At 38.4% G+C, this 107,433-nt stretch overlaps 8 protein-coding genes, 1 long non-coding RNA gene and 1 pseudogene across 16 annotated transcripts in view; 5 read left to right on the top strand and 5 right to left on the bottom strand.

Moving 5' to 3' along the window:
- Positions 1–10,394: 10,394 nt before the first annotated feature.
- LOC126619995 (uncharacterized) lies at positions 10,395–13,571 on the top strand. The gene is made up of 4 exons (XM_050288454.1): positions 10,395–10,762; positions 11,053–11,134; positions 11,410–11,518; positions 12,440–13,571. The coding sequence occupies exons 1-4, from the start codon at positions 10,555–10,557 to the stop codon at positions 13,364–13,366; spliced, it is 1,326 nt and encodes a 441-aa protein (XP_050144411.1). The 5' UTR covers positions 10,395–10,554; the 3' UTR covers positions 13,367–13,571.
- An 18,397-nt stretch (positions 13,572–31,968) lies between these two features.
- Positions 31,969–32,947, top strand: LOC126618334 (uncharacterized; annotated as a pseudogene).
- Positions 32,948–34,840: 1,893 nt separating this feature from the next.
- LOC126619997 (protein ASYMMETRIC LEAVES 2) lies at positions 34,841–38,990 on the top strand. Of its 4 annotated transcripts, none has more exons than XR_007622216.1 (3): positions 34,841–34,949; positions 36,122–36,951; positions 38,814–38,990. XR_007622216.1 is itself a non-coding variant. In XM_050288456.1 (2 exons), exon 2 carries the CDS (start codon positions 36,140–36,142, stop codon positions 36,884–36,886), a length of 747 nt encoding a protein of 248 aa, XP_050144413.1. In that variant the 5' UTR covers positions 35,002–35,098; positions 36,122–36,139; the 3' UTR covers positions 36,887–37,108. The 4 variants fall into 4 exon arrangements, 2 of the variants coding, with proteins under 2 accessions (XP_050144413.1, XP_050144412.1); XR_007622217.1 differs by lacking the exon at positions 38,814–38,990 and adding an exon at positions 37,192–37,264; XM_050288456.1 differs by lacking the exons at positions 34,841–34,949; positions 38,814–38,990 and adding an exon at positions 35,002–35,098 and having other exon boundaries at positions 36,122–37,108.
- Positions 38,991–58,768: 19,778 nt separating this feature from the next.
- Positions 58,769–61,100, bottom strand: LOC126618854 (pentatricopeptide repeat-containing protein At3g02650, mitochondrial). Its single transcript, XM_050287046.1, has 2 exons — positions 60,878–61,100; positions 58,769–60,787 (listed from the first exon to the last, which is right to left on the bottom strand). The coding sequence occupies exons 1-2, from the start codon at positions 60,971–60,973 to the stop codon at positions 59,261–59,263; spliced, it is 1,623 nt and encodes a 540-aa protein (XP_050143003.1). The 5' UTR covers positions 60,974–61,100; the 3' UTR covers positions 58,769–59,260.
- A 573-nt stretch (positions 61,101–61,673) lies between these two features.
- Positions 61,674–66,628, bottom strand: LOC126618855 (splicing factor U2AF-associated protein 2-like). Of its 2 annotated transcripts, none has more exons than XM_050287047.1 (14): positions 66,474–66,628; positions 66,138–66,266; positions 65,682–65,822; positions 65,414–65,592; positions 64,878–65,090; positions 64,571–64,663; positions 64,461–64,499; positions 63,959–64,048; positions 63,767–63,869; positions 63,473–63,553; positions 62,832–62,908; positions 62,542–62,622; positions 62,315–62,406; positions 61,674–62,071 (listed from the first exon to the last, which is right to left on the bottom strand). In XM_050287047.1, exons 1-14 carry the CDS (start codon positions 66,559–66,561, stop codon positions 61,948–61,950), a joined length of 1,530 nt encoding a protein of 509 aa, XP_050143004.1. In that variant the 5' UTR covers positions 66,562–66,628; the 3' UTR covers positions 61,674–61,947. The 2 variants fall into 2 exon arrangements, with proteins under 2 accessions (XP_050143004.1, XP_050143005.1); XM_050287048.1 differs by having other exon boundaries at positions 66,138–66,257; positions 66,474–66,613.
- An 850-nt stretch (positions 66,629–67,478) lies between these two features.
- On the top strand, positions 67,479–68,391 carry LOC126618785 (uncharacterized). The gene has a single exon (XM_050286951.1). It carries the CDS (start codon positions 67,667–67,669, stop codon positions 68,243–68,245), a length of 579 nt encoding a protein of 192 aa, XP_050142908.1. The 5' UTR covers positions 67,479–67,666; the 3' UTR covers positions 68,246–68,391.
- Positions 68,392–69,127: 736 nt separating this feature from the next.
- LOC126618784 (stearoyl-[acyl-carrier-protein] 9-desaturase, chloroplastic) lies at positions 69,128–73,512 on the bottom strand. The gene is made up of 3 exons (XM_050286950.1): positions 73,164–73,512; positions 70,778–71,282; positions 69,128–70,011 (listed from the first exon to the last, which is right to left on the bottom strand). The coding sequence occupies exons 1-3, from the start codon at positions 73,277–73,279 to the stop codon at positions 69,451–69,453; spliced, it is 1,182 nt and encodes a 393-aa protein (XP_050142907.1). The 5' UTR covers positions 73,280–73,512; the 3' UTR covers positions 69,128–69,450.
- Positions 73,513–81,202: 7,690 nt separating this feature from the next.
- LOC126618023 (uncharacterized) lies at positions 81,203–82,720 on the bottom strand. Its single transcript, XR_007621628.1, has 4 exons — positions 82,281–82,720; positions 82,100–82,197; positions 81,366–81,924; positions 81,203–81,309 (listed from the first exon to the last, which is right to left on the bottom strand). It is a non-coding gene; the product is annotated as an uncharacterized LOC126618023 (long non-coding RNA).
- Positions 82,721–87,038: 4,318 nt separating this feature from the next.
- Positions 87,039–93,399, bottom strand: LOC126619704 (chromatin assembly factor 1 subunit FAS1-like). 4 transcript variants are annotated; one of them, XM_050288122.1, is made up of 12 exons: positions 92,592–93,399; positions 92,015–92,114; positions 90,730–90,877; positions 90,518–90,641; positions 90,083–90,441; positions 89,681–90,001; positions 89,019–89,100; positions 88,796–88,936; positions 88,108–88,521; positions 87,751–87,888; positions 87,492–87,561; positions 87,039–87,374 (listed from the first exon to the last, which is right to left on the bottom strand). In XM_050288122.1, exons 1-12 carry the CDS (start codon positions 93,066–93,068, stop codon positions 87,223–87,225), a joined length of 2,526 nt encoding a protein of 841 aa, XP_050144079.1. In that variant the 5' UTR covers positions 93,069–93,399; the 3' UTR covers positions 87,039–87,222. The 4 variants fall into 4 exon arrangements, with proteins under 4 accessions (XP_050144079.1, XP_050144077.1, XP_050144080.1 ...); XM_050288120.1 differs by having other exon boundaries at positions 90,083–90,450; positions 92,592–93,396; XM_050288123.1 differs by having other exon boundaries at positions 87,039–87,371; positions 87,516–87,561; positions 90,083–90,450; positions 92,592–93,396.
- Positions 93,400–106,254: 12,855 nt separating this feature from the next.
- Positions 106,255–107,433, top strand: part of LOC126619182 (protein HEADING DATE 3A) — a 2,624-nt gene continuing 1,445 nt past the window's right edge. Inside the window, exons 1-3 of the mRNA XM_050287473.1 lie at positions 106,255–106,650; positions 106,811–106,872; positions 107,118–107,158. Of these exons, the coding sequence (XP_050143430.1) occupies positions 106,453–106,650; positions 106,811–106,872; positions 107,118–107,158 (301 nt within the window). The 5' untranslated portion in view covers positions 106,255–106,452. The remainder of the gene's footprint in view (positions 106,651–106,810; positions 106,873–107,117; positions 107,159–107,433) is intronic.

Genomic DNA, 107,433 nt, shown 5'->3' with positions numbered 1-107,433 from the left:
TACTTCGCCCTTTGAAATAATTTGATTTTCATATACAACACAACAATTTACCTAGCACCAATTGGTAAATTAGTATCATACAATTTAAAAAAAAAAATTGAAAATTTCACTCACCAATGCCCATGAACATTAAATCAATTATTTTAAGGCTAATTATATTCACATCCCACAAATTGTTAAATAAACCCCACATACTTAATACACCTTACATTTGCTTTTTCACTTAAAAATTATCTTAATACACCCCGCATACTTTCTCATAATACATCTACACCCCACATTCTCAATATACATCTTATAGTTTGTACATACACCCCACATTTTCTTTACACCCCACATTTCTCAAATCTTATAACACTCATTTTTTATTTTCAGGGATTGAATCTAACCATTTGAACGTTTAGTTTCAAATCATCTCCCAAAATAGTTCAGAGCTTTGCAAATCCTTGTCAGGTACTAAATTTAGAGGCTTTGATGGGGATTTCAGTTTTGTTGATTGGCAATTACAAACATCCATCTTCGAAATGGTAAATAGGTTCGATGATGCAACAAGAAGAACTGGGTTTTGGACACCACAAAGTCGACTTGTGAGAAAATTGAACTCGAAAAACACAAGTGATCCTTATTAAACTTCTAAAAAGCCTAAAAAATATGACCCGTGGTGCTGAGTCTTTCCGATAAACAAAAAAAAAAGAAAAAAAACTCTCGTTAGTGCTAACAAATAATGCTTCTATATATATTTCACAAGTCTTTAGACTTAGTCTTGAACAAAAATAAATAAAGACCTTCTCTGCTAGTAGAAGTTAATTAATAAATCAAAACTGAATCGGTCTCAGAATTCTTTAAATACAGGCCATGTGTCTCCTCATTTTCCACTGATCATCTCCCAGTGACAAGAAAAGAAGAAGAAAAAAGAAAGAAAAACTCGCGATGAGAAACGTACGTCAATCAAACGGCAAAAGATTGAGAGAAGGAGTTCATGTGGAGAATGGCTATCCTCAATTTGTAAAAGTAGTATATGACACTAGCACTAATATGACTCATGTTACTGGGTACGCAAGATTAATATGAACACTAAAAGATGAATATGAATATAGAAATTTAAATAATGCAGCAAACACAAGATTAAATAATTATCGATGTCATCGAAATCACTAAACAAATGAAAACTATGAAGTCTTACCCCATGTAAAGCTCCCGAAATATCGATTTCGTGTTCCATTCGTTAAAAACAATTTTTCTCCATCAACATGTTTGATAGTTGAGAAGATAAATAATACGCTAAAAGTGATTTTGGGTGTATTTATAAATTTTTATTTTTTTTAAAACCTAATAAGGTCAAAATTGTCATTGCATAGTGGAGTAAATAAGTCATTTAATATTAAATTTTAATATTCAACATTTTGTGGGATGTTAATATAAAAACCCTTATTTTAATTCATATGGAATTTAAAACAATCATAAATTAGCCAAATTGCAATAAATTACAAACAAACACAACCAAGTGTTTCATCACATATAAGGGGTATTTTAGGATTGTAAAATGTTATAATTTGAGTCATAAAGCAAATTTAATGAATTTTTTTTGTTAAAACCCAATAAACGGGTTTAAGTCAGGTGAAAATATATATGATGTGTTAAAGTTTTAAGGGGAAATTTAAATTTTTAGATTAATAAAAGTGAGCATTTTTAGTAGAATAGCTTATATCATTTTTTTTTAGCAAACGATATTATCTATACTAAAAATGAGGGGGTAGGCTAAGCCTTACAATGGGCTAGCAATAAAGTGATTCAAATTCGTCTTCGGCAAGAGTCGAACCTAAGACTTCTCACTTACAAGTGAAGAGGAATACTACTAAACCATAGTACAAAGTGGCCATTGATAGGAGCATATTTATGCGACTTAGTTGGCTTGTTCTTGTGCATTTATGTCGTGTTTCCTTAGTTATTTTAATGTTTAAAGTCATTTTCGTGTGTTTTCAGATTTTATGGACAAAGTAGGCAAGAAGATGCATTTTGGAGCATTTTGGAGCAAAATGGAGCTTGGAATGCATGTCACATATTTGGGCCAAAGTGGATGGACGAATTTGAGAACTAAAGAGGCCAAGAATGTGAAGAATTATGGTCCAAAAGATGAAGAACTCAGCCCAAAAATTTGTCACCCCAACTTGCCTTCATTGCCATGCAAAACAACATAGAATTCCCTTTGGATTCCCATGCCATGCTTGATCACTCTTGTCCCCTACATAATTTCTGATTTCATGCTTCAATTCATTTAATTATTACACTTAATTGCTTGATACCTCTTGTTCCCTTCACCCACAAAATTTTATACAACTTTCACAACCATAACATGCACCAATTGATGCTCCATCATTCACATTTGGAATCCCATGCCTTGTGTACCACATGTTGCTGCACCTTTGACCCATTTATTGACACATTTTCACCTCCCTTTCCATCTCTATGCAATGTACACAATCATTCATGCCCCCTAGCTACAAGACCACTCCATTTTACCCTTCACACTTTGCATCATCACTTCATTTTCACCCTTGGACCATTGCACACCACATACACTCTTTGCCGTGCATTCTCCCTAGCCTAACCAGATTCTCTAAGGTTTTTGGGGCCTATATATACATGTTTACACCCCTTGGCAAAGGGTTCACACTCTCATATTCATCATTCATCATAGAAAATTCGTCCATACAACCTCTAGGTAGCAAAACACCCCAAAAACACCATTCTAGTGCCTAGAAAACATAACAGCCACTCCACCTTCTTCCACCCTCTTTGCCTAGTTCTTCACCACCCTCCAACCCTCAAACACTCCTCCACACTTACCCTAAACCTTTCCATACCATTCCCCATCCATTCTACATCATAAAACTACCCAAAAATCCGTCCATAAAGCAATCTGCCGCAAGCAAGCAAAGGAGAATTCTTGGATGCACTTGCTACCCAAGTTGGAGCATTTTAGGTGTTTTCTTTCCTTTGATTTTAATGTCTAAATTTATGTATCTTTGCTTTGTGAGTATGAGGAACTAAATCCCTCTTAGTTAGGGGGTGATTCGAAACCATGTTCATACTTGCAATATGATTTGATTACATCCAGTTGTGATTCATAAGTTGTGAATTCTATTTACTTATCCGATCGTATAAAAATGATTTGTGTATGTTGGTTGAGAGTGCACGCTTAATTTTCATGCATGAATTTAACGCTAGAATATAAGGGAGTTTCACCTAATCGTTATGAACTTATATTCACAAGTAGTGAAGGTTGCTAGTCACAATCACGTTAAGTAAATTCTTGGCATAAGTTTCATGCAAATCATAGTAACGAGTGCCTCGTCAATGCTTATGTTTTTCATAGAACTTAATGATTCTTGCTTGTATCTCTATTATGCAATTCATGTAGGGAACTTGTAGGGAATGTTTTGGGTTGTCGTATGCAATCATCCAACCCAATAACTTGTGGAAAAACTGAGGGTTAATTAGTGCAATTCACGGTTAATTTGGGGCGTTGAGTATTCATAGCTTATCGAAAAGCAACTGGAAATCGTTTTTTATGCAAGTGTGACATGTGTGGAGAAGAACCTCCTAGCTAGCCTTCCATCCATAAGTTTCATTCAAATTCATTTTACAATCTGTTTTGATTCACTTAAATTTGTCTAAGAATTTGTTTACTTTGTTCTTGTCTTAATTTAATTATTTTCGTCCAAAATCAACCCCATCTTATTTCTTTGAGTCATATTAATTAGAACTTGTCTTAGATTATGTTTTTAAGTGTTTTAGTTCATTAGAAAACCAAAATTCGTCCAAGTTTGTGTTAGAGTCCCAAAACTGCCCAGATTGTGTGTTTAAGGTAGTTTTGAGTGTTTAGGGGTTGTTTTGAGTCTTTTGGTTTGTTTTAGTATTTTAAAGTATAGTTTTGCATTCTTTGAGTCTAGTTAGTGTTTTAAACTTTGTTTTTACGTTTTCAAGTCAGTTTCCAAGTGATTTAGAAATCCCTCCTAATCCCCGGCCTAAAACGATCCCTACTTACATACTTTACTACAATTGATAAAAAGAGGGTTTAATTTGTGTGCTTATATATTTTGCATCAGCCATATATCATTTTTTGAGTACAACGATATATTTTACACTAAAGGGAAGGGAAGTTCGACTAAATCACACAATGGGCCACCTAATTTGGTATCGAATTCGCCATCCCCAAGATTCGAACCTAAGACCTTTCACTTACAATTGAAAATGAATATCACCAGACTGTAGTAATGAGTGGCTAAGTGGCCTTTATATCATTTTATGTCTTAAGCTTTAAACATACACACTTTGGAACAAAAATATGTAAGAAAAATGAATTAAAAAAAATATAAACAAAGAGTATAAGTGTATTCGCAACTAGAGAGAGTGTGATAGAATTTGGCTTATATGGATTACTACTTTTCTCATGGAACCCACTGGTTTTTGGAGCTAGATGTCGCCTAATTTTATGCTACCTAAGAAAGGAAGTTGTGGATGCAAATTTCTTCCTCCTTGATCTTGGACAAAATTGCACCTACAAAACAACTAACACATTTGGTTAAGGCCAAAAGCCTCACGCACCCACGATGAATGGGGGGGCTTTGGCCGAAAAACCTCTGATGCCAAAGTTAGAATTTAGAGAGAAAAGTGTTTAGAGAGCTTTTTGGGAGTTTTGCAAGAGTGTTGGAACTAACTTTTTAGAGAAAATGGAGTCCTATTTATAGAGCATGACTGGCCCTCTTTAGAAGAAAGAGTGGCCGGCCCTTGGGTATTTTTTGGGGTGTAATGGATGATTTAATTGGCGATTAATGGATTAATGAGGAATTAATCCATTAATTTGCCAATTAACCTCCACTTAAATGGAATGTTATGTAGGTTATAAAATAATTACCTAAGATGAGGATGGATGAGGAATATCTTTGAATTTGTTACCTATTTTGGACACTTTTGACTTGATTGACGGATGATTGTCCACTACTCGCGGGTAGGAATCACGGTATGCCTCAAGGGTATTTTTGTCATCTTTTACCCAAAAATCCACGTATCGCCTTGTGATTATTTTTTGCTCCATAGAGGTTGATCTAGTCCCATTTTCCGGCACATTGGGGATGAAATTTATCACTAAGGCTTAGAATGTAGTAGCCTCATGAAGAATAAAGCCCCATTGGGGATGCTCTAAGTATAGAAAAAAAAAAAAAAAACAAGAACGGAACCCTCCCTCACTCAAATAGGTGAATGATATGAAATTGAGCTGCTCAAATTGAATAGAATTCTCTCTCAGCAATGAATTTCTCAAAAACCCAAAAGATCTATAAACCCATTTTATCTCTCACCTTCAAATTAGAGAAATCGCATATCAACCCAAAGCTCCGAGTTGCATAAATCGACTCATTGAGTTACAGCTAACCTAGTCAAAGAGGTTTTGTTTACCTAGGTAGGTGATAAGGTAAAACAACCATGAGTTTACTTTCCTAATACAAAGCTTGTTCCTAAGCCTCCACGATTCTAGTTTACTCGGCTCAAGTAGCCACTGTAAATCAATCTATCCGTAGCACCGCTAATTAACGCACTTGAGATATTTTAATATTGTTCGTTTCCCTGAAACTGTGAACTGGCATTCTGTTATAAAAGTATCACTCCCAGATACTAGCACTTGTGTCCAGTGTCAGAAATCATACCACCGAATGCTGGTCATCAGTCTCTGGATATCAAACAATAGCATCAATTAGTAACATCACCGTAGGTTAATTACGGGTTAGAACTCATTCAGGTAGAAAGCTTCGGGTGACAGGAAATGAACTGGTCAAGTGAAGTAGATTGTTGATTCTAGGAGGATTTGGTTATTGCTTTTGGGATTCTGATACTCCTAGGATATGACAACTCATACCCGTCAGCTTATACTCACCCAAATGATGAGTACAACATCAAAAGGAAAGTCTAGAAATTAATATTTGGTTAGAAAATTCCAAGTTTGGAAAATACCTTGCTAAAGATCTACTTTGAAAATGACTTATTAGGAGTCAATCTTCCTCCTGAAGATCCAACATGAACACCAGTACGTTTAAGGATATTAGTGCTAACAGAGACCAAAAGTGATTGCCCTTCAGATGATCTTCTGTCAAATGCTACCACTTTAGCACCAGGTTGTCGCTTCAAACATTTCTAGAATCTTGACAAAGTAAACTTGTAGGAATTCTACGAAATGGTATACTAATAGGTTCCACCAAATAAACAAACCATTTCTGGTTTCCTATCTTGAATGGTTGGTAAAAACGGTGGGAGAAAAGTAATAGGATTGATCGATAATTCCTTGGTAATACTCAACCCTTGATACAATAGCCCGGCTGTGGGGCTAGCAACTCGTTCCCCAAAACGGAAATTCCTTGGTATGGAGGTTCGTCGTTTAAAGTCTAGGGGTGATTTCCAAAAAGATTTTCTAAAATCACGATAAGTCGTCTAAAGTATCCAAACTTAAGGGAAGGTTAACAGATTTTTCTTGCTCAACGAGGTGGCAAGATTCAAGAATTAGGTTCAAGAACCAAGAATGCTTACATCACATGTGTGATGAACGCAATATTGCCCAAACTTATGCTCTGATACCAAACTGACACACCTCGACCAGGAAAGTCCACTTGGACTCCGAATCTAGTTGTGTTGGCCGACACCTAGAAGGTGACGAAGCCATAAAGTGTAGTGTAGTGGAAAAAGAATGTGAATAAATTTAAACCTAAAAGTGCCAAAACAGAAAAGTGGGCGGGTGAGTGGGATTGCACCCATTTCACATGTGATGGTTGAGCATAAGAATAGTAAAGTAATTAGGGTGAGGGTTATACCACTAAAGATAATCATCTCCTGAGATTTGCCAGAACCTTCGTTTACACGTAAGCCCAGCTACTAAACCTGGAAGGGTGAAAAATAAAGTTGAGTGGGTCAGCAAAACAACACTTATATGAAAACCTTTATTTTCGAATATAGTAACCCCTCGCCGTAAAACAAGTATAGTTTCCTTAAAACATACTACGTAAATATGTAAACAACAATATAACCAGAAAATATGCCAAGTCACGATGTATCAATGCCACAATAATAAAATCATGTGATAATCAAGTATAGCTAACTGCTCATTCATCTAAGCTGACACATGAGTTCGAACAGATAATTTCTGACATGAACAGGATTGGGTGTAATCAATACGCTATAGTACTACGATCATGTGAAGGCTGGTGCAAAAGCACGGTCACATACAAGTCGGATTGCCTAATGTAATCTGCTCGACAAGACCGGCACCTAACTTGGATCCAAGGCGAGTGAACGGTGCGTTGTGAACATACACGTGAAGGACTGACCCTAGCCTTGGAGTGAATACTAACACCTGTGCAGCAAGATGAGCATATACAAATATGTATGAATGTCATGACAGTAATATCCCAACCATATAGTAGCATTTATCACAATTAATATCACAATAACGAATACTTGACAATATAAGCGTAAAAATGAAGTAACTACGTATTTAGGGAAACTATAAATATGTATAGGTATAAAATAAACTGCCCACTCACAGATACACAGTCGAAACGAAGTCTCTGAGCCTTGCTTGACCCCGTACGCCCTCGAGATACGTTTCCCCTATATGTGAAATTACTAATTAACTTAGTTTAATAGCACATAAACGGAAACTTAAATAAAACCTCAATAGATTGCCCAAACATAAGGTTTGAATATACTAAATCGATCTACTTAACGTCACAGACCTACACAAATTGACAGAAGGTCAATCGGAGGCCGGACGCGCCTCCACGTGCTGCCATAAGTGGCTGCACTGGCAGCCACATGCTGCATGCGTCAAGGACCCATGTGAGACAACACACGCTCATGCGCCTGCAAATACAGTTGTACTCGCTTTCATCACGAGTTCCTGCGTTTTACAGGTTAAAGGTCTAACTTCCAAAGCTCCTAATGAGCTTGATTCTCAACCAAAAACAATTCTACAAAGACCAAATTAAAGTTAGGAATGTAATGAATCGATCCATATTCACAAAAAGTTCAAATGTGGTATGTGTTGTCTAGGAATTTAGCCTGAAAGTGGTCAAACGGCCACGATCAACTTTTCCCAAAAATCTGGGAATTTCTTCCCAACTTTCATACTAAAAAACTAACTCGATAGTTAACCAAACTCAATGATTCAAAAGTCATTTTGAAGTTAGGAATATAGAGAACAAGTTTATACCTAATAGGAGTCCAGTCGTGGTCGAGGTTGGTCAGAAAAATGATCTGAAAGTGACCAAATGGTCACGGTTCATTTGTTGGAAAACTGAGCAGCCTCCCCCTCTCGAGTTTTTTGCGTTAAAATGTTCGTTCAAAACATGTATACGAGATCAAAATCAACCCATAGAAATGAAATGAAGGATCTTAGGATTTCCCGAGGCTTACCTAAGTCGTGAATGGCTTGAAAATCGTTGAACCAAAACTCACCGAGTCGGAGCTTCCGAGTTGGTGAGTCAAAACTCAACCAAATCATGATCTGGTTACATGGTTGTGTTCGTGGAGTTAAGGTGAGTTCAATGGTATAGGTTGCAGGTCACGTTTGGATGGTTTAAACATTGATTAAGAGAGTTGCAGAGAGAAAGGGCTCTCGAGTTAGAGACATAGAGAGAAGCAAGAGAGAGAAAGTGATTTTCGTTTTCAAATTAGGTGAAGATTTGTGGAAGCGTGTTCACTGATTGGGTGCCAGAATTGAGGGAAGGCACTTGATTGGTTAGGAGGAAAAACGGGGAAAATGAATGGAGGTGAGGGATTGGTGGAGAATCAAATTAAATAATTTGATTGGTGGGTGAGAGATGAAAGGGCACGAGCTACATTTAAAGAAATGAAGGGATAGGATTTTCTGATTTTGCACAGTGGAAAGGGCTCAGAAAATCTATCTCCCTATCTAATACAGTGTTTCTAACACTGATCGATTTGTACACACGTGTGTACAAAACTACCCGTTATCCTCATACTTTGACGGAGCATAACTTTTTCGTTACAAGTTCGTTTCAAGTATAACACATGCTCACGAGTTCATATCAATGAGTACAAGTTAAGTACAAAACTATGAGAAATAATTAGTAGTCGAAAACAAAATCCACGTCAAATTACACATTTCCCAAAAAGGGCAAAATCGTCTAAACACACCAATGAAAAAGAAATTCTAGTGAAAAGTAGGGATGGGTCGTCACATTACTTCCTCTAATTAGTGGGAAAGGGATCCTCTCCACCCATCCGAGCCATAGAAATTTGATCCAACGGCTAAAGTTGAATTATAACTTTTAAAGGGGCCCATGTTTGTAGCCGTTGGATCAAATTTCAATGGTCTGGATGGGTGGACTTGGTGGAAGGGATCCGGAGATGATCCATTTCCTAATTAGTGTACCTAAATGTTCATATCATAATATATTTTACTAAATTAGTGTGCAAAAATGTCTATATCTAAATATATTGTAGTGAATTAGTAGCACATAAGAAAATACGCAAAAACATAAGTGTACCGAAAATTTCCATACCTAAATATATGATACTAAACTGGTGTACCAAAATGTCGGTACCAAAATATATTATAATAAACTAGTGTACCGAAATGTTCGTACCTAAACATATTATACTAACCTAGTGTACCGAAATGTTCGTACCTAAATATATTGTAATGAAGTAGTGGCACATAAGAAAATATGCAAAAACATGTGTACCAAATCTTTACGAAAATATTTTCTTATATAAGATACTTACCATAATGAGAATTAAAATTTATAATATTTTCATAAAATTATAAATAAAAAGAGAGACATTTAATATGTTGGCATCAAATAGAGTCTAGGGACTAAAATCAATTTTTAATCTTGTATAAGACATTTTTCTAAAATTCATCTTATTTAAGGATTAAAATATAGTTTTCTATTTCTTGAATTTTTTTTTTTTTTTTGTCAGACTCTTTAGCTAATAACTTTTTGAGACTCTGAAATTATCATCTTGATCTTTTTATTCCTTTTAATCCCACTCCTCGAGTTTTGTCCTAATAACTTATTGACACTCTTAAACTATCCTCTTGAGAGAAACTTGCGGCTTCTGAGTAGTGGAGCTGTGCAAGGTTGTTGAAGCGTTGGTTGCACTGGTAGTGTGGCGGGAAAAAGAACTTTTGAATTTGGTTTATCACCCCCTACATTTGATACGATTAAGCAGATTTCGTCGCTTTGTGTTTGTGTAGTAGACTGTAGACATTGAAATTGCCGACCAAGTTTCCACGTGGCAACCTCTCTTTAAGCCGATGCAATTTGGTTTATCGTATAGCGTATAACTCGATCCATCCATGTGTTGACCGATAAGTTAAACCTCCTCCTCTATGGGATCGACCGGTGTCCTATATACATATATGTTGTAGCTAATTGCAAGAAGCATTTTGCAGCTGCAGTTAACCAAATCCAAAAGAGCTCGAGCGACCTAAACCCTCATAACCCTAAACGCGGGCCGTAGATACATAGAAATAGTACCATGAATTCGAATTCTATACCGAATGGCGCAAGCTTAAGGGGTGGTAGCAGGAGGAGAGTTCCCGGGATACCTTTGATCAACGGAGGACGGAAGGATGACAGAGATCACGATCAAGATCTTATTCTGTTCCAGGAGTTGCAAAAGCGCGAAAATGAACGCAAAATCGTCAGCCTCCTCCAACCTGTTTCTGACGAGTTTGAGCCAAATGGTACGTACGGTACTGCTGCATATTATTAGCATATATATATATATATATATATATATATATTAACTCATAATAATTATCATAATACATATTGAGTTTTAGGAGTTAAAAGATATACTTTCAGAATTATATATGAATATTTCATATATCCTTCATTCCTTTCTTAATTTGATTCATGTACTATGGCTAGCCATAGCTAGCCCTTTGATTCATTTGCTATAGCTAGTCCTAGCTCTGGTACATTTGTTTTGTTGGTGATAAAATTTACTATGAGAAAAAAAAATTGCACGCAGGAAACTATCAGCTTTACAGAATTGAGTCTGCCAAAAAGGGATTTGAAATTTTTGCCCAAAATGACAAGAACGACTATGATTGGTAGGCCTTCTTTATTGATCCCATTTTTTACTGATCCATTAATTTGATGTCAAACTAAATTTAATTTTAATTACTAGTTTTGTTTATGTTTCTAGCTTCTTATAGAGAGAGATGCGACATAAAATAAATAAATCAAAGCTAGAAAAAGGGTGATCAATCCTAAGTTTTTAAGTTTTAATTACTGAACAAATTATGAGTTTTTAATTATAAAATTGTCTAGTTGTTGACTAATAGTAGCTAATATAAATTTGCTCGTCTTATGTACATCAATCAAGGTTGAAAACACCACCTGCAACTCCTCTTTTTCGATCTCTTGAAATGGACACAAATGGCCCTGAATTAGTTGTTCAAGGGGAAATACCAATCCTTCAACCTCTTTCGCGGGTATGTAAATGTTAGTCACTAGCTACTAATATTTACAAGAGATCATTTTTTTTTTTAATTTCATAAAATTCATACAATCTGTTTTTTTTATTATTAATGTTCATGAAGTTCATATATCGAAATGATTAATTGTGTTTTATAACCGAAAAAAATTAATACTTTTTAGTAAGCTATTAAGATTATAAATTTTTGTAATTTCTTAGGGCTCATTTGAATGTACTTTTAAAATAATTGAAAGCGTTTTTAGAAGAAAAAGAAATTTAGTTTCCAAAAGCATTCTCAGTGCTTTGTGCAAGAAACATCAGTTATATGCTTCTTCCAAAAAGTATTTAAGTGTTTTTCCAGGATTTACTTACATATTTACTAAAGATTGATTTTAAAAATATTTTCACAAAAAGTGTTTTCAGTTATTTTAAAAGTACATCCAAACAAGTTCTTAGTCAGTCAAAAGTGAGACCTAATTTCGTTAAGAGACAATTGAAACAATAAATTTTAAATTATGGCAATTGAAGTTCAGGTCTTCGAATTAAAAATTGTATCATTTCATATCATAATTTGATTTAATGTGGAGCATGGTTCTTTTTAACGGACTCTGTTAGTTTAAAAGATTAAAAAAAAAAAACCACATCAATAATGTGGTTCATTTTCCTTTAAGCAAGAATCAAATTTAAGACTTCTCACTTACGAGTGAAGAAAAATATTATTAGACCATAGTACTAAGTGACATAGGTAATTGGCTAAAACACGAACGTAATTGGCTAAAAGAACTAATGCTCCACATTAAGGCAAATCCAAATATAACGTATTTATAATTCTAGAGAAAAAGCTCCGACTTGATCATAATTTAGAGATCCTTCGCATGCGGCGTGCCATAGTAACTAATGGAAGGAATTACTAGTAAACAAACATGGATGAAACCAGTTTGCAGGTGGCAATTGCAACACAGAGGCGGTTGAACCAAGAAATGGGAGGCCCAAATCTCCAAAACCAAAACCGAAAATCCCGGTGAGAAGAAGTGTCACCCCGAGTCAAAGACGAAGCAGCTGCAGCAGCACAGGCACAAGTGTATTATCCAAGGCCCAAACAAAAAACAGAACGACACCAGTCGCAGTTGATCCTCGCCTGAACCAGAAACCAGCAACGAATATTAATATTATTAGGCCATCAGCATCCGTTGACACAAGAGCAAAAAGATCAGCAAATTATAACGTGGTCGGTGAAACATCAGCTCCAGTGGATTTCTTATCCTCCTCGGACATGGCAATGGGATTGGGAGGAGTGTTGAAGATGGAATATTCGAAAATAAAGCCAACGGGGTCAGCAACAACAACAACTACTACTACTAGTAGAGGTGTCTCTGCTGCCTCCACTGATCATCTAATTGTAGATGGATTTTCTAACGAGAAACCGGCTAATGTGAGGACAGAACAACGCTCGACTTCTGCTACACGAGGAGGACGAGGTAGAACTAGTACGACCCCGACTCACCTGATCCAGTCCAAAGCTGCTGCACCAGCAACTGCTTCAAAACCAATAAGGAGGCAGTCATGCTCACCAAGCATCTATAGCGGTCGGAAAGTACTGGAAGGCACGATCCAGGTTCAGGACATTACTTCTACGAAAATTCACAGCAGCTTGAATAATACTCCAATTTTAAAAGGAAGAATTCAAACAGGAAACAATGGAACCCAAGTTCTGGGAAGCAGAATGGTGCAGAGAGTGATGAATGCTAGAAAAGAAGTTACTCATCATGAAGAAATAAAAGATCATAAAAAAACAAATCCGCGGTTTCTGATTAATATTAATCAAAACTCTGGTTTTGGAAGAATGCACGGTACTCATTCCTAGCTAAGACTACGTACAATGGGCGATGGACATACCTCCAAGATCTTCTCAAACATGCATGTATATGGAACGTACTTATATATTCTGCTTAACTTTTTCATGTTTTCGATTTCATATCTTAGTAATTTGTATCCTAAAAATCAGAATGGTTTATATATCTCCCGTTCAACCATAAATAGTTTTACTGCTAATTAAATGATGATGATGTAGTTCTCGAGGCTCTCATTTAGTTATCGAGCCTCCCGTTCAACCAGTAAATAATTTTAGGGGTTTTTTAACTTTAATCATTCAAGAATATTGAAATTTAAAATAAACTTAGTGTTAGATTACTTATTGATTATAATCCATTGATGCGTCCTTAAATCAAAATAATTAATGTGCATTTTATTTAATGTCTCTCATTAAATATTTAAGTTTATTAATATACAAATTTTAATTTTTTTTTTACCAAAAAACAGTTTTTTAATTTATTAATTTTATTTAACATTCTTCAAACTTGAAAGACTCAATTAATGTACTTAAATGTGTGTACCGAAATGTATGTACCGAAATATATACACCTAAATGTATTATATTAAATTAATGTACTTAAATTTATGTACCAAAATGTTAGTACAAAAATGTATTATATTGAATTAATGTAACTAAATGTTTGTATCGAAATGCATGTACCAAAATGTGTGTACCAAAATTTATACACCGAAATCTATTATAATGAATTTAATGTACCTAAATGAAGAAGACAAAGTACATCGAAATATATTGTATAACAAAAATTAGTTTATCTAAATGTTTACAATAAAATATATTAGGATAAATGAAATGAAAATTATAATTATAATGAAATAAAATTAATACATTAAAAATTAGGAAGAAAGAGAGAAACAATTAAAAAATCAAAATAGAATTAATAAAATGAGGTTATTATTTTGATCTTACTCATGGTTTTAATCTAAAAGTCATCTTTGCCAAGAATTAAAATGAAGTTTTCTAATAATGTTACTACCAATATCACTCAGATTAATCTTATCGTAGATTAAGCTATCAACTTAAATGATCCTTATTACACCGAAAAACAATAATTCTATGAAGTGATTAAATTAAAAAAAATTCTCGCGTGAAACCTTCCGTCTTTTCCCTTACCTTCACTCTCTCCCCTTCCACTCTCCATCTCTCTGGATTGTTCACTCCCTTCTCTCCTTTAAGTTTTTCGTTTTTTCTTTTTCACCTATGAAAAAGAGAGAGGGACCTGTTTCAAGTTTTTCACCATTGTTGGACAACTATTTCTGAAACACACAATCTAATTTTTTTTTTTGTGGTTTATAACTAACTAAGTTTGAATATTACTGATAAAAGTTTGGATAAAACTGGTTTTATCCAATTGGATTTGCTGGGTTTAGATATTTGATGAGGAGACTAGGTTTTGCATATGGAAGGGATTCAACATGACGTGAAACCCTTTTTTTTTTATCAACTAGTATTTTGTTTTCGTGTAACAAAAATTATTTAAATTGATAGTTTAATCTACAGTAAGATTAAAATGAGAACTCATATATAAAAAACCTCACAGGTCCTCAAAGTGAAGACATTAGGATAGCAGCTTGTAAATGGTAAGAGGAGAAAGAGGGCATTAAATTGTTAATTATTAGGGTAGGGGTGGGCAAAACAATTGAAGAACCAAGAAATCGAATCGAATCGAGGAAGAAGAACCAGAGTTGACCAAAGCAAGCAAAAACCAAACGAATACCAAACCGACTTGATTCGATTTCGGTTTTGATTTTTAATTGGGGATTCTAAAAACCGGTTTTGACTGAACCGAATCAATATAAATATAAATACATGTGTATTATATTTTTGGATTAAGTACCTAAAACTCCCCAACCTTTTAGTGTCATTCTAAATTGGTCTCAACCTTTTTAGACATTCTAAACATGTACCCAACAGTCTCAACCTATTAAAAATGTCACATATGTTAAGCCCCAGTTAATTTTTCAAACATATATTATATGCAAAATCCACCAATTGGATATATCATGGACAATATTAATAGTAGTTGCCTCAAAATCTAAATTTAAACATAGATTATATATTCTTGAACCCAATGATTAAACATGTATTGAATTGAATGAAAATGGACCCAAATTGAAATACTTTAGGAGGGCAATCTCTGAACATATAAGAAGGTTAAGAATTCTAATAGGGTTTCACGAAGTTTGTTTCTGCTCATGCGATTTCCTCATTTGCCAATTCTTGGCTCTCGTAAAGCTTTCAGTTCTTTGTTTCTGCTCATGTGTGTCCGCATCATGGCAGTCCATACCATTTTAGCAACTACCATGACCTTCTTAATGTTGGCAGCTTGAGTGTAAGGGTGGAGTTTGTGGTTTTGCGTTGGGGTTTGGAGGTGATGGCATGATGAGGATGGTGGTAATCGTTAGTTAGTGGAGGCTATGCTTCCATGACCTTCCATTGATTTTGGAGAAAAAGTAAGCCTAGTTAATTTAACAGATTTTTAATTAAGGCTTAATGGATGTGACATTTTCAATAAATTGGGTACTAGTTTGGAATGTTTAAAAATTTTGAGTTCAATTTGAAATAATACTAAGGGTGCGTTTGTTTGCACTCGCTAGCATTCACTAGACTGGATTAGATTAAGTGGGAATGCAGTGCCGTGTTTGTTCCACGCTGGGACAAGTTTTAATGAGACTCGCCCCGACTAACCAAGACTAACGGCTTCACTAGAGGGTCTTAGCGAGACCCCCCGAAATCGGCCGGATTCCTAAGACCAACTCCTTGCTTCGCCACCGCCCCCCTCCGCTTCCTACTTGTTCCTCGCAAAATTCGAAACCCATATCCCATTTACCAACTCTGCTCTGCTTCGCCCCTCTCGTATACCATTTTCAAACCTAAATCCCTCAAAATTCGAGAACAAAAAAGGAAAAAAATTATGCACTCTTTTCATTCTCAAAACCATATCCCAAACCCAAAATTCGATACCAAAAAAAAAAAAAAAAAAAAACCGCTATGCGTATGAAAAGCACGGTAGTCATCCATTCACAAATGCACTTCAGACTCCCTAATCGCAGACCTTCGTCGTTGACGCTGGAGAAGCAGAACGATGAGTACCCATATGACTCAAACTCTGATATGGGTTCTGATTTGCCAATTGCGTCTTAGAAAAATTAGAAAAAGAAACAAGGGAGATGAATGGAGAAAAGGTGGAGATGAAAAGGGAGAGGGACAAAGAAAAAGAGGGATTATGACGGAGAAACTTATTAAGGGTGGGGGAAATGAACAGAAAAGAAATAGGAAAGCACTACAGAGGTTTCTAAAGAGGAAAAATATAGAAAAAAGTAAGAATAAAATAATAATAAACCTGAATTAATAATATAAAATAATAATTATAGTGAATTAAATAATATAGTATTAGAATTTGTTATTGTTTTTAGTTCTTAATCCAACACTACACCAAACTATTCACTAAGTTAGTCTAACTTAGTCTAGTTTAAGCCAATCCAGCTTAGTTCCCAAAGTTAATCCAGTCCGAGATAGTCTGACGCAACAAACGCACCATAAATGGTTGAGGAGTTTTAGGTACTTAATCATATATTTTTTTAACAATATATGGCCCTTATGAAGTGCAAATTTATTATTTTTTAAGCCCAATATTCCTAAGCCTAATTACCAAACCCTAATCTACTACCCTCCCTCACCTCAATCCTCAAAAGAGCCATCTCTCCTTCTCTCTTCCCTTTCTCTCCCTCCTCTCTCTCTTCCTCCCTCACCACACTTAACCGACTAGCATTACCTTCTTTTCTATATCTCCATCTCTCTTTGTCCGTGTTTTAGCCTCTCTATCTCTTCTTCATTTCTCTCTCTCTTTAGTCCCGTTGTCTGCACCTCAAACTCTCTACCATACTCGACCGACTGGGCGATTTCTCCGCCATCTCTTCCTGCAGATTCAGTCCCCACCTATTAGATCTAATCCTATCTCAAAGTTGCAAAGCCAAAACCCTCGCCAGCATCTCTAGATCTAATTTTGAATGGGAAATATGCTTAAAATCGAGAACCAAGCGAATCTAACCGAAACTGAGGCGGTCCAATTTTGTTCAGTTTTCCCTTGCAATTTTCAGTTTATGAATCAAACTAATTATATGACTCCAGTTTGGTTCATGATTTTAAGAGTGAGTTGGACTGAACTGAACTGTGCCCACCCCTCATTTGTGGAGAATTAGGGCTTTATTATGGTCATATATATTTCTTTCCAAGACATACATGAAAGAAATTTCAAGGCACAAGACTCATACAAGACATAACTTACTAGACACCAACTACTAGAAAATTGTCTTGCTGTGAATCATGTAACACTTCACAAAATCTAATAAAATGAATCTTCGTAAGCTTGCCCGATTTCTCCTACCTGGGTTTCATAGCATTGCGTTGACACTCTGTTGCAAGAGTCCACCACCTTGATCAACTCCTATTTACATATGCTAGTGATCACTAAATGCTTGACTTAACTTTAAACCTAGTGAGATAACTTGAGCTTACGAAGACGATATATAGTAGTTATAAGTGTAATAGCAAGAAATCAATTTTTTTTATTAACAAACGATATTATCTACACTAAAGGGAAGGAGATCAGTTTAGTCTCACAATAGACTAGCAATAACGTGGTTCAAATTCGGCTGTGGTGAGAATCAAACCTAACATCTCTTACTTACAAGTGATGAGTAATTAATAACACTAGACTGTAATACTAAGTGACGCAAGAAATCAATTTTGATCGTTGAAGATATTAACCTAATATTTATGCATAAAGCAGTAATGCATGCAAAAGAAAGTCATCTCATAGAATCGGAGTGTAAATGTCAAACCATTTAATCAAGGCTATTTTCTATAACGGCCATAACCTTAAAAGCATACTTTCGTTCAAAATTAATCAATTAATGTATAAACTAATATCCTATATACAACAAAATGTAGTGTATATATCAATTTCTATAACGTGCGAGTCATTTCCTTAGCCTTAGGACTGCCTTGTGAGCATCATCTTTACATGCATATTATTCCGTGCCATTTGTTTTTCCGGCGAAGAATTAGAAGCGATCGATACGAAAAAGAGTACCAAAAAGAAGAGACGACATTTGCATGAACCCCTGGATATAATTTTATGTATTCCAACCGCTTCTCTCACCTGATTAATAGTCGACTGCTAGAAGGGAAAACCTCAAATCTCCCAGATCCAACAAAGGATGGAAAGGTCTGGAATTGGGGGTGTCCATGTTCCACAGATAGAGGGGAACGGAAGCAACAACAAACGGGAGCTGGAAGAAAAGGGTAAGGCGATGGGACATTCACCTCAAAAAAAAATTAGAACAGAGGAGGATTCCAGAAGGGTAAAGGAAAGGAAAGAAAGGGCTGCAAACAGGCTGAGGAAAATGACCACGAAGGAAAGGTGTCTGATGATGAAAGGGGCGATCTATGCGGAGGAGGAGTTGCAAGAAGTCTCGATAAGGTATCAGGATATGTGGGACTACATGGAGGAGATCTCTAGGAAGGAGAAAAATCCCTGATGGCTAAGAAAACAGGATCCTCTTCCCGAGGTGGTGGCGGCTGGCCTTCAACAGCCGATCGCCATGATACACCACTTCTGGAACTTTCGTGGTTGTTCGTCGCAGGAATCTCCTGGCGGACGAGCACACAGCTCCCCTGGGAGAATGGCGTCGGTTGAGGGTATCTGTCGTACTTCTGCTTTCTTCTCGGGCTCGCTCGGGCAAGCCTTTGTCGGGCAGATCTTGGTCGGGCAAGACACACTTCGGGCAAGGCTCGTCGGGCAGTTCTGAAAGAGAAAGACAGAGTTAATTTGAAAGGGTGCCTTTGTGGGGCCTTAGGTGTAGGCCTTAAGGCTCACAATCAAGATTAACTTTGTCGTGCTCAGGCGTGCCACTGCCATCTTCAGTATGGCAGATGTTGAATGGGTGTTAAGCTTTGATTGAATATGTATACGCCCGAGAAACCAAGTTAGATATAACAGGTGCCTTTGTGGGGCCTTAGGTATAGGCCTTGAGGCTTTCTGTCAAACTAAACCAGCGCTTGGATGTATCATATTTGGTCTTTTATGGTTGCCAGAGTCTTATCACTATTATACCTTTGATTATCTGAATCCAAGAGGTAGGACGAACCCAAATGAGTGCCTTTGTAGGGCCTTAGGTATAGGCCTTGAGGCTTCCCATCAGAGTTAATCCTTATACTCGGACCAACTAGACCGCAACATGAAATGAAGCTAAATAGATGCCTTCGTGGGGCCTTAGGTGTAGGCCTTGAGGCTTTCTATCAGAATTCACTCCATGCTTAAGCCTTTTCTACGAATCAAGATATAATAGCAACAAAACGGAGAAATAGATTGATTACTTGCGCCCCAAGTAACTTCGGACTTCTCGCTTATCAAAGATTGTCGTGGATGGGTTGAGTCCACATAGAGTTCTTTTTTATGCCTTGAGGCCAAGGACTTTTAAACTGATCTTTAAATTACATGCCCGCCGGGCTTAAGACTTAGATCTGATTTGAACTCTGACGCGATTCAGATCGGATTCAAGTGCTGAAGACTCATTTTCATTATGACTTTGCTAGAAATAACTTGTATATAACTGGGAATATATAACATGTTATTGTGCTTTTAAAAGAAAGAAAAGACAAAGACAGAGCAAAGATAGTCGGGTAAGTTTGAACCTTATTGGCCAAGGCTGAACTTCTTACAAAATCTATCTTTGTGGCTCTGTCAGAGGTCTGAAAGCTTTTAGAGGGGTTGACGGGGGAGAAGAGGATACAAAATGAATCGATACCACCATGAACAAGGTAGCAGAGCTATTACAGGGGTCTGGGAAGGTTTATCCCGAATGGGATGAAGGTTTGTGCTGACTACAACTTCGTTGAAGGCAAATCTGGCTTGAGCAGAGTTTTGGCTTTTGTTTGTTTGTTTGAGTGTCCCTAATTCTGTCTTCTCTTCCTCCTTTTATAGACGACTTCAGCTTGGGTTCCTGTAGTAATAGCGGTGCCCGAATGCGGTTTGGTGATGACTCACTAGCTTTTTTACATGAATGCCACCAATAAAGTACTTTATTGGGCTGTGTAGTGACTGAATAGCCTACCCCATGTGGTCTTTGAGCAGGTAAGCAGGTGGCCTTTGTAACTTGTGCCCAGCCGAAAGCCTCTTTCCTGCCTCCTAAGTTTTCCTCTGGGCCTTGGGTTTGGGCCGACTTTCTCTCTGGCCCAAAGTTCAGATTTTATCCCAAACAGTGCCCCCTTCAATTGATGTTAAGGTTGGGATCCCAAGCGCCAACATTAAATGAATAACAGCATGCGTGCCCTTTGAGCTTCTTGCGACCTTTAAACTGCCTTCTGGTTCTCTATAAATTCTAGCTTTGGAAACCCTTTTCAAATCATCACCTCTTCTTCATTTTGGTCTTCACCCTTCATCCACCTTGAATCCTTCCGTCTCCCCACTGAGAAATGGGTTCCTCAGGTTTTGAGTGGAGTTTCCTGAAACTCCCCTTTCGTGAGAAAAAAGAAAGTTTTCACCTGATGATTGCTACCTCCAACACATTTGGTTGATCACCCCTCTACCTCCAACACCCTTGGTCAGGCGGTCTCCTCTTGATGACTGATCTTCCCACAACTTGTGGTGATAAGTCGGGCTTCATCATCATACATGGTGAAGATCTTGTGGGAGGGTCATCTACCAAGCTCATGTTGGCCGCACAACCCGATCACCTGATTGGGTTTCAACCAAGAAGATAGCGGGAAACCAGTTGAAGACACCAACACTTTCAGAGAGGATCAAATGTAATACATAAGATTTGGTATCTTGTAATCTCATCAATTTGTCGACATGAAATAAGTATTTTTATCTATTTCTACATCTCTGCCTTCTTTAAATGTTTGGATGAACAAAATACCGTATGTGAATTTCTAAGGTCCGTCTCACTCTGCTCCCTCTTCGATATAGCAATCCCTAACATCCCATAATGTAGGACAATATTTCTTCAAGAATTTTGCATTAATAGGGTGTTTCTGCTCATTGCCTTCGAGGTCTGCTAGATAATATCCTCATTTGTTCAAAACCCGACTAATAATAAAAGGACCTTCCCATGTCGGGCTCCATTTCCCGAAGCCACGCAGCTGAGCGCCTAGCGGGAGGACCGCTTTCCACGCTAAATCTCCTTCCTTGAAAGACTTTAACTTCACCCTTTTGTTATAAGCTCGGGCAACAGCAATCTTTCCTTCTTGAATCTGGTTCAAGGCTTCAATTCGGGCTGCATCCAGATCTTCAATACCTTGACACATGGCTTCGATATATTCTGCACTATGCAACCCAAATTGGTTTTGAATTCTTACGGAACTGACGTTGATTTCCATAGGAAGCACTGCATCTTGCCCGAAAGTCAAGGCATAAGGAGTCGTGCCTGTCCCCGCTCTTTTAGAAGTCCGGTATGCCCACAACGTGTTCCCTAGCATCTCATGCCACCTTTATGGACTATCAATCACCATCTTTTTAATAATGTTGACCAAGATCTTGTTGCTAGCCTCTGCTTGCCCATTTGACTGAGGGTAGTATGGACTGGATTGGATCATCTTTATTTTGTACTTGCTTGCAAACTCTTCAACCTCCTTTGAAATAAAAGATGGCCCACGATCCGTTACTATAGTTTCAGGCACCCCATACCTGTGCAGGATCTTGGTCTCAATAAAATTCTTGACCACGGCTGAAGTTATGGATTTTACTGCCGATGCTTCTACCCATTTGGTGAAGTAATCCGTTGCCACAATTATGAAAGTATGTCCCTTACTAGAGGCCGGATAAATCTGCCCGATGAAGTCCATTGCCCATCCTCGGAACGGCCAAGGCTTGACCACTGGATTGAGAGGTACTGATGGTACGTGCTGGAGAGGTCCATGTCTCTGACATTCTTCACATCCGCGGGCATAGGACTTACAATCTTTTTCCATGTCGAGCCAGAAATAACCATACCTTCTAAGTAGCCATCTCATCTTTGTTCCCGCTTGATGTGCTCCACATATTCCCTCATGTACTTCGGCCATTACTCTCATGGATTCCTCTAGGCCTAAGCATTTTAATAGCAACCCATATGGGGTCTTTCTCAACAGATTTTTTGTCCACAAGACATACTTGGTTGCTTGCTGCCTGTTCTTCTTACTTGTGGGTGAAGAAGGATCTTTCAGATACTGAGTAATAGGTGTCCTCCAATCTTCCACCTCGGTCACTAGAACCATTACATCCATACTGAACCTCCGATCTAAGATAGAGGGAAGGTTTCTTGTTTGGATCTCAACATCAACACCATACTTCTTTTCTTGCATTGGCACTCCTGAAGCTAGTTGCGCCATTTCATTGGCTGCCAAGTTAGATTCCCTAGGAATGTGATTGACTGATATCTCAGACTCCCACAAACTCAGCAGTTGTGTTGCTGCCATATAGTACCCTGCCATAGTGATATGTCTGCATTTGAACTCGCCATTTAGTTGATTTATCACTAACTCTGAATCACCAAAGATCTCTACTTCAGTTGCCCCCAAGTCCATCAGGATTTCCAGGCCGATAATCAATGCCTCATACTCCGCCCGATTATTGGTATTTTCTTGATAATCAAGTAGGAAGGAATAGTAATGATAAACCCCTTGAGGGTTTATAATCACAATTCCAGCTCATGCTGCCTTCTGAGTGTAGGATCCATCGAAATATAGCTTCCAAGGTGTAATCCAAAGACCTGCTACTCTCCTTATCTCTTGCTGGATCCAATCTTCTTTGCCCGAAACATCACTTCTTGGTGGGATCCATACATTAGCAACTTCTAAACTTCCCGGGATATTGATTTCCTCGCTTTGAGACTCCTGATGTTCGGTCAGGAAGTCAGCAATTGCCTGGCCTTTGACTGCCCTCTGGGGTATGTATTGAAAACTGAATTCTGATAATGCTAGAATCCACTTCCCAATCCTCCCTGCTAGCATAGGTCTTGACAACATATACTTTATCACATCTGTTTTGGCGATAATGTGCACATGACAAGGTAGCATGTAATGCCTTAGCTTGCTGGCAGTAAAATATAGAGCCAAACACAGTTTTTCCACCGGAGAATATCTTGTTTCTACCTCGGTCAGAATTCTGCTGAGGTAATACACAGCCTGCTCTTTTCCTCCTTCATTATTCTGGGCTAGTAGACTCCCAATTGATCTTTCCGATGCATAAATATATAGTTTCAATGGCTTTCCCCTTTGAGGTGACACCAGCACTGGTGGGGAAGTTAAGTAAGCCTTGATGCTATCAAATGCCTGCTGGTGGGTTGGCCCCCACTCAAAATTCTCCCTATCCTTCAATCTCAGTAGCGGAGTTAGTGGCTGGATTTTGCCTGCCAAATTGGCAATGAATCTCCTTAAGAAGTTGATTTTACCTAGCAATCTCTGAAGTTGTACTTTGTTGGTAGGTGGAAGTGACTCTAATATTGCTCGAGACTTATTTTTGTCCACCTCCACACCTCTCTGATGCACCAAGAATCCCAAAAAATTGCCCGCTCTTACTCCAAAAGCGCATTTCTTTGGATTCATCTTCAACTTGTGGATCCGCATCCTCATCAATGCTTGCTTGAGGTCCACGAGATGCTGCTCTTCTGTCTTAGATTTCACCACAATGTCATCGATATACACCTCCATGCTTTGGCCAATTAAATCATGAAAAATGGCATTCATTGCCCTTTGATACGTGGCGCCTGCATTTTTGAGCCCGAATGGCATGACCAGATATTCATATGCCCCCACATGACCAGGACATCTAAAAGCTGTCTTATGAATATCCTCTGGCGCCATCTTTATTTGATTGTAACCGGCATTTCCATCCATAAACGATAAAACTTTATGCTTTGCTACAGCATCTATGGATAAGTCAGCCATGGGCATGGGATATTCATCCTTTGGTGTGGCGCTATTAATATTCCTATAATCAACACAACACCGTACTGCTTTTGTTATAGCTTTTAAAACGGGTACAATGTTGGCTAGCCACTCTACATATTTGGCTGGTCTAATAAAGCCAGCTTTCACCAGCCTTTCAATTTCTTCTTTGACTTTTTCTTCTATCTCCTTTGACATCCTTCGTGGTGCCTGCTTGACAGGTTTATATCCTTCCTTGATGGGCATTCTATGTTCCACCAAGGCTGGGTCTAATCCTGGCATCTCGGTGTAATGCCAAGCAAAACAATCTTTGAATTCTTGCAAAAGAGAGATAATCTTGGCCCGATCCTCAATCCTTAATAAACCGCTGATTTGAATTGGTCTCGGATCCTCTTCTGTGCCTAGATCAATAACTTCCAGTGGATACTGGACTTCTGGAGGTGGCTTATCAGGTTCTGCACACAAAAATTCAACTAACTCCGGGTTCTCGGGCAGACCGTCTGGCTCGTCTATATCGTAGACGCATTCGGCCATTTGAATGGCCTTATCTAACTCCTCTGTGCAAGATTCTTCCTCATTTTCCTGCTGGCTGGTAGAAACTTTCCCCTGCCACTCCTGCTCTTCTTTATCCAAGAGCTTTTCTTCCTGTCTTCTTTCCTTTCCATACACCAACAGTCTTTTAATCAGGGATCTGACTGCCATGACCTGATCTTTCTTCTTTTGTTCGATCATTGATGGTATAGAGAGTTTGGTATAAGACAGGGTCTCTCCCACTCCTCATTGGTAAGGAGCATCCCTTGTTCTAGAAGCTTTCGGGCCGTCACCTTGGTAGGGCGGCCGTTCTCATCAGCTCCTAAACATTTCAAAATTCCCACGTTGGGATTGTAGAAATTTGCTTCTGCAACATTAGCTGAGGGGAGGAACGGCCGTGATTCGGCCTCTACCAACTCCCAAAAGCTTGATCCTTCAGTACTTGCCTCGTGGTATACAGCCACTTGTTGATGAAGAGTAGAAGGTATGGCTAAACTTTGATGAATCCAATCTCTTCCAAGTAGGGCCCCGTAAGTGGAAGTGCAGTCTACCACAAAGAACGCCAACATTATTTTCTTGGACCCCAGATCTACCTCCAAAGGTAATATCCCATGAGTCCTGGTGATGGCACCTGAAAAGCTCGAGACTGTAAGGTCTGTGGGAATAAGATCTTCAGTGCTTCTCCCCATCCTCTTCATCTGCTTGGCTGGCAATATGTTAACAGCCGCTCCTCCATCAATCAAAATTCTTTTGAAAGGTACACCTTCCAGATGAGCTGAAACGTATATAGGCTTCAGGTGGTTGGCCAACGAAATACTTGGGCGGCTGAACACCATTTTATCTGTGTAAATCCGTAGGGGACCACCTTTAGGTACTTTTGAGGATTCAACCTTGCCTGACTCTTCCTCTGTAACTACCTCCACATTGACGTGAGCCATCATCGGCTCAGTTGTTAAATAATCACCTTCCATGGTAGCGGGCTGGTCAGGCCTGGCGCCAAACATGGCGGATAATACATACGTCATGTTGATGTGGAAGTTGCTGGGTTCGAGCAAGTCCTCCTTCTTGCTCCCAATGTGATCCATGAACTCGTCTAACCAGGCCATTTCATCGGCTGGTAGTAAGGGCTCTGGTATCCCTTCCTGTTGTGGTTGATTCATGTCTCCGTACAGCGCTTGCTTTGGAACTTCACCAAACGGATCCAAAGGCAAAAAGGTTGGTCTCCTCTCAGATGCAACAGTTTCCTCATGGGTGGGCCCCGGCCTCCAACCAGGTGTTGGCATCATAGTCAGATCTTCCTGAGCCCTTCTTAAGATCCTATACTTGCCAGGATGTTGGCTTTGTGGCACATGATTCCCCATACCCTCCGTCTTGCCGTTGGCCCTTTCTACTTCCTTCTTACTTCGCCAACGAAGCTGACTACTACTTCCAGATGTTGCCCTCTCTGGCTTTTGATTTTTTGAGGCTTCAGAGGTGATAGGGGTCATCAGGGAATTCATGTAGGCTTTGTGCTGCCTTTGAACCCTTCTGACCATGGATGCTCCCATTGGTCTGGTGGGCTGCCCATCTTTTCCAACTACATACCATTTCCGCCCACGATATGCAGGAGTTGCTTTCTTAACAGGATTAGCTATCTCATCAGTTCTTCTGACTTCCTTCCCCTTTTGGCCATTTTGAAGCTGCTCTGTACTTCTTTGGAGTTTGGCTTCCATGTCCTCTGCCTCGTCAGAAACTTCATAGTTTCGAAACTCGTCAGAAACTTCATAGTTTCGAAATACTTCTGACAACGCCTTGGGTTAGGAATCACCTCCTAAACGTTGAAAAACGCTTCGGGAAGTATTTTTTCTTGTTGCCTGCTTAAGCCTTTCGCGGGCTTCTCTTTTAATTAACTCGTGATCAATAAGGACTCCAGCTGGGGGAATCTCGAGTTCACATTCACACTGGCATTTACTACACATAACCAGCCCTTTGATTATGGCAGCCTTTGGGTACTCGGATGGTTTGCCTATCCCTTCCGTAGGTCGTTTGTCTAGTTTCCCTTCTTCTTCTTCCCTTATAATTTTCCCTTTTCCTTTCTCTGCCCAGGTCATGTTGAGCATGTTTACCGGGGCTTCAGAAAAGGGCAACACAGGGTTGACTATGACTACCTCATCTGGTTGGGTAGTCATGTGTCTTTCTCCTTTGGGAGGAGCCAAACCTGTCTCATTTCTAGAGCCTAGGGAGGCTTCATTCAGTCTCTGTAGTATTTGAAACAATGTATTCTGTAAATCTTCTGGCATGTTTATCTTTATCGTCAGATCAGAGAATCCCACCGGGCGTGCCAAAACTATGTTCGTCGCAGGAATCTCCTGGCGGACGAGCACACAGCTCCCCTGGGAGAATGGCGTCGGTTGAGGGTATCTGTCGTACTTCTGCTTTCTTCTCGGGCTCGCTCGGGCAAGCCTTTGTCGGGCAGATCTTGGTCGGGCAAGACACACTTCGGGCAAGGCTCGTCGGGCAGTTCTGAAAGAGAAGGACAGAGTTAATTTGAAAGGGTGCCTTTGTGGGGCCTTAGGTGTAGGCCTTAAGGCTCACAATCAAGATTAACTTTGTCGTGCTCAAGCGTGCCACTGCCATCTTCAGTATGGCAGATGTTGAATGGGTGTTAAGCTTTGATTGAATATGTATACGCCCGAGAAACCAAGTTAGATATAACAGGTGCCTTTGTGGGGCCTTAGGTATAGGCCTTGAGGCTTCCTGTCAAACTAAACCAGCGCTTGGATGTATCATATTTGGTCTTTTATGGTTGCCAGAGTCTTATCACTATTATACCTTTGATTATCTGAATCCAAGAGGTAGGACGAACCCAAATGAGTGCCTTTGTAGGGCCTTAGGTATAGGCCTTGAGGCTTCCCATCAGAGTTAATCCTTATACTCGGACCAACTAGACCGCAACATGAAATGAAGCTAAATAGATGCCTTCGTGGGGCCTTAGGTGTAGGCCTTGAGGCTTTCTATCAGAATTCACTCCATGCTTAAGCCTTTTCTACGAATCAAGATATAATAGCAACAAAACGGAGAAATAGATTGATTACTTGCACCCCAAGTAACTTCGGACTTCTCGCTTATCAAAGATTGTCGTGGATGGGTTGAGTCCACGTAGAGTTCTTTTTTATGCCTTGAGGCCAAGGACTTTTAAACTGATCTTTAAATTACATGCCCGCCGGGCTTAAGACTTAGATCTGATTTGAACTCTGACGCGATTCAGATCGGATTCAAGTGCTGAAGACTCATTTTCATTATGACTTTGCTAGAAATAACTTGTATATAACTGGGAATATATAACATGTTATTGTGCTTTTAAAAGAAAGAAAAGACAAAGACAGAGCAAAGATAGTCGGGTAAGTTTGAACCTTATTGGCCAAGGCTGAACTTCTTACAAAATCTATCTTTGTGGCTCTGTCAGAGGTCTGAAAGCTTTTAGAGGGGTTGACGGGGGAGAAGAGGATACAAAATGAATCGATACCACCATGAACAAGGTAGCAGAGCTATTACAGGGGTTTGGGAAGGTTTATCCCGAATGGGATGAAGGCTTGTGCTGACTACAGCTTCGTTGAAGGTAAATCTGGCTTGAGCAGAGTTTTGGCTTTTGTTTGTTTGTTTGAGTGTCCCTAATTCTGTCTTCTCTTCCTCCTTTTATAGACGACTTCAGCTTGGGTTCCTGTAGCAATAGCGGTGCCCGAATGCGGTTTGGTGATGACTCACTAGCTTTTTTACATGAATGCCACCAATAAAGTACTTTATTGGGCTGTGTAGTGACTGAATAGCCTACCCCCTGTGGTCTTTGAGCAGGTAAGCAGGTGGCCTTTGTAACTTGTGCCCAGCCGAAAGCCTCTTTCCTGCCTCCTAAGTTTTCCTCTGGGCCTTGGGTTTGGGCCGACTTTCTCTCTGGCCCAAAGTTCAGATTTTATCCCAAACAGTGGTCTTGGGTCGGATACGGTAGTTTGAGTCCTACATGGGCTAATAAGGAAACATAGACTCTTTATGATCTTTCTCTCAAAAACAAAAATGAAAGATCATAGAATAATAGGTGTGAAGCGACGAATGGGGTATTTTAATGGGTTTGATGTTGCACCGGTTGGAAGGGCAGGAAGGCTTAGTCTCTTGTGGGATGAGTCGGTCCAAGTGAATGTGGTGGATTCCTCAAAACATTTCATTGATGCTAAATGTTGCTTTGTGGATTCGTAGAGTGTGTTCCAGTTCACTGGTATGTACGGAATGTTTTACCGAGCTGAGAAGGTAGAATTTTGGAGGGGAATGATTCAGAATTTCGGTTCGGACAGCATCCCTTGGATATGTGGTGATGACTTCAATGAATTCTTGTGGGATCATCAGAAATCGGGTGGAGCCGAAGTGAGATACAACCAGATAAGATATCTATAGGAGTTTAAGAGAAGTTGGAAATATCAGACTTGGGTTTCAACGGTCCTAAGTTCATTTGGCAAGGGAAGAGAAATGGGCAGTTAGTGTAGGCTCAGTTAGACAGAGGGCTTGTGAATGAGAGTTGGCATCATTTTGGCCTAATTCTATGGTCACTAATGGTACGTCACTGGGATCAGATCATAGCCCAGTTCTAGTGCATTGCAATCCGCGTGTTGGAAAAAGGAAAAACATTTTCTGTTTTAAGGCCTACTGGGCAAAGGATGCAAATTGCAAAGAGATAGTGAGATGACTATAGGATAAAACTCGGGGAGGGAAACTCTGTGAAGCGATGGAATCTAAAGATTAGTGAGTGTTGTGCTAATCTATCCAGTGGAGTAGAGAGAAATTCAGTCAGAGAATATGGCAAATTCAGGAGATGATGAACCATTTAGGTCAACTCCAACTTGACTAGAAGAAAAATTCCCAAGAAATTGAGGATCTATACAAACATGTTGACCATCTGTGGAGCCAGGATGAGAGCATTTGGCAGCAAAGATCAAGGGTTCAATGGCTAAAGGAAGGGGATGCCAACACAAAGTTTTTCCATCAATTTACCTTGCATAGAAGAAGGAGAAATAAGGTGGTATTGCTAAAAAACAATAATAGGGATTGGGTGGACAATCCAGGTCAGGTACGGCGATTGATTAATGAGCACTTTGTGAAACATTTCACCTCGTCGGGGCACAGGGAGTGGGGAGCCATCCTTGATTACGCCACCCCAAGGGTCTCTGAAGAGATAAATGTAACGTTAACGGCTCCAATCTCTGTGGACGAGATAAAAACTGCTGCTATGAAAATGGGAGGTCTTAAAGCTTCGAGCCCAGACGGATTTCAAGGTATTCTATCAGTCGCAGTGGGATATAATTGCTGCGAATATTAATAAAATGATCGAGGATTTGATGATTAGGTCTATGTAGCCTATGCGAATCAATGCTACTCACCTGGTTTTAATTCCAAAAGTTCAAAACCCGAAGTCAGTGTCTCAGTTTATCCTCATAAGTCTATGCAATTATTCATACAAAATTCTTTCTAAGGTCTTGGCTAACCGGTTAAAGAGGTTACTGCCAGAGTTGATTTCTCCAACCCAAAATGCTTTTGTGGAAGGAAGACAAATTCAAGCTAACATTGACATTGCGCACGAGCTATTCCATTTCCTCAAAACAAGAAAGACGAAAAGCAAGTTAAAGTTAGGAATCAAATTGGATATGTATAAGGCTTATGATAGGGTGGAATGGGACTTCTTATTGGCAATAATGGAGAAGATGGGTTTTGATAGTCGATGGAGAAATTTGATTTTGTGTTGCATTTCAACAGTGAATTTTGCCATTCTTCTGAATGGACAACCTAGCTCCAAATTTGCACCATCACGAGGGATTCGACAAAGTGATCCTCTTTCCCCATATTTATTCATGTTGGTCAGTGAAGTGTTCTCGCTCCTTGTACAACAGGCGAGTGATAAGATATGGATTGAGGCTGTTCAAATGGGTCTTACCGGTCCCATGATATCTCATATTTTTTTGCTAATGACACTCTGATTTTCCCAAAGGCAGATGAGAGAAATTGTAGAAATCTAATTCTGGTAATTGACTAATATTGCTCTGCCTTGGGTTAATAGGTCAATAAGTTGAAGTCAAGTATTTTTTTTCGGGGGGAATGTGTCGGAGTCTTTATCAATCCAACTGGCTACCATTCTTGGGATGGAGAGAGTTGGGGACCCGGGATTGTACCTAGGTGTTCCGGCCATTTAGGGTAGATCAAACAAAAACGGCCTTACTTATGTAAAAGGTAGGCTTTTGGGGAAGATTCAGGGATGGAAGCGTTCCACACTCTTACAAGCAGGGGGTGAAGTTCTAATAAAGGCGGTGGCGCAAGCAATTCTGGTGCACCCTATGAATCTATTCAAGTTTCCTATGACACTTTGCAATGAATTAGATGCAATGATTTCAAAATTTTGGTTGGGACAAAAATAAGGGGAGAACTGGATTCATTAGGTCTTGATGGAGCAGTTGGGTCATTCAAAAGAAAAAGGCGGGTTTGGATTGAGGTGCTTTGCGGAGTTCAACTATGCCCTCTTGGCGAAGCAATGTTGGAGGTTGTTAATGGAGCCAAACTCCTTATGGGTGTCGATACTTAAACCCTGATATTTCCCAAATTGCTCTTTCTTCGATGCAAAGCGGGGTGGAAGAGCTTATTGGGCATGGTCAAGCCTCCTAGATGGAAGAGAAATTATTCGTGGGGGTGCACGCTGGTAGATTATGAATGGAAAAGAGGTTCGGGTTTGGTGGATAAATGGCTACCATACATTCCTTCGAGAAAACCCTCCCCCTTGGGCACGGTGCAAGTCTCTCAGAACTTAATGGTCAACTCTCTGATATGCACTAAAATTGGACTTGGGATATTGATTTCTTGAAACCATTTGTGGTGGAAAAAGAGTTCAATGCGATTTTAGAGACTCATACGGGTGACCCAACTTTGAATGACAGATTGGTGTGGTCTTTTGAGAAAAAAGGGATCTATTCGGCCAAATTTGGATATCATTGGGCACTGACCAGGACTCGACTACACATGAATGTTAACCCTCATAGGGGTCAGCCAACCATTTATGGAAATGTGTGTGGAATCTGAAGGTACCGCCGAAAATAAGATGTTTCATGTGGAAGTCCTTACATGCGGTAGTGGCAACGATGGCTAATTTGTTTAATCGGCAATCTTCTCCTTCACCCATTTGCCCTCTTTGCAACTCGACTGAAAAGTCAATAGAAAACCTCTTTCTTCAATGCCCATGGGTGGAGGCAGTGTGGTACGGGAGACGTTTGACTAGAAGTTTATGCAGGGAGGAAATTACAACTTGGGCGAACTGGTAGGGTGTTATTTTTGCTTCAGTAAATGGCGAGAAAAGTGAGAGGAGCAACTTGTTTTCATATATTAACTTGTTGGCATATATGGAAATCAAGATGCAACTTCATTTTCAATCAACAACCTATTTACCCATGGCAGGTTATCGCCGTTATTTCCCATTCGGTGGGTGCTTTCAAATACGCCATTCGGGTACCTGTCATCAGGCCTCTGGTCACTGTTCCAGGTTTAGGAAATGATGTCCAATGGTCTCCTTCATGTACGGGATTCATAAAAATAAATGTGGATGCCAGTTGGATGAAGAGTTAGGGTTTGGATTTCATGGGTATGGTGGCTCGAGATTAAGAGAGAAGGTTTGTGGCTACATGCAGATATAAGGTGATTGCTTCTAGGTTTGTGGCTACATGCAGATATAAGGTGATTGCTTCTAGCGTGGCGATGGGGGAAGCAATGGCTATATTGCAAAGATGTAAGCTGGGGAGGTATATGGGCTGAAATCATGTCATCGTTTAGTCTGATTCTTTGGAATCAGTTTCATGTCTTCGAGATTTGGCAACAATGGGTAATTGGGAAGCATTGCCAATTTTAGCAAAAAGCAAAGGATTGGGGGAGGCTTTTCATGACAGCCGGTAGTCTTGGGTTCCAAGATCGGCCAATACGTCGACAGACCTTTTGGCGTTAGGGCAAAGTAGGGAAGTATGTGATTATATCTGGGTCAACAGACCCCCATCTTCCCTTGTGCATGTTCTGTGTAATGATGGTCTTGTAAGATAGACCTAATAAATTTTATATATATATATATAAGAACTGACTTATATATTAACCTAACCACTAACCTGAGGAAGACATTGTCTCAGGAAATAGGGTGAGAAACTGAAGCTCTTCTGCAACTCTGCACTAACCTAAAGCAAGGCTCACTCAATGGGGCTAGAGTATTTATGTAAACTTGCGGATGAAGTAAGAGTGCAAGGACCTCAGTTATATACTGTATATGATGGTCTTTGATTAGGAGTCCTCCCATTAAGTAAACCTTATCAAAGATTAACCTTATCACCGAAAATCACTTATGCATAAATCAACTAGAAGAGTTCTAGTTTATCTAAGAATGTTTCTGACTTGAATACCTAAGTAATACAACTCCTGAAAAGTCTACCACATGTGCTAATGTTAATCTCCTTGTCGTCCCAAAAGTCTTTGTACAAATCACAAAGTGTTGCTCTCAAATAGAACTTACAGGTCTTCCATGTCCCCCTTAAGTTCTAGTTGGTAGTGCGAGGAGTGACACTTTTAGCATTAGATGCAGTGTCGAATGTACCTCCTTGCACTACTTCTTTCTAGTTGTTGTAGTTGGCTTGTTTGCCTCGGGGTAGGCTTCTTTGTAACCTTTGACATCTTTGACTGGATAATACATTATCTTGTACACCAACAAAAAAAAAAAAAAAACTATACAGAGAAGGAGGGGGGGGGAGAGAGAGAGAGAAAGTTGAAACAAATATATGGATATCCAACTCCAAGAGAGATTAAAATATACATGCATATGGTATTATCATCGTATCATAATTCATACGTGAAGAATAAAGTAACCGTCTGGAAGGGTAGGCTTTGTGTTTGTGGTGTGGAGATCGGCCCTCCCTCCCTCCATTTTCATCACTACACTGCTAGACTGCTAGTGCTAGTCCAGTAGTCTAGTACAGTAGTCGTAGTCCTGGTAAAATTTCCATCAAGAAAATAAAAGGTTTGACCGAAGAAATCGAGGCCACCGCACGCACGCAACTAGACTACTCTTGCTCTCCTTTCCATAATTTCTTATTATTATATATCTTTAATTAATAAATATATATTTATCATTGTTTATTATTCTTGCTTTTTGTTAAGCTTTCAGGAGAAGTAAAGGAATAAGAATAGATGTTGAGAGAGTTGATAATATTCCCTTCACCCTCACGGTCAGAGTTTTCGAGTCACATCCTCTTAATTATTCTTTTATCTCATTCTTGTACTCCATCAAGAAAAAGGAAGATCATCCCTTTCATCTAATCTTCATCATCAAACAATTCGGGTCCTTGAAATGTAATATAATTGCCACAAACAGAGGCTCACTCTAAAAATTATAATAATTTTAGTTGTTTGATCGAATTTCAAGGGTATGGATTGTTTGATGAGGATGATTAGGTGAAAGAGATTCGGAGATGATTCATTTCCCTCCATCAATACCCACGGCCTGAAGAAGTTCATGTGCGAGGTCACAATGGCTCGGGTGTTTTGTGTGAGGATGTGCTGGTAAAAAAATCTCACATTGGTAAAAGAAAAAATCTTGCAATAACTTATAAGAGATTGAGCTACTCCTCATATTGCCAATTGGTTTATGATGAAATTTCAACTTTTTTTATGGTATCAAAGCCATATTGACCCTTTACACGTGCTCTACGTCACCTAAATTATATTATCCACGTGCCTTTATTGTTTTTTCCTTTTCATTTTTAACATGGACACACAGTACACTTGGTTCAACGTGTAACTTTTTTTTCTTTTTTGACATTGTTATAACATGTTACTACAGGTAATTAAGTTGGTTCACCCCAATAAAGTCTCTCAATTAATTAAACTTTAAGTAGTCATATATATTTATATCTCTTTCCATCTTCTATATATAATTTTTCTAGTAAGAAATTCAAGCAAGATCTGCTTCCAAAGCTTTCATCGAGAACGGTGAAACATAACCCCATTTTCTTCAACTCCTTCCATCACGAGATCCAATCTATCAGGCTCAAACCCACGGGTAAATAACCCTTCTTTTTTTAATTAAATATTATCACTACTGTATGCTTCCTTCCTTCCTCTGATAAAAACCCTACAGAGAGAGACGACCCTGCAAGAGAAGAATCGATATTTTTTAACCCCTACCTGCCGCTTAGGGTTTCTGGGGTGGTGAGAGAAACTTGACAAGAACTACTACTCTAGAAATTAATATATAAATATAAATATATGTATGTATCTTACTGTTTTTCTCTTTTATTTTTTGCTGGATCTCTTTATGGTTTTCAAGAACATGCATATACACATACATGTTATCTGTAATATTCTTGTTCATATGCATGTTCTTTTGTATATCTAACTTCCCTTTTACAGTTCGGTAGACCAGATCTTTTCAGACGAAAAAGATTGCATTTTGGTTCTTTTTTTAAAACGAATTAAAAAAGAAGAAGAATATCAGTGATATATGTCAATGTTTTCTTTTTATTTTTACTTTCTTCTACTGGCAAATAATACCATATACCTATTTTACCTGACCATCGCGTTCACTCGAATTTTGAATCATTACTTAGTTGATTTTCTTGGGGAATTATTCAAGGTAATATATAAGAGGGAAATTCCACCTTTGATTGGCCGGCGCTGATCTTACTATGGCAAAGCCGCCACTATGCCATAGATTTTGCATTTTCTCTCTTTTCTTGTTCGAATTCATTTCTTATTAGGTCCGTTTGTTTGTTTAATTTCTTTTCCATTCGTTGTTTGTTTAATTTCTTTTCCACTCGGGTTGGGCCTATTCATTCATCATGATTCATTGAATATTCCTTTTCTGCCGAACGTTTCTCATCCTTTTTGCAGCATTTGTTATTCATTGCAAGAATTCAGGTCAGTGTTTTGGTGAGATAATCATCAGTACCACTTAATTACTGTCCGTCATGGTAACGGGACAAGTTTAAAGATGCTGATAAGAAAATTAAACATCGACCAAAAAATTATTCTTCCATCTGTGATTCTGTGAATGTATAAGGTTTTTTTTCTTTTCATTTTTTTGTAGTTAACCTTTTTTTATTTTCAGTTTATGCCATGGGAATTTTAGTTTTGGAATTTTCGCGATCTTTGTATGCTGATGATGATGGTTATGGTCTTATTTAATACGTGTATTATATATGTAATATTAATGAATGGATTGGTAAAATACAGAGGAGGAAGAGGTGGAAGATGGCATCGTCGTCGACAAATTCGCCATGCGCGGCGTGTAAGTTCCTGCGACGCAAGTGCCAGCCAGAGTGCGTATTTGCGCCATACTTCCCACCGGACCAGCCGCATAAGTTTGCTAATGTTCACAAAGTTTTTGGGGCCAGCAACGTCACTAAACTGCTCAATGAGTTGCACCCACACCAGCGTGAGGACGCCGTCAACTCGCTCGCCTACGAGGCCGATATGCGCCTCCGCGATCCCGTCTACGGCTGCGTTGGAGTCATCTCTCTCCTCCAACACCAACTCCGCCAACTTCAGATGGATCTGACCTGTGCTAAATCCGAACTCTCCAAATATCAAAATCTCACTGCCAGCCACGGACTCATAGCCGCCGCCGCTGCTGCCGCCGCAACTGCCACTGCTGCCGCCCACACCCACAGTAACAATAACAATAATAATAACGATCACGACCATCATCTACATTTACAGTCCTCTTCACTCAACAACTTGGGGATGGGCATCAATCTCATTTCAGGCGGCGGAGGCCGAGAACACTACCCCAACCAGTTTTTTCCCAGAGATCGAGATCATCATTACTATCATCAGCAACAGATGATGTTTAGGAGCCTTGATGGCGGAAACAACTACGATGCAAGCCTTCTTGCCATGAACGCTGCTGCAGGGGGCATTTATGGCCAACTCAGTCAACAGTTCCAGCAAACTAGGGCTGCTGCTGGTGACGACCGCCGAACCATTGATCCTTCTTAATTAGGGTTTCCTCGTTTCCTTGCCTACTCACAACAACTTCAACCAATCCCATCAAATTATTTCAGGTACGTCCATTATTATTATTATTTTTATAGGAAAAATACGATATTCATTTAGGATTGAGTAGAATAAGTACGTCTTATACATAAATATACAATTACAAATTTTATATTTCATTTCCACAGTAATATCAATTTGGTTGTGATCCATTTATTAGTTTTATTGTTGTTGTTCTTGTTATTTCCAGCTTTTGATGGTTGGATATATAAGTGCCCTTAATTAGTACTGTATGATTACTTTTGTAGGTCAATTATGCGCTAATTGACATACAGTCAATCAGGCCAAATGCTTATCAAATAAAAGTTTTCAAATTTTTAATTTTATGGTGAAAATTAATTGTTGAAGTTCGTATTTAGTTATTTAAAAACATATTTTAATATTTTCTTCTTTCAACAGAAAAGTAATTTATTATTGTTTACTATTAAAGTGATCTGTAAAATACTCAAAATTAACCATAAACACTAGAGTGATTTGATTGATATCCTACATTTGTTAAGGATATACCGAAAATACTCTAAATTCATACAACCGCTTAACTTAACCAAACTATTCCTACACCCGCACTGCCAAATACAGTGTTTTAAAAAGTCGATAGCTTCCAACCGAAAGTGAGTAAAGTTTCAGCCAAGTTATGCTGAAACCGTGTTGAATTTTTCGCAAAATGTACTGAGGTAATGTTTTGGGAGGTGCATGCTTACCGAAATTGTTTTAAAAATCAGTATGTACTAATTGAATATATCCACTTTTTTGTTAGATATCTATCGAAATGTCTTCACTTTTTGGGTATAGATCTACCAACATATCTTCATAATTAAGAGAAATATCAAATAAAATACTGTCTCGTGGTTTAGGGTTTGACCAGCGTTATGACTTCCACATGATGCAAAATGGGAACAAAAGAATTATATATATACATATATATATATATACACTCCTTATATGCAGTAAACAGTCGATTTTGTGTTCTATTTGTCAAAGTTAACCGTACCAAAGTGAGTGTGAGTATTTCCGTCACTAGTGGTAGGGGTTTATTTGATCCCACAATAAAGGGTGGGAGCATGTACGAGAGTTTGAAGAAAAAGACTCTTGGTGTGTAGATGTTATTTCATGGTAGACTTGGGAATTTGAAAATCCTTCCTCCAAACATAACCATACCCAAAATAGTATTTTATAGTGGTACATCTAAATTATTAGTATATTCAACAAATTGTGAGTGCCAATAACCCACTCTAAATAATTATTTTATTTTTGAAAACCCTAAATATTTTTAAGTGAGCACATCCGAAGAAGAGTCCAACTTAATGAAGGGAAAAAAAAACAAATGACGTTTTATCGCCACGGCAAAAAACAATCATGTCTAAACACTCTCGTGTGAGTCCGATACTCACAAATCCCTCTTTACCCTTACAGCTAACAGTTTAACTCATTTACAATATCGTCTATCCAAAAAAAAAAAAAAAAAAAAAAGGAAAAAGAAGACGATACAAATCCCACTGTTGTACCTACATCAACTGTTATCAATTCGTTCCTTTCTTTTTTTTCCATTTAAAACGAAATAAATTCTTACTGTGAAAGAAAAATTGATTATACCCAAAACTGACTTTAGGACTTTTTTACAACAAAAGAAAAACAGCCTTTGGGACTGTATATAAATAACCCGAAGTCCGGACTCGGACTATTCGCTGGAAGCAATCATTATGCAAACAGCCTTACACTGCGCACGGTTGTATTGTATGACAATCTCTACTCATGCGAAAAGCTAGCTAAATAATTTTGTGTTTAATTAGGTTTTGCTTTATAAGTCATACATGCATAGTCCCACACTCATGATTTTGTTAACTCTTTCTATCCATTTGTTTTGGCACAGATATGCAGGGTATATTAACTATCAAGAAGAAAAAGTTCGAGAGATTTCAAAAGCCAAAAGAAACAGTCCGATGAGGGAGAGAGAGAGAGATGGGTGGAAGAGGTGACAGTCTAATTTGATTAATCAATACCCCATTTACAGACAATTTAATTATATCTAATTTATGTCTCTTGGAAATTGTTTTCTCATACACATAGTATATCAACTATAAATATATTTTTTTTGCATATATATATATATATATATATTAGTATTGCAATCCTCCTCCGTCCTCTAAGGAGAAACAAAAGGGGGGAAAAAAGAACAAGAACATGCCCAACAAAAATAAAGAAAAAGGGAAAACAAGTTTGTCCAGAAAGTGTCCTTCAACTCGCAGCAGTCTCACCAGTAAAATTAGGAGACATAGTGCATGGGTCTGGAGGATTTGTTTGCACTCTGTCTCAACAATAAAATTAAGAGACATAGTGCATGGGTCTGGAGGATTTGTTTGCACTCTGTCTCAACAATAAAATTAGGAGACAGATATCTATTTGCAGCAGTCCCATATATATGATCCTATTCCTATAATAGCTAAGTCATTTCTAAATTTAATTTGGTTATGAAATTTGAAAATCTTTGATATATAATATATGCATGATCATAAATCATAATAATGTTAAAGCATATATATATCCCCGTATGATGATATGGTAAGTTTCAAAAAGATGGATGCATTGTAGACTAAGTTTTGTACACTAAATAACATGAAAGTTGACGATTTGATTATTACTTAAGAAAACGTGCTTATTTTGTATTGATAACGTATTATTTAGTTTGCAAATTTTATTTAAAAACTTTGCCTGCCTAGTATTATCCTTAGTTTTGTGTGTGAAATAGTTTTATCGAAGAGCATGCTAGGCCATAAGTTTTGGAGTCATCAATATATAATGATTAATGAGTTACCATTTTAGTTGGGAATTATTATTAGCACTTTAAAAATCTCATTTGGCACTCCAAACTTTCTATAATTAGAAAGAAAAATACACGTTTGAGAAGTGTAGAATGAGATTTTTGAAGTATTAATAACAGTTCCCTTTTAGTTTGTACAATATTATAGTTAACATAAAATTTCTATCAGAACTCAGAAATCATTTAACCAACTGGTGAAATGTTGTAAGTTACTTGACAACACTTACTGCAATTTGCAAGTGGAGAATAATCAAGTTTAATCGATCAGGTGTCCTTTTTCCAATATTAGGGTTTATATATATATATATATATATATATATATATATATATATTGGTCCTAGTAATTTAGAGTAAATTGTACAAATGGTCCCTCAACTTTAATCAAATTGGAGCAATGGTCCCTTAACTAAAAATTCATTACCTTTGGTCCCTCAACTTATCAAAACGTGCATCTATGGTCCCTCAACTAAAAATCCATTATCATTGGTCCCTGAACTTTAATTCAAGTGGAGAAATGGTCCTTTAATTTTAACCCAATTGTAGCAATGGTCCTTCCAATATAACTTGTTTTGACAAATTTTTTGACATAGTTGACGAAAAGAACCATAATTATACACTTTGATGAGTTAAGGGACCCTAATTATATAAATGGTCATTCCGACATAGCTTATTTTGACAAAATTTTGACAAAATTGATGAAAAGGACTATAGCTACATATTTTGATAAGTTGAGGGACCAATGGTAATGGATTTTTAGTTGAGGGACCATTGCTCCAATTTGATTAAAGTTGAGGGACCATTTGTACAATTTACTCAGTAATTTAATTAGACAGACGGCAAAAGGAATAGTGTAGCCAGCATATATATATGCATTTTGAAATTTATATATATACACACTGTAGAGAGTATATATAGATATATACGGATGATAAATGCCTGGGCAAAATTAGTTTGGAAGTCATGGAGACTGCTAAGCAAGCATAAGGCATTTCTTCCGTTCCCGGACAAAGGCAGAAGACAACGTAATAAGACAAAATGACTGACTGACGGATAGGTGGATGGATGGGAGAAATTAATTAAGCCGACCCTCAACCGAGAGAGAGAGTGCGTGTGTGTGTGTGAGCCTAGTTTTTCTCTTTCTGCCAGAAACATGAAAGGCCATTCCAGAGAGGATGTCATGGCCATTTACTACCCTCGGTACAGAATACTCACTAATAATTTATGAAAAGAATGAAAAAAAAAAGAACTAATTAAAATCCCATGCAAAACAATTATAGAAATCAACCTGCACGAAAAAGAGATTAGCTAGCTAGCCAGACTGATCAGAAAGATTAGAGGAGAACAAGTAGACAGATAGAGATCCTCCCCATATATAGCAAGATAAACATGAACTTAATTAAGAAAAGGGGTCTTTTGATATGGGTCCAATTGGACTAAAAATTGGACCTATTTCAAAAGTTAAAAATCATTAAAAATTATACCTATTTCAAAAGATAAGCTATAAAATTAGACATCTTTCAAATTTTCCCTAAAAAGAATTAACTGAATATGTTAGTGGCAGGCAGATGCTTAGTCTACGAGCTCTCTAATTTTATAGCTAAGCTAGGCAATCACTCAACAGTGAAAGATAAAGTCTCTTATCTAATGGGAAGTGTTATTGGTACTTCAAAAATTTTATTCTACACTTATTACAAATGTATTTTTCTTTCCAAATATAGAAAGTTTGGAGTGTATAATGAGATTTTTGGAGTGCCAATAACAATTCTCTATCTAATAATGTATTGCCATATATAAATTTTTTTTCCTAAATAACAATATTTATTGGATCAACCTAAATGATAATAAACTCATTACATAAAAGGTGCTCTTCATGGTCTCGACTCTCGTGGGTGAAAACTGAAAACCCATGCTTCTCTATCCCTTGCTTCCCTTCCCAATTCGTTATTTGGTTCCAAAGTCAAAAAAAGACGTAGTCAAATCAAATAAAATAAAAATGAAAAATGATTTCCATGGCAATGCTGACGTACTAGTGCAATGATGGTCTTGGCCTTAAATGCAGTTGCCATTTGCCATTGGCCAGTCGTCTGTGTCTCTGCTCATAAATTCTCTCTTTCTCTCGTATGCATATTCCTACACATACATATATAGGGTATTTTTCGAGAGATTACATTTATAAATAAAATTATACAGAAGAGAAGCCTTTGTCGCGCTTTGACCGTTAGATTTGACTTTAATGTAATTCTGTGATTAAGATTAAATTACAGGCCACAGAATCTCAACTATAAAATTTCATTAAAGCTAAATCTAACGTTCAAGATGATGTTCCCTTTTTTTTTGAAAAATGGGGATCCCTTCTCTTAAAAGTTTCATACTTTTACACACACACACACACACATATATATATATATATATATATATATGATAATGTTATGAAGACTAAATTTTTAAACTAAATTTTATAAACTAAATGATGTGGTTGTTCATAATTGAATTATTACTTAAGTCTTGATTAATGTGCTCATTTCTTATTTATGCCACATCATTTAGTTTGCAAATTAATTTAAAATTTTAATTTTCCTAATATATTACATATATATGGGTGTGAAATAATCCATTTATCTGTCTATCTAATCCTCGGATCTATCTATCTACTCTTTTGATCTATTATATGTGAATATGATCTAATATGTATTCATCAGCGATTAGGGGTACGTACTTACTATAATCCTCTGACGCTTCTTGCACTCATGCTATTGCAATACTGCATTATAGTCGGATGCAGTATTCATCATATCATGTACGTAGATATGCATGCATATGTGTATATGCTAAGTGTTAACCCGGCCATGTACGTATTTACAAGGGCTTATAATATTTGGTCCACTTTTGTAACATTAGTTTGGATCTGATCTATTTATTCATTTTAATACAAAAAAATGGGGTCTAGCAAAATAAAAACCTTGCCACCTAGATTATCTAGTTATGTTTGATATTTTCTAATATTACTAACCAGCCGCTCGACCTAAACAGCAGCCTCCTTCCTTCAATCCCTAATTAAATCCTTGCCAGCGTTTACTTCTAACTCTAACATTACAAATTACAGGTCCTAAACCTGCTCCCTCCCTTCATATTTGTAAACATCAAATTAGTGAACCTGTGTAATAAGTTATAAAAATCAGTGAACCAGCTGTACCGATTCTATCATTACTTAACGTATATTCCTATAATTAGTGAACCTGTGGGCTAGAGTTGTGTCCCCAATTAAGGTAATTGGATATGTGGTTTAAAATGGTTTTGATTGTGAAAGTGCCTTTTTTTTATGATTTACTTTTCTGCTTTAGTTGGTGAACCTAAGCACGTGAAACTTCCTTGTTAGTGAACCTATCATCGTTAATGGCCCTATCAGCGTGGTCTACCAAGTAACACTTGTTAGAGTTTTGAAATTCTTGTCCCACATTGGAGAAAACAAGATTCTCAATGACCTTTATATATATTTTGTTCTTTACAATATTAGTTAGGTGTTTGACCATTTGGAATAGGGATTGAGCTTGGGCCACCATTTGTGAATATTGGGCTTGATGATTATACTATAATATTAATATTAATTAATCAAGACAAGGGCCTAATAATTAAAATTAATCTGATCAATTAGTTTTAATTTTCAAATTAAGTTTTTAATTAAAATTAATTAAAAACGTTTTGATTAATAGACACAATTAGAGTTGTATAGCTTCAGATACATTCAAAAGGTATTTGAAGATGTATAAAATAGCCTATATAACTAGAGTCCTCAGTTCCATTCCAGATCATATTTTCTTCCTTCTTTCTTTTGTACGAAATTTCCAGAGAGTAAACACACAAAGCAAATTCGCTAGAATTCTAGAATCCAGGAAATACTGTTCGAATGACATAGCTATTACGCTAGCCTCTACCTTCTGTAATCACGTTAGTACCATTGATATTCTTGTTTTTATTTTTGTATTTCATTTTGCACAGCAAGTATTTTGATTAATAAATATTCTACAATTTCGAGTTCTGTTATTTTGTATTTATTTCTGAATTGTTCTCCAACAACACTTTTCTGCATGGTTTATTCCTTACTCAAAGCTTGATGCAAGTTAGGTTAGACCATTGTCGAAATTTTGCCGTGTTGTATTGAGGATGAGGAACCAAATCAGAATAATTCATATTTCATATAGATGTGCATGACGTGGTTTTTGGAGTTATTTAAACCATATTGCAAAGGGATGTCATCGAAATACCATAAGAGATCAAGTTTACTCAACACTTGATCTTGATGAACAGACCCATTTTCGCTAGTCCCCCAATAAGAGTACCAAAGGAACACAAATTAGGAGAGTGTAAACATGCTAACCAAAGCAAACCAAAACTTTCATATATGATACCTCTAATCAAGGTCCGAAGCACATGAACAACAAAGTCTAAATATACTAATATGCATATGTACAATGTCTCAATAGCTTATAAACAGTGAAAGTCAAAGGAGGTAAACAAAGAGACAAAGTACTCAAAATTAAGAGCATTAAGATCGTGTAACCGTGCATAAATTTAACACAAGAATTTAGATTTCTAAATATAGCCTAATGGTATATAGGGTACTCGGAAAAAAAAAATACAAAACACATCTTTAAAATTAGGCTAACACTGTCACTAGTACTAGGGTCTAGTGGTATTCTGTACTTGTGTAAAGGTTTTAGGTTTGATTCTCGCCAAAGTCAAATTTAAACCACAATATTGCTAGCCTATTATGAGGCTTATCCACTCTCCACCCTTTAATATAGATAATATCGTTTTTTTATTTTTTTAAATTAGGGTAACACATTATCATAAAAATAAGAAAGCCAATAGACCTGGATTGATATGCATAAACTTCATGATAAATCTAATAATTGATGACAAACTAAATTGGATCTATATATAACTATCTCGTATTTAGGCGTGGATTTAAGATGGACCTTATTTGAAGTATAATTGTGGCAATTAAGGATGCTTGATCGTTTAATTAACTAGCTAAGACGACATAATGCAACACAGGGCACCAATTTGCAGTGTATATATAAATTGTTCTAGTTGTTATATACATACCAGCAGTACTGTTAAAAAAAGGACCTGAAGGACAAATGGAATTATATATATATTCATTAATTGATTCATTAGATCTTAGACTTCAAGAAGCAGAGTTACATAGAAATCAAGGGGGATTAGAAGTTGTCTAGGAATCGCCTCGATGAAATAATTGTGAATGTGATGGTGTGAGTTAACTCAAGCTCAAGATGGCCTAGACGATATATGAATGGGTGATGCATGGTTGACATGAGGCTTTTCGTGTCAATAGTACAAGGACCAGTTGGGGTGTGGTCGGGATCGGGGTCGGGAGGAATAAAATGTTCGGCCACACAAATATCTAAAGTTTAAGTTAATATAAATAGCAACATTATATTTGAATATGACTGAAGAATAAAATTACATAGTTAAACACGACAAAAATTAAAAAGAAATTCAAGACCTACACATACCTCTTGTCCAACTTCCCCATTTTCCGGAAAAAAAAAAACATTTCCACTTTTTTATTGATAATTTTGCAACAAAGAATGCACGGAGATCCATCTACAAGTGAAACTTTAATGTTGTACTTTTTCCAGGTTTTGTTCATTTGGTCTCTTAAGATTGAACTGATTGTTGATTATTTAGTAATGATTATTTTTGTAGCTTTCTTTACTTACTATGTAATGAAATTTGGAAACTCATAATTAGCATGAGTTTTAAAGTTCGTTTGAGTTTTAATTATTGCTCTCTAGTATCAATATAATAGATAATAAATATTTTTTAAAAAAAATTGGGAGACTATCTTAAGAAGAAGGCTCCTTCATAAATTTAGCATATGGCCTCCGAAATTTCAAAGATGGCCGTTTCTTAATTTGTTTCCACATATTCTACTTTTGTTATTGGGTTAGCCATACACTTTACATATTTCTAACAATTCATATGACATCATCAAATAATTCAAGTCTTGGATAAGAATATACAATGCACTAGAATGTCCTTGTTGGCGATCCTTGTATTAATTGAACGGAATGTCACCATGTCGATTTGCCTATGCCATACAAGTCCTTCTTAAGATAAAGGAGCAAATGGATATATTTCAGGAGAAATATTAGGGAGATGAGATTATACCATCTCTTTAATAAAGACGAAATATATTTGTACTGGTGAGCTCTATTTTTTATTTTGAAAATAATGTAATGTGGTTCACCAAAATATAGTCCCTCTAACATTTGCAGTTTGCACGACTATTTTTTTTTTTTCAAATATATATTTTTCTAGTGCAGAACTCCGCCTGTGTAAGTTTATCCTATATTGCCGGTCCCAAGCCCGGATAAAGGAGGAGGGGGAGGGAGTCAGGTAGTCGACAGCCGGCACTCCTCGGTTACGTCGAATCCTTATGAAAATGAATCCAGAACGAAATCACGCTAAAGCTAAGGCGTCACCCGTAAGTGGCGCGCTGTGTGGCCCGAGCACAGTGATAAGTGAGCAAGGGTCGCTGTATCTCTATCGGCACCCGAATGCAGTGTTAAATGAGCAAGGGGGCCATAGAAACTTCTTTTCGAACGACTCCACTCAAAGTTGTTTGGGAGCATATGCTCTTATCAACTTTACACAGGACACACAAAAGAAGTACTTTGATCCTATTAGACGGGGGAGGGGTGAAGAAGCTAGGACAAAAGGGTAGAGTTCAAGAGAGTAGAATGCGTTTAGGAACGTGGAATATAGGAACCTTAACGGGAAAATCTATGGAAGTAGTGGAAGTTATGGTGAGGAGAAGGATAAATATTATGTGCCTACAAGAAACTAAGTGGGTTGATCTTAAGGCAAAGGATCTAAAAAACTCGGGGTTTAAACTTTGGTATTCAGGCACAAATAGAACAAGAAACGGTGTTGGCATCATCGTGGACAAGATGTTGTAGATGTCAAGAGGGTAGGAGATAGAATCATGGCAATCAAGATTGTAATAGGACAAGAACTCATCAATGTGATTAGTGCGTACGCACCTCAAGTAGGGTTGGATACAAGTTCGAAGGAGAAATTTTGGGAAGACCTTGGAGACTTGGTGCAAGGAATTGCTCAGACAGAGAAGTTATTTATAGGAGGAGATTTAAATAGACACGTGGGCAGGGAGACAGGCAACTATGGAGGTTTTCATGGTGGCCATGGTTTTAGGGAGAGAAACGAGGATGGGGAAGCTATCTTGGATTTTGCAATGGCATATGATCTCTTCTTAGCCAACACCTTCTTTAAGAAGAGAGAAGAACATGTGATCACCTACAAGAGTGGGTCGTCAAAAACACAAATAGATTTTCTTCTAATGAGGAAAGGGGATCGTATAACTTGTAAGGATTTCAAAGTTATATCGGGAGAGAGCTTGGCTAATCAACATCGCTTGTTGGTGATAGATGTACATATCAAAAGAATGAGAAAAAAGAACAAGACTTGGAAGTGCCCAAGGACTAGATGGTGGAATCTAAAAGGAGAAAAACAAGTCATTTTCAAAGAGAAAGTAATCACCCAGTGTGTATGGGATAGAGAGGGGGAAGCTAGCCAAAGGTGGGATTCCATGGCTAGTTGTATCCGAAAAGTAGCAAAAGAGGTATTAGGAGAGTCCAAGGGCTTTACTCCACACCAAAAGGAATCTTGGTGGTGGAATAAGGAGGTACAAACAGAGGTGAAGGCTAAGAAGGAATGTTGTAAAGCCTTATACAAGGATAGGACCGATGAAAATGGTGAAAGGTATAGAAGAGCGAAGCAAGAGGCGAAGAAAGCTGTGAGAGAAGCTAAGTTAGCGGCTTATGACGATATGTATAAACGACTAGATACCAAAAAATGAGAGTTGGATATCTATAAACTAGCTAGAGCAAGGGAAAAGAAGATAAGGGACCTAAACCAAGTGAGGTGCATCAAGGATGAGGATGGAAAAGTTCTTGCTACAGAGAACGCGGTCAAAGACAGATGGAGAGGTTATTTTCGTAATCTTTTCAATGAAGGACATGAAAGGAGTACTTCTTTATGGGAGTTGAGTAACTCAGAAGAGTGTAGAAACTACTCCTTTTATCGTCGAATCAGGAAGGAAGAAGTGGTTGTAGCTTTGAAGAAGATGAAGCATAGAAAAGCAGTGGGCCCAGACGATATACCGATCAAAGTGTGGAAAGTCTTGGGAGAGACAGGTATAGCATGGCTCACTGACCTTTTCAATAGGATTTTGAAAACGAAGAATATGCCAAATGAGTGGCGAAAGAGCACTTTGGTGCCTATCTACAAGAATAAGGGCGACGTACAAAATTGCATGAACTATAGGGGTATTAAGCTAATGAGTCATACAATGAAGCTATGGGAGAGAGTCATTGAGCATAGATTGAGGCAAAAGACACGGGTTTCGGACAACCAATTCGGGTTCATGCCAGGGCGCTCAACCATGGAGGTAATCTATCTCTTACGAAGATTGATGGAAAGATATAGAGATGGGAAAAAGGATTTACACATGGTCTTTATAGATTTGGAAAAAGCGTATGATAGGGTCCCAAGAGACATTCTTTGGAGGATTTTAGAGAAGAAAGGAGTACGAGTAGCATATATCCAAGCTATAAAGGATATGTATGAAGGAGCAAAGACTGCCGTAAGAACTCATGAAGGACAAACCGAAAGCTTCCCCATAACTGTAGGATTACATCAAGGCTCATCCTTAAGTCCTTACCTTTTTGCGTTGGTAATGGATGAGTTAACATGACATATTCAAGATGATATTCCTTTATGTATGCTTTTCGCAAACGATATAGTGTTGATAGATGAAACTCAGGAAGGGGTAAATGTGAAGCTTAACCTTTGGAGAGAAATGTTGGAATCTAAAGGTCTTCGCCTAAGCCGATCAAAGAGATAATATATGGAGTGCAAGTTCAGTGCAAATGGAAGCCAAAATGAGTTAAGGGTGAGGATCGAAGATCAGGAAATACCAAAGAGCGACCGTTTTCGCTACCTAGGATCTATCTTGCAAAAGAACGGAGAATTAGATGGAGATCTCAACCATAGAATACAAGCTGGATAGATGAAGTGGAAGAGTGCATCCGGCGTGTTGTGTGACCGTCGTATGCCACTGAAGCTCAAGGGAAAATTTTATATGACGGCAATAAGGCCGACGACGTTATATGGCACAGAATGTTGGGCGGTGAAGCATCAACACGTACACAAAATGGGTGTAGCGGAGATGAGGATGCTTCATTGGATATGTGGGCACACGAGAAAGGATAAGATTAGGAATGAGGATATTCAAGGTAAAGTAAGAGTAGCCGAAATTGTAGGAAAGCTGAGAGAAAATCGGTTACGGTGGTTTGGATATGTGCAAAGAAGGTCTATTGACGCTCCGGTTAGAAGATGCGACTACGGGACAGAGGTTCAGGGCCGAAGAGGTAGAGGAATGCCTAGGAAAACTTTGGAAGAGACTCTAAGAAAAGATTTAGAATACTTGGATCTAACGGAGGACATGACACAGGACCGAGCACAATGGCGTTCTAAGATTCATATAGCCGACCCCACTCAGTGACTTGGATTTTTCAAGTCTCCAACCGAGAAGTTTTCCTCACTCGGGAAATTAAGGGAATACTACCTCAACCTACATGCTCCACTCACAAAGCTTCAACATACAAGCTTCAACAAAAGAAAAATTCAAAGAACTTAGTGAAGAAGGCTTTGGTGTATTTAACACAATACGTTGAAATGAAGCAAAGCTTTTTTATTGATATCTCCGATAAGTTACAAATATGTACATATACATGAGTCAAAATAAACAAACAAGAGGGAGCCTTCACAAAGGTTGCTTAGGAAAAGTCTCAGCAGTCGATAGAACCCCAGAAAGAGAAGGCACCGGAGGGGAATCATTCGGAGCCTCAATACTGGACAGAACCCTAGAAGAATGAGGCATTGGAGGTTGATCATTTGGAGCTTCATTACGCGGTACAGCCCCAGAAGACGAAGGCAATAAATGCCTTTGGAACAAACCCACAAACCTCTGATGATCAAGTAAAATCTGACCTTCATATTCCTTCATCTGGTCAAGCTTCCTTTTCATGTTTGTAGCATAGTCATGTGCGAGCCGGTGCAACTGTTTATTCTCATGCTTGAGCCCTCTAATCTCCTGTTTGAGACTCATCACTTCAGCCGCCAATGATTCAACTTGGCGGGTTCGAGCAAATAGGCGTTGGGCCATATTAGACACAGAACCTGCACACTGAACACTGAGAGCCAAAGAATTCTTAACAGCCAACTCATCAGACCGTTTGGAAAGTAGTCTGTTATCTTTGGGAATGAGAAGGTTCCTGGCCACCACCGCAGCGGTCATATCATTCTTCATCACGGAATCCCCAACGGTAAGAGGACCAGTAAGGGATAAGAATGATGGGCGCCATATGTTGTCTGGAGAAGGCGTGGCTGCCTCTTCAACAAGGTTCAAGTCAAAACGACCGTCGGAGGGGCCAGACATTTTCTAAGGTGTTGAAGAGAGAAGAGGTCGGACAAATCAAGATCTTAGAAGTGCAAGAATGGAGCTTCTACTGGTGGAGATTCAAGTGTGCTTTGGAACTTAATGCCAACCGCTATAAAAATCTGCACTCGACGGAGCTACAGAAAACGAAGAGGCGCCTGCTCAGAAATCGAAGAGGCATTTGCTTTCTCAAAAGCTGGGCTACTTAGAGACCACGAAGGCTGATCTCAGAAATCGAAGACGCGTTTGCTTTCTCAAAAGCTGGGCTGCTCAAAGACCACGAAGGTCGATCTCAGAAATCGAAGAGACGCTTGCTTTCTCAAAAGCTGGGCTACTCAGAGACCACGAGGGCCGATCTTAGAAATCGAAGAGACACCTGTTTTTTTAGCCTTGTCAGCACCTGTCACATGCACACTCAGCTTTACGGAAATTACGGGCATTCTGTCGAAGATTTCTGGTGAAGTAGAAAGCACGTGAATCTTACTGTTCAATCATCCACTTTCCACACGCAACATCAACTCATGGGTACCACAGATAACTTTGCCAAAGATCTCTGACAAAGTTTAGACACGTGAAGCTTACAGCTTCCACTACATTGCTATGACCAAGAAGGGTAAAAGAATAGCAAAGAAACAGCACTAACAAAGTTTAGACACATAAATTTTGAAGGTCTAGCTACCATATTATTACCCACAAGGGTAAAGGAACAGCACCACTGCTGGATAATTGGAAAGTCCCTGTGTGTCAACCTCTGTGCTCCGTGGCAAGGTAGACTAGCAAACATGCCCAACCTTTACTCACATTCGAGAAAACACTCCCAACAAGATTTCTTGCTCCAAAATCGAAGAGGCACCGTCCTCCGAATCTCGAGAGCCAGACTCCCAACATGATTACTTTCTCAAAAATCGAAGAGACACCGCTCTCCGAATCTCGAGAGCCAGACTCCAAGCAAGATTGCTTTCTCAAAAATCGAAGAGGCACCGTTCTCTGAATCTCGAGAGTCATATCCCCGACATGATTGCTTGTTCAAAAATCGAAGAGGCACCACTTTCTCAACTTCGAGAGCCAGATCTCCTTGGATAAAGCTTGTCTGTAATCTTCACACGCAACATCAGCTTTCCAGATACCACAGACCACTTTTTCAAAGTGCTCTGACAGAGTTAAAACACGTGAAGCTGGCAGCTCCCACTACTGTGTTATGACCAAGCAGGGTAAATGAATAGCATTACTACTTGTTAGGGAGACTCCTATATATGTCGACCTCCATCCTCAACAGACAGGCAGACTTGCAAAAATGCTCAACCCTTCCTCATATCTGAGAGGGCACTCCCAACGAAGCCTCTCGAAATACTCAGCTTTCTTTCCCCCCGATAATACCTCTGCAAACAAGCTACACCAGAGCAAGAATATCTCATATCATCAGGGTTAAAAGCAAGAGTATCTCATATCATGTTTTTTCCTTGTCTTTTCCTTTGGCATTGTTCTTACCTATAAGACAAGGAGAAAGAGAGCAATCAATCAGCACTTGGAATCAAGCTTCCAGTCAGGAACTGACTGCCTGGAACCCCTCACCTGATTACTTACCTGGCATTGCTCTCGAGTACTCATCTTCAACATCTTATACTTCTAGAGAAGATACCACATCTGCATGAGAAACAGATAGAGCAAGTGAGAAAGATACAAGGAAGCATGTGGAGACAAACGTAACAAAACACGTGCCGATACATCCACTACTTTGTCAACAGCCAAAGTATCCCATATCAGCAGGGTCGAACGTACCCTAGATTTTATGGACTTGTTTTGACCCTCAAATTCTTCAGTCGGCCTTATACTCTGGAGGAAATCAGAAAACCCTCCAGCCCAGTTCAAGAATAAGCATATTAAAAGTTACTTCTTCAAAAGCAAAAGTATCTCATATCATCTCTTGACTAAGCCTGAAACTACAAGTAAGCTCCAAGTGAAATTGATACATTACCTTGTGCATCTCCACCAGTTAAAGATACCACCCCTGGATGGAGGAATAGTACTTCCAGAGAAGATGCCACATCTACCTATGAGACAGATAAGGCAAGTGAAGACGATACCACACTTCGGTACTTAGAAGTTTCGTGATTACAAGATCATTTTCCCACAATATTTCCTAATGTCATTTGTACTAAATCATTCACTTATACTCATTAAAGGAGAGCTTAAACCTATGTACTTGTGTAAACCCTTCACATTTAATGAGAACTCCTCTACTCCGTGGACGTAGCCAATCTGGGTGAACCACGTACATCTTGTGTTTGCTTCCCTGTCTCTATCCATTTACATACTTATCCACACTAATGACCGGAGCAATCTAGCGAATATCACAAACTTAATTTTTTCTGTTGTACCAAAGTCCTCACTGATTTTGTGCATCAACAATCCTTAAGTCCTTACCTTTTTGCGTTGGTAATGGATGAGTTAACAGGACATATTCAAGATGATATTCCTTGGTGTATGCTTTTCGCAAACGATATAGTGTTGATAGATGAAACTCAGGAAGGGGTAAATGCGAAGCTTAACCTCTAGAGAGAAGTATTGGAATCTAAAGGTCTTCGCCTAAGCCGATCAAAGACAGAATATATGGAGTGCAAGTTCAATGCAAATGGAGGCCAAAATGAGTTAGAGGTGAGGATTGGAGATCAGGAAATACCAAAGAGCGATCGTTTTTGCTACCTAGGATCTATCTTGCAAAAGAACGGAGAATTAGATGGAGATCTCAACCATAGAATACAAGCTGGATGAATGAAGTGGAAGAGTACATCCAGCGTGTTGTGTGACCGTCGTAGGCCACTGAAGCTCAAGGGAAAATTTTATAGGACGGCAATAAGGCCGGCGGTGCTGTATGGCACAGAATGTTGGGCGGTGAAGCATCAACACGTACACAAAATTGGTGTAGCGGAGATGAGGATGCTTCGTTGAATGTGTGGGCACACGAGAAATGATAAGATTAGGAATGAGGATATCCGAGGTAAAGTAGGAGTAGCCGAAATTGAAGGAAAGATGAGAGAAAATCGGTTACAGTGGTTTGGACATGTGTAAAGAAGGCCTACTGACGCTCTGGTTCGAAGATGTGACTACGAGACAGAGGTTCAAGGCCAAAGGGGTAGAGGAAGACCTAGAAAAACTTTGGAATAGACCCTAAGAAAAGACTTAGAGTACTTGGATCTAACGGAAGACATGACGCAAAACCGAGCGCAATGACGTTCTAGGATTCATATAGCCGACCCCACTTAGTGGGAAAAGGCTTTGTTGTTGTTTTATCTATTTTTCTAGTGGAGGAAAGAGGTAAATCATATCAGTATATGAGCATGCAAACAAATTGTACAAAGGTGTAAATATTTAGCATTTATTCCGGGTTGTCCCTCTGCCTCAGGCTCAACGCGGTGAAATAATAACAACCCATTAAAGCACGAATGGGATCCCCATGTGTAATTCAAGGACAAATCCATCCAGTATTTACTACTCAATGCCTAACACAACCCTTTTGCAGTTATTGGACAGTGCCAACTCCAACACTATTCTCTCCTCCTTCTCTCCTCCTCCTCCATGCATCCCTCAGACTCTCTCTCTCTCTCTCTCTCTCTCTCTCTCTCTCTCCAGTAGGCAGGTCGGCATGAATATGAGATGACTAATCATCAGCCCACACTGATCAATCAGCAAGTATTATTCCAGGCAGCGCAGGCAGGCATCAGCAGGGCAGGGCCTTGAGTCTTGACTATTCTCTCTTTCTCTTCTACCATTTACTTAATTCAAAGCCTCCCCTTCTTGGAATTTGGCCTCACACCCTTTCCAATATTTATATTATAATACATACATACATACACACACACACACATATATATATATATATATATATATATATATATATATATTATAATATATCAAACTTCCATTACAAAACAAACAAAAAGAAAGAATAGGTAGGAGATAGAGAAAAAAGGGAAAAAGAACATTTCCTCAGTGACAGCAACACCTGTTCCATCTTTTTCTTCCCCCCTTCCTTAATTTCGTGCCTTTTGTCCCCCCTCCAAACTCCCAACTCCCAACTCTAAACCCTTGCCTTCACTCTTCAAGGAACTAACGACTTAATATTTACTCTCTCTTTTTCTCAATATACCATCTATATATACATGTTAAATTTGGCATCCGCATAACTAATCGACAATATACAGTGAATGGTACTACTTTTAATTGCATCGAGTTTCTTATGGATAATATTGATGTGGTTAACACTAAAAATGCTAACCCATCTCTCCCTAACTTTAACAGAAAATCAAAGAGGGTTGATTAAATAGGACCGAGTTAGTGAGTATTTACTTTTCTTTCCTTGCTTGAAGTATTGAGTCTGGTTGCACACATAGTTAGCAAAATACGGAACAGGTAAAGTACGTGAAAAAAATACATGTGTATTATTCGGCCATTGAGTTTGGCCATTTTTTAAAATTTTATTTTATTCAATAATATGTTAAAATATGAGTAAAATGCGTGAATTTTATATGTATTATTAAAAAAATTATGAAAATAACATGTTTTAACGTGAAAAGTGCGAACATATGTGTATCGTACATTAGATTTTTTAAAAACGTGTCATTTAACGAATCAATAATACTTCTATGGAAAGCAGTTTTTTTTTTTTTGAAAAATACGTACGACATGTACAAAACACATATTATATGTGAATTTACTTACTATCGTTTCACATGTGGCTCACAATGTGGTCTCACAAGAGAGGGCTTGTTGAAAGTTTAAAAATCTCACATCGGATTTTAGCATAATAAATATGGGAATTGTTATTAGCACTCCAAAAATCTCATTCTACACTCCAAACTTTCTATATTAGGAAAGAAAAATACAAGTGTAGAATGAGATTTTTGGAGTACTAATAACACTTCCCTAAAATATAATACATAAACAAAAAGTTCCTAATAGCACCAACGTCTTTTTGTAATAAAAACTTTATACTTGTAGAGTTGTACTAACGGTAAAATGCAAGTAAAGAGACCATATTAGAGCAATTCCATCCCTAAAACTTTGCATCAGCACCCAGCCCATTTATTCACTCAAGTGAACAATAATATATCTCAGTAAACAGTAATAAGCCAAAGCATCTCCACCCCTAAAAAAATGCGTTGGCACAAACGATCTCCACCCCTACAAAATGCGCTGGCACCCAGCCCATTTAAAATATTTTATATTTTTTTAAAAGAATAAATAAATAAAATAGCTTTAATTTCGGATAGGATTTTTAACCAATCTCGTCACGCCACGTGTCATTATCCGAACGTACTATTTTGTGAATAGATTTCCGTTAAGATTTTCAACCAATCCCAACACGCCACGTGTCACTTCCTGTTTACAATAATTTAACCCATATTTCGATAAGATTTTCAATCAATCTTGTCACGCCACGTGTCATTATCCGAACGTACTATTTTGTGGATAGATTTCTGATAAGATTTTCAACCAATCCCAACGCGCCACGTGTCACTTCCTCTTTACAATAATTTAGCCAAGATTTTGATAAGATTTTCAACCAATCACGTAGTGCCACTTGGCATTGTCCAAAACCTCATCCTTTCTTTTTTTTTGTCCATATAAGCCCTACATCCCTACATTCATCCTCACACCAAACTCAATCCTTTTTTTTTAGCTCAGAATCCTTCTTCATCGTTTCCAAATCTTGAGTGTAAGGTGGAAGATGAAGGTTAGATATTTATAGAAAATTTTTTTTTTATTTTTTTGTATTTTTTTATTATAATTTTTAATTAGTTTTTAATAAATTTTATTGTAGTTAATTAATCTGGACCGTTGGATTTGAAAAATATTCAAAACCAACAGCCAACAAGCTACCACATGGCCAATGGTCATAATTCTGACCGTTGGGCCCTTTTTTTTTTGTTGAGGAAAAAAAGTGGACCGTTGATCTGTGATCAGACGGTCTAGTTTAAAAGTCAAATTCAAATTTTTTTAACCTTTGGAAATCCAATGATCTAGAAAAACTAACCGTTGTAAATCCAACGGTACAGAGAGGGCCACGTCGCCGAGCCCGGGTGAATGGTGAGTGTGTTTGCTAGCAGGCCGGTCACCTACTTTCTTGTCTCCTACTCGCGCCAATGCGCGAGTGAACGCCACACGCCAACCAAATAGGCCAAACCTTTGGTCAGTCAAAAATGGGTTGGTCTATTGCCTGGCTTGGGTTGGGTGCCAGGCAAGTTTGTGGGCTGGAGTGGATTGACTAACCCCTAGCCTGGTTTTTTGATTGGGTGTTGGCACACTTCCCCTCCGGTGGGAGTGCTCTTAGTAGGGAACCAATGACCCTTTCTCTGAAATCTTGAAAATGAGTCCATAAAATAATTTTGTAGTCTTTTTTACTAAAATTATAGTTGAATGTAAGAAGGGAAATTTTATTTGAACCCATGTAACCTCTTTCTACACCCAACTTACTCTCTTCACCCATATTGTTTTTTATTAAAGAATTAATCTCTCTTTAAACCCAAATTTATTACCAAAACTACCCTCTCAAACTCAATTCATAATGTTAAGTTATCTTTACACCCATCACCTTTATAAAATAACATTTGTAATTGAATTAAAAAAAAAAAGACGTTCTTGCCCCCACCCCCTCTTCCCACCAGCATTTCCATGGCTACTTTTTTTTTCTTTCAGCTACCAAACCCAAACATTTGCCTTTTTTATTTCTATTGATGTGCATAAGCAACAAATCAAACAATTCATCCCCTTATCTTTATCAACAAGCAAGGAAGTTTATAATCTAAGAATATTGGTAAGAAGTTTTTCCTTAGAATTTTCTAATTGTAGAAAGTTTAATAAACCATTCGGGATTGATGAAAAAAATTGAAATCAAACGAACAAAATATTTATAAATTGAGTCATACCTTAGTTGGAGGATTCAAAACTTCAAAATCACCCTCCATCAATAAAAAAAAGTTTGTTTTTCTCTACAAGACCTATTAGGATTTTAGCTAGAATGAACGTAGGATAAACAAGAAGTGATGGTAGGGTTTAATGGGTTTAGATAAATTTGAATTTTATTATTAATTTTATTTTGTTCTTAATAGTAATTACGCAATAGGATAAAATAGATAATTAACAATTTAAATTTAAGTTAAGTTTAGAAAGAGGTTACATGGGTTCAAATAAAATTTCTCATTTAAGAATTCATGGTTGAGCACTTGAGCTACAATATATGTGCATGGATCGAATTGTAACTTAATATATATAGAGGATAATGATTTGAGTCACGCCAATTGGAGGGGATAATATTCGCTATATTCAAGTTCGATGACCCTTTATTTTTCTATAAATAGAGTATTTTATTATATTATATATCGTCGATGACCCTATTTATGTTCACTTTTAACTTCATCTAATTTGCTTGCCTTTTTTTTTTCTATGAGACTGGGAGTGTTGGTTTGGGCTCGACTGCTGTGTAGATGCTACAATAGAGTTCGATTTCGGTTGCGGCTTCCTTGTATGGTTTTTCTGTATGGGCTTCTTGCGCAGTTGTTTACCCAAAAAAAAGAAAAGTATTAAAGATGAAAAGGAAGGGCAACTTCAAGCAGCGAGAGGCACTCACTGCAACAGAAATTTTCTCTCGCCAATTTTTTTTTCTTTTTTTTTCACAAGTGAACAGTTGAAATTTAACTAAATGAGATTCAGTTAAATCCCAACCCTTCTTTTTTGTCCTTTGATGTACAGGAGAGCAAAGCACCTCATTGTAATTATGCCAGGACGACAATTTCCGAGCCCCGAACAACATTGAGTCCAAATCGAGCCTCATGCTGCTGATCGTTAATGAATGACATCTCTACTGCAACGCTTATCACAGTGGGACTACATGCGTTATCTTGTTCTGCTATATAACATGGAGGCAGCATGTCTGCCCTCCTGTTTGGGTGTCCTTCCCATCCTCTCATATTTGTGTGGTCACGATTAAGACACGTCAATATTTTATATTCTTATTGCATTTTGTTTTATTATCTCTATAAAAATATATATATATATAAATGTTGACATGGTTTAACCCAAACCGCACAAAATAGGAGGGAATTGAAAGAACATCCAAACAGGAGGGCAGACAATCTGCCTCCATATAACATTCAAAGCATATGACCAAGAAAAATAGGTTATTGATTAACAAATCAACTTGCATTGGACCTACCTAGCTACTGTTATCCCGCTTGAACTACCTAGCTTCGCAGACATCTTCAGCCCTAAGAGAAACATATCTGTTCTCTGCTGTATGATGAACCATCAGTTTGAATGCTTTTCAGATTCCAGATCTTCAAAAAGAAAATCACGTAAATAACCAGACCAAGCTTACTCATATGCACATTTAGAACACAAAAGAGGAACTGAAACCCACTTGAGGACAGGGTTGCAACTCAAATAAAAGAAGCTGGAGGCACAATTAAACAAAATTTCCTCTTTCAGAACAAATACTGAAGCTCCAACAACTCGCCTGAGCTTTAACTGCATCTAAGCAAGTAACATTAACCTTCAAATAGCGTTTAAGAACATAAATCACATCAAAATCCAAACATGAAAAAAAATTAAAAGGCATAAAATTCATAGTAAAACCGAAGCCAAAGACTGCAGCTATTTTACCCCATTGATATCAAGATGGAGCAAATGGGCACCCAGAAAATAAGAGCACACTTGCGTGTTGCAAGGAAAGGGACCTAGTCCCCACTTTTCAGGGTCGTGCCTCTGGCTTAGCTATGAAGTTACCCAAGTGGCCACTAAAAAATTGAAAGAAAAAAAAAGTCCAATCTTCATTTTCTACATGATTGAGAAGCGGAGATGTTTAACAAGCACCACGAACAAAACAAACTGCAAAGCTTCACTTTTATTTCGCAAGTCTTCATAGTAGCATCCGCGTACCAAAAACCAGATAACCTTTTTAGGCTTCTGCAATCTCTATTTCCCCCTCCTGTAGTTCCTTGACTGCTCTTATAAGACCCCTTGTAATCCCATTGAGATGCAACCCGTTATCCTTCATTTCTTCAAGCAATTTCTCTGCTGTTCCCCAATCCAAAGCCTTAAGACAGAGAGATTGGATCAACTTACTGTACTCATCAACATTAGGTTGGACCCCAAAATGTTTCATCTCACCCAAAAACTTTAACCCTTCGTCAAAATCTTCCAGTTTGCAAAATCCACGGATAATTGTATGGTAAGTCACAGGACTCAGTTTAGGATGCTTCTTTTTGGCTTGGGATAATATTTTACAAGCCTCCTCCATCAGACCCCCATTTGCATAACCACTCATAATAACAGTGTAAGTATACACATCTGGTTTTAACCCCCTACTCTCCATTAGCTTCATCATCTCCATTGCCTCTCCCGTATCCCCAGCCTTAGAATAGCCATTGATAACAAAATTGAAAACTGCATTTCCTGGATGTGGGCCCTCCCTTGTCATCTCAAGAAGCAATTTTTTGGCCCCATCAACATCTTTTATCCTGCACAATCCTTGAACAACAGCTGAAAACGGCTTAATCCCATATTTCCGTGCTTCTCCAGATAAATCACCCAATATCTCTAGAGCTAAATTGACAGTTTCATCCTCCCTACAGAGTGAACTGATCAAAAGATTAACTGGCGAGCGTGGCAGGTCCTGCTTCTTCACCTTCATTGACAAATAAACCAAATGGGCATCTTTAGCTTTTTTGCCCTTGCAAAACCAAGATATGATCCTACCGACTCTCTCACCATCAGGCAAGACTCCTGCATCAAGCATCTTTTCGCAAACAGACTGAGCCCAATCAAAAAACGAACGCCTGCAGAGTGCTTCAATTGTAAAGTAATATGAATCTGCATTCGGGACACATCCAAAATCAGCAAACTTGTTGAACACCTCAAAAGCAGCTTTCCCTTTACCCAATTTTGAGAATGAGGATATCAATTCATTGAGAATTTCCAAATTCAACAGAGTATTTTCTTTCTCACCAATCTCCTTAACCAAATCCCATAGAAAGTATACATCTCTCTTCCTAACAAGGCCACTACATGTGGATCGTACAAGCGCATCGAGGACGTGAGTAGTGACTCTAAACTCGGGTTTCTCCTTCAAAGCCCATTTAATAAACCTAATCAAATTCTCACCCAAAACAAGCGGGGTTTCGACTAGTTTAACCACAAACTCAGAATGCAGAGTCAAATTTAAAGCATCAAAACTAGACTCAAGACTCCCATCAGCACTGCTCTGAAGGAGAGACAATACACTCTCCAGCTGCTCCAAATCAATCTCATAAACCTCTTGCCCTTTCCGCAACTCTACATCAACACCCTCCGAACACTTTTCCTCCGCGTCCCCATCCCCAGGGGCAAGATTGTCCGGCTGGGAATCAACATTTTCACCAAATCCCACAGGGGCAGGTAGCTCTTCTCCTTGAGCGGAATCAGAATCCCTAGAGTTTTCTGAGAGCTGAGAGAAGAACCTAGGGTTTTGGAATCTAGTGTAAAAATGAGGAAATTGATCAACTAGAGGAGGAGTTAGTGTTTTAGAGGAAAGCACCTTGTGGTTTGGATGAGCTGCGGACAGCATCCGTGCCGCCGCCTGCGTCGAAAGGGACGCTGCTCTTGCTCTTGCTGTCACTGCATACCTCCACATGTCTATCTATGGATCTGCTCGGCGTGCCTAATTTACTCAACTCAAACAGTTAGCGACTGTGGGGTTCATATTCAAAAACCCTAATCTCTAGGGGGAGACGGAGAGGAGAAGTGCAGAAAATGAAACGTGGGCTTATGCACTCGGGTACGACCCGTATAACTAACTGCTTCCTCGTCGGGTTCTGGACAGCTAAGTTTACAATGTTGGGCCGTTGGCCCAGCAGTTATAACATTAAGATTTCATTTTTCAAATCCGTTGTAGTCTCCACGTGGTCACATCGAAGTCCATCTTTGGGTTATTATAGGGAGGGACAAGCCGAACACAATTAAACCATTACAAATCTCCGCAGCGAAACAATCTTAGCATTAGATGCGGCGTGGCGGATCCCTTGTACCTTCTTGTTTTTCCTTCTGTTATTGCTGTTGGTTGTTTGCCTCTAGGGTAGGCTTTCTTGTATCTTTTTGGCATCTTTGCCCGGATATATCTTATCTGCATTCCCAAAAAAAAAAAACAATCCAAAATTACGTTCAAGTTGGGGAGACGATTCCTGCACGCCCTATCCATTTTTATCTCCTGATTCTTAAGGTTACCCCAAGTTAACCATTTTAGTTCAAAGCTCGGAAGGCGGCGGGCGATATAGGGTTCCATTGTAGTAGGCAGATTAAAAGAAACACACGGAGAAACCGTGAACAAAGAAAGATCATGAAACAATTAAGTTAATCGAAAAATGACAACAAACTTAAGTATCCAAGTTAGTTACCAGCAAAGACCTTAATTAGACAGAATATACAACATTACTTGCAGTTTCAGAAACGCTTCTTTGCTTTCTAACTAAAACACCTTCAGCCCTGTTCAAATTCATAAATCCCGTGACAACAAATTCTACAAACAGTAAACGAGCATCGGATGCTGGATCTTTTTACAAGGAGTATTAATTCAGATGTATGACATAACTATTGAGCATTGATAAAAACTCATTCAGCTTCAAGTTCGGCGCCAAACTGCTCTAACCTTGCAGCATCCTCATCCAGATTCCGGACAGAAGCATGGTTAACTAAACCATCATCCTCACTTGCATGTACTTGTCTACCGCCAAACCTAAATGAACATAATAATAATAATTAAATGTAGAACCAAAAGAAAATGGGAAGACTATAATCATTGGAAATCTACAAAATAAACAATTAAGTTCTTAGTGGCGAGAAATTTTTCAATGTCATGACATGTGGTGTACCAGCTCGTACTTCCGAGCACACTGAAAAATCTCCCACAGCAGCACCATCTACCCAACCTTACACAATAACTGCAATTGTAATTTAGTAAACACACAATATTGATTACCATCGCCCATTCATCATTTCTATGCACTTCTGAGCATCATTCCTATCCTTGAATCTGACCACAACAACTCCCTGGGGATGATTCTCACAAACCTACAAAGAAAACAAAATGGGAACCTGAGGATATTAGGAAAGGGAAAAGAAAGAGGAACATACATAGAATGTATACACATATCACGGAGAAATTCTGAATGCCATTCTTCATCACACACATGAAGGGTATATTACCTTCACTGAGTCCACCGGACCAAGCTTCACACATTCCTCCTGAACATCCGCCTGCAATTCTGGACCTAAATTTTCATCTGCCTGTAAACATTATTTAGGAGAAAGGTTACCAGAACAGGATCAGAATAATAAAATACCCTTCTCGCAAGGCTTTATATATTGAGAAAGTTGTTGTGCAAATAAACATCACCAACTATTGATCCGTTGATACCTGATACGCAGAAGGAAAAAACAAGTTTTCCAACAGCATAGACACTACATATAATCTGTTAAGACAGCTATCAACTTACCCTCATTTCAGCAGGAGTGAACATGTAGCGAAGAATAACAGTAGCTGGAATTGACACCTTTCCATCGTCATGGCCGGCTGTAAGAAAATATGATCATACTATTAGTGTTGTAGAGCACATAAGGTACTTCATGCCAAAATTTATGACAGAAAATGTCCAGCAGGTTATGAAGCATAGGCATATGCTAATTATCCACAGACATTCACGTCAGGTTCACATTATGCTTCACTGTAAAATCCGAAACACAAAGAAACTACTTGTGAAACATAGGAATATGTATATGATCCACAAACATTTCCTTATGATTAAAACAATGAACACACTGCGGGCAGAAGAAAAAGTAGTTTGTATTTTAAAATTCAAGATGTAGAAGAATTTCTATAATATATGTCATATGATATGATAAAACAAAAAGGCATATTATTATTCACAAAAGAAAGGGAACAACTGACTGCAAAAGCTACGCATACTACATTTGGAAAACAAGAATAGAAGCTTCAAGCATAAGTGGAAAGGAATCACAATATGAGGTATTCCTTCACCGGAATAAAGATATCTAATGCAAGAAGCTTTCTGTTTACAAATCAGCATGAAAAATAAGGTTAAGTAAGAACACGACTAATATTAATATATGAACCTACCCCAGCCAAGCATCTTCTCTTCCACTTTCTTCAGTTTCTTTTTCCTCTTGTTGTCTGCTTGTTTGGTAACAAATGTGTCCCCTGCATACATAACAAAAGCTTTTAAATAAAACAGAACACACTTGAAAGCTCATAATCTAAGGCATGCTATTGAAAATGTTTCTAATACTGTGTTGATGATGTTTTTAAGTGGTTCTCTCATTTGTATATAACGTAGCAAATATTTTAAAATCTCACACTAAAAGTACAAGACAAAAAAAGTTCAACAAATATCATCTGACTACTAACAATTACCTTTTTGCTGAAACTTAGCTTGGGTGACCGACATAAGAACCTTGCCACCAGGGCGTAGAGGTGTTCCGTCCAAAATTTGGGTAGCCAAAACAACTGATGGTTCCTATAGTTTACAAAAACGCATATAATAAAATACCCAGAAATGACACGTTACATCACAAAGACAGCAGAAGTAATAAAAATCATTGTTACCTTCATATAAGTAACAAGTGCGTCTCCTTTTTTCTTTCCAGTTGCTTTGTCAACATACAGCTTCACACGAGGTTTTTTTGTTTCAGGATCCTATAAATTCCATTGAGTAACGAGCTTATATGGTGAGTATGAGAGCAGATATTTATCAATTAAGCTACACAGTGCTGGATGTTTAACAAGGAACACAAAGTATAATGTTCACACTTAGTCTCATGATACGATAGCAAGGCCACTTTCCATTATAATTTGACAATAACTCTTTAAGAAAAAAGTCTAAGAATTTGGTTGCGGACAAATACTGGACTAAAAAAAATCATTATGCAGAAAATGATTTAAAGCTATATAACCCTGTAGTTTTTTGCTCTAATTCTCAGATAAGTACAATGCATCTTTAAAAGTTTCCATTCCAAAAGATATTAATTCGCATCATTGAACCGTCTTAAAAAATGGTACTAATCAACAAAGTAACAACATGAATTGTATGAAAAGAAGAAAACTTTACCTCCTTTATGATCCCACATTTGGAAAACACCTCTACCACCTGACGAATATCACTGAAATTAGTAGTATGCCACAATAAATACAGAGAATAAAACAATGACGGGAACTTACTTCGTCGACTGTGACGTCATCAGGCAATCCGGTTACATAAACATGCGTGTTGATCTTCAGCTCAAACCAACTTTCAGGAGGTTTATTAGCTTCCTGAAAGTACAAGTAATAAGACAGGGGGGAGTCAACTGGTACTGCTTCATAAATCCTATACACATAGACCATTTCCAGTCTAGACTAGCATAACCAAATTTAATAATAGGATCCAATCACATTCCCCCAGAACAATAGAGTTTGATTAGTAGACTATAATAAATAAAAGATACACAATCATCAAAAGTAAAAGAACAAGATAAAAAGGGCAAACCTTCTTGTCAGCTTCATTATCTGACAATTTCCTCTTAGAACTTTGATTGCCTTCTAACTCACTGCTACCATTGATATCATCTTCTTTAGAGGGATTGGAAGCCTTTACAGGTGCATTAACCTCTTCACTTGCGGTGGCTTCAGAAAAATTGGCAGCTGGGAAAACTTCCTCTTCCTGCAAAAAAGTCATATCTTCTACCCCGACAGCGCTATCCTATTAGACATTAAATCAGTCAAATATACATTCAACAAAAACAAGCGAGACAGATTTTCAAGTTTGATATCAAAATTTTCCTATTTAATAAAATTGGAATACTGATCTGTTCGACAGACCATGGAAGGACACTCAGTGAAATGTTCAGAAACGTGGTACCCAACATTCTCTTCAAGGTTCGCCAATGTGCAACCAAACAACAAAAATCTACTTGTGTGCGTTCATTGGCATGCTACCAGATATACCATGAACAGAAAAACCACCACAAACAATAAAATGAAATATAAGAAAAACATAAGAAGGTGCAGCAACCATGAACCAACCTGGGGAACCCAAGCCCTAAGACCCCGATCCCACTTGTATGTTGTCCCATCATCATCGGTGAATTCTTCCTCTCCCTCGGGGGGCGTAGAAGGTCTGTCACTATCTGCTTGTTCTGCCTCGCATACATGCTTCTGCCATTTGTCGAAGTCGTCCTCATCATCAGTTGGGATTGGGGGCACTGCAATAGAAGTGAATAAATTGTAAGTCGAGTAAATCACGGAAGTGATAATCCCAAATCCAAAGAATAAAAAAGAACAAAGAATTGACCTGCGGTTGAAACATGAGAAACTTGGTCGTGATGGGATATTGCAGTGACGAGGTCGGGAATGGAGGAGAGTGGCTGCCATGCGCTTCTTCCTTGAGCCCAGACGAGCGTATGGAGGGTGAGGTAGCCATTTAAGAAATGCTCTGTCCAGGCGAAGTAAGTAAGCAAATTAGAAGTGCAATTGAACATGATAAGTGAGACTGAAAGGGTGCTCTATTCAATTGATTACGAGTAGAACTGAAATTCAGAAGAAGGAAACAATGTGGCAGTAAATTCAATTTCCATATTCAACATTACATCGCAAACGAGGTGAATCACTATTCTTTCTTCATTCCACACAGACAATTGAATGTTCATATCAATTGTCATTAATAATATTATAGGTTGTACATAATATAAGGTGCTGCTAGGGTAAGGGTAGGGGTAGGGGTAGGGCAAGGCAAACAAAACAAACTCACCCCGCAGCTCCGAGAATGCATAGGGACCAACATGCTGTTGATTTTCGCCCAGAATGAACCATCCCACTTCACTCAACTCTTCTTCCATCCCCAATCTTTTCTGCTCCCACCCTGCTGCTGCTGCAACTCCTACGAATCAAACCATATCAAATCACATCAAAACCATTTTCTTTATTCTATTCTTGCATTGTATTTGTACATACAATGTTAATTATATGTATATATTTATACAAGTTCCAACTTCCAAGGGTTTTTTTGCTCAACAACGATTAGGATTGAGGTGATTTTGCTCAACAACGAAAATTACGAAATATAAAAAATATGCACGCCACGCACCCGAATGAATTTGCCGCGCTTGCTCTTCTTCTTCTTCTTCTTCTTCTTCTTCTAGGTGGTGACTCTGCAAGTCCTTCTCCAACGTCATCGTCTGTCTCTGCAACTCCGACTGACAGACCAAATTGTAATTGTAATTGTAATATCTGTAATAATAAACTAATTGGAAAAAGAATGGGAAACTTTGGGCTCTTTCCCATCACTTGGGCCTAATTGCTTCTTTCGGGTACAAATTTTGCCATCCGCCCCGTCTAATTCTAATTGAGGTCCAATGCCCTTCTACCGATAAACCAAATTCGTTTACGGCCCATTCGGACAAGGGGATATTGAATTTTAATTTTAATTGTCTAATTGCATATCCTTATGTTTTAGTCAAATTAATTGAATACATAACTTTTGTTTATGAGTGGAGAAAATCCTACTTGATTATAGCACTAGTGACAATTTAAGTGTGGTGATGAAGTGCTTCTTTTGATTTATACAGAGAGTTATCAGTTTTTGGTTGAAGGAGCTACAATTTTGAAATCTGATTTGTTCAAATGCATAAATTAAGTCTGCTTTCATACATGTTGATCAAAATTACTAGGGGCAATGAGAACGGAATATAATGGGAATTATAGTAGTAGTTTCACAATCCCTCTTACACCTTTTATATTGTTCGTGGCACCATAAAAATTAAGATATAAAAATTTTTTTTTTTAAACAAACGATTGCTACTGCAAGTCTGCAACTGTATATACATAATTGAATCAGACAATAAAAATAAGGAGCAAAAATTAATTAAGTAGCCGTTACAAAAGCTCGGTAATTGGTAACATGGGGGCGGTGGGGATTCCGATACTACTCCCAACGGTCATATTTCCGATCCTCACTCACAAGTCACACATTTGATTTGGGAGCCTCTCACATTACACTTTGATAGCCAAAACAAAAAGTGACCGTTAGCCCTCCACCCCCACCAACCCCTTTTTTATTTATAAATTAGGGATGCTCCCCCGCAATCTGAATCACAAACCTCTCTCACTCTCTCTCTCTCTCTCTCTCTCTCTCTCTCGATCAGGAAAAGGGGATTTACACCTGCAAATTCAATCCAGCCTTTTGATTAGTTGCTGGTCATCAGCTTTGAGAAATCCAGATCCATCTAGTATCGTATTTAGTGGAGGCAAACTACAAATACATTCGATAATTGTTCGGAAATGGGTGGCATGTCGATGAATGTGACGAAGTTGGGAGGAGCAAGTTCAGAGTCGGAATACCACACCCACAAGGTGTTCCTGCTGAGCAACTACATATTGCTGGGAGCAGCCTCCAGCTGCATCTTCCTGACGCTGTCTCTGCGGCTGCTGCCGTCGGTGTGCGGTTTCTTCTTGATCCTGCTCCACGTGCTGACAATTGCCGGGGCCATATCGGGATGCGCGGCGGCGGGGAGCAGGTCGAGCTCCAAGTGGTACGGAGCGCACATGGTGTCGACGGTGCTGACGGCGATATTCCAAGGGTCGGTGGCGGTGCTGGTGTTCACGAGGACGGGGGACTTTCTCGGGGAGCTCAAGTCGTACGTGAGGGAAGAGGATGGGAGTGTGATTCTGAAATTGGCAGGAGGGCTGAGCGTGGTGATATTCTGCTTGGAGTGGGTGGTGCTCACACTCGCCTTCTTCCTGAGGTACTACGCCTCTGTTGAGGGAAGTGGTGGTGGCGCTGCTGGTATGAGGAGTTCCAAGGTGCAACAAGCAGCTGACGAGGATTTGAAGGACTGGCCATGGCCTTTCCAAGTCTAACATGGAACATAGGCCTGCTGGATCTGCTGCTCTCCTTTGATTTCATTTCATTTTATAATTTTATTCTCTAAAATAAATTCATTATGTATTTCATTCGTTCATTCAAATTCAATTGCTTGCTCGCTCGCTTGCTCGATGATTAGTAATTACTAGTTTCGGAATTTCAAGTTTTTCGATTAAATGAGTAAATGGAATGGCCATAGGATTCATAGCTTAATTTTTAATGAAAACGAGTTGATTAAAACTTTAAACACTGCAAGCGCATGATAAAATTGACAGCCAAAATTGCCGAGGCTTGGTTCGATCGAGCCGCCACCAAGTAACACAAAAATTAAACAAGTCGCTTGATTAAAAAAATTAAATTCCGCCTTGGCCAAAAAAATGCATCAAACTACCATCCAACCACGACATCATAGGTGTAGCTTGTATAATCACTTGTGTATGCATCGCTCATTCTTCATTCACAGCTTTAATTGGTTTTCATTGCTCACAACAAAAGTGCATAATTTGATGAAATTTTTGGAATTAAGAAGGAAATCTTTACTTTAGCATGAAGAAAGAGGACCGTTGAAAGGGCTAAAAAATCTTTACTTCGAGTCCTCTTATCACAGCTTTGATTTGATCCGGTTCAAAAGCCAAGGTCTAAAACTGAAAGTTTATTTCGATTATTTGGCAACATGCTTGGATGGTTTTACTTCGCTTGGAAATTCATTCTCCTCCAACCAATGACTTGAGTGAAACTTAGGAGTCCAGATCCTAAAGAGCAACACAACAAGAGTTTGAGAGAGGGAGGGACGGACGATTGCGTCATATAGAGGAAGGAAAATCATTCAATTACTTTATAAAGGGAGCCCCAAAACAGCCAACAAAAATAGCAGCAGATACTCATAAACAACACACAGATTCATTCTAAAGGGAATTCGAAACCAACACAATTCTTACTCTCTTTTTTTTCTTTCTAGTTTCTGGGTTGACAGATTAAATAAAATACTAGTCAGTACCAATACAAGAAAGAAAAAACAAAACAGTGCATCAACAAAAGTTTACTCCTCCTCCATCCCACATTCTTCTAAACTTCCCAACCCTCTGAAGAGGCACGACGACAAGCCCTACCGAAATTACTCTCTACCAGACACAATAGGACATAGATAGGTTGGGTGGCTGGGCGCAGGGGAATGTGCACAATGCACTCAACCACCGCCCACTTAAACCTTTACTTCTCTACCAAAAATCCAGCTGAATGGAACAAGGGATGAAGCCTTGGCCCTTCCCTGTGCTCTTTCCTCCAACCTCCTGATTCTCGGTGGCAATTTACACACAAAATCTTGTGCCTTGCGTCCCTCACCAGAAAGACCAGTCAACTTCTCCACGTTCCATCTTCCAACCAAAAACTCCAATATATCAGCATAATCCCTGGCAGTATACACCTCAAGCCTCTGGGCAACAGCTGAGAAATGATCAAACAGATTATCATCCTGACCATCGTACATCAAGTGGGCGGGCATTGATATCTTTTTCCTCATCATGTCAGCTAAGGCCAACACAGTGCCATCTGGATCAATCTCAAACAGCTTTTCCACAATCTTTGTATACGCAGTTTCATGGCGCTTTTCATCCGAGGCAATGGTGCCACATATCTGAGCCAATTTCAAGTCCCCATGCTCTTTGGCTTGCCTGGCTGTGTTCCCATGGGAGATGAATGTTGCCCTCTCTTGGAATGAAGTGTAAATGAACCCAAGGTAGGGATTGTTCTCTGTTTTAGGATCCTACAGAACAGAAAAATTGAAAACCAAGATAGTATAAATGTAATATTAATTATTCATAATAATAATAGTACCAACTACTAACAGCATAAAAAGAAAATTTCAGCTATGTTTAACAGGCGTAAGCTGTGCAGAGTTTAAATCAGGCAACCAAAATTGGAGAGAGGGAAAATGGGGTAGATGTTCCTTCTTAAGAAGGTTCTGTGTGTGTGTGTGTATGTCTGAAACATAGTAGTGATAACTCATGAGATTACATCCATGAAAATAAGTGACAATCATGCAGTTACAACATTCCAATCAACGTAATCTCTTAATGGCTATTCCTTAAAGTAGTTTGTTAACTCAATAAGTCACACATAAATGCTTCATTTTCCACAAACGGTTACAATGCAGAGGTTCTCTGAGGTGCCAGAAGCATAGTGCTATAAAAGAACATAAAGAAAGACTTCCGTAAACAAAAATGACACTGGAACTTTAAGACACCATGTACTGTTCAAATTCTATGACTTGTTCTCGTCTCCCTACTGTAATATATTAACGACCAGCCAAAAGGTTTTAAGCATCCCAAACTCCGGTCAGCGCAATAATGTAAAACAAAAAAGAAGAAGATAATAATAGCATTGCCCCTTATTCAACAAGTTTGCATCCTTCAAGATTAGTATAACATTGATGCTGAAATTCCTAAGCGTGGCTCAGAAAAGTTATCTAAAAATATCAGTGTCCAAAAAATAACAAAAACAGACAAAATGAGAGGAAAGAAAGCACTCACCATTCCTGATCCAATAAGGTACTGAATTGTCTTCTCGATTTGTCTCATATCTACTCGTCCAGAGAGATAAAGATACTTGTTAAGAAGATCACCATGCCTATTCTCTTCAGCAGTCCACGCCCTGGTCCAAATAGCCCAGGAAGTAAGGCTTGCACCAGTCTCATCCCGAACTCCGTCTAGGGTATTAAGCATTGTCTGGTACGTTGGAAGGGCTTCTTCTGTGATCATATCTCCAACCAACACAACAAAGTAATCATCAGGAATTTCCCTTGCTCTTTCCCTCAACTCCTTAACTTGCTCCTCAAATCCATCTGACTCAGGGAGCGGAAGAAAATCTTGTGGTTGCCAACATTTCTCAACAGGCTTTAGGTGTACCAAGATGTTATTCTCAGCCCAACCCTCTAATGACTTGAAGATCTCAATCTGTTGAGGAGGCATTGAATGAGTCACCTGAACATGTAACTCACGTGGAGGTCCAAAAGACTTCTTCAGATTCTCAGTCTCTCTATATAAAGCAGAAAAAATAGATTAAAAATTGGTATACTTCAAATAATGATTCTAACAACATCATCGTTCTCGTTATAATTATCTAGAGGTGGGAGAGAGAGCGTACATATAGTAATACAAAGTTAACAAAAACGAGAAACGAGCAAGAGATTAAGATTGCCAATTTTTTTTGGGGTGGGGGTGGGGGTGGGGGGGGGGGGGGGGGAGCAAACATGACCAGCAGCAATATACAGAACAGAGAAGACCAGCAGCAATATACAGAACAGAGAAGTCAAATATACAGGCAACTACCAAATTCAGCTGTAAAACTGAACACAACAAACAGTAGTTGTTGCTTACAGCGTAACAGCTAAAACTGAAAAGGTGAAAACTTGAGAACATGGAAAAAAATGGATATCATGGATACCAATGTAAATCTCAATACGAATACCACTAACCATATCAACAAAAAAATATGACACCTAAATGCTTGAAAATGTAAGGAGTAAGTGTCTAGCACAATAGAAACAATGATCTGACAACCTACATTGCACGAACCCATAAAATGATATTACAATTGACAAACAAGCAAATGCATAGACTCAAACATTAAGCACACAACAGTAGCTGACTTTAATGGGAAAAAAATAAACTAGTGAGAAATCACTAAAAAAAAACTTTGTAATAACCACTCAATCACAGAGAGGGCCATTTAATTTTGGGAACTTTAACGAAAAGCACCCGATACTGTTCACTTTAACGAAAAACCACATTTTTACACTAAAAAGTCAATCCTGGTACTATTCACTTTACCCTTTATTTTGTCCTTATCATTAAAACTCAAAGTTTTCAAGCCCTTTTTTTCCTTTTAATTTTTAGTTATAGTTCACTTTTTTGTGCTTGAGGTATGGAGAAAGTCTATGGGGGAAAGAAGGATGAAGAAGAATCGTCTGAATGAAGTAGAAAAAATGTACGAGGATAAATCTGTTTTTACTTTCAAGATATTGCTTTCATTAATTATTTTTTGTTTCTTCTTCTCCCTCCCACCAACTTTCTCCATCTACCCCTTCTTCCATATACTTTCTCCCTAACTCTTAAAAACCAAGTAATCGGAGAAATACAAAACCAAAAAATGCATAAAAAGAATAAGACACGGGGAAAATTGATACATTAAACTTGTATATGAAATAACATAGACTGAATAAATCGATTAAACAAATGAAATTAGTCAACTTACAGGACACAGTCCCAAAAGAAAGAGTTAAACCCAAGAAATCAGACCTACCCCTCAACTAATGTAAGAAATAGTTAAATACAAAGGGAAAACTTACTAGCGATTTTCATATCACTTTTTAAAATATCCCAGCAAGATCAACAGAATAAAATTCAATAGCAATAAGAGCACAAAGAGGATTTTTTTTTTATATAGAAAATAAGATTCAAAAAGCATCCAATCATCATTAGAAGTTCTACTATATGTTTCTGTAGCAAAATTGAACAGATAACCATTCGTGCAGGTGAAAGACAAGAGGAATTAGCTAACAACCGGATCCCAAAAATTAAACAAACAAAAAAAACAGAAAGGAAAATAGGAATACAATAAATTTCAATTATGCTTAGCAACCTCAATAATTACAAAAGACTTCTCAAAAAGTATACAAAATGAATGAGATTAATGCAAAATAGAATCCCAGAAATCCAAAAACAAACCCTGTTCAGCTGAATTAGCATAAAAAATTAGCAAATAAAAACTCAGATCAGCAGAATGGTTAAATATTCGTTCTTGGCGATACCCATCTGCATTTTCCCCAAGTGGGCACAGAATCCGAACACCCAAGATGATCAGCCGCGCACGCAAGCAATGAAAGTGCAGAAATGAATTGAAGAGAAGGAAACTCACTTGGTGGAGGAGTGAAGAGTGGAGGCCATGAAGATTTTGGGAGATCTGAGATTGTGGGACTTGGCAGTGAGGTTGTGAGACGGGAAGGTCAGCATCGAATTCAGACTCAGAGCCATCGGTTCTTTCTCTCTCTCTCTCTCTCTCTCTCTCTCTCTCTCTCTCTCTAAAGCTTTCTTTCTCTCTCTCTCGAGCTTTCCGCTTTCGTGAATCTCGGAGAAGTGCTAATTACGAGAGTTGGTTTCAAGTTATGTGACGTGAGGCTCTTACTGGGAGAGAAGGGGAAGGCAACACGACGAGAGAAGGAGAGAGGACAGCCGCAACCAAACGAGGAAATGTTTGGCGAGAGGGATGGGAAGTTTCTTTATTTAAAGTTACCTTGTTTCGATAAGGGCCACTCATTCCCACCTAATTACGTCATTGCCACTTTATTTTTTGGACAGTCGGTTGGCTTTGGCTTTGCTCCCTTCCCTTTTACTTATTTTTTTATTTTCTCATTTCTTTCGGGGAATTGCCGAATTGGTCTTTATGACGATACCCAATTACCCATGAACATTTACCGTGGAAGTAAACAAAGTCTACAATTCCTAGGTTGTAAGTTTGCAAACACTTTCATTTCCACAAACATCTCTAAAAAAAAAATTTAGTACACCATGATAGTATTACGTAATGTTACTAATTCACATGATATAACATAAGTAGATAACTGTTTGGGCCCAAAATACTGGTTTGGGCCGAGCTTAGGATTGTTCTCGACCCGGAAGCGTTGCTCAGGGGCTGACCGTGTCTTATTAGGATGGGGTAGTTGAATCCTGATACAATAAGGAGTCTCGGCAGGATGAGGATGCTGAAACTTGGGAATGAATATGGCCTGATAAAGGGAAGAGTTCAAAGTCCTAATAGGAGTAGGACTGGTTGAGATAAGATTGGATCGGGGTAAGGAGTCCTAATCCGAGTATAGTTTTGATTTGATCAGAAACATGTTTGCTACTATAAATAGTGGGAGGAGTGCATCATTCAAGCCCCCTCCAATTCAACACACAAATTGCCATGCACAAACCCTCGCTATACTCGAAACCTCTCAACAACCTTGAGATTTATGTTTTCTTTTTCGCCGACACATCTTCAGTTTGGATAAACAACACTGTGAAGGCAACTGGCGAACATCTTCAGTTTGGATAAACAGCACTATTGTCGTAGAATCAGCCGACCGCAAAGCACCTTCAGTTTGGATAAACAGCACTGTGACGAGGCCGACTAGTTATCTATCCAAGTCTCGGTTGAGAAGGATTTTCAAATCCTTATTGGCAGAGGTCATCTCACGAGCCTTCTCGGCGAAATGAGGTGTTACAAATCACTAGATTCGGTACATTGAACGCCGAGTTATTTTATGATTGGATACTCACAAGTTGGATTTAGAGTTCGACATTCTGACTGCCAAACCACATTTACGATTAAGACGTACATCTACTTTGAATACTTGTGTCCATATAGTCTGGTGTCGATTCGGCGTGCTTATACTTTTACGAATATAATCACCGTGACCAAATCTGGCGCCGACGATTTGTGAACTTCGCAGAACTAGCAGCCTTGTCTTCAGGCTCAAGGACCTAAAGACCTAGACGTGTTCCTTCCTCGGCCGCAGTCGCAAGATCAAGAAGTCAGCAACGCACCCAACGCCGCATCCACACATTTTCCTCACCAGCCGAGCTCGACCGTCAAGTTGGCACGCCCCGCACATAACCGAATGACGTAGTTAGCTTATTAGCTACTCGGCCTGCACGCCACATAGGCTTGGTAGTTTTTAAGGTCAACAATAACATAATTGATGTTTATACAATAAGTGGCAACACTCAAACCTATAAATCTAACACGAAGCCTCGTAGCTGAACATGTCAACGCATTGTGTCTCCGTCCTCATTGCATGTCGAATACCAGTTAACAGTAAGAATAGGTAAGGAACACCCTAATGTACCGATTTGTAAAATAAGTTCCAACATGAACAAGGCAACTCAGCAAACCAGAAAAGGGTCTCATACGAGCAAAGCAACATGTCTTACCGTTCAATAAGGAGATCTATCACTATTATTCTAATAATTGGTCCAAAGGGTCCTCGTAGGAACAAAGGCCTCTTGTATGAATTGGAAACCTACGGTGTAAAGAGGCCTAGTGTAAAGAACATTCATCATAACGATCGATAAGCAAGACAACCGTCATGAAGCATGTGGGCTATCTTTGATTGGTCCCTCGAGTAACAAATGCAAGTCCCCCTTTGTCCTAACTTGGAACCCACACGCACGGTGATACGCATCACCACACTAACCATGTTTCCAAAGTTCCACATCGACGAGATATGACAAATTTTCCCAACTTAAGATCCATCGAAAGAGTTCATTATTCTCCTTGAGAGTAATCGCAAGTGCATGATGATCTTTTTTTATGCGTCAATAATTGTTACAATAGGAACCAATAGTATAATATAACTATATGTGTTATAATAAAGTAGTAACACTATGTGATGGTCACATTGCCACATCGAAAATTTCTTGACTAAAAAACTTTAAAGTTTTTCTAAGTTTTCAATTATCGAATGAAAATGAGTTAGCGGTGAAACCAATGTCTTGACTCGCGTGATATTCTCTAAGAAAATAAAAGGAAAAATACACACATATATGTATGTATGCACATCACCTAGTGGCCTCATTTGGTATAGATAATTGAATTTGAATGAATAGCCTTTTAAATTCAAGATATTTTTAATGGTAGACGAAAATGGTTTTTTATTTTGAAAAGAAAAGAATTACACATGAAGAAAACTTCTCCATTGTAATCTTCCAATTTTGAAGAAAATTGACATGTGTAACTTTTATTCTTAAGTAATACATCTCGTATCTTCAATTTGACCACAAATTTGTAATTTCTTATACCAAACAAGGGGAGTGTATGCTTATATTGAAAAAGAGAGTGCAAAAAATATTTCCAAATGCCACTTCGTATTTCTCTTCATTTGTAAGTGAGGCTTTAGATTCGATTCTCCTCAAAGGCGAATTTGAATCACATTTTTGCGAGTTCAATGTGAAGTGATGCATAGTCCACTCTCCACTCCTTTAGTGTAGATAATATAGTTTATTAAAAAAATTATTTTGCATGTATATATTTCTGTGAGTGGTCATTAATTGGGTTGCTAACAATAGTTAAGCGCAAAATTTTCAACAAAGAAAACTGGTAGAGTATAGGAGCCACGTGTACTTGTAAATTGAGCTGGAATTAGGGATAGATAGGTATGGGGAGAACAATGAACACAAGATCAACGCTGGGGACCCTGGGTGATGGTGTTGTTTTTCACGTCGCTGAGAAGAGCATGGTTCCTTCAGGTTAAAGAGTTGTTATTCTTTAAAACACGGCGGTCTATTTAAAAATTTGTGTTTTATGATCGAAACTGTTTTTATTATAAATCACTATGTAAATTTCTGCAAAAAAATCAATTAAAATCAAGATCGTATAGTCAATTAATTGTAGCAAATAGATAGACGGTTTATAATGCTTTTACTGAATTTGTCCATCTATTTTATACAGTTTGATGACTAAAAAACTTTAATTTTAAGTGATTTTTATAGAGATAATACGTACCTAAGTATTTATAATTTAAACAATTTCAATTATATATTGTAATTTTTGTGAATAAACCACGATATATTTAAGGAGTTCCTCCTCAATTCCAGAAGGTGAAAGTCTCTCTCTTTCACGTCAACAAAATATGAGACGGAGAAATCATTAAACTTTTCATTTTATGGAGAGATTATCGAAAGAGGGAGATAATATTCCACATGAATTCGTTTTCTTGCTGTACATGAATTAGCGTCGACGGTGACACCCCTTAAATAAAATAAATAAAACAAAAATATGAAGAGAATGATAGTGAATATTCATCTGGAGTCCCTCTCATTTTTTCCTGATGCTGAATATTCATCTCTTCTGTTTATGTGAGTTTTGTCATATCATATGCGTAGGAATACATCGTACAAGTAGCAGCCACTAGCCAGCGTTGTACTTGGTTCAACTGTTGAAGCAACCTTAGCTTTGTGGATCTCTTTCAATCCTACCATTTGTTCATCTTTTACTTTTGTTTGTACCATACTTGACCAATCCCGAAACTACCGAGCACCGGCCAACGCTATACTGTCAAGGACCCAGAAGAGTTCCCCTCCGACCAGGAGGCCAATCACTACTCGACACGTGTCAAGATTAGAAGCCAATCAGAGCGCAGCACGTGTCAACATCAAGAACCAATCATAACATGACACATGTCAATGTGACAAAGCTACAAGTTTTTCTATAAATAGGGGTCATCCCCCCACAATATTGCCTAATGCCATTTGTGTTAAATCATTCACAAGAACTCACTAAATTGAGAGCTTGATCCTTTGTACTTATGTAAGCCCTTCACTACTAATAAGAATTCCTCTACTCCGTGGACGTAGCCAATCTGGGTGAACCACGTACATCCTGTGTTTGCTTCTCTGTCTCTATTTATTTACGTACTTATCCTCACTAGTGACCGAAGCAACCAAGCGAAGGTCACAAAACCTGACACTTTCTGTTGTACCAAAGTCTTCGCTGATTTTGTGCATCAACATTTGGCGCCGTCTGTGGGAAACGACACTTATTCCTACTCTCTTCAGCTGTGTCAAGCTGGTTTCTATCATTCGTACACTTTCTTTTGATCAGGCATCCCTCTCCAGCATGGGAAGCGAAGGAAGCCACAGCACACAGAATGACACCCCCCTTGCACATAGTGCTAAACAACGAAAGAAGGAAGGAAAACGAGTTCTTCTTCAAGCTAAAGTCGATGAGTTGGAAGCTCAGAACAACAAGATAGCAATGAGGAATGAGGTCCTCCAGGAGCAATATGAGAAGCTCTTCGAGACACTCCACGAAGTTAGGCAAGCTCAGACACGCGAGCTTGTTGCCCCCGTGGAAGTCAACCATCAACTGGGTGCCCTCCAACATGGAGGGTCACATGCATTCGACATAGATATCCCTGATAGGGAACAGATTACCCCTCGACTTGATAATCAACATGAGGCTTCTCTTAACCCAGTTGCTTCGACCCGAACCATGAGAAGTGGAGGGAGACACCTCTTTGCTGAAGGGGCAGAAGGATCGAAAGCCGTCTTTCGCGATTGTCGGGATTTCCTGAAGTAACGTCGAGAGAATTCCATCCATATAAGCTCAAAGATTAATGACCCAAGGATTTCTGAGAGACTCGGTCCCCTGCCACGGCCCAAGCCGGCCACCAATTTGGGGAAGGGGCAACAAGTCCTAGAGAAACATGAAGGTACAGGGGACTTAGAGGTGTTCCGACAGACATACCCTGGAAGCCAGTACAGCGAGTCCAGGGAAAAATCACATGCCCTTGATCAAACCTTCCTAATTCCAATAGGAGATGGAGATTTACGAAAGAAAGCTCCAGTGACACATAACTCCGCTCAGGACCCCCTTGTCCTACAACTTCTTGAGGAAGTAAACAAGTTGAAGGCTGAACGTCAGGCTGAAATACCTGACTGGAACCAACCCAGGCCTGGCCCTCTTACAAGGAGGATCCTCAACACCCCCCTTCAAGCAAAGACAAAGCAAAAGCTTGGCTTGCAACTTTATACTGGAAAAGAGGACCCGATTGAGCACCTTAACCTCTTTGAGTCCACCATGGCATACCGGATGCACACCGACGAAGAGCGATGTCTTCTCTTCCCCTCCACCCTCTCTAGTGGAGCTCTAAATTGGTATTGTCGTCTTACACCTGAGACGGTAGACTCATTTGAGGAATTGAGGAAACTATTTGTTTCCCAACACATTTTCCAAACCGATCGCTTGCACTCTGCAGATGACTTGTACACTATCCGCCAGAAGTCAGACGAGTCATTACGTATGTATGCTGGCCGCTTCAGCCATGAATACTCCCGGTGTGCCGAGGCAGACGACAAGACTGGCCTCAAAGCCTTCACGGCAGGCCTACGTGATTGTTTCTTTAAATACATGATCAATGCCAATACTTGGAAGACTTACTCTGAGGTGATGGCGCAGGCTTATAACCATGCCTCCGCCGAGGCAAAGACATATCAGGAGAAACCCCCTACAACCATCATTTATCAACAAGTGGGAGGTGGAAGCCAGACTCACCTAAATGAGAAGACCTCGACTTTCCAAACAGCAGTGGCACCTCCCCATGCCTTGCATAATGCTTCACCGAATCAACAGACATATCAATTTCAAGGCAAGAGGAAGGATTTCCATCCTCACCACTCTCCTTTCAGTAAAAAGAGTAAGGGACACTATCCCGATAACCAAGGGTATCGCCACAATAGCGCTCGCCCCCAGGCAGTCAATGCAGTGGGTCAAACCCGCGTCAAGGGTATCGCCACAATAGCGAGGTTTTAGCCTGCCATACTTAAGGTGTCTTACGCCTGCCGAGGCGGAAATCGTCCTTCGGGAAATACATGAGGGAGTTTGTGGAGATCATGCTGGATCTCGGTCCCTAGCACACAAGACTTTTCGCCAAGGATATTACTGGCCAACACTCCACCAGGATGCCATCAAAGTATCCCGCTCATGTGACAAATGTCAACGATATGCAACTATTCCTCATTCCCCTCCAGAGCCTCTTACTCCTATGATCAGCCCTTGGCCCTTCGCCCAGTGGGGACTTGATTTGATCGGCCCAATGCCGGCAGGGAAGGGCAAAGTCTGTTACGCAGTCGTTGCAGTGGACTACTTCACAAAGTGGGCCGAAGTAGAACCCTTGGCAACCATTACTGAGGCAAAGATAGAAGACTTCGTGTGGAAGAACATCCTTTGTAGATTCGGCATTCCCAATGCGATAGTCACTGACAATGGGCGACAGTTTGACAACAAGAAGTTCAGGTTGTTCTGCTCTAAGTTCAACATCAACTTATGCTTTGCCTCTCCAGCTCATCCCCAGTCTAATGGACAAGTTGAGGCCATCAACAAAATAATCAAGCGCACTTTGAAAACCAGCTTGGACAAAGCTAAAGGCTGTTGGCCAGAATTTGTACCCCAAGTTCTTTGGTCATATCGCACTTCATATCGGACTTCAACAGGAGAAACTTCATTCTCACTTGCCTTTGGCACAGAGGCGGTTGTCCCTGTTGAGCTCGAGCAAGCAACATTCCGAGTCCAGAACTACATTCAAAGTGAAAATGACAAACAACTCACCCTCAACTTGGATTTAGTCGAGGAACACAGAAACCAAGCTCACTTGAGGAATGTCACCTACAAGCAGCGCATCTCCAACTATTATGACTCTAGGGTCAAGCCTCGTTCTTTCAAAATAGGAGACTGGGTCTTAAAGAAAAGATTACTCTGCGACAGAGTCCCGAGTGAAGGCACACTTAGTCCAAACTGGGATGGACCGTATGAAGTCATTGGCATCAGTCGCCCTGGCTCTTACACACTTAGAAGCTCTGATGGCAAGACCCTTGGCCATCCATGGAACGCTGATCACTTGAAGTACTACTACAAATAGACTCACGATGTACAAGTGTTGAGCTATAGCCGTTCGGCATCCTATGTAATGAAGGCCATTTGGCAATGAATTCAATAAAGAGGTAATTTAGCCAACTCAGCCCTCACTCTTTTACATTCATAGCAAGCGATGCCAGAACCCTTCTCAATCAGAAAGCAATCCGTCTTCCACAGTCACTACAAAACAAGCAAATGAAGACCGTGTCAAGCGCCAAAAAAAAAAAAAAAAAAAAAAAAAAAAACAGCTTCATCCAAAAAGCTTCACCCGAAAAGCTTCACCTCCAAAGCTTCACCCACAAAGCTTCACCTAAAAAGCTTCACCCACAAAGCTTCACCTAAAAAGCTTCACCCAACAAGCTTCACCCGAAAAGCTTCACCTCCAAAGCTTCACCCACAAAGCTTCACCTAAAAAGCTTCACCCACAAAGCTTCACCAAAAAAAAAAACTTCACCCGAAAAGCTTCACTTAAAAAAGCTTCACCTACAAAGCTTCACCTAAAAAATCTTCACCTAGAAAGCTCCCTCTACATACTTTCACCATCAAAGCTTCACCATCAAAGCTTCACCTAGAAAGCTTCATCTACAAAGCTTCACCATCAAAGCTTCACCTAGAAAGCTTCATCTACAAAGCTTTATCTACAAAGCTTCACCATCAAAGCTTCACCTAGAAAGCTTCAACACCAAAGCTTCACCTACAAAGCTTCAACACAAAACCTTGCTCCAAATAAACAAATTTTGTTCACAAAACCCAAGATGCCCTTGAACTTGTACAAAAACACTTGGGTAAACATAAACATTTTTTGTTTTACACCCACAAGGGCCCAAAATTTTCCTTCTTATTTATTCACTTATATATGTTCCCAAACATATTATAATAGATCCAACAACAAGCCAAAGTCCCAAGTTTCATAATGGACAAAAGTACAAGCAATTCATCAATAATGAAGGTGCTACAAAAATTGGAATCTGCCCCAAAATAGAAATCCAACCCAAGAGACTTTTTCTCTCTCTCCCTCTTCCGCCTCCTTTCATCTATCAAATTTCTGCAACCTCTGCTCTTCTCCAATGGAGCTGAATTTTGGACACCCTATAGTTCTTGAGCATATGAACAACTTTCAAGAAGGAACCATTTCTGTTTGAGCGACGGAAATTAAAGTGTTGAAGCTCCAAACATGACAGTCGGATTCTTGCAGATTTCGAAGCTGCTGTGATGTTTCGAAGATCTGGAAATATTTAACCATTAGTTCATTCTGAATTTTTGATATGTTATGAAAGAGACGATGAGGAACAACTTCAATGAAGAAAGCATGCCGATCTGAACAATAGAAAATGGAGTTTCGAAGCTCACAACAAATCTGACGGGTTGACAGAAAAATAATAACCAGTCATTCATCATACCTGGATTTCTGGAGTTATACTGCTCCGAGGGATCTCAAATTTGGATATGTTATAGTTCACGAGCTGAGGAACAACTTCAATGAAGAAAGCATACCGATCTGAACAAGAGAAAATGGAGTTTCGAAGCTCACAACAAATCTGACGGGTTGACAGAAAAATAATAACCAGTCATTCATCATACCTGGATTTCTGGAGTTATACTGCTCCGAGGGATCTCAAATTTGGATATGTTGTAGTTCACAAGCTGAGGAACAACTTCGATGAAGAAAGTATGTTGATCTGAACAAGAGAAAATGGAGTTTCGAAGCTCACAACAAGTCTGACGGATTAACAGAACATTGATGAACAGTTACTCATCATACTTGAATTTCTGAAGTTGTACTACTCCGATGGATCTCAAATTTGGATATGTTGTAGTTCACAAGATAAGGAAAAACTTTCATGAAGACGACTTTGCAATCTGAGCTATAGAGAAAGGTGTTATCTTGCATCCACTCAGGCTGATTAGTGGAAACGAAAAGCAATTCCACCAAAGAAAAGATGAAAAAGAGAGAAAAGCTACTAATTGCACTTGATCTTGTCTAGTCAATAGCATGCAGCATCAAACACACAAAAGTTGGAAATATTTTTAGATAAAGCATATACGAATGTGTGACATCGAAACAAGGATTCGTTACTTTGACAAATTAGTAACACGCGAGACACCTCATTCGGCAACTCTCTTCGCCTGAAGACTTGGGGGACTCCCACCATATGCTACTGCACCTTGATACTCGGCAGTCTCACAACCACTCAGTGACTTGGATTTTTCAAGTCTCCAACCGAGAAGTTTTCCTCACTCGGGAAATTAAGGGAACACTACCTCAAACTACATGCTTCACTCACAAAGCTTCAACAATACAGGTTTCAACAAAAGCAAAAATTCAAATAACTTTATGAAGAAGGCTTTGGTGTATTTAACACAATATGTTGAAATGAAGCAAAGCTTATTTATTAATATTTTCGATAAGCCACAAATATGTACATATACATGAGTCAAAATAAACAAACAAAAGGGAGCCTTCACAAAGGTTGCTTAGGGGAAGTCTCAGCAGTCGGTAGAGCCCCAGAAAGAGAAAGCACCGGAGGGTGGTTATCCGGAGCCTCAGTACTTGACAAAACCCCAGAAGGAGGAGGCATTGGAGGTTCATCATTTGAAGCTTCATTACCAGGTACAGCCCCAGAGGACGAAGGCAATAAATGCCTTTGGAACAAACCCACAAACCGCTGATGATCAAGTAAAACCTTACCATCAGATTCCTTCATCTGGTCAAGCTTCCTCTTCATGTTTGTAGCATAGTCATGGGCGAGCCGGTGCAACTGCTTATTCTCATGCTTGAGCCCTCTAATCTCCTGTTTGAGACTCATCACTTCAGCAGCCAATGATTCAACTTGGCGGGTTCTAGCAAATAGGCGTTGGGCCATATTAGACACAGAACCTGCACACTGAACACTAAGAGCCAGAGAGTCCTTAACAGCCAACTCATCAGACCGTTTGGAAAGTAGTCTATTATCTTTGGGAGTGAGAAGGTTCCTGGCCACCACTGCAGCGGTCATATCATTCTTCATCACAGAATCCCCAACGGTAAGAGGACCAGTAGGGGATATGAAAGATGGGCGCCATATGTTGTCTGGAGAAGGCGTGGCTGTCTCTTCTCCAAGGTTCAAGTCAAAACGACGGTCGGAGGGTCCAAACATTTTCAAATGTGTTGAAGAAGGAAGAGGTCAAACAAATCAAGATCTTAGAAGTGCAAGAAATGAGCTTCTACTGGTAGAGATTCAAGTGTGCTGTGGAACTTAATGTCAGCCTCTATAAAAATCTGCACTCGACGGAGCTTCAGAAATCGAAGAGGCGTTTGCTTTCTCAAAAGCTGGGCTGCTCAGAGACCACGAGGGCCGATCTCAGAAATCGAAGAAGCACCTGCTTTTTCAGCCTCGTCAGCACCTGTCACATGCACACTCAGCTTTGCGGAAATTACGGGCAATCTGTCGAAGATTTCTGGTGAAGTAGAAAGCACGTGAATCTTACTGTTCAATCACCGCTCTCCATATGCACCATCAACTCCTCGGGTACCACATATAACTTTGTCAAAGATCTCTGACAAAGTTTAGGCACGAGAATTTCGAAGTTCCAGCTACCCTACTATTACCCATAAGGGTAAAGGAACAGCACCACTGCTTGACAACTGGAAAGTCCCTATGTGTGTCGACCTCCGGGTTTTGCGGCAAGACAAGTTGGCAAGAACGTCCAACCTTTACTCACATTCGAGAAAAGACTCCCAACATAATTACTTTCTAAAAAACCGGAGTAGCACCGCTTTCCGAATCTCGAGAGTCAGATCCTCGACGGGATTGCTTGTTCGAAAACCGAAGAGGCACAACTCTCAGAACTTCGAGAGCCAGATTTCCTTAGATAAAGCTTGTCTGTAATCTTCACACGTAACATCAGCTTTCCAGATACCCCATACCACTTTTTCAAAGTGCTCTGACAAAATTAAAACACGTAAAGCTGGCAGCTCCCACTACATTGCTGTGACCAAGAAGGGTAAAGGAATAGCATTACTACTTGTTATTGGGAAATCCCTATATACATTGACCTCCCTCCTCAACGGACAGAAAAACCTGCAAAAATGCTCAACCCTTTCTCGCATTCGAAAAGGCACCCTCAACATAACCTCTCGAAATACTCAGCTTTATTTCCCCCCGATAATGCCTCAGCAAATAAGCCACACCAAGAACAAGAGTATCTCATATCATCAGGGTCGAAAGCAAGAGTATCCCATATCATGCTTTCTCCCTGTCTTTGTCTTTGTCCTTGTCCACACCTGCAGGACAAGGAGAAAGAGAGCAGTCAGTCGGAACCTGAAATCAAACCTCCAATTTGGAACTGACTGCCTGGAGCCTTTGCCTGGTTGCTTACTTAGCATTGCTCTCGAGTACTCATCCTCAACTGCTGTCAAGGTCACGAATTCCACCGGCAAATACCTCATGACAGTTGATCAGATATTGGCTCTTTACACTGAAGCTGCCAAGCGTGGATGAGTCACTATGAAGGAATGTTCTGAAGGACCATTTAAATGCAAAGGTTGCACACCACTTCTGCCATGCAAAAGATTGAAGCAGAAGGTTCAACGGTGAGCTGAAACAGATCACTACAGCACGACACCTTTCCATACCACATTCATTATTCCGTCAACAGCAAAAGTATCCCATATCATCAAGGTCGAACATACTCTAGATTTGATGGACTTGTTTTGACCCTCAAATTTTTGAGTCGGCCTTATACTCTGAAGGGCACCAGAAAACCCTCCAACACAGTTCAAGAATAAGCCTGTGGAAAGTTACTTCTTCAAAAGCAAAAGTATCTCATATCATCTCTTATCCATTTGCTTCTCCTTATCCTGGCAGTTGAATGAGAGACAAGGAGAAGGAGAACAATCAACCGGAAGCCGAAGTCAAACCTCTGATCCTGGGTTGCTTACTTGGAAGTTTGACTGCTTACCTTGTCTGTCACCTCTTTCGGCAGATCTCCTAGCTCGGCGACTTGGGGGACTCCTACTATAGGGTTTGTATCACACTTGACTAAGCCCGAAACTACAACTAAGCTTCAAGTGAAATTGATACATTACCTTGTGCGTCAACATCAGCTAAATACACCATTCCCGGATGGAGGAAAGGTACTTCCAGAGAAGGGCAGATGAAGATCAGACCACACTTCGGTACTTAGAAGTTTCGTGATTACTCAAGGGATTGGATCTTGCAAGTCCCCAACCGAGGAGTTTCCCTCACTCGGGAACTTAGGGGAGCACTGTTTGTACTATACTTGACCAATCCCGAAACTACCGAGCACCGGCCAACGCTATACTGTCAAGGACCCAGAAGAGTTCCCCTCCGACCAGGAGGCCAATCACTACTCGACACGTGTCAAGATTAGAAGCCAATCAGAGCGCAGCACGTGTCAACATCAAGAACCAATCATAACATGACACATGTCAATGTGACAAAGCTACAAGTTTTTCTATAAATAGGGGTCATCCCCCCACAATATTGCCTAATGCCATTTGTGTTAAATCATTCACAAGAACTCACTAAATTGAGAGCTTGATCCTTTGTACTTATGTAAGCCCTTCACTACTAATAAGAATTCCTCTACTTCGTGGACGTAGCCAATCTGGGTGAACCACGTACATCCTGTGTTTGCTTCTCTGTCTCTATTTATTTACGTACTTATCCTCACTAGTGACCGAAGCAACCAAGCGAAGGTCACAAAACCTGACACTTTCTGTTGTACCAAAGTCTTCGCTGATTTTGTGCATCAACAACTTTGAACTTAAAACGCTCGTTGAATTGAATCCAATCCAATTCAATCTCATCATTGATTGAAAACAAAAACATGCAATACAATTTTGAAGCAAAACCTATTAGCAATCGGTCGGATGGGTTAACAGTTGCCTGGTAGTGGTGGGTAGAGAAGGGAAAAAAGCCACAATCTCCCACCTGTATTTTCCTTCCAATTCAATTTTGTTGTCGAGTACAAGTCAGCGAGTCGAGTCTACAAAGCAAGCAAGCAAAATTGGTTTTACTTTTGCTTTAAAGCTTCTGGGACAGAACAAATTCTCAAAATTCATTCAATGGTCAATACTTTTCCACCAATACCCCCCTACCCATTACAAATCCACACACGACTCACCACCCCCAAAATTAATTATTATGTTGAAAAGTCAGTCACTAGTAGATACATGTCTTCATTTCGACCAACTGATTTCTCCTCAAGCCCTCCTCGGTTGTTCCCTAGTCCCAAAATAAGGTTGGTGGTAGGAGGATTAGTATTACCATGCTGTTAATCAGACACGGTAAAAATTTGTACCACGGGTAAGTGGATTCTGTTCTACTATCTGAATTCTCAAACTAAGATTTTATACCAAACCCCACCTTTACTATATGGGATTTCAGATATATATGCTGCTGCTAGTATATAGTAATTATAATACATGCCATGCCACTCTCCAAAACACAGCCACATACCCCCGTCCCGTATATTACAAAAGACAGCGGGGAACTTAAACAAGAACCTACGGATGTTCCTACGTGCAACTCTGATCCCCTTCCACAGAACTTGCCTTCCCGGCTACCTGAGGTGAATTTTCATTAGGAGTAAAGCTTTTGCCAGTAGGCGGCAAGCACCTTTTCGAGAAAAAGGTAGCTATATTCTTGCTCCGCCCAGCACTCTTTTCTGCTAATCACAAACTAATATTAGTCTCAAATAAATAAATTGACCAGATTCATGATGGTAAACGACCTCTATTAGAGTTGGTACAAATGTAATCTGAAAAATGTAAAGTGTAGCATTTACCCATCTGAACAGAGTCACACATACCAGGAGATATTGACAAGCCAACTTTGTCCAAAATTTCTTTCTTCACCTGCATTAAGATGATCGTATATTAGCAAACCATAATTTCCTACATATATAAGACTGAGCCAAAGAGGCATATCTCACTCCCAAGTGACCAAATTGCAACATCTCAATTATTCAAGACCTCGTGTGTTTCTGTGCGTGTGTGTGTGAGTAGGAGCGGGAACGAAACTTAACCAAGTTAAGAGTCATTAACCTGCCAGCGGCTATCCACAAAATTTGATATCTCTCGCACTTTATTCCTTAACTGAGACTTAGATACAGCTGGGAACTTGTGTTGCAAAGTTTGTAACACCTTATTGATGCTCTGTGAGCATGACTGAATGACGGACACCTGAAAATTGCACAGATTATTCTTAGTAGCCAATCATTGGCACCATTAAAAAGGAGATTTAAACAAAGCAAAATTATTTATGAGGCTATCCCCAACCCCTCCTATTAGTTTAGACTATGACTAAGTTTAGGATGCAGTACCAATGAAACAGCTCATGTAAACCAGAAACACTCATAAATGGTTTCTGAATTAATTTGTAGAAACAAATGCACTACTTACTATTGCAGGCAAATCTGATTCTGGTATAACTGTCACGGAAGAGGTTGATTTACTACAGCGATTGCCAATTGAAAGACAAACTTCTTGGTCGTCCCCTTGTATGCCATCAACTGATATCTCCACAGGTGAGCTACCAGGAAATACATGAATACTCAGAGCTTGCAAGCACATCTGTTCCAGCTTAAGAGTACCATTAAGATCGTCAGCCTTTAACAAAGAGACCTTGTCATGCGCCATATTTGATATAATTAAAGGCTGATTTTTCTGAAGAGCACGTTCTGTCAAATTCCCTAAATATTTTTGCTGTCGAAGCAATATAGAGAATTTTTCACTCTCTAAATCTTGCTTAATACTGAGTGAGCTTCTGGTCTCCTCAAATGTTGTATCAGTTTCCATCCTGTCAACCTGTACACCCTGCATGAATAAAATAGCAAGTTTCACAAATAGATACTTTCATATAAAGATAATTTAGGTGAGGAGAATGGACAACATTTCACTCATCAATAATAGGTAGAACTGTAGAAAGATTCAGAAAGGAAAACGTTATGCCTATGGAATTACTCTATAGCATGACTGCTTACAGTGGCTTCATAAGGACATTAGCAGACCAACCAGATTTTGGTGGACAGACTCAATGATCATCCAAAGCATCATCATAAGGGTGAAAAGCAACTTCACAATTTCTCACCTCATTTTCTGAGAGATACCCATCAGGTACAAAAAAGCCATCTTCACTTTCATCTTCATCATCAGGTTTAGAACAACCCTCTTCCAAGCTTTCTTCTTCGTCATCTTTATCGCAATCTGAGAGGTTTTCTCCAGGCTCCTCCTGGATAATGATAGTCATTAGTCGTTACTGACAATCATCTCCTACATATCAACTACATTGTATGAAAAGAGTCACATATTACCTCTTCCCACTCCTCATCGCTGTCAACGTCATAATCCAAGTCTGGGTCCTTCCTAAAAGGGTGGCATGGTCCAACAACATGACTGAAAGACCACATTACATTACAACAAAAATGATCATTGTCATATTTGAGCACACAGCAGTTAAGCATTCTAGACATCACATAAGACATAAAATGTCATGATTTAATTCCACTACTGCATAAAGACAATAAAAATGGCATTTACAAAAATATGCACTATGTAAATTTAGACGTAAAATAGACAAATAAAAACTGTAAAGGGGTCAAATGATCTACTTTCTTGCTTCCCTTTTGCCGTTGTACCCAAGAATTTCCAATCAGAAGTGCTCAATAAAAATGTGACACCAACTAATTAGGGTCAGCTACAGATAGACACAAACATAAACAGATTATGTGCCAGCCTGCAGGTTTTAACTACTTGTATGTGAACATTGGCATGTTTCCAACAAATTACTTGACAACTGACAAACGCTATGTTGCTGTCTGAAACGTCAAGCAGTCATTAAAGTTAAATGATCAAATAGTGGACACTCTGCAGGTTGACTATTTTAGACTCTTCTGAGCCATACAATATGTGCTTAATAAACCTCAATTAGTCTCACACCCCAAAAACTAAAATGCCATGAAGGAGATGAGCTCACCTTTTCTTAGGCCATATACCATAAAATGCAGGTCTACAGCTTTTATCAAATTGAAACAACTGCTTTCCCAGCTTGCATCTTTTAACATCAGCAAGAGAACAATCTGTATTAGTCTGACATGATTTATCATTGCAAACTTCTTCTCCCCATCTATCCGCAAGTTTCTCCGTGCTTAAATCATCACCATGAACTAGCTCTTTACTGGTTGTGAGCTTCAATTCCTTAAATAGTTCAGTCTTAGGCTTCTGACGTCGGCCCCAGTGTTGGCTTCTGTTTGAACGAATAACATAACCAACGTGGCACCAAGAAGACAAGTGTGACCTGCAATGTGTGAAGAAACTATCTTACTTTGAGACGAGTACATCTTTATTGTTATATGGTTTGAATATTGATAATACCAACCTGCGTATATCGTCAGCACTAATCTCCATATTAGATGAAAGAGTGTGATCCATTGACTGAGTTACTACATCAGGCATACTTTCACTGTTTTTACCCAATGATTCGGAGACAATTGCTTTAGTTAGGAATTGGTCATTCTGGCATGCTACGATCGTTTTGCTTCTTTTGACAAATCGTTCCATAATTGAAGCCTGCTTTTTTATGGAAAGTTTTTTTTTCAATTCAGCTTCTTCCTTTTCTCGACGGCGTTGTTCTCTTTCAGCATCCTCTTGCTGCTTCCTCTGCAGTTTCCTCATTTCAGACTCTTCTTTTTCACGACGCTTTTCATCTTTTTCTGACTCCCCTTGCAGCCGCTTTAACTGTTTCTCCTGAAATACTTCTAAAGTTCATGACACTACAACTAGAAAGCACGACAGGTATCAACAAATAACTTACACTTTGCAACTCTTCCTTTTGCCGCTCACGTTCCAATCTTTTTTTCTCTTTCTCAGCCTCTCGTTTATCTCTTTCCATTTGTTTAATTAGTAGTTTTTCTTCTCTTTTTGCTTCCTTCTTTGCCCTGCAACAAATAGGTAAACAAAATAAAACCTTAATGGATCTAAAATGTAAAATTGAAACTCTTACTGATACTCGCAGAATATACATACACGTCTGCACCATTTTTCACTGATAAGCGATCTATTAACGAGCGAATCTTTTCCTCCGACAGCGCTTTATCAAGCTGTTCTGATGCCTTCATCAGGTAATGTATGTAATTTTGGTCGTTCTCGGGATTTTGTAGTGCCATTGTCATTCCTAACATAAACATAAATGTCAGTAACTCATCTCACAATAAAAACCCCAAGTGAACTTAATGAAGATGATAGTGCAGGAATTAAAGGTGCAGAACGGTTCAAATCAGCCTGGCTGGAGTCATGTACAAAGAAAAAACCAACTTATATTTCTTTTCATAGCCACGTGGAAAAAGAATAGATAAAACCTACATCAATGAGCTGAGCTGAATTCAAGTGCACATAGTGTATAACTAACAAGACACAAGACGAGGGTTCCAAAACTTAAAGAAACAAGATCAACAGGCACAAAAGGTTTGTGCGTACTACTTCACATCAGTGTATGAAAGAATCGAACTCCACTTTGCATCAGCTTTAATTACTCAACACTCTTATCCATTTCATTTCTCGGCAGTATGTCAATACCCAAAAAGAAAAAAGAAATCAAATCTATAATTGTCAAAGATAATCCGTACTAATGTGGGAGCACGCCCCCTAAAAAGCATTAACAAATTTTGTGATTGTTGATTGGAAACATCAACCTAAAGCAGATGAATGTAAGTAGTCACTTCCAGCCTTTATTGTTCAATTTTGTGCATCATACTCTTTTCTAGTTTCCACTTTCTCTGATCTTATCCTCCTCTGACACCCAAATCTGTATTAAGTAAATGAAAGACTACCCCTCACCCCCAGAACACTTCTCTCTGTTTAGGTTAGCCTTCGAGAAGTGTTTATGTATGGCTAGACACATAACAAACAGTTGCATATGAGAAAGCATAACATGATTTTTTTCCTTGGTATATAGGGAGCACTCAAATTTCAAAAACACAAAGGACAAGGAATAATTAGATCAATTATCTAAATTCCCTGATGCTTGAAAAGTCTATTTTAAGTGAAACCCAACTTATGCAGTAAATCGCTCCAGCCATTGCATGCTTCTGATTCTGCATAACAGAATAAGTATCACATTACAAGGTTTTTAAGAATATATTGGTACCATAGCGACAGAGAATGTCACTGGAGACAATAAGAATTATGGTGAAGCAATCTGCTTTGTGGTGACAACCTTCATGTGATTTAGTTATGCATCATTGCTCAATATTTGTAAGGACTGCATAAGACAACCAAAACCAGACATCTATTTAAGGAGGCACATATATACCAGAAACAGCAGTAATCCTCTCATGGATCTTTCTTCGACACGTACGCCTAATATTCAATACTCCTCGCACAGATGCTGGCATCAACTTTACATCTCTTGTCTACACAATACATAAGAAAACATAGTAACTTATTAAATCAAAGATTAGATAAACACTGCAGCACAGAAAGTTCACAAACAGCAACAATTAGTAGGCGGCCCAACAATACACAAGCAAGCAAGAAAGCAGTAGCTATAGCCTATAGGTAACATCTCAAAGAGCAAAAAGCTATGGGTGAACATAAAATTGTCAAATAATCAGAAACAAAGCTAAACTGCAAGGGTATTCGGTTTTTCTCTCCAAGCACCAAACTAAAATGCCCACAATGGAACATCAATTAAATGAGGACCTAAACAACAATCTAAATACAATATAACATGAACAAAAACATACACAATAAGAATAATAATCAAAACTAGATTTACCAAAACACAAGTTCATAAATATATCACTACAAATTCAGAAAAATACACAAATTGAACAAACCAAGAACGAAATAGATAGGCAAAATGTTGAATCTTCACAAAAATTCATTACCTCCCAACACCAGAGACAGGACTCGGACTCGTCCTCCAACACATCAGCATCAACATTCGGTACGCCATACATCACTCTTTGCCCAACAAAGAGAACAATGCTCTTCACATAGGCCAAAGTCACATTCCCAAAAACCTCATTTCGGTTCTTGACCTTGTCAAAGACCTCCTCAACAAGCTTGGACAATGGCAGCCCACTCTCTTCGATCAAAGCCCCAATGATCGAGTTCACATTGTTCACACATTGCTTCGGATCTAAATCTAATTTCTGACCCATCACTTCCTTGTAGTACCCAAACAACCCATCAAGCTGCTTGCGAAAAGATTGAACCTTTACACTTTTCGCCTCAACTCCCAAACACTCTGGGTCCAAGCTAGCCCTCTTTCGCTTCTGGGTCTTCCTCACCCGATCTTGGTTGGTAGATTTCTGGCTGCTCGGGTCATTTCCGCCGTCGATTACCGCCGCTTCACACGTCATTCTCAAAACCCTAGAGCTAGAAAAGTCCGATTCAGTCAAACCGCAGATGAAAGTCACAGATACGAATCCCGAACTCCCACGGAATCTGAACCGGACGGATAAGGGCGCCGTTTGCTGTCAATTGGATTGGGGATTAGGAAGAAAAACGATATAAGACTCTGAAACCCTAACGAGAGAGAGAGAGAGAGATGGCCTTTTGGAAAAATATTCACACAAACAAAAATCCTTCTTTGAGATTTTTGTTTTCTGAAAAAGAAGGGGTGACGGTAGTGGAGGCAGAGAGCGGCAGTACATATATAAAATTAACAAATTTTTTATCCAAGAGCTAAATAGAAATGATTTTGAAGAATAAACAGATTTTTTTCTGTAAATGATATAAAATGGTTTCGATGAGCGAGACAATTTTCTATTTTTTTAGGATTTAAATTTTCTTCTAATTGTCATATTTTTTTTGTTTCTCCCGCCAAATTGGTTTTGCCTCCCAAAGTTCCAAAATAACGCTTATGGGTGGATTTCGATTTTCGCGCCTCAAATGCCATTGCATTTGAGCGGTAATGGGAAATGGGAATGGCCGCGCCGGGACACCAGTAAATTAGACACGTGGGGAAAGCACGGCGTTTTCTGTTTCGTGTCTTCTTTTCAGTGAAATTTCCAAGCAGAACGTAAGCAACAAAATCTCAAATTTGGGCCTTTGCCCAATCAAGCTGGGCTGGACACATTCATTAATATTATTTTGAGTTTTTATCACGGTTGAGCTTGGACTTTTCGATCAAAGTAATCTTGAAATAGAAAATCAATATCAATTTAGATTTTAAAATGATTTCTCTAAATTAATTTGGTCATTCTGCAATTTTTTGTTATTTTTATTAGGATAGTGTTCCATATGCATCTTTTATCTCTTACACACGTCTCTTAATTTTTGGTTGTCTAAATAAATGAATTGAAGAAAATGAAGAACAAAAATGAACAAGGAATTTGAATCACATTATTGTTAACTCATTGTAAGGCTAAGTTCATCCTCATCCCTTTTAGTATAGATAATATCGTTTGTTAAAAAAAAATTAACAAAGAATGCTTAAGAGATAAAAATAATTGTTTGAATAACACCACTCTTTTACTAATATATAATGTGACACATGAGCGAATTCTACCTATCCAACCATATGCTTCTGTGTGGATTAATAATCATAAAACAAACTTTTTTAAAAGATTTAAAAATCAAAATTGATCACACTTAACAAGGACCATTTTCATTGGAATGCCCGATTTCAGGGACCAACCCTGATAAAAATTAGGCTTATTTATTGATTTGCTTCTTATAACTGCCATTGAGCCTCATTTTACCAGCTAAAACTAAATATGTCTAATTTTACCCTTGAAATTGTCAAAATTGAGCCATTTTACCCCCTTTACGTCTACGCTAACAAAGATTTAGCACTAGGGCAATCTGAAAATTTATACCTCACCACATATAATAACTCATCTATGGTAGCATGGTAAAAATAAGTTACGAAATATTCATTGAATAAAATAATAAGGGTAAATTACATAGTAACCCCTCAGGTTTGAGGTCTATTACAATCGCATACAACATCTTTAAAACATTTCACTTTCATACCTCGCATACTATTTTATTTCAAAATAATACATCCGTTACATTTTCCATCATTTGATCCGTTAAGTGCTAACGTGGCTGCCAAATGTGTGTCACGTGGCAAAAAAATAATAATTTTTTTAACCTGAATATTCTTAAAAAAAAAAAATTAATCTAGATCCCATCACCCCACCCCCTCCCCCATACTTGAACCTTGAACAAAAAAAAAAAAAAAAAAAACCAAAAACCCAGATCCCCCTAAACCACCCTCCCCCCTCCCGGCGCAAAACCCCATATCCCACCTCCCCCCCCCCTCGCGCAGTCGAAGTCCAGATCTCACCAACCCCTCCTCCTCTACACCCATCTCCACCTCATCCGCGCACCCATGTTCCCCTCTTTCCCCCTCCCTTAACCCAAGCCCAACCTGCAACCCATAAAGAAAAGGAAAAAAGAAACCTAGCGCACCCACCCTCACACACATCCTCTTCCATCCTCTACACACCCCACTCCTTAAATCCGTACTTATTGGGGAAGACGAGATCTGGGTTGCAGGGAAAGGGAGATGAGTTTTTTTTTTTCTTTTCTTTTATGGGTTGCAGGTAGTTGGTGTGGATAAGGAGGTGGAGGATGGGTGCACGGTGGGTTTGGGGAAGACGGGAGGGGGAAGAAAGGGGTAGGTTGCAAGGAATGAGGGGTCGGGGGAAGATGAAGATGGGTTTTTTTTTTTCCTCTCCTCTTCTTCTTCTTCTGGGTTGTAGGTTTGGTGGGTGGGGGGGGGGGGTAAGGGTTGCGGGTTCTTTTTTTGATATTTTTATTTATTTATAAGATTCAGGTTTTTTTTTTAATTACAAAATTATTTTTTTTGCCACCTGGCACACATTTGGCAGTCATGTCAGCACTTAACAGATCAATGGATGGAAAATGTAACGGATGTATTATTTTGAAATAAAATAATATGTGAGGTATGAAAATGAAATGTTTTAAAGATGTTGTATGGGGTTGTAATAGACCTCATACCAGAGGGGCTACTATGTAATTTACCCAAATAACAAATACACTTCTTAGAAATGACACTAAAATTCTATCATTTGATTTAACGGTAATATGGTTTCATATTTGTACATTTTTGTAGAGATAACCTTTGAGAGAAAATCTTAAAGATAGAATAAAGTTGAAAAAAATAACCGAAAAAATCGAACTTGACCCGAACCATACCAAACGCAACTAGAAAAAAAAATTAACCGATAATACCAAACCATCCGGCAATCAAAACTGAACAATTTCCAAAACTTCGGCACGAGATCGGGACCACAACTCCATATGTTCGATAATACTGAACCGAACCGAATATACTTATACATATGAAAATTATATGTATTTGAAATATATGTTTGTCATTGGATTTGATTGAGATTAGATCTCATAAAACTCTCCCTTTCACTCTCCTCGACGACTCTGACCCTCTCTCTTTCTCTTTGTTTCCTCTCCGGGGACTCAACACCACATACCACACCGCACCACACCATACCTCCAAATTCATTTGCTTGAGCCGCAACGTCAAATTCGTCACCAAATTCATCTTCCAGCTCTAGCTTGCACAGACTTTTTCACCTTCTCAACCCTCCACCACCCCATTCCTCTATTAGCTACCTGTCAACCACCTCTCTCTCTTTCTCTCTCTTCGTCCGGCAACAGCTTGATAAAAATCTCTTTTGTTTCAACAGTTGACGATCATAACCACTTACGTTTGTCACCTTTTTCTCAATTTATACTATGCAACTCACTCTCTCTCCCTCTCTGTTTCAAGATTTAGCATTTTTTGTTTCAGTTTTCCAAAATAAAAAAATAAAATTCGAAATTATTGATTTTCGGTAAACCAATTTTTGTTGTTGTTTAGGATTAGGTTTTTTTCCTCTTATTTTGATTTTTTGCTTCGGTATTCGGTAACCACTTTTCAATTCAGTTACCGAACCGAAACCAACCCTGGATAGATAGTTGGAATGTCAAAACACATTGAAAATTGAACCCTACAATGAATCACTCAGACAAGTTTATTTAAGGGATCCCTAAAGGGAAAGAGACTGATATAAATTATATTCAAATATTATGCTTTAAGTATGCTTAAGGTAGGTCAGAGTCAAATTGGGGTCAAAAGAGCGGGTCCCGGGCCAAGCTTCTATATTATGGACTTTGTTGATGCATAAAATCAGAGGTCTTGAAACAACGTAAATCTGACCATGAATCTGCAAGTAATGTAAATAACACAAAATGTATCGTGGTTCATCCCAAGATTTGTGCTACGTCCACACTGATTATTGTATTTATCTGAGAGGTAAGAGAGAGAATGTGAGAGCCGCTGTAATGAGAGTGAGGCTTTGAGAGGGGGGTGAGAGGCCTAAGAATTGGTCCCCTCTAATTGTGAGTGTGAGGAGTCATTTTATAGAATAAGGGTTCCTCACTTATTACATATTTGCTCATTCCTTTATTACATAATTACATTTAAGTCCTCCGAGTATTTGTACAATATCTAAATACGGAAGCCCTAAATATGGTATAAACAGACTTTAAACCATTGAATTCAGGCCAGCAATCAACCTGTTGTGAGTTTAAAGTTGGCTCGATCAATACAAGCCAAGAAATACATGGAGCAAATCACACATTGAAAAAGTACAACAATAATATAATAGAGTTCAGCCACAGATGGTTCACTTGTTATTTTACTAATGTCTTTTAAGATAAAACTTCATGCATTAGGTTTATTTTATGAATGCATTGGTATGTAATTATAGTATCTAAATATATATGTACGTAATAAGTATATACATATGAGAAATTATACATGCAAAAAAAATAATAGATGATGATGATACGTGACTCTTGTCATTAGGAGAACTTAATAACAATTATGAATGATAAATTAAAATTTGATTGTTTATAAAAATCAATAGATAACCTAAACACACAAAAAACTCAATAATTAATACAAGTTAATTAGTATCCCAAAACTACAATTAAATGTTAAGAACTATAATTAATTTTTAATCTTACACAAGGTTTTATTCTAAAAGTGAGAATTTTCAAAGATTAGAGGGAAATTTTCTGTACTTTTATTAGTAGTGAACACTAAAATGCAATGCAGTTGTAAGGCCTAAGTCATAGAATAGAAGGTGTTATTCTGGAGAAGGGTGGTGCACTGATGGCTGTGGCTGTATGAAAAAAGAATATTTAACTGGCAAGGTGAAAAAGCGCGTCTGAAATTGGATGGATGGATTGATAGGAGGAGGGGACTTGTGGGTTACCACACACCCACAGAGATGCCACCGAAGCGAATAATTTCCTTATTGGGAAGGTTCTCTGGTGACCAATGCTTTATCTCTCTGGAGAGATAAAGTGTGAGACTGTGAGTGATGGGAGGCAATTGCTAATTAATCAATTGATTCTGTATCCCCTTTGCTTTCCCTTTGTTCCTTTTTGTTTGTTTGGCTACGCACTACGCAGACCTTGTCCAGCTTCCTTTTGTTTCTCATCATCTCATCTTATTTATCTTCTTGTCCTTTTTTGTTTTTTTTTTTTAATTTATCTACAAAATAGTATCTACTAGTTATCGTTTTCTGGTGGAACTTGGAAGGAATGAATGAATGATCCCTTCCCAGCTTCCCTTCAAGACTTCAACTTCAACTACAACTATTAGCTAGCTAGCTAGCTTATCCTTATCAGTCACTTTCCCACTAATGAATTCCATCTTTTCTTTCTTTGTGTAGTGAGTGCATGCCACATTGCCACACACCCATGACCCATCCTCCCCCTCTCGCATGCCCTAAAGGTAACAACCCAACACCACAATAACAATATGTGGTCCATGTTCATATTAGAGCAAATGTTAACCACCAACCATCTTAGGCCATCATTACATCTTAATGATAATTGAAGAAATTAGGTTCTCATTATTCTTTTTACTACTTCATTGATTAAAACCTTATTCATTTTCAATTTTTGATCAAGAAGGTCCTTAAATATTAATAAACGTCATTAATTACTTCAATAATAAAATATTTTTTATTTCTAAATATATTCATTTAGTGTTAGAAATGTTACATTTGGTATATTTAATATTTATGGCTAAATTTTTTATCATATATTTTTATTTTTATTTTGTACCCTTTTTTAATTTGTACCAATTTTCTTTTCACTTTTAATTTGTACCCATATATTAATTTCTTTTTATGCCCATATTTTTTATGTTTTATTTGTATTTGTACACATATTTTTTAATTTATTTGTACTATTTTTAATTCTACTAAATGTATCCATGCTAATTATATGTATTTATTTTATGTTTAAAATATATTAGTAGTTATTTTTTTAAATATGTTAATAATTATGTGGGTACATTATTTTCTTTGCTATAACTTTGTGAAGAACAATATTTTTCTAATATTTATTTTCAAGTATTTATTAAAATTTAAAATATTATTTGAATTTGTTTAAATTTCATAATTTGTGGGACATTAAATGCATAAATGCATGAGTTAAATCTCATAACAAAATTTAGAGGACCTCGATCAAAATATTTAAACAAATAAGGTTTTAGTCTAACAATTAAGTTGATTAGAGACCGGAACCAAAATGAACCATGATAATTAGGTATCTAACTCACAAACAACCACTAAACTTAGGGCTAGTTTGGTATTGTTGTGTTTTCTTAAATAAAAAAAAAATTGTTTTTGTTGTGTTGTGAGAATAATCAACTATGAAATAAAGCAGTTAAGTGTTCTGTAAACTATAATACAAAAATGTTTTAGCAAAAAAAAAAAAACAACAATGTCAAAGTTTTTGTAAACTTTTATATACGACTAAGTTGATGCTAAGCATTGACTCATTTAATAATCATAAAAACTAGTAACAAATAAATAAAACTAAGTATGGTCATCGAGGACCTCCCCCACCAACTCCTCCATCACAATCGACATCCACCTAGGCACAACAGCTCCTCCATAGGGATCCAGATCCTCTCCGGATCTAAGGATCCTTAGCCTAAGGATCAATTATTCTAGCTCGTTGAAATTTGATCCAACGGTTATAATTATTATAATTTTTAGTGTGACCTTCTGTTTAAAGTCGTTTGATCAAATTTTAACGGGCCGAATCAATTGATCCCTAGGCTCAGGATCCTTAGATTCGGAGAGGATCTGGATCCCCCTCCATAGCAGCTTCAAATATTAAACCACTGAAAGATTATATTCACATACCCCAAATTACTTCTCTCACATCATTTTAATTTTTTAATATTTTTTTTATCAAATGTTAGTGGTGTGTAAAAAATATTAAAAAATTAAAAAAGTACGGGATAAGTAATTTGGGACATGTGAATATAATCTCTCTTATTCAATTTGAGAAAAACAAAACTTATGTTAATTTGCGCACCATAATTCCTTAAATAATGTATTTATTCCTATTTTGTCCCTGCACTCGTCGCCAAGAGGTCGCGACCTCAGATCTGAAGGAAGAAAAGGTCGCAATTGTCCAAGGGGGCTGATGCGAGGAAGGAAGATAGGGAAGGAGAGAGAGAAGGTGGTAGGGTTGGCATCTCGCTGCGTTGGCGACGAAGCAATTCAGAGACAGTTGGGAGGGAGAGATTGAGTGGGAGATGAGGGAGAGATCAAGTTAGGAGACGAGAACATTTAGGTTTGATGCACAAAAATTTACCGTTCACTCATATTTTGAAACAAAAAACAGGATTTGTTTCAGTTACCAAACACAAATTGAGCCTTTCATCTCCGCTTATATAAAAAGTTAAGCAGTCCTTAGAAATCCTAAATTCGACCTAGAAATTAAAAATAAAACCATAAAATCTAAGTTACTGGCAGATATATATCTAGGTAGAATCAACTCATAAAAGCCGTAGAGGGTGCATGCTGTATGGCCATATATCGAAGACCGCCGTAGTATATCATCAGAAAAAGGGATTATAATCATTTCCAAAGGGAGGGAGTAGTATCTGCACGTTATTTTTCTTAAGATGAAATAGAATTTCATTAACAACAATAAGAAACTTACATAGGTATGTAGAGTAAATACCAAAAGGTCACACGTGTCAACAAAAAAAAATCCCTTCACAGTTACAAATTCAACAAAAGTAGAATATAATTTCCTAATCACAGAGAATCTACATCTAACCAACAAGAAATATAATACTCACAAAACTCTATTACCATGAATTGTATTAATAGATGTCAAACTTTCTCCTCATAATTCTTTGTCAAGACAAAAACATAAAAACATGACTTTTCTCAATAGCTTTAAGCTCGAGAGAGCAACCACAACAAAGGTTCTCTTTAATAAAGCAAAAGAGGGCTCACAACCAGACGATATAGATGGTTATAAAACAGAAGGAGTATGGGTGAGAAAAGAAAGGAAAGAGTCTTAAAGGGATTGCCGCCAAGCCCGAGACGGAAAGCAGAGATTGGTGACAGATGGTTTTTTTTTTAAATGTAATGTTAGGGAGATCAAATTTTTTAAATCAAATAATGTGTTATATGTTTGTACCATACTTGATAAATCCCGAAACTACTAAGAACCGGTCAACGTTATACCGTTAAGAACCTAGAAGAGTTTCCCTTCAACCAGGAGGCCAATCACATCGCAACACGTGTTAACACCAAGAGGCCAATCACATGGCGACATGTGTCAACATCAAAGGCTAATCACAGTATGACACGTGTCAATGCCATAACAAAGCTATAAACTCTTTTCTATAAAAGGAGATCATTCTCCCACAATAATCTCGAATATCATTTGTACTAAATCATTCACTAGCACTCACTAAATGAAAGCTTGAACCTATGTACTTGTGTAAACCCTTCACAATTAATGAGAACTCATCTACTCCGTGGACATAGCCAATCTGGGTGAACCACGTACATCTTGTGTTTGCTTCCCTGTCTCTATCCATTTACATACTTATCCACACTAGTGACCGGAGCAATTTAGCGAATGTCACAAACTTGACACTTTCTGTTGTACCAAAGTCCTTACTGATTTTGTGCATCAACATTATCAATATAAAATAGGGAACTTTAACGAAAAGCACCTGATACTGTTCACTTTAACGAAAAACCACATTTTTACACTAAAAAGTCAATCCTGATACTATTCACTTTACCCTTTATTTTGTCCTTATCATTAAAACTCAAAGTTTTCAAGCCCTTTTCATTAGTTTTCCTTATAAAATAAGCACATTAATCGACATTTAATCAATAATCTAATAATCTACAATCACATCATTTGGTTTGCAAATTTGCTTTAAAAAATTTAATCTCCCTATCTACAGTGATGCAATGGGGCTAAAACTTGGTTAGTTGAGAGATCTCTCAATTGGATAGGTAGAAAAAAATTAAATAGATACATAGTAAATCAAATATTAAAAATGTTGAAATATCTCATATCGATTATATATATGAGAAAAAAAGAGTTCAAATAACTCAACCTCACTCCAAACTAATACCGATGTATTTTGTGATAAAACCTACCCAACGGATTATTAAGGTTGTAAGTAACAAAGTGGGGATAATATCTATGTTGGTAGCAAGGACCAAAATATCGATAATATCAACGAAATATCGCCGATATTTGTGAGACACCGATATTTTCACACATATCCACTGAAAAATCGTCCAAATATCGCGATATTACCGATAATATCGCGATATTTGAGGCTGGTACGAATTGGAGAAGAACGCTGGAGCATCTACAGCTTCGGCCGACTGTAAAAGAGCACCCTAGACTCCGATCTAGGTATCAAAATGAAATACAAGACGAGAGGAATGTTTTTATGACTTCCGTTTGCCGTAAAACGGTCGGAGGTGTTCAGAAAGTTCCTCGACACTCACGGCCTCACCGGAGAATTCCTGGGTTCCACTGTCCTAGCTGCACCGAGAGAAAGGGAGAGAAAGACGAGGTTTAGATGGTGATGATGATGCCGTTGACGGAGTACTACGAAGGGTGTGCGGTGACTGGGTGTGTGTGTGTGTTCGACGGGAAGATGAGAGAACACAGAGGCCCGAGGAAGAAGAGGAAAAGGAAGAGAGTGTGAGGGAGGGAAAGAGAATAAAGAGAGAGAGAGGAGTTAGGCTTGGAGTCTTGGACCACCCGGGGAACAACAAACAAAGGTGGGCCCCGTGGCACACCTATTAAGACTAAAAAACAATTTTAAAAGCAAAAAATCTGCTATCTTTATCTTCAAACATTATGTGGACTTGACTTTGCTCAGAAAAATTTGAACCTCATAGGAACTCTATGTGGTACTAAGTTACTCATGTATCTTACCATGCAATGTATAAAGTGTAAAATATTGTACTAATTCATTATATATAAATGATTATGGTGTGTTTAAACTTCTTTCATTAATTACTACATATTTTCTACACTCACAATGTTTGCCAGCTTGCTATATAATCAACTTAAATCAGTTAAATCCATCATGCAATGCATTTCCTTTCAATTTTTTGTGATAAACTAATAAATAATTGACTAAATAAACTTCCTGCAAAGTTTCAATAAAAAATTCCAAGTTTTTCTTACAATTTTCGTGGTTTTTATTCAATTTTTATCAATATCGATAATATCCCGATATTTCCATCGATATTTCCGTGTTTTTAAACTACCGATATGTTCGATATCATCGATAATTTACACCTTGGTTGATGGAAGTGTGGATTTGGCCCATCTCTCTAATAGTTCTACAAGAACTTGCCTGCTATTTTGAGTTTTTGGTGATAAATGTCAAAACGATATATGCATTAGTTATGCACTATGTATAACAATTCAACAGTAAAAGGAGAGAAAAGTTGACGAGAGCATGCAATGGTTTTTATTTTATTTTTTTATTTTAACAAATGATATTATTTACATTAAAGAGAAGGGCAATGATTTAGCCTTATAATGAGTTAGCAATAATGTGGTTCAAATTCACCTTTGGTGAAAATCGAACCTAAGATCTCTCATTTACAAGTGAAGAGAAATAACACTATATTATAATACTAAGTGGTGTGAGTATGCAATGTTGTGTTAAGTGTATGAAGATGCAACTAGCTAGCTATGGCCTTCTATGGACTAAACAAACAAAGGATATCTCGTGGGTGAAATGTACTTGTTCAGGTTAACAAGAATAGACAGGGTGTGATGATGAGTAGACAGTGTTTAAGTGTGTGGACGTTGGTTAGTAGAGCGCAGCAGGCATACAACACTCATCTCTCACGTAAGAGTCATGATCCATCTATTCTGTTTGTAATTACAGTGACTGATATATATATACATAGTGGTTTGTGTCGTTCGCTGTTGAACATATATTTCTTGTCAATGTCTAGCCAATGTTGTAACCATTACCAATTACATGTATAAGGGTCCAGGATCCCTGCTGGTAAGTGGCATGGCTAGCTCTAGAGAGAGAGAGAGAGAGAGAGAGAGAGAGAGAGAGAGCTAGCTAGGTACTATATAGTGTTTGAAAATCAATTCCTAATGTCGACTTGCGTAAATAACAATGCTAGCTCTAGAGAGAGAGAGAGAGAGAGAGAGAGAGAGAGAGAGAGAGAGAGAGAGCTAGCTAAGTACTATATAGTGTTTGAAAATCAATTCCTAATGTCGACTTGCGTAAATAACAATGCGACTAATCTAGTTTGTGTAGTTCCTCATATTCACACATATCCGGCTCACTCTGCAATCTCTACACACATATTTGAATCAATCAGATTCCTTGAGAAAACGATGCCTACATTGCCTATGCCATACAAACCTCACAAGCGAATAAAACATTGATGCTTTCTAGCTAGTTTGTATTTTAATCACAATTGACTTATTCAACTCCAATGCATCCGCCGATTTGAGATAATCTCATTTCTCGAATAGCACTTATCAACATATATACTGGATCAAGTCAGGAATCATTATTTATCATTATCTTCTCGTATAGAGAGAGAGAGGGGTAATGGTAGAGAGAGAGAGAGGTAATGGTAAAGAGATTAAGGCTTATTTGGATGTGCTTTTAAAATGACTGAAAGCGTTTTTAAAGAAAATATTTTTTGGTCTCAAAAGCACTTAAAGTGCTTTTTAAAGAAGCACTAGTTATGTGATTCTTCCAGGAAGCACTTTAAGTGCTTTTCCAGAATTTACTTACATTTTAAAAGCACATCCAAACGAACTCTAAATTTGTAGGCAAAATTTTGAAAACGAAAAGACATTAAAGTTGATGATTGGTTTATTACTTAAACGTTGATAAACATGCTCATTCCTATGGGTGACACATCCTTTAGTTTGCAAATTATGTCTTCAAATTTTGCCTTTCTAGCATTACTCATAGGAAGAGAATAAACCCAAGCACTTCGTTCTTGAAGACGCTTTAAAATAAATTACAAGTCAAGTTTTGAATTTTGCACAAAATTTTGGAATCATCTTGTTGAGGATGAATTTCACAGTGATGAGAGGAGGGATCTTGCAAGTGCTTATAAGTAAGTAGTTGGGTTACATCTCATATTGCAAATTGGTTTTATAGTAGAACTTCAACTTCCTTCATATCAGAGCAGGTTGTCTCATGTGTGAAACTCAATGACCACACGTGCTCTACGACAACCTGTTTGTGTTGTCCACGCATTAGGCTTGAAAATTCGCTACACGTGAGTGAACGTGTTGATAATGAATCTAAAATTGATGAGAGGAGAAACTTTGTAAGTGCTTATAAATAGTTGAGTTATTCTCCATATTGTCAATTGATAGTATGATGTAACCTCAACTTTCTTCACATTTATACTAATATATTAGTGATTTGTTTTCAGTAGCTAGGGTTGTAGCTTATTTGTAGAAGAATGCTTTTATGCAACTATAATTTCTTTATTTCCGTTATATATACTTTTTCTTTATCTTTATTGTGTATGGATATAAAGTTTAACATTGAAAATCTAAAATAATATATTTTTTTATAAACAACTATACGTGTCAAATTCAATGTAGCATATGGGAACATATTAACAAAATAAAATGAAAAGTACAACAAATTAGGAGACAAGAAGCCTAACCTAACACAATCTAATAAAGTAATAAAATGCAAAACATAATGCAAAACTTTCTTCTACTACTTGACTAACCCTTGACTAAATAAGTTGTTTGTATATACACATGTAAATCTGGAAATTAAAATGAATTAATTTTGTATGATCTAATTTCCGAGGTAGCTGAGGCCTAGAATTTTCTTTGTTTGGGAGGGAAAAAGAAGATTTGACGAGGTGTACGATGATGGGGAGCTTTGGACCGACAACGCATAAACTGATCAAATGGGAATAAAAACTGGTGGTCCACTACTTTTAACAGTGGATGAAAGAGGAAGGGCATCGCCAATCGTCGTGTTTTCATATCAGAGGAACTTATAGTAAGAATCAAAAGAATATAAAAAAGTCAAGATAGCGAAAGGCAAAAACGAAAAAGCGATTGACATATGGAGCAGAATCTTTCATGTGTGCACAGAAACAAAAGCTAACTGGGCAGATAGCAATACAGCATGCAACGCAACAGAATATAAATAGCCAATAGACCTCTCGATTTTGATCACAAAACAAAACTCTCAATATCCAAAGTCGCAACTTATTTGGATACTTCGAGTTTTAGCTATACATATATAACACACACATAGATCTAGCTAGATAGCTAGTAGTACAAGTAGTTTTTTTATTTTATTTTATTTTATTTTTTTAATTTTTTTTTAAATATATCTAAATTATATCTTATATATCCAAAAGAAAGAAAATGCCTCGGGACAGGGACCCCCTTGTTGTTGGACGAGTGGTAGGTGATGTTTTAGACCCCTTCACAAGGTCCGTTTCTCTGAGGGTGACGTACGGCAATAAGGAGGTTAACAATGGTTGTGAGCTCAAACCTTCTCAAGTTGTCCACCAACCTAGAGTTGATACTGGTGGTGACGATCTCAGGACTTTCTACACTCTGGTGAGTTTCCATCTTCCATCCATCCATCCATCCATATATGCTTCTTCAATTGACCTATTTTTTCATGAATTAATTTGTATACATATATATACATACAGAATTTTGAGAAAATGGGAAATTAACATGCACCGGTTTCATTAATTACTTCCACTAATTGCAGGTCATGGTGGATCCTGATGCACCCAGCCCAAGTGACCCCAACCTAAAGGAATATTTGCATTGGTGTGTATTTTGTTTCTCTCTCTCTCTGTCTCTCTCTGTACAGGGATATATATACATCTTTCCTTTAGCTTAATTCACTTGTTAAATAAATTTGCTAATATAGTACGAAGTAATTTGCCAACAATATTTATCAACTCGATCTCTATGCGTTTGTCTTTCAAAAGTGGGGAAGGAGTGTAGACGAAGAAGGATAAGGTTGGTGATGGTGATAAGTACTAATACTTCTGGTTGTACGAATGTTTCAGGCTGGTTACGGATATTCCAGCAACAACTGCGGCAAGCTTCGGTGAGTTGTTTCTACTGCACTTCCAATGCGCGGCCATTGGCTATATCAGCTTTGTCATTAACTACGGTTCTTTTTTATTTGAGAAATGTTAAGGAGTTCCTCTCAAAGTGGGACTCTTCATATACTTTTCGACACCTTATGTTTTTAGCACAATATTTTATAATGTTGACATGAGAATTGTGTCAAAAACATGAGATGACGCAAATAATTTCACTTTTAAAGAGTCTCATCAACATTTATCTTTTTGTTTATGTTTATTTGAGGGCAATCAAGTA

This window comes from Malus sylvestris, chromosome 4, assembly GCF_916048215.2.
Source record: "Malus sylvestris chromosome 4, drMalSylv7.2, whole genome shotgun sequence".
Taxonomy (NCBI): domain Eukaryota; kingdom Viridiplantae; phylum Streptophyta; class Magnoliopsida; order Rosales; family Rosaceae; genus Malus; species Malus sylvestris.
Note: the sequence above shows the minus strand (reverse complement) of the source record. Positions and strands in the feature narration are given on the sequence as shown.

Bases quoted from the DNA above. Each gene is read 5' to 3' on its own strand.
- LOC126619995 (XM_050288454.1), top strand. From the start codon at position 10,555: ATGAATTCGAATTCTATACCGAATGGCGCAAGCTTAAGGGGTGGTAGC. The intron at 10,763-11,052 runs GTACGTACGGTA...AATTGCACGCAG, and splicing joins TGACGAGTTTGAGCCAAATG to GAAACTATCAGCTTTACAGA. The intron at 11,519-12,439 runs GTATGTAAATGT...GGATGAAACCAG, and splicing joins TCCTTCAACCTCTTTCGCGG to TTTGCAGGTGGCAATTGCAA.
- LOC126619997 (XM_050288456.1), top strand. From the start codon at position 36,140: ATGGCATCGTCGTCGACAAATTCGCCATGCGCGGCGTGTAAGTTCCTG.
- LOC126618854 (XM_050287046.1), bottom strand. From the start codon at position 60,973: ATGTGGAGGTATGCAGTGACAGCAAGAGCAAGAGCAGCGTCCCTTTCG. The intron at 60,788-60,877 runs GTGCTTTCCTCT...TTCTTCTCTCAG, and splicing joins CAGCTCATCCAAACCACAAG to CTCTCAGAAAACTCTAGGGA.
- LOC126618855 (XM_050287047.1), bottom strand. From the start codon at position 66,561: ATGACGTTGGAGAAGGACTTGCAGAGTCACCACCTAGAAGAAGAAGAA. The intron at 65,593-65,681 runs GTCAATTCTTTG...CTTCTATTGCAG, and splicing joins TTCTCATGTTTCAACCGCAG to TGCCCCCAATCCCAACTGAT. The intron at 63,870-63,958 runs GTAACAATGATT...TGTAAACTATAG, and splicing joins CACTTGTTACTTATATGAAG to GAACCATCAGTTGTTTTGGC.
- LOC126618785 (XM_050286951.1), top strand. From the start codon at position 67,667: ATGGGTGGCATGTCGATGAATGTGACGAAGTTGGGAGGAGCAAGTTCA.
- LOC126618784 (XM_050286950.1), bottom strand. From the start codon at position 73,279: ATGGCTCTGAGTCTGAATTCGATGCTGACCTTCCCGTCTCACAACCTC. The intron at 71,283-73,163 runs GTGAGTTTCCTT...TGCTTTATATAG, and splicing joins ACTCTTCACTCCTCCACCAA to AGAGACTGAGAATCTGAAGA. The intron at 70,012-70,777 runs GTGAGTGCTTTC...TCTGTTCTGTAG, and splicing joins ACCTTATTGGATCAGGAATG to GATCCTAAAACAGAGAACAA.
- LOC126619704 (XM_050288120.1), bottom strand. From the start codon at position 93,068: ATGACGTGTGAAGCGGCGGTAATCGACGGCGGAAATGACCCGAGCAGC. The intron at 90,451-90,517 runs GTAAGTTATTTG...GAAGTATTTCAG, and splicing joins AAAAGGAAGAGTTGCAAAGT to GAGAAACAGTTAAAGCGGCT. The intron at 88,937-89,018 runs GTAATATGTGAC...ATCATTATCCAG, and splicing joins GCGATGAGGAGTGGGAAGAG to GAGGAGCCTGGAGAAAACCT.